Source organism: Armigeres subalbatus, chromosome 3, assembly GCF_024139115.2.
Source record: "Armigeres subalbatus isolate Guangzhou_Male chromosome 3, GZ_Asu_2, whole genome shotgun sequence".
NCBI classification, from domain to species: domain Eukaryota; kingdom Metazoa; phylum Arthropoda; class Insecta; order Diptera; family Culicidae; genus Armigeres; species Armigeres subalbatus.
The window spans coordinates 332,534,023-332,654,487 of NC_085141.1; the positions used below are offsets into that span (position 1 = coordinate 332,534,023).

The following is a 120,465-nucleotide window of genomic DNA, read 5'->3' on the forward strand; positions in this document are numbered from 1 at the left end:
CATTAATAAAAACAAGAGGAAGGGGGAGTCTTTGAATTCTCCACTTCCTTCAAAGAAACAAGGTTTCAAGACCGTCCTGCCAAAGCGCGGAAAAAATAGAAGGAAGCTGGAGAATTCAGATATTCCTTCTAACTCTAATATCGGAAATAATTCTTCTCCAATCGAACTGAGCAATCAGTTCGATTTGATTAATGATGAAATTGAGCAAATCGAATATACCTCTAGCCCAGGTGATTCGATTCATGCGAAAAAGCAAAGGATTCCGCCAATTGTGGTATCTGTTGCCGAGTTTTCTGGCTTCCGGAAAGAGATTTTGAGTAACCTTCAGGGGATCAAGGTTTCATTTCAGATTGCTAGGAAGGGTGACTGCCGCGTTTTGCCGGGATCCTTTGACGATCGCAAACGTCTTCTTCAGTATTTAACTGAGAAGCGCCATAAGTTCTTCACATACGACGACAAAACTGAGCGATTGTTCAAAGTCGTCTTGAAAGGTCTCCCCAGTGATGACAAATCACTGGATGAGATTAAAATTGAAATTTCTCAATTACTTGGATTTTCACCAGTCCAAGTAATCAAGATGAAAAAGAAATCCCACTCTGGTACTTCCCAGAGGGGCATTTCTCAAGAATTTTATTTAGTTCATTTTAACAAAAGTGAACTAAATAACATGAAAAGTTTGGAAAAGGCCTGTATTATGTCTCATGTCCGTGTTACATGGGAACATTTCCGCAGGCCTGGGGGAAATTTCCAAAACCCCACCCAGTGCCGTAAGTGCCAAAAGTGGGGTCATGGAACCAAACATTGTCACATGGATGCTAAATGCATGATTTGTGGTGGAACCTCTCACGCCAATGACGCATGTCCTGTGAGAGAAGATTCCAATAAATTTAAATGTGCTAATTGTGGGGCAATCATAAATCCAATTTCTGGGAATGCCCTTCACGCAAAAAGTTTTGAATTCCGTGCAAAATTGATGACGGGAAATTCCAATCGGATCCCAGATTCGACGGGTAGAAATTTTCAAACGCTCAAATTTCGAAACCAGTTACCGGTCGAGCAATTCATACCCACCACAATTCACAAACAAATTTTGCCGCTCGTCAACGGGTCGCAAGCACTTCAGTAAATTCAATTTTTCGAATGTCCCTACGTATGCAAACATCGCTGCTGGTAGACAAAATTTCTCTTCTCAAAATGAGGTTTATACCCATGTCCCAACGGAAAATAAAGGTCATGCTGCCGATACAGGTAGCATGACTGCTTCCGATTTTGGTTTTTTAACTGAACAATTGCATCACATGATTGATGCAATGTTCAAAGCAAATACCATACCTGAAGCTGTTCAGGTTGGTATAAAATACACACAAAAAATTGTTATCGGACTCCGTTTTAATGGATCCAAATAATTGTGTGAAAGTTCTAAATTGGAATGCCCGCTCTCTAAAGGGTAAGGAAGATGAATTATTCAACTTCCTAACAGTTCATAATGTGCATATTGCCATTATAACAGAAACTTATTTAAAACCAGGACTCTCCATTAAAAGAGATCCAAACTATTTTATCTACAGAAATGATCGTCTTGACAGCGCCTGTGGTGGGGTCGCCATTGTCATTAATAGACGTATCAAACATAAATTATTTTCTTCGTTTGAAACCAAAGCTTTTGAAACCTTGGGAGTTTCTGTTGAAACAAATTTTGGACAATTTTCCTTCATTGCAGCCTACTTGGCTTTTCAATGCAATGGGCAGCAAAAGAATTTGTTGAAAGCTGATCTTCAAATTCTGACTCGCTACAAATCAAAATTCTTAGTAATTGGTGACTTCAATGCCAAACACCGTTCATGAAATAATGCTCAAAGCAATTCCAACGGCAAAATTGTATTTGAAGATTGTTCTGCGGGATATTATACTATTCAATATCCCAATGGCCCTACTTGTTTTTCTTCCAATCGAAATCCTTCTACAATTGATTTAGTTTTAACGGATTCAAGTCAGCTGTAACTCATGCTAACTTTGACTCTGATCACCTTCCTGTGACGTTTAAAATCTCACAAGAAGCCATTAACAATCCAATCAGCTCTACTTTTAATTATCATGGAGCTAACGTATATCGATAGGAATTTTGATGTTGATATTCCTCTCGATACCAAAGGTGATATTGATAATGCTCTCGTATCTTCGACAAATTGTTGAAGCTAGAGGCATTGCAATTCCTAAATGTGAAATTAAATTCAAATCCATTATTATTGACGACGATCTTCAGCTACTGATCCGTCTTAAAAATGTGAGGCGAAGGCAATACCAAAGAACTCGCGATCCCGCGTTGAAAGTTATTTGGCGAGATTTGCAAAATTAAATTAAAAAACGTTTCGCTATTCTGAGAAATACCAACTTTGAGAATAACGTCTCGAAGTTGGCTCCCAGTTCGAAACCATTTGGAAATTAACGAAAATTCTTAAAAAAACCTCAAAAGCCAATTCCAGCGCTTAAAGAGGGGAATAAAATTTTATTAACAAATGGCGAAAAGGCTCAAAAACTTGCTCAGCAGTTCGAGAGTGCCCATAATTTTAGTCTAGGTCTCACTAGTCCAATTGAGGATCAGGTTACACGAAGCTTCGAAGACATTCTCAACCAAGATAATGGTTTTGACCCTTCGTTAGGAACTAATTTAGATGAAGTGAGATCTATTACTAGAAAATTTTAAAATATGAAAGCACCGGGTGATGATGGTATTTTCTACCCGATCAAGAATGCATAACAAAATTATAACAAGGGGAGTTATTTATTTCAGAAAAATAATGTAACAAAATGTGTTATAAAATTGGCTGGTTAGTTGTTAACATAACAAAAATTATATCAAAATTCCCTCTAGCCGTAACATAATTATATCAGAGGTTGTTACCTTCATTTCAACATTATAACAACCGTTGATATGATTATGAGGTACAAAAATCTACTTTCATGGTAATTGCCTACATCACGTATAAAAGGTGGTTCGCTACAACGCCGGATTTCCATCCATAATGTAGGCAATTAACTTTGTTCTAGCTATTAACATCGAACATTGATTCAAGTTATACTGGAGGTGATTACCTCCGCTTTTTTCCAATATCAAAAAATGTAGGCAATTATTTTGTGTAAATATACATATCTAATGTTGTTATAATTTTGATATGAAATAAAACTGGCCGAAGACACATTTTTATCGAATTATCTAATTATAACACACGTTGTTTTAAATAACAACCATTGATAGAATTGAGTTATAATTTTGTTATGTATTCCTGATCGGGTACATACTTATCAAAAAACTTCCTGAGAGCTCTTTATCCTTTTTGGTTAATTTATTTAACAAATGTTTTCAATTGGCATACTTCCCAGATAAATGGAAAAACGCCAAAGTTGTTCCTATTTTGAAGCCGGACAAAAATCCAGCTGAGGCTTCTAGTTATCCTTAATCAGTTTGCTTTCTTCAATAAGCAAACTGTTTGAAAAGATTATTTTAAATAGAATGATGGTTCATATTAATGACAATTCTATTTTTGCTGATGAGCAATTTGGTTTTCGCCATGGGCATTCAACCACTCATCAGTTATTAAGAGTTACGAACTTAATTCGGCTCAACAAATCTGAAGGATATTCGACTGGAGTTGCTCTTCTTGATATAGAGAAAGCATTTGACGGTGTTTGGCATGAAGGTTTGATTGTAAAATTGATGAATTTCAATTTTCCTCTGTACATTATAAAACTGATCCAAAATTATTTATCAGATCGCTCACTGCAGGTAAACTATCAGAATTCTAAATTTGATAGATTACCTGTAAGAGCTGGTGTTCCCCAAGGCAGCATACTGGGGCCCATTTTGTATAACATTTTTACTTCTGACTTACCTGATTTACCACCAGGGTGTCAAAAATCTTTGTTTGCAGATGACACAGGTCTCTCAGCCAAAGGGCGTAGCCTTCGTGTCATTTGTAGTAGATTGCAAAAAATTTTGGATATTTTCTCCACTTACTTGCAAAAATGGAAAATTTCCCCGAATGCTTCCAAAACTCAGCTTATAATTTTCCCACATAAGCCGAGAGCTTCTTATTTGAAACCTTCTAGCAGACATATTGTCACTATAAATGGGGATCCAATTAATTGGTCTAGCGAAGCCAAATATTTAGGACTTACGCTGGACCAAAAATTAACTTTTAAAAATCACATTGAAGGCCTTCAAGTCAAATGTAACAAATATATTAAGTGTCTATATCCACTTATAAACAGAAAATCAAAACTTTGTCTTAAGAACAAACTTTTGATTTACAAACAAATTTTTAGACCTGCCATGTTGTATGCTGTGCCAATATGGACTAGTTGCTGCAATACCAGAAAGAAGGCACTTCAGAGGATTCAAAATAAAATTCTGAAAATGATTCTGAAGTTGCCTCCGTGGTATAGTACCAATGAACTTCATAGAATTTCTAATATTGAGACATTGCAACAAATGTCCAACAAAATAATTTCCAATTTTAGATAAAAATCGTTGCAATCTTCTATTGCAACGATTAACTCCTTGTACCCTTAGTATAAAATAGGTTAAGTTTAGTTTAAGTTGAAAACATTGTAATTCCTACATGGTTCAATTCAGCCAGAGGAAAAATCCTAACTGCCAGAGGCAATTGAAATGTATTAATAATAACCAAAAATGTAACATAGCAAATAGGGATGATAGTGTTAAAAACTCGGAACATCTAGTCTAAGAGATGAATACATGTATTAGATAATTAACAAATAAAATTACAATGATATGGAAATGCTAATATCATCTTCCAAACTTGGACGTACATGTTCATGATAGCATTAGAGGCGAAAGTATAGAATTGATAGTTCCGTTAGGATACGGCAGGCATGAAGAATGTTTTTATAGAAGTCGATTTGAAAGCGAGCGGAGGGCAATATTTGTGATGGCACATATCGCACGACCTTCCTTCTGCCAAGCTCCCGTATGAAGGGGAGGAAGAATATCAGTGTGGAAGCTGATATATCTCCACTGGCAAAAGGAAGGTGGTTTGACTTGCTCATATGCCATCGCGTGCGGAAGGATTTGCTATCGACGAGTACTGTCTCCAAATTTCTAATATGACATCAGCATTTAGTCGAATAGGATTTTTATTGCACAGTTCTGTTTTCTCATTGCGTCCGTCTCGTCGCAACCAACTTGGCTGCCTCGGAGAGAACAAAGCAGAGAAAGGCACTGCTGCTGTACCGTCGACCAATAAATAAAATAAAATTAGTTAAAAAAAAAAGGAAAGCAAAATCGAGCATATTGTGAGATGACGTGAGATGACAATCAGAGATGACGACAATAAATGAAAGGCTTGCAGACCTGCAGCAATCGATGAGCAATGGTTGTCAACCGATTCATAATATGATTACTAAATCACTTCTACGCCTCGCAAAAAATCCAAATCGTTTAGACTGGTCATCGAATTCAAATGATTCGGGTCAGCTGTTGAGAGGATGGAATGAAGAAAATATCTCCGCCGGTATCCGTAAGTTCTGGATATTTTTTACCAAAATAGCTAAACATGTTTCCGCCGATGCGATGCGCGAAATGGTTTCGAATGCTTTGCATTCAACTGAGCAATTCGAAGTCGTAAAGCTGGTCCCACGTTGGAGTAATTTGGAGGATCTGCGTTATGTATTGTTCGAAGTTGGGATACACTGGAAACACAAGGAAAAGGCGCTGGCGAAGTCAACATGGCCACCCGTTTTATTGTTTAGGGAATTGGTGAACCGTGAATTTAGTCATTGGGAGCCGTAAAAAAATAATGCTTCAATACTTTTGTTAGTTCTAATTAACCGTTCTTGTAGTTTGTTCATTATTATTAAATTGTTAAAATTCGTTATTCTGAATGGAAGTGAATTATTTGTATTAGATTAAGTAAACAATCATTGGGGCAACCTAAGCCTGTTGGTTGAAATCAAATAAATAAAATAAATGAAATAAATAAAATGAATTTGCTTCTTGACTGAATCACTTGTTCTCTTTAACCACGCATCGCAGCGATATGATTTCTAAGACAAAACATAGCAAACATTTTTCTACATTTTTATACGCTAGCTATTTGCTTCCATTTCCAGCCACCTTCAACATGATGTTGCTTTGTAGACGCATATATCACCGCATATTATTTTTTGGCATGATCAATTGTTTTGAATAGTTTTATGACACCAGTTAAACTTATTTATTCGCATTACAAGTTTGAACTTTGGCAGGAGTTGAGAATGAATTGAATATAGGGTTTCTTACCCCATTCCCGGCCTAACATGCGTACGACTGCATTATTTAATTGATATTTATGACAGGAAGCAACTTTTTCTGAAATTTGTAGGCTGTATAATACTGCATTGGGGTTCACTTCTGCTTAAAAAATAGGTATTCGTGCTAAATATCGTTCAAAGAAGCTTTTATTTGATTTAAATTAACGAGGTGCAGCACTCATTTCAGTCATAGCGATTCTCATTCTGGCATAAAAAAACCAGTTCCCGGCCTAAGCAAAATTTCACTCAATCTCTCAACATTTTACTCTCATTCTCTCTCGGGACGGTAGAAAATGCGACGTAAACAAAAATATGCACGTTCCACGACAACAAGATGCCAGATGGTATTATTCATAATCATTTTTATTTGGTTGAGAAGATATATTAACTCATCCAAATTTCTTCCAAATACTTAAAAACAATATTTATTTCACCTTTTAAAATCGAGAGAACTATAAATAACATGATAGCGTCAACGTATTAGACAATTTTCCTATTAACGATGAAGGATCATTTTCATAATCCTGGCCTTTTGGCAGCACGGTGCGGCTAGAAGTTCTTGGGCCGAGGTGAATTTTTGTTCGGTTTGTGAATACATTTTAAAATGTATTCTAATATGTTTAAATAAGTTCTAGTGAAACGAACAAATAAAAATAATTGAAGTGCGGGTGTTTAGAATTATGGTGTGGTGATTAATAGCTTCATGCAATGGTTGTATCGAGCACTGTGACGATTTTCAGGTAGGTGTTTATTCGATAATACCGTTTTGTAAAAGTGGAAAGAATCACTCCGAAACAGTTATTTTAATGTTTGCGGAACGGCTTTCACAGTTTGAACCTTTGAAGCAAAATTGTAGTTTGTCTGCATTGCACTGCTTCATCGCAATATTTACAGTAGTGTTTGCATTTAACAAAGTCGATATTGCGGTAATCGATTTATTGAAAAAAGTATGGACATCCCCACAGTGTAAAATCTCATCGAACAACTGTGTGACTACTCACCGGAAGATGGCAGGAGGGCTTTCCCGCACAAGCTAGAAAAAAACATGTTTAGATTCCTCTTTGCTCGCTAGATGATGTTGTTATCACCGGCAAATTGTTCGCCATTTCGATGTATGGGAAAACTCGAAGTGAACCATATTGTTAATATAATATATTTGCTCTTACCCAGCAACTCCTATCCCTACCTTCCCGTGGTGCTGGCCGGGTTACGAGCAGCCTTAGGGAAGATCGGGTAACCAACCCCGGTGGAAACTATGATCGTATGCTGACAGAGAAGGGAAGGTTTGCTCCTCTCCTCTCGGCTCACAACAGCATCTGTTCTCCATGTTAGGGGCGGCTGATCATCGTCCGAGTGCCAGTGAGGGACTCCATACCTGAATCTTTCAGTTGAAAAGCCTTATATCAAATTAAATTATCGACAAGCTCCCCCCAGATGCTATAGCCACCTTGTGACTGGGCATTGGTGGTTGATTTCCATCCACGATAACAACTACTAGATTTTTTATCACTTCTATTGGTGGTTTGATCCATTTGCTGCGTGGTTGAAGGAAATGCAAATATTCCACGTGCCATCGTTTCCAAACGTCCTGAAGCATTTTCTGAATTTGTTGCCATTGGTAGAGTCGGTTCATCGGAATGGATTCGTACTCAACGTCTGGGACAGATTGTAACGACGATCCAACAAGAAAATGGCCCGGGGTTAAGGCTTCGAGATCTGTCGGATCATCTGACAGTTTCTTTAACGGTCGAAAGTTCAGACAGCCTTCAATTTGAATGAGGAGTGTTTCCATATAATCGAAAGCTAGTTTCCGGTCAAACCCCCAAAGTGGGACCCGCGAGGTGGGTTGAAATGCCATCGAATACCAGTTTTTGAACATTCACCAGCAATTGCATGCCGAAAGTATTCGGCTTTTAATAATTTGTGAAGCTCATGACATATTCCTCGATAAAAGAGAGACGCAGTAGTCAATGAAACTTTCCTAGTTTCCTTGGCCACTTCGGGATCTAATTTTCCACTAAATTGCTTGGTCCAGGAATCCTTAGCGTTTTGAAGCCACAGTGGACCTTCCCACCATTGCCTACATTGGATTAAATCTGTTGCTGGTAGTCCTCTAGGTATTACGTCAGCAGGATTCTCGCGACGTAGCTCCATTCACAGTGCTCAGTAATCTGCTGGATCTTTGAAACGCGGTTACCAACGAATTGTAGACCAACGAATTGTAGGTTGAAGATGTCGCATTGAGCCAACTTTGAACAGTTGTTGAATCTTGAATCCACCCAGAAATAAGATTTAATATCGATTTTCAGATAACTGGAAACATTGCGATAGAGCTCGGCTGCTAGCAATGCACCACACAACTCCAAACGGGGAATGCTTTGTTGTTTAAGTGGTGCGACATTTGATCTAGACGTGAGTAGAGCAACATTAACGTCGCCTGTTGCATTTGATGAGCAAATATAGGCGCGTGCTCCATACGCAACTTGAAGGGAAGGGAAGTATCCGAGAAAAAGTGTTAGTTCTGTTAAGGTAGAACTAGGTATTAAAACAAATCGATAGACGCGCAGCGGGGTCAAATGAGGTAGATCGGAACAGTACTCCATCCAGCGTTGCTTCATGTCCTTGGGTAACTCCTTATCCCAGTCATATGATTTGTTGTTGTCATCCTTAAGACCTCAAAGCGGTTGCATACAAACCTTGGCAACAACTACAACAGGACCTACTAGTCCGAGAGGGTAGAACAACCTGGCAATTTAGGAAAGTGAGCTGCGTTTCGTAATGTGAGAATTTAAATCTAAAGGTGCCTCAGGAACAACATATTTTAGCTGGTCAGAGAAGAACAAACCAATACAAACCTAAGGTTTAAATGTGTTGGTCTTTTTCGAAGTTTTCTGATGATTTCATTGCTCGGTTTGTTTGACTAATCCCTTCAATAACTTCAGGGCAATTACTGGCCCACTTTCGAAGCTGCATACCGGCTGAATTAATCATGGAAATCAGGTGATCTTGTAGGTTGATTGCTTCGGCCACGGTCTTGGCTCCAGAAAAGAAGTCATTCACGTAAAAATCTTTGCAGGCAGCTCTTGCTGCGAGTGGAACCCTCATCCTGTGCAATCTGCTGCAATACACGTGTAGCTAGAAATGGAGCGGAAGTTGTTCCATACGTCACCGTCTTTAGCTTGTAGATATTGATGGATTCCTCTAGCGACCGACGCCAGAAAATCATATGAAATCGGCTGTCTTCTGGAGAAATTGCTATTTGTCGATACATTTGAGCAATGTCTGCGATAAGCATTATTGGATAGGAGCGGGATCGCATCGTGATTGCCCTCAAATCTTCCTGAATAGTTGGACCTACTAGCATTGCATCGTTCAAAGAAATTCCATTTGAACTCTTGCACGAAGCATCAAATACAACCCGAACCTTTGTGGTGCTGCTATCCTCACGAAAGACCGGATTACGGGGAAGAAAGTATGCCGGCCCGGATCCTACTTCAGTTACGTCAATTCGCTCCATGTGTCCTAACTTCTCATATTCATCCATCAATTTCTTATATTCCTCCGCCAAGTTTATATCTCGACCCAAACGATTTTCTAGTAATTGGAAACGGTGAAGTGCTGTGCGTCTGTTACTTCTTAGCTTCTTCAGGGTATCTTCTTTGAACGGTATGTGCACAATGTATCTTTCATCTTCACCGCGGAAATCAGTGTCTGTAAAGTGCCTTTCGCATTAAGCTTCATCAGCAGATTGAACTATTGTTGAGCCATCCTCAATTGTCCAAAAACGCTCCATGCTACGTTGTATATCAGCAATAGTAAGAAGATTGCTTGCTATAGGTGGTCTGGATTGATTCTGAGGTGTTTGTGTTTTGCCGCTAAGTACTCATCCTAAAACGGAATTTATTAACAACGGAAGGGATTTACCCAAAGAAATGCGGCCTGCAACGTTAAACAAGTCGAAGAATATTTCCGCTCCCAACACAACATCAATTGGTACACGGACGGGTCTGCCAACTGAATTTCCGTAGGAAGTGCCCAGCAAGATGCGTCAGGGAAATGGATGGCAGGTCTACTGTGACTTTAGGTAGAACGACGGCTCCGTCTCTTCACGGTCTCGATCTACCTGCTAGCGCTTTTCCCTCCGGAAAATCGAGTTTTGTCTGTTCCGCGCCCGGTCATATCGTTCCTCGTTCCCCCTCGTGTGGTGTTGCAGCAATCTCGCCCATGCTGCATTCTTCTCTTCCACTAACTGCTCACATACGCCGTCATACCAGCCGTATCTCTGATCCGGGGACACCGTGCCAAGTGCAGCGGTTGCGGTACTTCCAATGGCAGGTCGAATATCTCTCCAGCCATCTTTAAGAGATGGCATGAGCCTAGCTGCTCTTCCATTGGGAGTGCCACTTCCAGCTGCTTCGCGTTGTCTTGGGCTAGTCTACCGTCTTGTAGCTGCCCAATGTTCAGCCGCGGCGGACAACTTCGACGCGTGTTGTACACCGTCGAGAGTTTTGAGCGCAGACATACTACAACGAGGTAGTGGTCGAATTCAATATTCGCATTGCGGTAAGTGCGTACGTTCGTGATGTCAGAGAAGAATTTACCGTCGATTAGAACGTGGTCGATTTGGTTTTCCGTTTCTTGATTAGGTGATTTCCATGTGGCCTTGTGGATATTCTTGCGGGGGAAGAAAGTGCTTCGGACTACCATTCCGCGGGAGGCTGCAAAGTTTATGCATCGTTGACCGTTGTCGTTCGATACGGTATGCAGACTATCCGGTCCTTGGTGTGGGCAGTGCACGTCGATGATGCTATAGTTGAAGAAACGGCCTTTTATCCTCAGGTTGCATATCCTTGCGTTGATTGGCTGCCCAGCACTATGAAGCCGGTTCTCAGCTGGTTTATGGCGCCACAGCTTTGGTAGAAGGTAGCCGCTCGATGCCCGCTTTTCCACACTTTCTGTCCTGTCCAGCACATTTCCTGCAGTGCTACGACGTCGAAGTTGCGGGGATGTAATTTATCGTAGATTATCCTGTCGCAACCTGCGAAGCCTAGCGACTTGCAATTCCATGTTCCAAGCTTCCAATCGTAATCCTTTATTCATCGCCTAGGCCGTTGCCGATTGTAACGAATCGTATTATCTTCTATGTCGTTCGTAATGATCGTTTCCAAAGGCGGCTTATCGGGCCTGTGCAAACCTCCTATCTCGTCAGAGGGCCGTCGTGTCAGGTCTGTTTAGCGTCCCACCTAACACCAGGACTTGGGCTTGTGTGCTTTAAGCGGCACACTGTCGCTTTGGCGGAGCCTACTTGCGAATACATGCATCTTTTTATAGAAGTTTAACAGAGCCTATTGTCAAACCCCACCACATCCTAGGCAGGCACCACAACTCGCAGATGGCCTGGGGAGGGATCGCCAAGCCCTTGGACATAGTCCCTGCTGCCCCTGCACGGATCTGATAAATGTGACTGTTTCTTTTTGGGTTATATTGTCAATGAAAATAGACATCTCGAATTTAGATAACCGCATATATACATAACATTAATTTGCCAACAAAAATGCTCGGGATGACGCAAATTAAATTCACGAAATATCTCAGAGTTGAATAGACATTTTCGAAGTGTTTTTTCCAGTGAGATGTGACATCATTTGAAACTTTTTTAAATCCACCTTTGAAAACTTATATGGTAGCTTTGAAGATTTATTTTGATAAAAAAAAAACATAGGAACGGGAATTACGATTGCGACACACCTATAACCACTTTAGTACAAATCTCGCATAGATTTTTGTTGGGCCAAAGAACATGTGCATCATGGAGATGCAACATCGTACACCCAACAAGCGGATGGCAGATTTTTATACAGTTCTACATAAAAAACCAATATAAAATTTTGGCATATACAAATTTGGAAGATTTTAATATGTACTATCTTTGTATTGAAATCCTACAATTTTGAATTATTCTACAGCTTATAGTTTTTGCAAAACACGTGCAAAATTGTATATGCCAAAATTATAGCTCCGTATTTACATGGGAAAGCGATTATATTGGTATTATAGACGAAGCGTTGGTAACTAATCATGATATGAGCGCACACATTCAGAATCATGCTCTCAAAAATATTCAGGTAGCTTTGAAGCTTCAGCTTCTTCAATTAGCAAATTATTCCAAGGGGTTTGGAATAATTTGCTAATTGGAGATTGATTTGGCACTAAAAACAGCGATTTATTGATAGCAACGTTCGCACTTAACCTTGAACGAGGTCCCGTTCTGACGTAATGCACCCGAAATCATCCTCTTACATAAAACCAGTTCTATTCCGTCGTACATCTCGGCAAATGCCGGTCATTCGACCACGTACGTAACCCATTAAAATCGAAATCTCATCTAACACAGCATCAATCGCTTTTCTCCTCCTCACAGACACATTGTTACCGCGCTTGGCTGTGCCGCCCTCCATCATCGCATCAACGCATCGCCCGAAAACAGTCGAGCCCGGATCGATCGGCGTTCATCAACCAGCCAGGCGTGTCGAAATCCCCTGACGGCGCAGCGCCGTGCTCCTAAAGGAAAGCAAGTCTCTCGCACTGTCCAAGCGACGAGCTCGATCTAGTGCGTCAATCGCGACGATCGCGCCGCGAGCTAGTGAATCACGCCGAACGTCGCGACGCGCGGAGCAAAATCACGGACTTCAAGCAGCTGCTTGGTCGTTTGTCTGGGTGCTGGACTGCTGATCGCGCACAACGTTGTTGCAGTTGGTCCGGGACGGTTCAAGTCGCGATCGTTTGGTAGTCGTCGTCGTCGTCGTCGTAAGTCGCATGCCGGCAGTTCGTACGTGGAGGAATCGAAAGCATTTTTCGAGTGTCGAATATCTCTAACGGTAAAACTGAAACCCGCGGATCGCGGTTGGGTGCGTTACATTATAACTGTGTCAGTGGTGATTTCATTGTTGAAGTGATAACCTCGAAAAAGGTCTTATTTAAGGTTAAGGTGCTCGGTTGAGACAACGGGAAAATTTGGGCATCATAATGGCGCTAGTGTTTGTCGGTGTGGTTTTGGCAATTGGGGTGTTGATATTTTTCTTCATGAAGTCGTCGAAGGAAATGCCCAAAAATATGTCACAATTTGTGACGGAGCTTAAGATGCAGTACATCGGATTCGTTGGGATCGTAGAGGACATATTACTGCGTGGTGCCAACAAAGTCAGTAAGTATATGATGGACATTATATATGATAAATGTTATATAAATCTTAATATTTAATCAGTTTTTTAATAACACAACAAATTTGTTGATGTTAATTCTTCCACAGTATTGCATATTTACTTACTGATCAGCTAAGGATGTTATATATTTAACAAGATGTCTGATCTGAAAAAAGTCTAGATTTAAAAAAAACGATAGTTTGTAATTGAGCAATTAGTAACGTCTCTTGGAGAAAAATTAATTGTATTTGTCGCCACCTATGACTTTTTCATCACAGTATATTACATTTACTAAATTCTAAATTTTCAGATCGACTACTAATATTTTAGAGAAGCCTTTCAAATCATTTAATAAAAAAAGAACGATAGAACTTAATTGTTTTTCTACATTCAACAGATACTTCATAATTTTGAAATAACAAAATCCCTTTGGAAAACTATTCTTGCTGTTTTCCGCCTTTCTATTGAAATCTCTCTGCATATCTCTTTTGTGTTTCCATTAGAAACCAATTCCCTACACCCAACCAGCGTTCGATTTTCTTACATTTCTGTACAAAAAAGGGCATATACGAAATTGCTAGATTCTTATTCAATTATTGACCTTACAACTTTGCAAACTTTCTTACAATACCGTATATGACTTCTTTTTTTTTGTAAGTGGATATAACAATTTCGTATATGAATTGTAATAAAATCTAACATTCACTGAATGGGTTTATGAATTATGGCGAGTACTCGCAAACAATAATTCTTCTCTTGCAAAAGAACTTCCCGATAAAAAAACGGAGGTGTAGGTTAATTGCTTAGTCATTCCTCTTTTTCCAATATCAGCAAGACCGTTTGAAGCGATTTTTTTTGTAATAAATTGATTTGGTAGATTGTGAGGCTCAGAATGGTATTAGTGCCAAACTTTTTATTATTGAAACCGTAGCCGTAGACCGGAGATCACCTCAGTTTAACCTTTCAGCACGCAGACGGTCATTTAGGCTCGTTCGTGCTGTACACCGTAAAAGATGCTTTCTTGTTAGTGATGTACAAAAGACAACAGCGCGCGTGCTGTACATAACCTTTTTTGCATTGTACAAAGATTCAAGGGATAACAATAACTATAGGAGAAAAAAGCAGTCCGTCAGTTAAGAAGCTTCGTCAGTGTTTGTCCTCTGTACGTTCTAAAATGGGAACATCCACAAATTACGTAACGCTTAGAGGGGGGAGTAGGGGTTGACCGAAGCGTGACGATCCATACAAAAATTTTCAATGATTCATACAAAAAGTGTGTGGGGGGAGGGGGGGTTGAAAATGGCCAATTTTAACGTTACGTAATTAATGGATCTTCCCAAAGAGTATTTTGTTTATTATCCGATTTTGCATGCTCCAGCAGTTATCGATCTGATGACTTTTCTTTGCAGATTTGTTTGCCTTCTTGTCCAAAACAGTTTAGGAATCAGAAAGTCTTTCGCGTGATCATTGCACAGATCATCCCGTGTGTCGCTGACTTTGGATTGAATTGTAAGTGATTAAAGTTGCGCATGCTCGCAGATCGTGTGCTGAACGCTAACTCATGACGTTGCAGACAGAGGTGTGCACCGGTCCGCATTTTTGACCAGCGGCGCCGGTGAAAATCCGCTTGGCTTTCCAATATGTTGTTTACATCGTAGTACTTTTAGGAAATTCCGGATTCAGCCGAGTTAACCTTTTTGTCCCTGGCATCAAGAATGTTATCGATCATTTAGCAACCTGCGTTCGATCATTTAGTAGTTTATTAATAACTCATTCCAGAGGCTTAATTTTAAAATGTGTTCTATTGTGAAATTCTAGTGCGAAGGTTTTTCTACAACTCTTCCTAACAGGCCAATGTTTGAACTCCGATATAAATGGAGTTGAGGCACCAGTTGCATTAACTCATACTGAATTATAACAAAATTTTAATCATTTAGTATAAGTTACTGCTACTAGCGCTACAGCTCCGTTATAACTGAAATTTAAAGAACGAACTGTTAGACAGAGTTGTAGAAAAACCTTCGCACTAGAAGTTCACCATACAAAACATTTTTAAATTTAGCCTCTAGAGTGTGCTATTGACAAACAACTAAATGATAAAACGCAGATTAATAAATGATCGATAACATCCTTGCCTGGCATCTGTTTTTAAGTGCTTTAAAAATTAAAATTTCTGTAAAAACTACATTTCTTGACCGATTCCTTCGCAACAAGTTGCATTTGATCCAGATGGATCCCAATTTTTAATTCGATATGAATCATCCTCAGCTTGAGCTTGAGCTTGATGACCGCACAATTCGTAGTTGCTACTCCGTGATTGATCAGAAAAATCAAAATTGCACAGGGAACCAAAAGTTGGGGCTTGCGATTAGCATTCCAAGAGACCGAGATCACCTCTGCATCTCCACAGATGCCACAGGAAGGATTTTTGTACGTGGGACGGGGTAAATAGTTATATGGATCTGGATTCATCTTAAGGTGGTTATACAACAAAGCCACAAATCGGCCATCTTGGAAACCACGTGCTTTTTCTAGTGATTTTTCAAGAGCACGAATTGAGAGAACAACAACGCCCATGGGGATCACAACATCTGTAGATCGTTTGATTACTCATGCTAAGCAACCGACTTTAATTTCAGCATTGTACAGAAAATATTACGCTGGTTTTGAACTTTTGATAATAGGAGTAGAAAACCGTGTGGTGAATTTGGAATTCACCACATGGCTTGATTGTATAATCACCTTAATAAGTTATGCGATCCGTGTAACCTTTATATAATACAATAATTAATTACTTCATACTTCTCATAAGTACGCCGTCACTTTTAATGACGAACTGTTCAATGAATTCAAAAAAATAAATGTAAATATCTGAAACATGATTTTATCACGGTGTCTTTGTCCAAAGAGGCTCATCTTCAAAAAAAATCACACTCTCCGAAACACCCACCATACAGACTTTCCTCTTTAAGCGCAATTTTAAAATGTTCTATCGGCGGTCGTTTTTCCATAAATTTTTGTGGTGGTAAATTAGATTTATACGGAATTTGCACTAAAAATACCGAAAATTTGATTCCCCCGTAGAACATTTTAGTTTACACACGACATGAAAGAGTAGACCATATTCCTCCGCGTGATGGGTGTCTCAGAGACACTGATTCTTTAAAAAATATAGTTCCCCTTAGAGACACTGTGTTATATTTTAATCATTTTAATCTTATCATCATTATGGTTTCCACTTGATGTACATGTTATAAAAATACAAAGTATGCGTCGACACCAGTTGTAACGAACCATCCAATTTTTGGTTAAAAACAAATAAATACATGAAAAAATTAATTGTTTTTTTTAATAAAAAAGCGAAAGTAGAAAGGTAATCGAGATCTAAACTACGAAAGTAGAGAAAAGGAACATCCTCACCGGTTTTCTGTTGACCCCTTCCGAGAGTTCCGAAGACCCTGAGAACATTAACGGGAAAGTGACAACTCATCCGCAACAGCAATTGCACTTTTCATAGCTGATGACACGCGGTTTACACAAATGACTTTATACCAGCGGAAACCCATTTAAAATCATCGAACAATGTCAACCGGAACACTCGCGTAAAAGACTCACTTTAGTTCCCAACAAAAAGTCGTTGAACACCGAGCGAACACTCGCGCACTTCACGAAGTTATTTATCTGGCGAAATCCTAAGTCATAATCGGGGGAAAATCCCGGGGCGTAGCACCAGCCAAACAAAAATATCGGGAGCGAGAAAAACTGTTGTCAAACAATAAACACAGCCGACCAAGCGCAAGGGTTACTTCGATCCTCTCTCAATTCGATATGAATCAATAATCAGTAGAGGAAACTAGGGATCCTATAATGATCATTATAGGATCCCTAGGGGAAACTGGACACACGTGATACCCGGGGACACATGATCTTCCTCTGTTTTCTTGAAAACTAATTACATTTTTATACAACTGATATGTATAAACAGATCCTTCAGACAGATAAATGAATCTGAGTAATATTTGGTATCAGTTCCTTCATGTATATGGGTTTTAGAGAGGTTTTATTATTATAGCGTTCTCATTTATTTATTTCAGCAAAGGGAAAAAGTTTAAAAACTTTGTAAATCCAAAACGAGTCAAATTTTTACTGGACGTAGTTTTATTATTCCAGATTTGAATAAGCTTATTAAATTAATTATTGCTCATATTACAGTGAATATAAAATAAGAAATAAACCAATACTCAATATGGACACACTTGATCCCGCACAGTTTGTACACACTTAATCCCGATATTTCATATATTAAACATTTTTGTTGTATCCCATTGCATTTGCATATTATTGTACTAGGGGAACTGTTCCGTTTTCCATCTCACTGAACATGTATTCATCTCATCGCGAAACAAAGGAATATGGCACCAAATTCGTCGCTTCTTTTTGCTAACATGCGTGCTAACTGCTGAAAAAAATCTAATGGGATGGAAATGTGAGCTATGAGATGAAGTGCCGAACAGTTCCCCTACATGCAACTAATTGATCTGTTATAATTCTTTTCTGGTTTAAAAGTTAAAATAGATTTATTTACTTACTTCAATTTTATCATTCAAGCACACGCGTAATTTGAATTTGCCAAAAGCCTTAACTCATTACCTAGAACAAAGTGTAGTCAAACATAGTTAACTTTGATTAGTTTTATTGAAAACAAGTAAATTAATTAACATAATCTCTCTTCAACAAAAGCTAATTGCATATTATTCGGCAACTCGGCCGTACGAAACGTGACCTTTAACTGGTCTTGTTGGGTTATCACGCCTATCTAGAGAGTAGGAGGTTAAGGGTTATTATTATTATTTAACCATTAATTATAAAACCAGTATAAAACCAAAATGTCACTTGGGATGTGACCAGATTGAATCCAAGTAGTACAGGAACGTTTAAAATATCAATTCCATAGTTGCATTGAGAAATAATGAAGCTTGAGTTGCCACAAGACGTACTTTGAACCAATTTAAAAAATAGCCATTCCACAGATTCTTCGGAATGTGACCGATGTGATCGAATTGAGCCCAATTTGCCAGGAGACCCAGAGAATAAAATTTCCATCATTGGTTTGTAAAATCATGTAGTTTGAGGTGTTACACGACTTATTTCGCCTCAATTTAGGAAATGGCACTTCCACAGATCTCCCAGACTGTGGCCGAATTGAACCCGAGTATTCCAGGAACCTTGAAAATATCATTCCCATCATTGTTTTGCAGAACCATCGCACGACCTGTTTTGACTTAAATTTGTAATTGGCCACTTTTTCTGGGAACAACTGACCCCAACGTATTCTGGAATAATTACATATGTAACTGCACTGATGTTTGAACCAAATCCAGTATGAATCGAAAATTGGGATCTATCCGGATCGAATGTAGCGAAGGAATCGATCGAGAAATGTGTTAATTTTTAAACAGACGTCAGTTCGAATTTGGGATGGAAATCTTCTTTCCCACTTTTCACTGGACATCATTCGAAATATCCGATAATTATTATTAATCGTTTTCAATTTGCAGAAAATTCTTTAAAATTTGCTTTATACGTTAAATTTTGTTTTACAATGACATCTTTATGTTCTTCTTTTTGATTTTCTTTATTTTTTATAGAACTTTGATCAAGCTTCTTATTTTTGCAAATTCGTTTGTGAATGGCTTAGACATGTACAACACTTGACGGAATCACAATTCGACATTGTTGTTTCAAAAGGGCGAAAGTCGCAAACGTAAACATTGACTTCTTCTGCTGATTTCATAAAGATTAGAGACTTCTGGCGGCATTTTCCACTTCCGCTCGATAGAAGGCGCGGAGCGCCACCAGTTCCAAGTATTTGTTAGCTGGGAGCGGTCCTACTTGTTGAGGAATTTGCAGGAAAAGGCATTGTTTACGTTTGCGACATTGGCCCTTATGAAACAACCGTGTCGAATTGTTCGTGTATCAAGCTTGTTACCATTTGGATGATCCACCCTATTTCATCAGCACCGAGCAAAGAGCGAAAACAGGAGAAAGAGATATACCTACTGAATGTTTTATGTTTCAATGCTTAAAGTTCCCAATAAGGATTATGTTATATTAGTATTTTGTTGTACTAGAATAAAGCTATAACTTAAAATTTACACCTTCCTCGATTAGGACCCATTGAGTTTTAGTCTCCGCCTTAGAGCGTTGAGCAACCGGCCGTCCATCGGCCCTATTGGCCCTGCCGGAAGACAGCACTGTCGAGGCAGCAGTTCTTCTAGCCCTCCCGCTTTGTAAAGCCCACCAAGCAGCACGCGATTGCTATCAGTGAGCCATAGACGCGATAGCCTAACCGCTGTATCTTGATCCAGAGATTTCTAACCACGAACGCCGGCCGGCCAACGCAACACATCACACACACGCACGACACACTTAGTGTAAGTAGAGTGAACAATAAAAATTATAAAAGACCGAGAGTGATACGTTTGTTCATTGATCAACCCCAGCACACACTTTATCTTAGCTGACCCTGAGAAAAGAGGCGGGTGTAGCCGGGTGGTGCTTGGCATTTGGGAGTGATGTTGGGACGATGGTGTTGACATCGATTTAGGTGAGATGAACCCGAAGACATCTCTGGTGATAGCTGTTTGACCAGAATACATATTAAAAAACTCAAAGGTGCAGCCCAATCTGGTGGTACGCAAAGGTGACGTAGGACTACGTAGCTATTCGAAATTGATGATATTTGCCATAATAATTTGTGTCGTTTTATTAACATTGAGCAAACTGCTCGGAGGTCAACTGAATCAAGAAGTCAAATAGTTGTTCCCAGTTGGATGGACTTTGAGTCTCTAACCGTGGAATTAATATGACTCATCGGCCGCTGACATTCGGGGACATCACAATCCTTACTTTGCCACGTACGCTTACATCGCCGGCAAAAACCAAACTTTGCAAATAAACATATTTGGGTTTGGTTTCACGCCACTTCTGATTCTGCTTATTTCTCCTTTTTTTCGGCCATTTTTGAGGATGGTCTCCTCCAAAAAGGTCTTTATAATAAAGAAGGTTGACCTGACAATCCGATATGAACTTTCTTTAAAGTGCAAAACTCAATCGTAACTAGTAAATTTGATAGCGCGGCGGAGGGAGATGATGCAATTAATTTGAACGGATGGAATCACTAACAGCAACCAAGCTACCACGCTAAACCCGATGTCGCCGAAACAATCCATTTTCGCAATTAACTCTTTCTTTGTATAAAATGCTGGTCCTGAGAAGAACCAATTTTCTTTTCTCAATGTGTCTTTCCAATAACTAACTGCATCCAAACGCTTGTCGGCACCTTGCGTTGAAATTGTCCGACCACCACTCGATGATTTTTCGCTAAGCCTCCAAAATTTGGAATAAATTTTCGGCATTGCCACTGCTACTCACGCCTTCGTGCTGCTGTGTCCGATCCGCTGCATCAAATGTCGAACCGCTCTTTGTGGAATCCCGATCAAAATGGCTCGCGCGCGCCGGACAGCAGCTTTCTTGTATTCAATAAATTAAGCCCGTTAGCCCCGCCCCTTTGTGATCTGTTATGGGTGTAAATATAATGTGCACTCATAACGATTAATGAAGGGGTGGGCTAATGGAATTACTTCATTAGATATAAGAAAGCTGCTTTTCGGCGCGTGCGAGCCATTTTGATCGAGATTCCGCAGACAACGGACCGTTTGGAGAATGACAAATTCTAAGAATCGTATGAAATTTTCTCGCAAGATTCTGAATTTGGTTATGAGATGTTGGTTATCTAAGATGCGTATTGTTGCGAAGAATAACAACAGAAATTTGACTCAAGACGAAGTTTCTTCATTTTACTAAACATTATCTCTTGGCATCTGTCTGTCCGAGCGACGTTCACCGATGGGTGGTTGCTGTAGATAGTTTCCACTGAGGTGGCGTCTTCATTGATTTCATACAAAAGCTACCATCTTATACAAAAGAAGGTTGATCTGAAATAAACTTTCTTCAAAGTGGAAAACTCAATCGTAAATAGCGAATTTGATAGCACGTCGGAGGGAGATGATGCAGTAAATTTGAATGGATGGAATCACTGACAGAAACCAAGCTTCCACGCCAAACGCCGATGCCACCGAAACAGTCCATTTTCGCAATTAAACCTTTCTTTTCAGAAAATGCTGGTCCTAAGAAGAACCAATTTTCTTTCCCCAATGCGCCTTTCCAACTAACTGACCCAACAATTTGTAATAAATTTTCAGCATCGCCACTGGCGGTGCGGGATCGCAACAGTGCTATTTTTATAGTCAACCCTTTCTTCATATGAAATGCTGGTTCGTTGATGTTGAATGACCTGAGAACCAATGCGATGGATTTCCGTTGAAAATGTTACCAGCGCCTCCGTGATGCTGTGTACGGTCCGCTGCGATCGCTTTGATGCGTCCGCTCTGCGTGAAATCGTGTTCAAACTGAGGATTAGATCCAAGTCCGCAAGTGATTGATTTTTGATGTCTGTGCTAGTGATGCCAGTACGTGATTGGTTGGTTAACCTATTTCTAAACATTTTATCAATTTTCGATAATAAATAGTTAAAAATCAGTATTTTCATATAAATACAAAGAAGCGTTGACTCATCCTTGATCAAATGGTCCAAAAAATTAAAAATCCGTCGAGAAACGGCTGAGATATTAAAGTTTAAAGCCAATCATATTCTCGTGACGGTCCCCGATTCTCGCAATCGTAAAGTGTACCCCAATATAGAAAAGACAGACGTAGTCCTACGTCAAAAAGTGAAAAGAATCATTAGAGGTATTCACTGTTTTTATTCAATATTGTTTGTTTTCAATGAACATTTTTGGACCATATAATAACTGATATGATTGTAAACAGTTCGAAAACACATTTTTTGGATGAATGCACCCTGAAATTCAGAGGAGGCTCATATAAACCATGTTTCCCCTATTTCGATCATCATAGCCACGGGCTATAAGATTGTTAAGGATTGTGAAAATTAGACTTACCTGAAAAGGTGAATATTCGAAGTAGAAATCGGTTCTTCGAACAGAAAGCTGAGTGGAACCGATTTCTGCTTCGAATACTCCTCCAATGAAATTTGAATGAACGTATCCAAACGTCCACGCTTCTGTGCACGGGATTCTCTTCCACTTCCAAATTGTGTACCACAAAATCAACAACATTCTTCTTATTTGAACTTTTCAAATAAATTTCGTCAAGCTTAACGAAAAAAGCAGAAAATTTGACAGTTTTCGAGACTTTCCGCAATCGAATATAAAGTAGGCGGGGAGATGAAACCATGAAACCATCTCCATTCGATTCTCCAGTAATTTTCACTTGAGAAAATCGCGTTTCGGGTCCTTGTTTCCTACTATGCATGGTGTTATATACCGATCAATTCAGTTCGATGAATTGAGGCGATGTCTGTATGTGCGTGTGTGTGTATGTTGTCGTGACCCGGACGAGATTTCTAGTCTCGACCGTTCGTCGCAACAATACTCAGCAAACTGATCCGCTCTTCGCTTTAGACACGACCATTCGACATGTTTCAAAATAAGGTAGCTTGCTACCCATTCGAAAGAAGTGCATACCAAAAGAGCGTATTCAAATTACAAAAATCAATATCACTATATCAATATCAAATTACTTTTTTTTATACTTTATAGCCCTGATCTTATCTACTACATTCTTCTCCACCTCTACTCTCCAGAAGTGTAATAAATGTGTAATAACTTTAAAACTTCATATTGTTGATCCCTAAACAAATATTATCCACATCAAACTATCTTCTGACTACTTTTTATAGTCCAATAAATTGAAATTCAAAACTCCCTTCTTAATTTTTTAAAAAGATTTAAAATGTAATACAATCAATCTACGGCTTGAACCGTAGCCAAATCCAATTCAAGTCCAAGCTTACATATCTATCCAATTCGAAAGGAATGAAATATGCAAATCCAATTTAAATCCAATTTAATTCAATTCAGATCCAATCTAAATCCAATTCAAATCAAAACAAAATCCAATCCAATGCAAATCGAATCCAAATTCAAATCCAAACGAATCTAATCTAAATTCATTCCATACCAAATCCAGTCCACATACAATTCAAATCCAATCAAAAACCAATCCACATTAAATTCAATCCAAATCCAATCCATTTCTAATCCCAAGCATAAACAAATCCAAATCAAATTCAATCCGAATTAAATCGAAATCCAATCCAAAAAACAATCCAAATCCAATACAGATCCAAATAAAGTCCGATCGAAATCCAAATCCATACGAATCTAATCCAAATCCAATACAAATCCAATCCAAATTCAATCAAAATCCAATTCAAATTCATAATCTTAATCCAATCCTAATTCATTCCAAACCAAATCCAGTCCAAATACAATCCAAATCCGATACAAATCAGACCCAATCCACATTCAATTCAAATTCAGTCTAAATCCAATACCATTCTAATCGCAATCATATCCAAATCCAATCCAAATGCAATTCAAATTCAAACCGAATCAAATCCAAATCCAATTCAAACCCAATACCAATCCAGTTCAAATCCGAATCAGATCAAATCCAATTTAAATCCAATCCAAATAAAAACAAAATCCAATCCAATGCAAATCCAATCCAAATTAAAATCCATACGAATCTAATACAAATTCATTCCACACCAAATCTAGTCCAAATACAATTCAAATCCGATACAAATCAAATCCAATCAAAAACCAATCCACATTAAATTCAAATTCAATCCAAATCCAATCCAATTCTAATCCCAAGCATAAACAAATCCAAATCAAATTCAATCCGAATTAAATTGAAATCCAATCCAAAATACAATCCAAATCCAATCCAAAATCCAATCCAAATCCAATCCAGATCCAATCAAAGTTCGATCGAAATCCAAATCCATACGAATCTAATCCAAATTCAATCAAAATCTAATTCAAATCCATACGAATCTAATCTTAATCCAATCCGAATTCATTCGAAACCAAATCCAGTCCAAGACAATCCAAATCTGATACAAATCAAACCCAATCCACATTCAATTAAAATTCAGTCCAAATCCAATACCATTCTAATCTCAATCATATCCAAATCCAATCCAAATGCAATTCAAATTCAAACCGAATCAAATCTAAATCCAATTCAAACCCAATACCAATCCAATTCTAATCCGAATCAGATCAAATCCAATCGAAATCCGATCCAAATCCAATCTAATCCAGATCTAATGCAAATCCAAATTCCAGTCCAAATCCAAACCAAATCAAATCCAAATCCAATCTAAATCCAATCCAAATCCAATCCAAATCCAACGCAAATCCAATCCAAATCCAATCAAATACTAATCCAATCCAAAACTAATCCAAATCCAATCTAAATCCAATCCAAATTTAATCGAAACCCAATCCAAATACAATTCAAATTCAAATACAAATCCAATCCAAATGCAATCTAAATCGAATCCAAATCCAGTTCAAGTCAAGTCTAAATCCAATACAAACTCCATCCAAATCGAATTCAAATCAAGTTCAAAATTCAAATGTAATCCAAATCTAGGAACTTTTTCCAAACAAGAGCTCTGCTCTGCAAATATAATATTTGAAACCAATTTCCAAAACCAATTCTTCCATGCAATCTTGAAATTTTATTTTAATGTTTTAGATTTGTATCAAACAAACAATCCAACTCGTCATCTTATTTTTATAAACATTTGTCTGTTTTTTTTTTGCTTATTTGCCCTATTTTGCCTTTCTTTTACGCTTTGTTTTGTCACCTGGCCTACTCCTCTGACCTTCCGTCAGGGTGCCTACCGGAAACGCTTGCCTTTTCCGTTATTTTGTTCTTTTTTATTGTGCCGTCTTTTTTGCACTTTTTTGTCAACCGGCCTACTCCTCTGCCCTTCCGTCAGGGAGCCTACCGGAGACGCTAGCAATCTTCGATTTTTCTACTTATTGTGCCCACTTTTTTGCACATTTCAGTCTGCCGGCCTACTCCTCTGCCCTTCCGTCAGGGAGCCTACCGGAGACGCTAGCAATCTTTGATTTTCTAATTCTTATTGTGCCTACTTTTTTTGCACCTCTTTGTCTCCCGGCCTACTCCTCTGCCCTTCCGTCAGGGAGCCTACCGGAGACGCCAGCTTTCGTCATTTGCGTTTTTGTTTTGTTTTGGATGCCATCTTTTTTGCACTTTTTTTGTCACCCGGCCTACTCCTCTGCCCTTTCGTCAGGGAGCCTACCGGAGACGCTTGCCTTTTCCGTTATTTTGTTCTTTTTTATTGTGCCGTCTTTTTTGCACTTTTTTTGTCAACCGGCCTACTCCTCTGCCCTTCCGTCAGGGAGCCTACCGGAGACGCTAGCATATTTACATTATGTTTTTCTCTATATTTACCTTGAATTTACTATAATTATTTGCTATTTCACTTTAAACTTATATTCCGGGAGCACCTACACAAACTACAGAAAATACGGTTTTAAGACTACCGGCTGCGTCATTGTCGTGACCCGGACGAGATTTCTAGTCTCGACCGTTCGTCGCAACAATACTCAGCAAACTGATCCGCTCTTCGCTTTTGACACGACCATTCGACATGTTTCAAAATAAGGTAGCTTGCTACCCATTCGAAAAAAGTGCATACCAAAAGAGCGTATTCAAATTACAAAAATCAATATCACTATATCAATATCAAATTACTTTTTTTTTTTACTTTATAGACCTGATCTTATCTACTACATATGTCTGTGCGCAAAACCCGTTCAAAAAACTCACTCATTTTTTTGGCATTTATTCTTAACCGATTTGCTTGCAACAAGTTGCATTCGACGCAGAATCCTTTCCCATTGGCCAGATCGAACTATTGGCTCAAAATTTATGTTTTTACTATTTATATACCTCGCGAGAAAGGCTCCATCACCGCTAGGTGGATTAATCTGGGTTTTCGGTTAAAAATTCTTACCAAAATTATCAGCGCGAGTTCTTCATTTGTCGTATATTTAGATATGCTCATTTGCCCAATTTGTCCAAACTGCCCGCTCCCCAAAACGTTACTTCAGTTGCCCACAGCCCTCAAAATGGCTAATTTCTGTATGATTTTACCAGTCAAAAAATCTTATTAGTTTAGATTAATCGCTTGGTTAACTTAATCCAAATTCTATTTGTGCAGCATATCTTAAATAATCGAAGCAATGATAATAGGCTTTTTGAATTGGGTCATAAAATACGTACACCAATAAAGCTAATAAAGGACTCACTTGCTAGCCTCCAACGTTAAATTATTTTTTTTGGTAGATCATCAAATCCTCAATTGACCCACATTTGTGTAGTCGGTGTACTAAGGAGCGGAACACTCCCTTGTTCTTCCAAACTCAAGTTCTCTTTAGGAATCGATTACCTTCAAAATTCCATTATCTGCTGAATCTGCGCTCTTCTATTTGTTGAATCAGAAGCTGCCGATTTCTCGTACATAACTCCATAAGCTCGAGCAAGCAAGCAGCACACCACACCGCACAAAATCGAGTTAAGAGTCAAGAGGCTGAGCTCTAATCCCATTCTTCACGATCGGCTGGGTAAGGCAACTTTTAAACTGCATCTTTCGGTTTGTTGCCGCTGCCACTGCTACTGCCGAGTCCAAAACAAATAAACATTTGCAGCCTTATCAGTATGCAGCTGCTGCACTCGAACCGGGGAGCCAGCCCACACCGGAAGCTGGCATGTGTCCGTTTTCCCTGCTAGTGGTTGCAAATAGCAATAGGCACCGCTATTGGCTGTTCAATGTGGATGGTCTGAAATTAAGTTTAAAAGACTATTCGATTCGAGCATTGACCATCCCCACCTGAGCACGCCACAGACCGCCATCCAGTGCTGGACAGAGTGGGAGTTAGTCGCAGTGACTGAATTCATTAGAGCGGTGGTGCTAAAATGTATTTTTCCATTTGTTTTCTCGATTGCGGTTAGTTTTCGCAAGCTCGATATTGCATCGTCTCCGATAGTTAGTTGGGAAGCGATGATAAATTTGCGCCACCAGCTCGAACGCAGCAGCGTTCATCCATGGAGCTCATCAGAATAAACAAAACGGATCACGACAATCCATCGAGTGGCTTCGCAAATCAATCTGGTTTATCTTGTTTTATTAGACGGAGACGGATCCATTGGGGATTTAAAATGTGGATCGCTTCACTATGCATAGCTTTTGGATCGGTAACGACTGAATCATTTAAACAGTTGGAAGAGTTTTGCTAGAATTCATGAAAACAAGCATGGCACATAAACGACAATACTAAACCGGCAAATTATTATCAACTCACGTATCGGACTTGGAACCCGATTTCGAAACTAGTCGTGACTTCATTGTAATGGTCCTCCACCCGATATTTTGACGTAAACTACGTCTAAGGGGAAGACTCGGATACAGGGTGACAAATGAAAATTTCCAAATCCGAGACCGTCACGAAATCATGTAAGATTTTGAACGTTAATAGCGCATTCATCTTTCGATGGATTTTTGAGATTTATATATCAATCGACTCGGAAACTCTCCACCAATTTTCCAGTTATATTGAAACATTTGATTATCAACGTTAAAGTAGGGTATTGGACCATTTTGGCAGCACCTCTTTTTCCCGTTCGCAACGTGAGTCTCATTCGGCCGTCGTTCAGTGTAGTTAGGTTTTGGGCTCTTCTTTTTGTGCGGTGCTTCACACCAGTTTGCCACAAAAAGTAGGGCCACAGCAGTGACTGCAGTCGGCGATATATGTACATACAATCGCATGTTTGTGCAAGGATAGGATGATCGATTGTTAGCAACGGCAATGCAATGTCATAATGCGATAATCGCAATGCAAATGAACAAACATGTTCGATTCAAAGATAACTTAGGAGCATGGTAAGCCATTTTATGATAAACTGCAAATTGTTAATTATATTTTTATTATTAAATATGCGCCAAAATCAAAAGAATTCAATTTTAATTCAGGAAGTTTGAATGCACTTTAGATACTCTGAGGGTACAATCATGCGGGGCTTATTGTATACGGCTATAGCTTCGGAACGCATACTTTATTGAAACGGGCTATAGGTTACAACAGAACTATTACTTTCTAGCTCCCGAATCTAAGATTCTTGCAATTATATTAATAATATGGTTGCACGAATATGTTATCCATAATGCCACTGACAGATAGTGGGAGTTAGATTGTAATAAAATAGCACAAATACCCTATTCCCGTCCGCAGCGTTTACTACTCTGGCGCATCTCAACCGAATGGCTTGGTTTTTGGTACCGTTCTGACTCAAATCCCGAATATGACTCATATTCCGAACACTGGCGTTTTAGCGCCCTAAAACTAAAACTGTCATTGGTTTTCCGCACTGAAGATCAAGATAACAAACGAATTCAAACTCCTTTGGAGAAAATTACACGAATAAAGTTAAAATGGGCATTTAAAAGCTAAAGTTCGGAATATGAGTCATGTTCGGAATTTGAGTCAAAACGGTACATGGCTAGTATTTGTTGATTTCTAGTTGGCGCAACCGGGTTTTATCGACTCGCGCTTCTTTGTCGGACTCAACAATACGACTAAGTATCCCTTCTCTGCCAACTATTCCCCGTCACTCCAAATAACAGAAGGTGAAAATTCTGCCAAAGGTCTAAAGGCTCGTATTCTTCCTCCAGTGATGACTCGATGCTCTGACTACCATTAAACAGAGGCACCTGTTTGTCCGTAGCCAGAGCAGAGATTCTTTGCAAGGTTCAGGGCCGATGCGTATCGTCTCGCATCTGTCGTAAAATCGTAAAATACACCCCCAGCTACAAACATATTGCACATCGATCACAGTAACTTATATATGCCCGAATTCTCTCACAATATGGTTATTGCAACAAGATTGGCTCAACGTATGGTGCTTGTGATATCATAACCATGTAACGCTAGTGAGTTATTTTTATTTCAGAATAGTATTATTTAATAGTCATACTCCACTATTTCCACCTATATATTACTACAAATAAACTAGAATAGTGGTCGAAAATTTGGAATGAAACTGAATCCCTACTAATTTTACTCTAAGTCGAATGCAACAGTTGGAATTGCGAAAAGCATTATTACCACTTGGGGTTTTAAAGTTAAAATTTTAAGTTATCGTACCGTCGTCGATGAGACAACGGGTCAAATGGGGGTGAGAATGGGTCATTGTTTCAACTACATAGAATGCTTGAAGAATAGATTTAATGTATCTGAGAACAATAAAACTGAATTATAAGTGACCTTTTTGAACGATTTTGTTATCCGACCTCCAGACTGTCGGTGAGGGCTCGGACGTCACCCCTGACTACGGTATCCAACATTTTTTTATATTTTAAGTTATGGTAATTTTGTTCTAAACCAGTGACATAAGTAATCCAATGAATTATCTTAAAATATGACTATATTCCTCAATGCACCAAACTGTTCTACGTAGTTTACGTTGGGCGGTCGTGTCTTGTACATAACCCTTCAGATTTTTGCAAATAAAAATTAACAATCGATCGTCAATCTCCGCTCCCGTTAAGTGGTTAATTCTTCCGAGTACTGCATCCAACCGACCGTCCCCCTTCCGATCGGCTTCACCGCGGGTGACCGGCGAAGTTGATGCTTTTTTACTTTCGAACGCAAACATTGAGCCCTGTTTCCGTTTCCACGAACGAATTTTAATTTCTGCAACGTTCTCCCCACCAGCGGGGTCAGGATGTTTCACTTTTCTTCCATTTGCCAACCGGTTGAGTGGTGGGCGGCGACGTCCTCATTTCCACTTCGCTATCAAAATTCGGTGGTTTTCCTCCGAACCCTGCGCTTCACCCGATATCGTCCTCCGCCCTGGCGACGTAGGTGGACATGGTCAGATGGCTTCCGGGAAATCCAATCTCCATGGTTTATGCCCGAGTCAAACGCACAATAGTGCCTCATTTCGAGGGGTATCGGAAAATCAGGTTGATGAGTGACTCGTGTTAAATTGGGGCTTTTAAAAATTTAACACTTCTTCCCTCCCATACCGGCCGGAAGGGTTGATTGCTGGTCATTTTTAACAGAAGGTCAAAATTGGATCAATTGAACCCTGGGCAGTGGATGACGAGTTTTCGGGAGTAATTTTCGCCACCCACCTTTGTTCCGGACGAAATTAGTGTTTTCGTTACGGTGGGACGATTTTTTCTGGATCACTGGTGCGATGCGGCGATTGAGTGCTGGCTGAGGTTACGCATCATCGGTTCCCGGCAGCTTTCGGTTGATATTTACAGAGCATTAATTAATGTGTTTGCGTTCAATAATTAAAATTCACCGGCTGGCTTGGGAACGAAAATTACTTCCGGTGTCCGGAGGAATATCAATTTGTATTGGCGTCATTATTAGTTTTTGATCAGGGTGTTTGGTCCGAGCTATAAAATCAATTACGAGGCTTATTATGGCAAGTAAAGCGCGAGTGTGAATTCGCCGAACTCCATCTGGTCATGATGGAAGTTAATTGCGGTAATCGATGCATAATTAGAATTAAATTTAAAGAACAAAAGTTGAAATTTTAAAACTTGTTTCAAATGCCACAAAATCATTACATAACGGTTGAATGGCAAAAACATTCAAGAATACGAAAGCTCAGAAGAGAAGAGTTCGACAAGATTTTTACAATTCATTTCGGAATTTACAAAAATTCCTTTCGGAAGTCTACAAGAAATCCATTCAGAATTCTACAAGAATTCCATTCGGAATTCTACAAGAATTCCATTCGGAATTCTACAAGAAATCCATTCGGAATTCTACAAGACATCCATTCGGAATTCTACAAGAAATCCATTCAGAATTCTACAAGAATTCCATTCAGAATTCTACAAGAATTCCATTCGGAGTTCTACAAGAATTCCTTTCGGAATTCTACAAGAAATCCTTTCGGAATTCTACAAGAATTCCTTTCGGAATTCTACAAGAATTCCTTTCGGAATTCTACAAGAATTCCTTTCGAATTCTACAAGAATTCCTTTCGAATTCTACAAGAATTCCTTCGGGAATTCTACAAGAATTCCTTTCGAATTCTACAAGAATTCCTTTCGAATTCTACAAAATTCCTTTCGAATTCTACAAGAATTCCTTCGGGAATTCTACAAGAATTCCTTTCGAATTCTACAATTCTTCGAATTCTACAAGAATTCCTTTCAGGAATTCTACAAAATTCCATTCGAATTCTACAAAATTCCATTCGAATTCTAAATTCCATTCAAGAATTCCATTAGAATTCTACAAGAATTCCATTCGAATTCTACAAGAATTCCATTCTGAATTCTACAAGAATTCCATTCGAATTCTACAAGAATTCCATTCGGAATTCTACAAGAATTCCATTCGAATTCTACAAGAATTCCATTCTGAATTCTACAAGAATTCCATTCGAATTCTAAGAATTCCATTCGAATTCTACAAGAATTCCATTCGGAATTCTACAAGAAATCCATTCAGAATTCTACAAGAATTCCATTCAGAATTCTACAAGAATTCCATTCGGAATTCTACAAAATTCCATTCGAATTCTACAAAATTCCATTCAATTCTACAAAATTCCATTCAGAATTCTCAAATTCCATTCGGAATTCTACAAAATTCCATTCAGATTCTACAAGAATTCCATTCGGAATTCTACAAAATTCCATTCCAATTCTACAAGAATTCCATTCGGAATTCTACAAATTCCATTCGAATTCTATAAATTCCATTCGAATTCTGCAAAATTCCATTCTGAATTCTACAAAATTCCATTCGAATTCTACAAAATTCCATTCAGATTCTACAAAATTCCATTCGAATTCTACAAAATTCCATTCGGAATTCTTCAAAATTCCATTCGAATTCTACAAGAATTCCATTCAGAATTCTGAAATTCCATTCGGAATTCTACAAAATTCCATTCGAATTCTGCAAGAATTCCATTCAATTCTACAAAATTCCATTCGGAATTCTACAAAATTCCATTCGGAATTCTACAAAATTCCATTCAATTCTACAAAATTCCATTCGGAATTCTACAAGAATTCCATTCGGAATTCTACAAGAATTCCATTCAGATTCTACAAAATTCCATTCAAATTCTACAAAATTCCATTCGAAATTCTATCAGAATTCCATTCGAAATTCTTTCAGAATTCCATTCGGAACTCTATCAAGATTCCATTCGGAATTCTATAAGAATTCCATTCGGAATTCTATCAGAACTCCATTCGGAATTCTTTCAAAATTCCATTCGGAATTCTACAAAATTCCATTCAGATTCTACAGAATTCCATTCAGATTCTACAAATTCCATTCGGAATTCTAAGATTCCATTCGGAATTCTACAAAATTCCATTCGGAATTCTACAAAATTCCATTCGGAATTCTACAGAAATTCCATTCGAATTCTACAAGAATTCCATTCAGATTCTAAAATTCCATTCGAATTCTGAATTCCATTCGGAATTCTGCAAAATTCGAATTCAAATTCTTGCAGAATTCCATTCGGAATTCTACAGAATTCGAATAATTCTGTAGAATTCCAGATGGAGTCTTAATTCCATTCAAAATTCTGGTGAAATTCAAATTCTTGCAGAATTCCGAATGGAATTCTACAAAATTCGAATGGAATTCTTGTAGAATTCAGATGGAATTCTTGTAGAATTCGAATGGAATTCTTGTAGAATTCGAATGGAATTGTAGAAATTCGAATGGAATTTGTAGAATTCGAATGGAATTCTTAGAATTCGAATGGAATTCTTGCAAGAATTCGAATGGAATTCTTGCAGAATCAGATGGAATTCTTGTAGAATTCGAATGGAATTCTTGCATTCGAAATTCAGATGGAATCTTGCAGAATTCAGAATGGAATCTTGCAAATTCAGATGGAATTCTTGCAGAATTCAGATGGAATTCTGCAGAATTCGAATGGAATCTTGCAGAATTCCAGATGGAATTTTGTAGAATTCAGATGGAATTCTTAGGAATTCAGATGGAATTCTTGCAGAATTCAGATGGAATTCTTGCAGAATTCAGATGGAATCTTGCAGAATTCGAATGGAATTCTTGCAGAATTCCGATGGAATTCTTGCAGAATTCGAATGGAATAATTGTGGAATTCAGATGAGTTCCAGATGGAATTCTTGTAGAATTCCGAATGGAATTCTTGTAGAATGGAATGGAATTTTGTGGGAAATTCGAATGGAATTTTGTAGAATTCAGAATGGAATTCTGAGAATTCAGATGGATTCTTGTAGAATTCTGAATGGAATTCTTGTAGAATTCCGAATGGAATTCTTGTAGAATTCGAATGGAATTTAGAATTCAGATGGAATTCAGAATTCAGATGGAATTCTTGGAATTCAGATGGAATTCTTAGAATTCCAGAATGGAATTTTGTAGAATTCAGATGGAATGGAATTTTGTAGAATTCCGAATGGAATTCTTGTAGAATTCGAATGGAATTTTGTAGAATTCGAATGGAATTCTTGTAGAATGAATGGAATTCTTGTAGAATTCGAATGGAATCAGATGGGATTCGAATGGAATTCTTGATGGAATTCCAGATGGAATTCTTAGTTCAGATGAATTCTTGATTCCAGATGGAGAATTCTTGTAGAATTCAGATGGAATTCTTGTAGAATTCGAATGGAATTCTTGGAGAATTCAGATGGAATTCTGTAGAATTCAGATGGAAGTGGAATTCAGATGGAATCTTGTGGGGAATTCGAATGGAATTTGCAGAATTCCGAATGGGAATTCTTGTAGATTCAGAATGGAATTCTTGTAGAATTCGAATGGAATTCTTGTAGAATTCGAATGGAATTCTTGTAGAATTCGAATGGAATTCTTGCAGAATTCGAATGGAATTTTATAGAATTCAGAATGGAATTCTTATAGAATTCGAATGGAATTCTTGTAGAATTCGAATGGAATTCTTGTGTAATTCAAATGGAATTCTTGTAGAATTCCGAATGGAATTCTTGTAGAATTCCGAATGGAATTCTTGTAGAATTCCGAATGGAATTCTTGTAGAATTCCGAATGGAATTCTTGTAGAATTCTAAATGGAATTCTTGTAGAATTCCGAATGGAATTCTTGTAGAACTCCGAATGGAATTCTTGAAGTATTCGAATGGAATTCGAATTATAAATTCCGAATGGAATTCTTGTAGAATTCAGAATGGAATTCTTGTAGAATTCAGAATGGAATTCTTGTAGAATTCGAATGGAATTCTTGTAGAATTCGAATGGAATTCTTGTAGAATTCCGAATGGAATTCTTGTAGAATTCCGAATGGAATTCTTGTAGAACTCCGAATGGAATTCTTGTAGAAATGGAATTCTTGTAGAATTCCGAATGGAATTCTTGTAGAATTCCGAATGGAATTCTTGTAGAATTCCGAATGGAATTCTTGTAGAATTCCGAATGGAATTCTTGTAGAATTCCGAATGGAATTCTTGTAGAATTCCGAATGGAATTCTTGTAGAATTCCGAATGGAATTCTTGTAGAATTCCGAATGGAATTCTTGTAGAATTCCGAATGGAATTCTTGTAGAATTCCGAATGGAATTCTTGTAGAATTCCGAATGGAATTCTTGTAGAATTCAAATGGAATTCTTGTAGAATTCCGAATGGAATTCTTGTAGAATTCTAAATGGAATTCTTGTAGAATTCCGAAAGGAATTCTTGTAGAATTCCGAAAGGAATTCTTGTAGAATTCCGAATGGAATTCTTGTAGAATTCCGAATGGAATTCTTGTAGAATTCCGAATGGAAATGGAAGTTCCTCCTGGAATTTCCCGGAAGTTGCTCCTGGAATTCCTCCGGAAGTTCCTCCTGGAATTCCTCCAGAAGTTCCTCCTGGAATTCCTCCGGAAGTTCCTCCTGGAATTCCTCCGGAAGTTCCTCCTGGAATTCCTCCGGAAGTTCCTCCTGGAATTCCTCCGGAAGTTCCTCCTGGAATTCCTCCGGAAGTTCCTCCTGAAATTCCTCCGGAAGTTCCTCCTGGAATTCCTCCGGAAGTTCCTCCTGGAATTCCTCCGGAAGTTCCTCCTGGAATTCCTCCGGAAGTTCCTCCTGGAATTCCTCCGGAAGTTCCTCCTGGAATTCCTCCGGAAGTTCCTCCTGGAATTCCTCCGAAGTTCCTCCTGGAATTCCTCCGGAAGTTCCTCCTGGAATTCCTCCGGAAGTTCCTCCTGGAATTCCTCCGGAAGTTCCTCCTGGAATTCCTCCGGAAGTTCCTCCTGGAATTCCTCCGGAAGTTCCTCCTGGAATTCCTCCGGAAGTTCCTCCTGGAATTCCTCCGGAAGTTCCTCCTGGAATTCCTCCGGAAGTTCCTCCTGGAATTCCTCCGGAAGTTCCTCCTGGAATTCCTCCGGAAGTTCCTCCTGGAATTCCTCCGGAAGTTCCTCCTGGAATTCCTCCTGGAATTCCTCCGGAAGTTCCTCCTGGAATTCCTCCGGAAGTTCCTCCTGGAATTCCTCCGGAAGTTCCTCCTGGAATTCCTCCGGAAGTTCCTCCTGGAATTCCTCCGGAAGTTCCTCCTGGAATTCCTCCGGAAGTTCCTCCTGGAATTCCTCCGGAAGTTCCTCCTGGAATTCCTCCGGAAGTTCCTCCTGCAAATCCTCCGGAAGTTCCTCCTGGAATTCCTCCGGAAGTTCCTCCGGAAGTTCCTCCTGGAATTCCTCCGGAAGTTCCTCCTGCTATCCATCCGGAAGTTCCTCCAGGAATTCTTCCGGAAGATCCTCCTAGAATTCCTCCGGAAGTTTTTCCTGGAATTTCTCCGTAAGTTCCTCCTAGAATTCCTCCGGAAGTTCCTCCTGGAATTCTTCCGGAAGTTCCTCCTGGAACTCCTCCTGGAATTCCTCCTGGAATTCCTCCGGAAGTTCCTCCTGGAACTCCGCCAGAAGTTCTTCCTGAAACTCCTCCGGAAGTTCCTCTTGGAACTCCTCCGGAAGTTCCTTTTGGAACTCCCCGAAATTCGTTTTGGAACTCCTGCGGAAGTTCCTTTTAGAACACCTCCGGAAGTTCCTCTTGGAATACCTCCGGAAATTCCTTCTGCAATTCCCCCGGAAGATCCTCTTAGAACTTCTCCGGAAGTTCCTTTTTGAACTCCTCCGTAAGTTCCTTTTGGAACTCCTCCGAAAGTTCCTAGTTCCTACAGGAATTCCACCGGAAGTTCATCCAGAAAATCCTCAGGAGTTCCTCAAAGCATCCCTCCGGTAGTTCCTCAAGGGTTCCTTTCGAGAGTTCCTCAAGGATTTCTTTTAGAAGTTTCTCTGGGAATCCCTTCGAGAGTTCCTCTTGGAACTTCTTCGGAAGTTCCTTCTAGAACTTCTCCGATAGTTTCTCCAGGATTTCTTTCAGGAAAGATCCTCCAGGAATTTCTTCGCAAGTTTCTCCAAGAATTCCTTCGGAAGTTCCGCTTGGAATACCTTCAAACTTCCACGGAAAAGTTTTCTGTATTTCCAGGGAAACTCTACAGAAATTCCACGAATTTTTTTTTTTGCTTTATATCGTGATGCCACGGAAAATTTTCTACACGGGAAATTCGTCTAAACTTGCAAACTCTACTGCATTCCCTCAGGACATGTATCTGATATTCTAGGAAAAAAAATCTCCCAAATTTCTACGCGATTTTTTTTTAAATTCCAAAGAAAATTCTATCGAATATCTACGGAAAATATTTCTTAATCTCCTCGGTCAACGGGAAATTTTTCTGAATCCTCAAAAAAAATTTATTCAAACTTTCACGGATAAGAATTCTGAAATTCAACGCATAATTCTCCTGAGATTCCATGAGAAAATTCTTCAGAATTTGCTCAGAAAATGTTCCCGAGTTTACACGGGATGTCTCACTGAACTTCCACGGCAAACTCTTCGGTATTTTCACAGGACATTATTCTGCGATTCCAGTAAAAAAATCTGATATTCCATGAGAAATTCTGTTGAATCTCTATGGAAACAATTCTGAATCTCTACCGGACACTATTTTGAAATTCCATAAAAAAAACGATCAGAATTTCCAGAATTCTTCAGAGATTCCATGAGAAATTGTCTTGGAATTCAGGAAAATTCTTTTGAATTCCCACGGGAAATTATTCTGAAAATTTCAACGTTTATTTTAATTTCCACGGACAACTCTTTTGGATTTCTGCGAGAAATTATTCTGAGATTCCAGAAAAATTGATCTGAATTTCCACATAAAATTTTCCCTAATTTCAACAGTCAATAATTTTAAGTTTTATCGGAAAATTATTCTGCATTTCCCTGTGAAATTCCTTTGCACAGATTCCAGTTTCTTGGAAATTTTGATTGGTTTGCAATAAACGCATTTCAATTCGCTAGGTCAGAGTGACGAATTGAAAAGGTATCAAAATACGCATTCGTACGAAAACGGGAATGCGACAAACATTGGAAAGAGTGAAGTTCGAAATATCGAATGGTTAGAATTGGTTCGAACGAAAACGGGAATCCGCTTCGAACGTAAACCAGAATGAGGGTGATTAGCTTTGAGATGAAAATCATTACAAAATGCTCGGGAAAATATTTAAAGAAAATTGCGTTGGGTACAACGTATGAGAAGATATGACTCCTTAAATGATTTACCTTATTTTACAGGTTTAAACGATGCAATACAATCGAAGACAGTTTTCCATCAAGCAAACTTGAAGTGTACACGATGACGCTTTTCTGTCGAGAAAGTGGTGATTAATAACAATGCTTGGCATAGTATGAACACATATGGAACAAGGAAATAATATAACCGGGCAAGCTCTGAAGTGAGTTCATAATTACCAAGAAAATCCAAACAAATTGAATAAGCCTCAATGCATCTGGAAAATGGCAAAATCTGACACCTTCATTAATACATTCTCGTCAGCATGCACGGCAGCTTAGGACACCAGGACGAAGTATGTACATGTTTCACATTGAATCCGTAATTAATTCATTACTCTGAGCCGATCAGGACCATTGCATATGGATCAATGCAATGCCCCACTTCCTATACTGCTTTCCATGGAATGAATAGATATCTGAGTAGTTCTTACTTTGATGTTTGTATTATATACTACAGTCGGTTTAGACTGATTCGAGGTTTTGCTTGCTATCATGAAACATCAAACCCTAGTCATTTTCTTCCGGTAACAATAACAAATTCAAAGCTCGCTCAGACGATAGAAACTGATCAACAAACTGGAAAAGTAACCAGTCTACTGTGGATTTGCTTGCACGCAATCACGCATCAAGCCCACCGTCGCGTCAGTCGGTGTGGTGCAGCCATCGATGAAATGCGTCGTCATCGCATCGTAGTGGTAGGCGTCACCGCTGTCGCAGGGCAACCCTGTGTGTCATCTGGGTCGGCGCGGCAAGGACTTATCGATCCCGCCAATCAATCACCCAGCCTTTGCGTTCTTCGAATGATGAATTAATCAGGTTCTTCGGAGGCTTCCTCTGTGCTCTGTGTTCCGGAATGAATCCGAGCTGGATGGAATAATTCATCACCTTGTGAGCACACTGGAACGGATGACTATTTTTATTGTAAGTCACTCAAAAACCTGTGTTTACTAAAGCAAAGCTTAATCAAGTTTAATTTTGAGCTTTGAGTTTTTTTGAACTTGATGACCGTACTTTTCGTAGTTGCTACTCTGTGAGTGGACACACCAAAAAACGGTTTTCATCACTTTAAGCTAGGTCATTCGATTAAAAAAAAAAAACATACCCCACACGACCTCGGAATTATTCCGGAACCATAAGGCCAATGTCAATTCTATTTCTAGTTTAAAAAATGGAAGCCTGACCGGTTCCTTTGGTAGGTGAAAAAATCGGTTGAGAATGATTTTTTTTAAATAGTCGTCATTTTTAGTACCTTAAAAGTATCAAGGGAGGATGAGAGTTAATTATAATTTCTGAATAAATCTTAGATTTCAGAGGGTGTCAACATCGCAAAAATGAGGTCATCCATCTCAATTTAAAATTTCAACACCTAACCAGAAGATAAATCTAACAAAAATTCGAATGTGCTCCAGTGTGATATACTTTGGTGTAGGCATGACCTCGATTTCTAAAGCCGATATGTCCCAGCAAAAGCTGAATTTTTGGAAACTTTTACTTTAATTAATCGCGTGGTGAGCTCATTGACCGGCAGACAGTTGCTACCAAACAAATTTCTTGGAAAATTTGTTGCCGTCAATAGCATTTTGTACTATGTAAATCCAATTTAGAGACAAGATTATTCTGGGTATAAGAAATAATGAAGATAGTACTTTTGGTCGATTGGTTTTGGTACTGTATCTGTAACGACCACCAAGCGGAATACTTCAGCGTAGTCAGTTCGATGCTTTTGATTGTTGCGTGTTCTGGTAGATAATGACTAATAGCTTACCTTTGTCGATGACATCGTCATTATATTTGTCCTAGTCATTCTCCTCGAGAGTCAAAAATACTTGAAGTGTGCTAAAAACCACCGCAAGACGGATCGTGTCTTTTTTTTTCTCGCAACTGATTTTCTGGACAGTTACCCCGAGCACCTAAGACGAGTTAGTCAAAACTCTGGCATAGTATTTGTATTTGGAAGATGTTCTTCCAAATTTGCACTTTAACATGACAAGGTTCAAAATAATTTTATCACTAAATTATTGACAATCATTAACACATGTTTTGGAAAAAATGAGTTCCTTCTTTCCTTCCTACCAGTCATGTGTATCTTTTTCCTATAGACCGTTGGAAAATGCCCCCTCATTAATGTTAATGTGTTCACATTCACAGTTGGTATGTACACGGTTTTAAACCTGACGCGCTCGCGGCTCATCGCATCGTCGTCGCATGCAATAATGATAATTCCGATTTTTGGCATTGCTCCCAAATGTGCAACACTATCTGAACCCCGACACGGCGCAGGCAGCGGTTGATGATTTTTGGGGTTTGTGCAGTTTGGACCGGCGACTGCGGGACGGAACGGTACGCTTTGGTGCATGACCGTCTGAAGCAAATAATAATGATATTTAATCTACACAATGAATGGATGTTTTGGATCGGAAGGCTTCAGGCTAATGAGAAAATGTGCGCTGATGAGCGAATGTGGACGTGGTGTGGCGGCAAAAAAAGATCAGTGGATATAAAACGGGATATAAAAATAAAATTTGGTATCATTTATTTCAGAAGGTGATTTAATTGTTAGTTAGCCTAATTGATCGGTTAACGTAGTCAGGGTAATACATCGTCGACAACCCACATTGATTAATAGGGCAAACGTTGATCGACGGGTGTGACCGATTGACCCTTTCGCAACATAGCGGGACAACGTTTTGCGACACAACAGAGAAGCACAAGGCGAAGGGCCAAACTGGGCATTCGTAAAGGGGAGGCGGGAGGCCAACTCGACAAGGAGAACCAGCTGACTGGTAAATGGTAGCCAGGAAATCGAAGAAAAAGAAAGTGGCATCCACGCGCCCTGCGAGAGCCAGGGAGAAGTGCTGCGTATTAAAATGGAGAAAGACTGCTACGCTAACGCGCTCAATGCGATGCGCAGCGCTGAGAAGCTGGCGGACCTTGGTAAAGAGGTTCGGGGCATAAGAAGGCCGAGAGCGGGCGTGATGATCTTCGTCCTAAGGAAGGGCGGCATCTCATTTGGAGCGCTAGGTAGCCAGGAAGTCCTGGGTGAGTGTATAGAAGTGAGGGCTCTACACGACGAGGTGACCCTCCAATGTAAGCAGCTGGACGAGGTCATGACAACAAATGAGATCACCTCGGCCATCAAGGGCCAAGCTGGAGTGGTGGTAGCTCTGGCGTCCATCCGCCTGCGAAGAGGGCCCCAGGGGATGAAGATTGCCACGACGAAGGTGCGGGTCAACGACGTCAACAAGATTATCAAGGTGTGTAAGCTGAAAGGTGGGTGGTCAGTATGTCTTCAAAGTGGGCACAAATCGTGGAGGGCAAAGGGCCGGGTAAGCGGTGCAACGAAGGTGGTCATAAGAAGCACACGAGTGATAAAGCACTATCGTGCACGCTTTGTGCGCACATGAACCTGTTACTTAAGGCCCAAATTACCGTAATCCAGTCATTGACAAGAAAACAGCCACGTGCTTGTACCACCCCAGGAAAAAAATCCGCCCACTGAGGAGAAAATGCATTCCCCAGCTGAATCAGGGAAGCACTCTTGTTTTAAAACTACATCAACTTATAGTGGTGACTTCAATACATCCGTGGGATGCTTCATTTGGATAAATTTCGTAATATTATTTGAAAAACTGCCTTTTGCAGAAAATATTGCAAAATTGAAAAATATTTTTCCAGGAGGAAACCGTCGATTTACTCTCACGCTCTCTTATACTTTGCAGATACTCGAAAATCATCGTTCAGTGTTGCGTGTTGATTTGTTCTATATGTTATGCTTGTTTTCTCGAATATGTACGTAAACATCAAGCAATAATCTATGAAAATGATGCTTTTCATGCTATATATTGACACTAAATATTAGATATGAGCTAGAACTGTAAAAACGCAAGCATTCATAAGCAACGCAGGTTATTTATTTTTTCATAATTCAAGTGTTGATAATGTAATGTAATGCTAAAATAATAATGTAATGCTAAAACGGCATCACTTTTCATGTACACAGAGAGAAGACCGATCATATGGTCATGTAAACAATCCATTGAATCTGGACGAACATTTGAGAAGGTAGTCAACTGCATCATAATTTTACATTCATGTAAAATGCATGTAGGAAATTGTGTAATTAAGAGAAGGATGTACAACAAATTAATCCCAGATGCATGTTTGAGGTTGTTCATGCATATCACTATAATCTGTGCGCTGTACAGGTATTGAAAAGGACGTTAATATTTTGTGGAAATATATAGAGTTTGATACCTTTTGAAATGTTTGTGTACTTTGTACAAAATCAGATCTGAGCGAATGAGTAGGCTCTCCGCAAAAAAAAGAAGCAAACAGCGAGAAAAAGAAGTCGATTTGATGTATGACATTTGAACCTTAACCACGTCATGGCCTACTTACCCGTTGAGTAGAAATACGAGGAATTCGTGCAAATAACGCAACTCAACCTCAACTATTCTGCGGTCAGATCAAAGCCGATTTGAATTTGTTTCCGTTCTAGAAGAGCTTTCACATAAAAATAACAAAAAACCCTGATTAATCCACCTAGCGGTGTTGGTGCCTTTCTCGTGCAAAAAAATACTAAAAAATATGAGTGAGTGCTTTTTAGCGTGTTTTGCGCATAGAAAATAGTATTTTGGCCATAACTTCTGATCCCATAGTCCAATCTGGCCAATTTTCAATAGCAAACAATGGGACAGGATTCTCAGTCGAATGGAACTTGTTGCGAGTAATTCGGCCAATGCTAAGTTCCAAAAAGTGTGTCTACAAAATTTTGTACACATACACACATACACACACACACATACATACATACACACAAACAGACATCACCTCAATTCGTCGAGCTGAGTCGATTGGTATATAATACTATGGGTCTCCGAGCCTTCTATCAAAAGTTTGGTTTTGGAGTGATCATATAGCCTTTACGTATACTTAGTATACGAGAAAGGCAAAAATCTGAATAACTCGATAACTAATCAAGCAAAAGGAATCGAATATGCCATGTTAAAAACAAAAGTTTTGATGTTTGCCCTACGAATACGTTTTAGTCATTTGTCCCTTCTGAATACGTATTTATCTAAATAAATTTTAGGCGAGAAAAAGTCTGGCGGTCAGCTAGTTTCAGAATATATTCTATTGGTAATTATTGAGGAAGTTACGTGGGAGCGTTTGACGGCAACCAGTACAGGGGCTCGGAATGTTTTTCGCTGCTGCAGTGGATGCGTTCAGGGAAACTTTCTTCGGCTCGTTTTTGCTGATTCCTAAATATCTAAAAGTCCGACGCAACTCACGCGAAGGAAAAATAATTATTATCAATAAACTGTCAAACTTCTTTGTCGCGTCTTCTCTAACTACCACCAAACGCCGTTGCACTATGGGGCCTCCCCATACAAACAGGCGGACAAAAATGTTCTCTTTCTTGTTTCGAACTTATAATATGTTTTTGATGTTGTCATAACAGGGAAATGTTGTTCAGCAACAATCTCAATCATTTCGCGACTAACTTTTGAAAAGAGCCTAATATTTTGAAAAAATATATAAATCTCAAAACGACATTGATTTTTTTTTACAAAATATCAAGAACGAATAGGAAGGAACTTTTATTATAGTAGAATATTGAAATTTGGGTTGCTATGATGCACACTATGGAAAAAAAGACAAGTTTCGGGCCAGATGCGTATTTTTTTTTAAATCGATTTTTCTCAAAAGGGCACAAGTTTGCGCAAGATTTTTCGTGGGATTCTGAAAGTACACATCCCAAACATGATCCCCAACTAAATATCTCCGCGGCTGGCTGAATTTAATAGTTAAAAATGCCTCTATTTTTCGATGTTTTGTTCGTATTTTGATTTTTTTTAATTTTTCCTTCCTGATACCACAATTTTTGTTAGTACGATATAAAAACTCTATCAATTGTCTTTACAATGCTATATATAAACCTTGGTATCGTGTCAGAAAGAAACCTTTCAAAAACTGGCATGGAGTGAAGCAAGATTTTGAAGAGAAAACCCTCGTTTTTACCTTTTCTCAACTTTGATAACTAATATCTCAGAAACTATAACTCGTATGGATCTGATATTTTAGGTTTTTTTATCTTGTGTATCAACTTTCAAAAAAAAAAAAATAGTGGAAAAATGATTGGTGAAAGTCGATTTTCCAATTAATGACAGCTCAGCTTTCACGATGGGCTTTTCTGTAATGACCACGGGGGGTTTAGACTGACTTAGTACCGGGTGCTTAGTCTCTGTTCCAGTTTGTGTCAGTGATTTTGGCAGCGGTACATTATCAGCCAAGGTTGCGCTGAATCATTCTCATACGATAATTATTGGATTTGCCATTTGATAACTTCTCAGGTGTGAAAAGTAGACGAGTTGTCATCGGCGATAACTTTTAAAATTTTGGAATTGATTAATAATAAACACAAAATTATTATTTAAATATAAATCTAACTTATTCCTATTTAATATCAACAATGAGGTTCGATCGGATGTTTGGCATTGTGTTTTGGTGTTATCAAATATACTATATTAACAATATGATTCACTCTCACGAAATTTTGGCGACACCACATGTGGCGCCAACTCGCGTCCAAAAGGATCGATACACACGTAAATCGAACTACCCAAAATATGACGATCGTTTTACACACACTTCAAAATGTCATCATGAAAAAAAATAGGGATGCTTGATGTTTTTTTGCAAACTTAATCGATTATGTTTAACCGAATGCAAACGGAAAATCAAATGTTGTATCAAAAGTGTGGTAGGCATATTTTTGTGGAAATGTATAATAAATTTGATATAGCTTGTTGAACTGTATCCGGCGGGACCATGCCGGTGCACCATATCGAAATTGACGCACGCTGAAGCGGTTGGAGAGCTATACGAGGTTGCTGTGGAAGTTTACATTCTTCTCGCATTGTAACTACTCGCTCTCTGTTTCGCACACCATGTTGCTGTTCGCTCATTTGACTGCAACACAGAGGCGTCATGATTCTTTGGGAAATTTGACATTAAAGAAGTCAATGAATTGTCTGAGACAAACAGCACGTTATCTGCATGGCTTATTATACGTATCTAAAATTAGTTGAGATATCCTTTGTTTGTTTTATTGTTTTTTTTTGGTTGAATCTGGTTGAAAGTAAATTTAAGATACGTTGAAGAATAACTTAAATATAACATTTGGCATACATTTTAATTTATATAGAATGGAGAATTATTCCAGCTAAGATATGACAGTTAGGTAGAAAACCTTATTGAGAGTTTTGCGTAAAAACGGGATTGTAGAACTAACGAGGGTGGATTAAAAATACAAGATGGAAATTGGAAGGTCACATTTTCTGCACATTTTACCCGCTTTTTCCAATAGGCTCAAAAAGAACCAAATATACTATATTAACAATATGATTCACTCTCACGAAGTTTTGGCGACCCCACATGTGGCGCCATCCGTGCCCAAAAGGATCGATACACGCTGAAACGAAACTACTTGATGTTTTTTGTGCACATAATCGATTAAAGTTAATCGAGTGCCAACGAAAAATCAGATGTTTAGCAAAATTGTAGTAGACAAGATTTTGCTGATATGTATAGTAAATTTTATCTTGCACGTTGATCCTCGCGTTGAACCGCCGGTGCACCATATCGAAAATGACACACGAAACATTTAGCAAGCTAAGAGGTTGCTGTTGAAGTTAATATTTTTCATTCACATCTCGCTTTATACTCGTTCTCTGTTCTCACACTTTTTTACTGTTTGCCGGTTTTTATTTCATCCTACATTGAGCTAATTTACGTTTTTATTTTTGTTTAAATTTTAAAAATATTTTAAGGCATCAAATAATATGACTCTTTGGGAAATTTGACAATAAATTAGTCAAAGAATCGACAAATCGAGACAAAAAAAAAAACAAGGTTATGCTTTTGGGAAGTATCATCAATTTGAAAAAGACACTTTTATACACACATCGTACAGGAGTTCATGCACTTTAACTATTTATATATATGGATTTTGCAAGCATTTAGTTCAGATTACGAGCTTTTGACATGTCTTTGTATTTCCCTGCTGACATTTCACGTGTCGAAAACAAAATTTTCAAACTTCTGACAAAGGTAGTGTTATCAATGTAGTGGATAAGATTGGAATGAGGAGTTATTGCAAAATTAAATACCACTGAGATTATTACCTTGTAACGATATGTACTCATTTATTGATTCATTTTGATCAGCGTGGATAGGGTTATCTTGTGCTGCATGGTAACACAAAGGTGTTTTCGGTTTTTCGCTCGTGTTGGAACGAATCGATAACAGAGCAGTTTGCTGAGTATTGTTGCGACGAACGGTTGAGCTTAGAAACCTCGTCCGGGTCACGACAATCAAGATAGTCAAATAACATGTTCTCTGCACGGTTCATCCGTTTATGAACTCCCGGTTAACATTTTGGTTAAATTAGTAACAAGCTAATAAAATAATTATTTATTGCTACTTTTTATTGAGAAACAATGATCCCACGGTAAACTAGCTATTCAGTTTGCAGTCAACCAAATTGATCACACACACGAACGTAGCACGAAAATACTTAAAGTACTTCTGGGGGAATACGTGAATGAATCAAATTGATGTTGATATACATCATTGTAGGATACCACAGTGTTATTGATCATATTAACTCAATTTTCAAGGAATATTATCAAATTGAAATGTATTTTCATCATATATGAAAGGCATTTAGAGGAAAGCTATAAGAAGTGCTTTTATATAACAAATAATATAATCTGGTTTGGACTGCGCTTTTGCAAATGTTTACGCAATTTGAACATGAGTATTTATTCTGCTTCGTCGACAAATTTTACAACAGAAGTTATATTCTTCATTAAATAATGCAATGAATGAAAATAATTGCCATTTAGCCCACATGTTTTCTTTTAATTTGTTCACTCCGTCAAAATATACAGTTAAAACAACCTTTTGTTGTGGTATGCCATATTGTGGACCTGATCTCATTATAATAGTAATTGAATTCAAAAGATATCAATTCATGTTCAACCAGTGCAAAAAAACTGCATTTTCGTTATGCCATACATGGGGTTGGACAGAATGATCGGTACAGGCAATTATAATTCAAATGATTATAACTCTGTGAAATATCAACCGATTTCTTTGGTTCTGCCAAGGTTTGAAAAGAAAACTCATCTAGTTTTGAAAATTTATTTGGATACCCGAGATATTCCAGATTTTAAGTCGCATTCTTGTTTAGATTGGTTTTTATTCAAACAAAGTTTGGTCCGTGGGGTTAGGGTATTGCTTTTTGCATTGAAACTTTTCGTTTCGTCACTGAAACCACTGACACTTGTCATCAGCGACTGCTTCCGCGATAGAGCATTTGCACATTTTATTCACTCATACATCTATATTGCTGTCAAAATGTGCATTTGACTATTAACTTTTCAACTAAAAGCTCTATTTTTTTACACCGGTGCACTCACACAACCAATCGACATCAGTTGTCAAAAAATCAGGATTACCAACTTGACCACTATCTCCTTGTCGCCGAGTCTGGCGCTGAGTGCTCGGCGCGGAAACCCTAAGGTGGGAATAAAATTTTGGGGCTTATGCGCAATATAATTTGAAGAACTGCCGTAAGACCCCGCCCTTCCGACACTGTCCGATGTGATTATACAACAAAGCCAAAATAGGTTATTTTGGAAACCATGTGCTTTTCCTGTACTTTTTAAAGAGCACAAGCTGAAGGACCATAAAGCACATAACAATGAAACAATGACAGTTTTTTTACTTACTTATACTGAACAATCGACTTTAATGGCAGTACTCTACAACTATTACAACGTCAGATTTTGGTTTTTGGATCTTTGGATAGAAAACAAGTTGTGAATTTGAAATGCCGACGATTTTCGGACCGGCGCATATCACTAATTCTAGAGTGCTTTGAAAATAGGTCGTATGAGCAAAAGAGAGTCTCTCTTTGGATCTATTCTCTTTCGATTATTACGAAACTATACAAAAGTTTACTTCGAATTTCTTGGTAGATATCCAAAGACAATAGCTTTATCTATCATGCTGAAGTGGAAATGTAGCAAAACAAGCAAAACTAGCCGATATATTAGCGAAAGAGAGCGTGATCAAAGAGAATCTCTCGTTTGCACATACGACCTATTCTCAAAGCAATCTAGAATTGATGATTAGGAAGCTGCTAGGGCTGTGACCAATTAATCGCGAACAATCTTGCAAATCGGTCGAATTACTGTAAAGGATACCGAGAGTTGGACTAATTTTACTAATTTTGCTTTCGGTGAAAGCATGGATACAAACCCATAGATATACAACTGAAACTCTAACCCAAATAGAATAATGATGCATTTAAATGAAAGGCACTAGAAATATTTGTTCTGGAATCAATATTACGATAAAAAATTTAAAAAAATATGTATAAAAAAATATTTGCTAGGTGAAGTTGCGAATGCCTTCCTGCTTAACTAACATCAAACACTTTTTTCAAGAAAAGTACGAACTGTTGAGAACACCCGCGTGTGATGCTTTCGCCATGCAAATTTCTGGTGGTTTACTAAACGTTGCTTTTCTTTCTTGTATGTGGAACACCTTCTGTTGGAGCAGTCGGATCACAGTCGGAATTTTTCTCAATATCATCGAAATACGTGTGAAGTAAAAAAAATCGATCTTTTGATGATCGATTTATTCAGAAAAGTATGGACATCCCTGCACTGTCGTATGACAACTTTTCCACAGCATGACTGTCACTGTAAATTAGAAGGAAGATTTGCTAGAATAAACAAGAAGAAAACACATTTAGATTCCTCTTCGCTCGCTAGATGGTGTTGTTATCACCGGCAAATGGTTCGCCATTTCGTTGTATGGAAAAGCTCGAAGTGAACCATATTGTTAATATAATATATTTGGTGTTATGTAAGAAAATAAGTTCAAAAGTAGCATTTACCACTTCTTTACTACTTCGAATCAAGATACAATTATCGAACGGTTCTTACTCTCTAGCGAGTTTTTATTAATTAATAATTTGTTCATCCTCGATTTTTGAAAATTTTATTTTCATCATCCTTTTCAAATGTTGGTCTAAAATTATATACATCACCAGGGCTCGTAATGCTCACTCAATCTCAGGAGCACAGGATAAACAACGAAAACAGATTCACCTTGGGCTTGAAAAACGCTTGGAGTGGCCTGTGCAATACATAGAAATCTTCTCCATTCAGCTCAGTCCATGGCTGCACGTCGCCAACCACGCAGTCTGCGGAGGGTCCGCAAATCGTCCTCCACCTGATCGATCTACCTTGCCCGCTGTGCACCTCGCCTTCTTGTTCCCATCGGATCGTTGTCAAGAACCATTTTCACCAGATTACTGTCCGATATCCTGGCTACGTGCCCGGCCCACCGCAGTCTTCCGATTTTCGCGGTGTGAACGATGGATGGCTTTCCCAACAGCTGATGCAACTCGTGGTTCATTCGCCTCGCCTTGCTTTGCGTATTACAAATGAGCATGATCATGATGACCATGCATTTCGTAGTTGCTACTTCGTGATGGACCAGAACAATCGCAATTGCACAGGAAACCAATATGGATGGAAAGCATGGGATTTTCTTTCCAACCTCAGTTTTCGCAATCCGCTAGTATTTAGATGGTCGATAACGGCGCTAGCCACGTCCTCACGGTCTATCACGGCGTCGGGAAGGAATTGATGATGCAATCATACACCTACTGCAACCCGAGAACGCCTCTGCACTCGCCACGAGTTTTTGTTTTGCCGCGGAATTTTGTTGGAATCTGGGGGTTAGGTTCTATAGCAGATTGATAGGTTTTTTTATGTCTTTATTAGCGAGACTAAGAGTGATAGTGATGGTCGAAAGGGTCATTTGGCCGAAAGGGTCATTAAGTCGAAAGGGTCATTTGGCCGAAAGGGTCATTTGTCCAAATGTCTTATTCGACAAAATGACCGTTTCGGCCAAACGACCCTTTCAGCCAAATGATCCTTTCGGCCAAATAATCCTTTCGGCCTAATGACGTTTCGGCCAAATGACCCATTCGACCATTTAGGCCTAATGGTATATTCCGGGTATATTCCGGGCTAAATTCTTTTGGGTTGCGATTTAAATAATGAAAGAAAGTAATGCTCTCTTTGAACGACCGCATCCGGTCGGTATAACGCAAAGTGAGAAAACAATCCCTTCCTGAATTGGACTCGTTCGCACGGCATAAAGAAAAGGAAGGATGTAGTCTCTTCTATGAATTAACGCATCTTCCCGGTACAAAGCAAAGGGAAAAGATAATGCCTACTTTGAATGAATGCGTCTACCCTAGAGAGGGTCGGGTTTCGCATTATGCAAACCCGACCCGAACCCGATTTGTAGATATCTTTCAAATCTGGACCCGGCCCGAACCTGGAATATTTTTTTTATCAAATCCGAACCAAACCCGCTTATCAAGCCCGAAACAAACCCGTTGGGTTTGAGTTTGATTCGGGTTTCTAGAGCCGACCACCTCTACCGGTATAAGGCGGAAGGAGTTGATAATGCCTTCTTTAAAAGAAAGGGTCTGCCCGGTAAAAGGTGAAGAAGGGGTAACGCCTTTTTTAAATGAATGCATCTGCCCAGTATAAGGCGAAAAGAGTTGATAATGCCTTCTTTAAAAGAACGCGTCTACCCGGTGTAAGGTTTTCTCGCTATAAGGCGAAAGGGGAAAATGAAGGATTATTTATAATAACGTCTATCAGTAACAGCCCGTCTGCCAGATATAATAAAGGATTTGTAAGGGGCAATTGAAATTTTGAAAACTACTTCTACGTATTCTGGGAGGCCTTCCTTAGCCGTGCGGGAAGATGCATGACTACCAAGCAAGACTGTGCTGAAGGAGGCTGTGTTCAAAAATATTTTTTCGGCTTTTTTGGGTATAAAAATATAATCTCGTGTTATATGAATGCAAAAATGGTAACTTGGCTTAAAAACCTCGCAGATGATAATCATTGAAGTAAAGAATGAACACTAAGCTATTATTTATAATATTCCGCGAAATGGTGCATTCCGCGAAATGGCACATTCAGCCAAAAGTTATTCGGCGAAAAGATACAAACCGCCAAATGTTATTTGACGAAATGTTCGACCGCTAAAATGAATTCCGGGAACGGCGAAATGTTATACAGATTTGTCCGTGAAGGATCAGATTGATTATTTGAAGCACAAAATGACAGGTATGAATTATAGATAGTGGAATATATATATGAGCGAAGATAAATCCTCTGCCTCTAAACGCACTGACAAACTTGTCTCCAAACGAGCATGACGACACGATTTCAATGAAAAGGTTAAGGGTTCAGACATGCTTTCGCTCATCTATAGATTCTACTATCCATAGTATAAATTAAATAATTGTGTTAAGGTGATTATAGAATGAAGCCCGTGGTGAATTTCAAATTCACCACACGTTTATCTACACATATTTCCAAAGGCCCAAATCTGGCGTAATAGTGTTCGTACAGTGCCGAAACTCAAATTATGATTGTTCAGCAAGACTAAGCAAACGATCTACCATTATTTCAGCCCCATACGCGTTATGGTTCTTTCATCTCGTGCTCTAGAAAAATGTATTGGAAAAGCACGTGGTTTACAAAATGGCCGATTTCTGGCTTCATTCTATAATCACCTTAAAGATTCAGAATGGAAGATTTTTGTCGTGGAAGTTATGTGGATTCGAACACAGACTAAATCATTTTTATATTTCAGACCGATTCAGTTTGATTCGATCGCAGCAAGCCATGCGCGCGAATTAAGAGATAGATTCGGCTCACAATACTAGAAGAAAAACGTTTAAGTGATTTGAGTTAACGTTTTAATTCTATGAGTTTGATAAAATTTACACTTGACTAAACATTTTAGTATTCCTTGAATGAGTGCGCGAAATCGTTTGTATATAGGGGTCGTCGGGTGACAATGGGTCAAATGGGGGTGAGAATGGGTCACTGTTTCAACTACTTAGAATGCTTGTAGAATGGATTAAATGTATCTGAAGGCAAGAAGACTAAAATATAAGAGACCTTTTTGAACGATTTTGCTCTACGACCTCGAGGCTCCTGGTGAGAGCGATGACCCATTCTCACCCCCAGACCCATTGTCACCCCCGATGGCGGTATTTGGTGGAAATATTTAAGGCTGTGTGATAATGAAGTGGAGTGATTTATTTCGTGGACACTTAGTGTCACATAGTAGGAGTGGGCTTCGCTTCCTCAGTTCATCTATCCGGAATTTGGTCAAGTTGGTGAGATTGTTTCAATATGTTTTTACTGTGATTCCGAAACTAATGTTTGTTTTTGTTAAATATCTTGGCTGTTTATATGGCAAACTGGCAAACTGTTTCCATGAAAAGTTTCCAATCGAAATCCGATCATATCTTTGTGGGTTTTGAAATAGTGCAGAGGTTTTTCTTGAGTAAGCTAATGCATGCTGTTATCAATTTACTGTTCACGTATACGCCTAGCAGATGTAGAAAACGCAAATGATATAAAGAAAAATCATGATTAGATGGAAGAAAAATAAAATAAAATGATTCATCTGATAATTTTGAAACAACTCAAAACCACCACAATAGGACAAGGGAGCATGCTTTGGCATACTTAAGTCTATTTGCAATTTAAGGCAGGGAATACTTTTATTTTGGAAGCACATGCGAAACAAGAGAGTACGGACCGGAACAATCGACGAAGACCGCAGCGGAGAAAAGGGACTAACGATAGGAAACTCTATTCGTGGAACTGCAAATCTCTCAACTTTATCGGGAGCACTTGCATACTCGCCGATGTGCTAAGGGACCGTAGATTCGGCGTCGTAGCGTTGCAGGAGGTTTGTTGGAAGGGATCTATGGTGCGAACGTTCAGGGATAATCATTCCATCTACCAGAGCGGCGGCAAAACACACGAGCTGGGAACAGCTTTGATAGTGATGGGCGATATGCAAAGGCACGTGATCGGGTGGTGGCCGATCAATGGAGAATGTGCAGGTTGAGGATCAAAGGTCGGTTCTTCAAATTCAGCATAAACAACGTCCATAGCCCACACTCCGGAAGCACTGATGAGGATAAGGACGCATTCTACGCGCAGCTGGAACGTGTGTACGACAGCTGCCCAAGCCATGACGTTAAAATCATCATAGGAGATTTGAACGCTCAGGTTGGCCAAGAGGAGAAGTTTAGACCGACTATCGGAAAGTTCAGCGCTCACCGGCTGACGAACGAAAACGGCCTATGATTTCGCCGCCTCCAAGAATATGGCCATTTGCGGCTCCTACTTCCAACACAGCCTCCCGTATCGGTACACCTGAAGATCACCACTGCAGACAGAATCACAAACTTCTTCGACATTATCGACGTCAGGGCATATCGTGGCGCTAAAATCGACTCTGACCACTAGGGGAACTGTACCGGTTTTGACCATGTTCCTAATTTGGCCAATTTTGCGAATAACTCAAAAAATGAAGCAATTCGCGAGGGTTTTATTAGTTCCATCAAAAGATATATCCCTCGCGGTTCTACGCTGCTTTCAATCGATCGATTATTTTGGCAAAATATGTATTTTTCAGGGTTGGCCAAATTAGGCAATAAGTTGGCCAAAACCGGTGCACTTCCCCTATCTGGTGATGGTGAAACTGCGCCCAAAACTTTCCGTCATAAACAATGTTCGGTACCAACGACCGCCGCGGTACGACCTAGAGCGACTGAAGCAACTTGATGTCGCCACTGCATACGTGCAGTATCTCGAGGCAGCGTTGCTGGAAGAGGGTGAGCTCGATGTTGCTCTCTTGAGGACTGCTGGAATACAGTCAAAGCAGCCATTAACGACGCTGCGGAGAACAACGTCGGGTATATGGGACGAAGTCGACGGAACGATTGGTTCAACGAAGAGTGCAGACAGATTCTGTAGGAGAGAGACGCAGCGCGGGCGGTCGCGCTGCAGCAAGGTACCCGGCAGAACGTGGAACGTTATAAACGGAAGCGGAGACACCAGACCCGCCTTTTTCAGGAGAAGAAACGCCGCCTGGAAACACGCAAGTTCTACCAGAAGCTCAACGCATCCCGCAAAGGCTTCGTGCTGCGAGCTGAAATGTGCCGGGATAAGGATGGGAGCATCTTGACGGACGAACGTGTGGTGATCGAAAGGTGGAAGTAGCACTACGAGGACCATTTAAATGGCACTGAGAGTGAAATGGCACAGTGAAAGTCAAGGCAACGGAGGAGATGACTACGTCAGTTCAGCAGACGATGGATGCCAACCAGCCCCTAAGTTGAGGATGCCATCAAACAGTTAAAGACCAATAAAGCAGCTGTTAAGGATGGTATCGGAGCTGAGCTCATCAAGATGGGCCCGGAGAAGCTATCCACTTTCCTGCACAAATGATAGTCAGAATCTGGGAAACTGAACAGCTACCGGAGGAGTGGAAGGAAGGGGTTATATGCCCCATCTACAAGAAAGACGACAAGCTGGAGTGTGAGAACTTTCGAGCGATCACCATCATTAATGCCGCCTACAAAGTGATATCCCAGATCATCTTCCGTCGTCTGTCACCATTAGTGAATGAGTTCGTGGGAAGTTATCAAGCCGGCTTCATTGACGGCCGCCAAATCCTTCAAAAATGCCGTGAATACCAGGTCCCAACGCACCATCTGTTCGTTGATTTCAAGGTAGCTTACGACAGTATAGACCGCGTAGAGCTATGGAAAATTATGGACGAGGCCAGCTTCCCTGGGAAGCTTACCAAACTGATCAAAGCAACGGAGGACGGTGTGCAAAACTGTGTGAAGATTTCGGGCGAACACTCCAGTTCGTTCGAATCACGCCGGGGACTAAGACAAGGTGATGGACATTCGTGCCTGTTGTTCTACTTTGCGCTAGAAGGAGTCATGCGGAGCGCCGGGTGTAACATCCGGGTACGATTTTCAACAGATCCAGTCAATTTATTTGCTTCGCGGATGACATGGACATTGCAAAGGTGGCAGAACTGTACACCCGCCTGAAACGTGAAGCAACAAAAGTTGGACTGGTGGTGAATGCGTCAAAGACAAAGTACATGCTTGTGGGCGGAACCGAGTGCGACAGGGCCCGCCTGGGGAGCAGTGTTACGATAGACGGGGATACCTTCGAGGTGGTCGAGGAATTCGTCTACCTCGGATCCTTGCTAACGGCTGACAACAACGTTAGTCGTGAAATACGAAGGCGCATCATCTGTGAAAGTCGGGCCTACTACGGGCTCCAGAAGAAACTGCGGTCAAAAAAGATTCGCCACCGCACCAAATGTGTTATGTACAAGACGCTAATAAGACCGGTTGTCCTCTACGGACATGAAACATGGACAATGCTCGAGGAGGACTTGCAAGCACTCGGAGTATCGGACCATCTTTGACGGTGTGCGAGAAGACGGTGTGTGGCGGCGAAAAATGAACCACGAGCTCGCCAATCTCTTGGTGAACCCAGTATCCAGAAGGTACACAGCAAATAATTTTGAAAATTCAACGACGTGTAAATTGCTAATATCAACAAACAAATAAACACTCGATATTCAATTAAATTTAACCGAATTTTACAATCAAGCACGGCTTAAATTTATTTCGATTTAAAAGAACAGTAAGATCTATTGGAAGTTACGTTTATTTGCATGCTCCAAATATGTGCATGAAAATACATTTAAAATCACAACATATTTTTATCTGTTATCTGTTATCTTGTTATCGCATACTCTTAGGCCATCCCCACACTACCTCCTTAAGTGTCTGGTTGCATATTGCCGTTGACCCTTGCAACATCCGAAGAAATTTAAGCGGATTTGTTAACCTAGAAAAAGAAATTAACTCAACCATCACCAAAAAGAAGTGAACGAAAAGTAGAGTAGGCTTCGAAAAACTACTCCTTGGAATCAGTTTGTATAAAATAAATAGAAAAATAAAATTTCATTCTACATTTGTTAGTCATTTAATACAGACGTGTTTTTTCTCAATTGTGCTGAACTATCGATTTTAGTAGCAAAAGCGAATGTTAAAACAGGTATTCAAATAATGTCTAAGGACATAATTAAACCTAAGGAAATGTAATTGAAGTGTATTTTAAGAACAGATACTGCATACTTCCATCAACATGTCATCCCCTTCATCCGAGAGCAATCAGTTCAGCTTCAATTCGAAGGATCAAGTAGTGGAATTGAGCGTCATATGGACAATAGAAAATGCATCTCTTCGATTCACTTCATGCCCCTATTTGGAACATAAAACAGTATACTCTAACGATACAACCCAGAAATGGAACATATTCCTCACACTTCATTCCAATAAGTTCTTAAGTCCGTACTTGACGGTGGAATGTAAGGACGTTGTTCGAGCTAAATATTCGATTTCTTGCGCTTAGTTTCATAGGGGCGTAACTGTATTGATCGATTTCTTTTCGTCGATGTTTTCTTTTTATTATTGTAGCGAATTGCGCTAGTTTGTCGATGATTTAATGGTTTGGTGCGATAAAGGATGAATGTATCTTGCACCAGAATCGATAATCACGGTTGTAGCTTTTGAAACAATTGATATCGAAGGGACCATCGACTCAAGGAAATATCGAGATGTGGAATTGAAAATCCTTGGGAAGCTGTTCAAATGGACCATCACAGTAACCAAGAAAATATTTTTTAATATGGCATAATTTGATTCCATGAGTCGATATCGAGTCATAGAACATCGACTCATGGAGGTTTAACTGTATTAACAAAATATAAAATCGATTAAGAGAAATCGATCAATACAGTTACGCCCCTATGAAACTAAGCGCGAGATTTGCATTATTGACAAGAACGGCGGAAAGTATGTGCTTCGGAGTTGTCCAGGCATGGAATTCATTAATGAAAAAATGCGAGGAGAAGGGTTACATAAAGATTTGACTATGAAAGAATTGCTCTCGAATGATAGCCTATTCCCCGATGATAAATTGACGCTATATTGTGAAATAAAAGCGATTACAATATCCAACCACCCTTCGCAAGCCCGTTTCAGTGTACCCGATAACTACCGGAAAAAGTGGTCTATGCTGGTCGATCCGAAATTCACAGATGTTGTCCTCATTGTTCAAGGCCGTGAAATAAAAGCTCACAAAGCGATGTTAGCTGCACACAGTTCAGTGTTTGACGCTATGTTCAACAGCAACATGACGGAAAGCTCCCAGAATCGAGTTGTAGTTACCGATTTCGGATACGATGTCATAGAGCAGATGCTCCATTTCATTTACACTGACAGAACCTCAAATCTGAAACAAATGGCCGAACAATTGCTAGAAGCAGCCGATAAGTACAACCTGGAACGACTGAAGATCGTTTGCGAGCAGTCCCTTTGTGACAATTTGACGGTGGACAATGCGCTAAAAATGTTGGCCCTCGCCAAGTTCCATAATGCTGACAATTTGGCGTCTCACGCTAGCAAAATAGTCGCGCTAAACATTACTAATGTCATGCAGACGGCAGACTGGGACGATATGTTTTCGAAATGGTCGTTAGCGACTGTCCGGGATTGAAGATGTTTTGAAATTGAAATTCTTGCAATAAATACTATGTGAATGATGAATTGATTGATTTTATTAAATAAATCTATATTTTTAATGCCACTGTTTTTGGTATTGTTCAATTAGTGCTGACATAACAAGAAAATACGAGGAGTAGCTCTTACCTTCACAATGTAGTTGCGATGGACGACTAAGTTGACTGAATGAAGTAGCTAAAATAATATATCCGCTCTACTTGTTGTGAATGTGAGCAAATCAATACGTGTGAAACAGTTGGTTCTAAAAATAATTATGGGGTTTGAAATTTCTATTACCTACTTTTTGAAAAAAAAAAATGTTGAGAAATAAAGCCTTAATGGAATGCGAAGGAAACTGCAACCTCCGCGGGTACCGAAATAAACAACGCCAGTGCACACTTTTCGATTTAGTCGATTTCCCGACCAAAATTGAATAACATTTGGGTCGTTGATCTTGGATGTTTGGTGTTTTCTACAAAGTTTTTAGACATGAAAAAACGCATCTTTTTTGCCTTTCTCGTACAACTAAGTTGTACCGAAAGGCTATCATTTCACTCCGAAAACGAACTTTTTATAGAAGCCTCTGAGACCCATAGTATTATATACCAATCTCCTTGTTGATCACTATTGAATTTTATAACGATCGGTCATTGCATTTAAAAGTTATGAAGAAAATGGTACATCGGACCATATAAACCCCATATAAGGTTGGTGTCTTAGCTAAATGCGAGAAAGGCACCACCAACGCTAGGTGGATTAATCTGGGTTTTATGTGATGAGTTTGATAATTAATGCACCTACAAGTGAGAAGAAAGTTTTCTTTTCGCCGAAAACATAAATAGAGAACTGCTTTCTTCAGGAAAGGTGTAGTTTGGTATTACGAGAAATTTTGTAGAACATTCCCAAGCTCTATCTACAAAAGATATCGAAATAAGAGCACTATCTGAGGATGGCCCCCTTTAAACAGTTTAAGGCTTGTTCGCGACAAAATCTGGACACAACATTGAAAAAAAAAGATATAGTCAGAATATTCGCCACAGTTTCCACTTCAAATGACTTCCCTAGCAGCACATATGTTCCATCTAGATTTCTGCAACTCATAAGTGACCAGATTCAGTCACAATCAAGCTGCTGCAACTATTTTTGTCTGACTTGTGCTGCTCGGGTCATTCCTTATTGATGCTTTGATGTATGGGACCGTGCACTATAACGTAAGCACTTTTGGGGGGAAGGGGGGTCTGCTGTTTTCTTACGCGTCATATAAATAAAAAATCTTTTATATGGAAAAAATCTTACATGGGGGAGGGGGAGTCGAACAATCCAGAAAAATTGCTTACGTAATTAGTGGGGCCCTCCTTAGCCGTGCGGTAAGACGCGCGGCAATAAAGCAAGACCATGCTGAGTGTTTCTGGGTTCGATTCCCGGTGCCGGTCTAGGCAATTTTCGGATTGAAATAGTCTCGACTTCCCACGAATGCGGAAATGGTAACTTGGCTTAGAAACCTCGCAGTAAATAACTGTGGAAGTGCTTAATGAAGTGTAAGCTGCGAAGTGGCTCTGTCCCAGTGTATGGATGTAATGCCAATAAGAAGAAAAAGAATAAGTGTACGACCTCTATGCACTAAAATTGATGACATTTTAATTTCCCGATAAACAGTTCGTGCCGAAAGATTTAACCTCCTGTGTAGTATTTGTTCCACTTTCTCATCGTTCTGGTGGTTCCGCTTACATGAAAACAAAAGCTTTTTAGCACAATTTCAAATCGAAAGACCTAGATTTTAATGGCGGCTGCACACAATTGAAGTTCCTCCAGGAATTCCTCCGGAAGTTCCTCCAGGAATTCCTCCGGAAGTTCCTCCAGGAATTCCTCCGGAAGTTCCTCCAGGAATTCCTCCGGAAGTTCCTCCAGGAATTCCTCCGGAAGTTCCTCCAGGAATTCCTCCGGAAGTTCCTCCAGGAATTCCTCCGGAAGTTCCTCCAGGAATTCCTCCGGAAGTTCCTCCAGGAATTCCTCCGGAAGTTCCTCCAGGAATTCCTCCGGAAGATCCTCCAGGAATTCCTCCGGAAGTTCCTCCAGGAATTCCTCCGGAAGTTCCTCCAGGAATTCCTCCGGAAGATCCTCCAGGAATTCCTCCGGAAGTTCCTCCAGGAATTCCTGCGGAAGTTCCTCCAGGAATTCCTCCGGAAGTTCCTCCAGGAATTCCTCCGGAAGTTCCTCCAGGAATTCCTCCGGAAGTTCCTCCAGGAATTCCTCCGGAAGTTCCTCCAGGAATTCCTCCGGAAGATCCTCCAGGAATTCCTCCGAAGTTCCTCCAGGAATTCCTCCGGAAGTTCCTCCAGGAATTCCTCCGGAAGTTCCTCCAGGAATTCCTCCGGAAGTTCCTCCAGGAATTCCTCCGGAAGTTCCTCCAGGAATTCCTCCGGAAGTTCCTCCAGGAATTCCTCCGGAAGTTCCTCCAGGAATTCCTCCGAAAGTTCCTCCAGGAATTCCTCCGGAAGTTCCTCCAGGAATTCCTCCGGAAGTTCCTCCAGGAATTCCTCCGAAGTTCCTCCAGGAATTCCTCCGGAAGTTCCTCCAGGAATTCCTCCGGAAGTTCCTCCAGGAATTCCTCCGGAAGTTCCTCCAGGAATTCCTCCGAAGTTCCTCCAGGAATTCCTCCGAAGTTCCTCCAGGAATTCCTCCGGAAGTTCCTCCAGGAATTCCTCCGGAAGTTCCTCCAGGAATTCCTCCGGAAGTTCCTCCAGGAATTCCTCCGAAGTTCCTCCAGGAATTCCTCCGGAAGTTCCTCCAGGAATTCCTCCGGAAGTTCCTCCAGGAATTCCTCCGGAAGTTCCTCCAGGAATTCCTCCGGAAGTTCCTCCAGGAATTCCTCCGGAAGTTCCTCCAGGAATTCCTCCGGAAGTTCCTCCAGGAATTCCTCCGAAGTTCCTCCAGGAATTCCTCCGGAAGTTCCTCCAGGAATTCCTCCGGAAGTTCCTCCAGGAATTCCTCCGGAAGTTCCTCCAGGAATTCCTCCGGAAGTTCCTCCAGGAATTCCTCCGGAAGTTCCTCCAGGAATTCCTCCGGAAGTTCCTCCAGGAATTCCTCCGGAAGTTCCTCCAGGAATTCCTCCGGAAGTTCCTCCAGGAATTCCTCCGGAAGTTCCTCCAGGAATTCCTCTGGAAGTTCCTCCAGGAATTCCTCCGGAAGTTCCTCCAGGAATTCCTCCGGAAGTTCCTCCAGGAATTCCTCCGGAAGTTCCTCCAGGAATTCCTCCGGAAGTTCCTCCAGGAATTCCTCCGGAAGTTCCTCCAGGAATTCCTCCGGAAGTTCCTCCAGGAATTCCTCCGGAAGTTCCTCCAGGAATTCCTCCGGAAGTTCCTCCAGGAATTCCTCCGGAAGTTCCTCCAGGAATTCCTCCGAACGTTCCTCCAGGAATTCCTCCGGAAGTTCCTCCAGGAATTCCTCCGGAAGTTCCTCCAGGAATTCCTCCGGAAGTTCCTCCAGGAATTCCTCCGGAAGTTCCTCCAGGAATTCCTCCGGAAGTTCCTCCAGGAATTCCTCCGGAAGTTCCTCCAGGAATTCCTCCGGCAGTTCCTCCAGGAATTCCTCCGGAAGTTCCTCCAGGAATTCCCCCGGCGGTTCCTCCAGGAATTCCTCCGGAAGTTCCTCCAGGAATTCCTCCGGAAGTTCCTCCAGGAATTCCTCCGGAAGTTCCTCCAGGAATTCCTCCGGAAGTTCCTCCAGGAATTCCTACGGAAGTTCCTCCAGGAATTCCTCCAGGAATTCCTCCGGAAGTTCCTCCAGGAATTCCTCCGGAAGTTCCTCCAGGAATTCCTCCGGAAGTTCCTCCAGTAATTCCTCCGGAAGTTCCTCCAGGAATTCCTCCGGAAGTTCCTCCAGGAATTCCTCCGGAAGTTCCTCCAGGAATTCCTCCGGAAGTTCCTCCAGGAATCCTCCCGAAGTTCCTCAGGAATTCCGTCCGAAGTTCCTCCAGGAATTCCTCCGGAAGTTCCTCCAGGAATTCCTCCGGAAGTTCCTCCAGGAATTCCTCCGGAAGTTCCTCCAGGAATTCCTCCGGAAGTTCCTCCAGGAATTCCTCCGGAAGTTCCTCCAGGAATTCCTCCGGAAGTTCCTCCAGGAATTCCTCCGGAAGTTCCTCCAGGAATTCCTCCGGAAGTTCCTCCAGGAATTCCTCCGGAAGTTCCTCCAGGAATTCCTCCGGAAGTTCCTCCAGGAATTCCTCCGGAAGTTCCTCCAAGAATTCCTCCGGAAGTTCCTCCAGGAATTCCTCCGGAAGTTCCTCCAGAAATTCCTCCGGAAGTTCCTCCGGAAGCTCCTCCAGGAATTCCTCCGACAGTTCCTCCAGGAATTCCTCCGGAAGTTCCTCCAGGAATTCCTCCGGGCGTTCCTCCAGGAATTCCTCCGGGCGTTCCTCCAGGAATTCCTCCGGAAGTTCCTCCAGGAATTCTCTCGGAAGTTCCTCCAGGAATTCCTCCGGAAGTTCCTCCAGGAATTCCTCCGGAAGTTCCTCCAGGAATTCCTCCGGAAGTTCCTCCAGGAATTCCTCTGGAAGTTCCTCCAGGAATTCCTCCGTAAGTTCCTCCCGGAATTCCTCCGGAAGTTCCTCCAGGAATTCCTCCGGAAGTTCCTCCAGGAATTCCTCCGGAAGTTCCTCCAGGAATTCCTCCGGAAGTTCCTCCAGGAATTCCTCCGGAAGTTCCTCCAGGAATTCCTCCGGAAGTTCCTCCAGGAATTCCTCCGGAAGTTCCTCCAGGAATTCCTCCGGAAGTTCCTCCAGGAATTCCTCCGGAAGTTCCTCCAGGAATTCCTCCGAAGTTCCTCCAGGAATTCCTCCGGAAGTTCCTCCAGGAATTCCTCCGGAAGTTCCTCCAGGAATTCCTCCGGAAGTTCCTCCAGGAATTCCTCCGAAGTTCCTCCAGGAATTCCTCCGGAAGTTCCTCCAGGAATTCCTCCGGAAGTTCCTCCAGGAATTCCTCCGGAAGTTCCTCCAGGAATTCCTCCGAAGTTCCTCCAGGAATTCCTCCGGAAGTTCCTCCAGGAATTCCTCCGGAAGTTCCTCCAGGAATTCCTCCGAAGTTCCTCCAGGAATTCCTCAGAAGTTCCTCCAGGAATTCCTCCGGAAGTTCCTCCAGGAATTCCTCCGGAAGTTCCTCCAGGAATTCCTCCGGAAGTTCCTCCAGGAATTCCTCCGGAAGTTCCTCCAGGAATTCCTCCGGAAGTTCCTCCAATAATTCCTCCAGAAGTTCCTCCAGGAATTCCTCCGGAAGTTCCTCCAGGAATTCCTCCGAAAGTTCCTCCAGGAATTCGTTCGTAAGTTCTCCAAGGAATTCCTTCGGAAGCTCTCCAAGGAATTCCTTCGGAAGTTTCTCCCGGAATTCCTCCGGAAGTTTCTCCCGGAATTCCTACGGTAGTTCCTCCCGGAATTCTTCTGGAAGTTCTTCCAGGAATTCTTCCGAACGTTCCTCCAGGAATTCCTCCGGAAGTTCCTCTAGGAATTTCTCCGGAAGTTCCTCCAGGAATTCCTCCGGAAGTTCCTCCAGGAATTCCTCCGGAAGTTCCTCCAGGAATTCCTCCGGAAGTTCCTCCAAGAATTCCTCCGGAAGTTCCTCCAGGAATTCCTCCGGAAGTTCCTCCAGAAATTCCTCCGGAAGTTCCTCCGGAAGTTCCTCCAGGAATTCCTCCGGAAGTTCCTCCAGGAATTCCTCCGGAAGTTCCTCCAGGAATTCCTCCGGAAGTTCCTCCAGGAATTCCTCCGGAAGTTCCTCCAGGAATTCCTCCGGAAGTTCCTCCAGGAATTCCTCCGGAAGTTCCTCCAGGAATTCCTCCGCAAGTTCCTCCAGGAATTCTTCCGGAAGTTCCTCCAGGAATTCCTCCGGAAGTTCCTCCAGGAATTCCTCCGAAGTTCCTCCAGGAATTCCTCCGGAAGTGCCTCCAGGGATTCCTCCGGAAGTTCCGCCAGGTATTCCACCGGAAGTTCCTCCAGGGATTCCTCGGGAAGTTCCTCCAGGAATTCCTCCGGAAGTTCCTCCAGGAATTCCTCCGAAGTTCCTCCAGGAATTCCTCCGGAAGTTCCTCCAGGAATTCCTCCGGAAGTTCCTCCAGGAATTCCTCCGAAGTTCCTCCAGGAATTCCTCCGGAAGTTCCTCCAGGAATTCCTCCGGAAGTTCCTCCAGGAATTCCTCCGGAAGTTCCTCCAGGAATTCCTCCGGAAGTTCCTCCAGGAATTCCTCCGGAAGTTCCTCCAGGAATTCCTCCGGAAGTTCCTCCAGGAATTCCTCCGGAAGTTCCTCCAGGAATTCCTCCGGAAGTTCCTCCAGGAATTCCTCCGAAGTTCCTCCAGGAATTCCTCCGGAAGTTCCTCCAGGAATTCCTCCGGAAGTTCCTCCAGGAATTCCTCCGGAAGTTCCTCCAGGAATTCCTCCGGAAGTTCCTCCAGGAATTCCTCCGGAAGTTCCTCCAGAAATTCCTCCGAAGTTCCTCCAGGAATTCCTCCGGAAGTTCCTCCAGGAATTCCTCCGGAAGTTCCTCCAGGAATTCCTCCGGAAGTTCCTCCAGGAATTCCTCCGGAAGTTCCTCCAGGAATTCCTCCGGAAGTTCCTCCAGAAATTCCTCCGGAAGTTCCTCCAGGAATTCCTCCGGAAGTTCCTCCAGGAATTCCTCCGGAAGTTCCTCCAGGAATTCCTCCAACAAACGATAAAGGCGCTATTAACGTTTGAAATCTCACATGATTTTGTGACGGCCCCAATTTTGAAATTTTCATTTTGCACCCTGTATCCGAGACTTCCCCTTAGACGTAGTTCACGCCAAAATAGTGAAAAAAATATTGGTGAAAGTCGATTTTCTGATTAATGTTCACGTTAATCTATAAGTTTGACATTGCTCAGATTTGTCGTATTTTTCAAGGTTGTGACCCAGAACCGTAGACATTCTCCCATAAATATTATTATCTATTATTATCACCGCGACCAAGCATAATAACAAACGACCGACGCACACACATCTCTATTTCCAAAAATATTTCAATTCTTTTTTGTCGTTTCTGAACTTGTTTTGACAAAACCTTATGATGATAAAACACCAATCTGTGCACCAGCTATGCGTAAGAAAAAGTCTTCCTAAAAGGATTAATAGGCTTTTTGTCATCGACAGATCCGTGGGTGCGTGATATTGAAACTTGTGAGGATCAGAGCTACATTTGTTGGACGCCTCCAGATGTCAACTCATCATTTCGTAGCCCAAAGAATCTACCCCCATTGTTCTGAAACTGATCCATTTCATTCTCCAATTTCCACAAAACATTATGAAAAAAATTCATTTCTAACGACGTGCCTCTACTTTTCTTCTCTCAATTCCACAGCACTCTACAAACAGCCGGGAAAAATTGCCCTCATCACCGGAGGAAACCGCGGCATCGGTTTGCGGATCGTGAAAAAGCTCGTCGAGTGTGACATCGAAGTGATATTAGGTGGGCCCGGCGTGGTAGCCTCCCAGAGGCATTGTCGTCATTGTTCAAACGACCCAATTGATTTAGGAAATGTATTGCGCTAGAACAATGCGTATTAGGGTGCTACGAGAAAAAAATGGTTTTATATTCGAAGTATTGAATTGGAGCTGCCAGACATAAAACTTGAGTTTCAACTGGTTTTGAGACCTTTATTGTGTTCAAGCATAAAGCAATCTATTTCAGTACACCCTAATATGCACGTGCGTACCAAATTGAAAAACAACAACCTCTAAAGCTTTTTCCTATTATTTCCATGTCGCCATCGGAATGGCTGTGCGGACCCGAACAACCATCATCACGCGGGACAAACAATGGCGCCGCCGATGACAACAACAGGTGTCCGCAACCCGGCCGAGGCGAAAAAAGCGGTCGAGAAATACCTGGAGCACAGCAAGCTCGGATCGGTGGCGAAGCTGCACTTCGAGCAGCTGGACATCGGCAGCATGAAATCGGTGCGGGCGTTCGCCGGCAAAGTGCAGTCCAAGTTCGATAAAATTCACATTCTTATCAACAATGGTACGTACGCACGCACGATGATGCGTGGGATTGAGTGCGGGACGTTTGGGGTCAGATTCCGTTGGCAATATCAATCACAAATGCAATCACGGCGTTTGTGCGAATTGAAGAGGAATGGCACGCAAGAGGACACTTGCTGTTGGGAATTTGTTTGCCTAACAGATTCTATTTGATGTTGCTGCGAAACGTTTTGAAGTGCATCTGTGGGGGAGACAGGTCGATTTGGAAGTGTTTTAAAATGTACGAACGAATTGCATTTGATTGGGTACGCGTGTAATGCAGTTGTGATTGAATTTGACGTGGTTCTGTCATCTTGTAGGACGATGCACTTATCTGTTTCTTTGTCCCCGCTGGTCAAAACCAAACTACAAGCTCAAGAAGGCTTTACCTTCACAGGAAAAATGCCTACGTGGAATCCTTCTTTTGTCTATGTGATCACTATATTGAACCACTAAATAATCCACATTCTACCCTTTTCCTTATCGCTTCACAGCCGGCGTCATGTGCGTTCCATTCAAGCTCACCGAGGAGGGCTTCGAGTCGCACATGGCCATCAACCACTACGGCCATTTCCTGCTGACGCATCTGCTGTTGCCGCAGCTTCGCGCTGCCGGAACCCGTGATTGCCATGCCCGGATCGTCAACGTGTCCTCATGTGTGAACAAAATCGGCGAGATGAACTACAGCGATATCAATATGACGTAAGTTTCTGGGGAGGGTGGGTGCGTGCTATTGAAGAATGGATCCAGGTCGGAATCAAATTAACGTACGGGGGGCAATTGGCGTGAGATTGTACACGCTGGATGTGTCCTGGTAGTGCGGTTAAAATCGCGAATTGACTGCTAGGGGAGATCAATAGTGGATATGATTTCATCCGAGCAGGTAGAAGAGACAGCCTCATCTATGCTTCAGGTAACTTTGGTACTCATTCGGCTGACCGATAGAAGTCGGTACGCTAAAATGGAAAAACGCTCTACGTTCATCGCTGCGTTCGATTACGCGGGTGGTTAATGTGCCAGAAGCAGGAACGCAGACATAGCGCATAGCCGCTATTTGCTGGGCTATCATCGCGGCCATCATAATTTTAACGAGCCAATCTTCTCTCGAGGTCGGGTCTTTTGCATCGAAGAGACAGTAAGCAATGGACATGCTGGCTCTGTGTCACATAGTAGAGTAGTGCACCGCCAAATTGCTTGTCTCTAAAGATCTCAAATTGCCGTCAAGTTTCTACATTCAGAAATAGAAATCAAAATTCAGGTAGCGGTGGGATATAAAGATTGTATGCAACTTCATCGTAGTCAAGGGTACACTGCACTTTACAAAATTTCTCACAACATTTTCGGACTGATCAGTAGGCTTTCATGTAATATGTTCCAATATTCAACGATAGTTTTGAATAATTAGGAAGGTTTTCCAAAACTCCTTTCAAATTGTTACCTCTCTAACTTTAGATTATCCTTTAATCGCCACAGTTGGCGAACTTGGGATCGACCACCTCCATTTTGTCGCACTTTTCAGTCGAATGGGGTTTGCCACACTTGTTGCAGCGTGAGTTCATGCGGCAGTTCTTGGTGCCGTGTCCGCATGGGTAAAAATCCGGAACTAAAAAGTGGCGAAATGAGTCATGATTTCGAGAAAAATGTGTGTTTTTATGTTATGAAAATACACCATGAAAAAAGGTCATGAAATCATGACTTATTTTGCTGTAACGCAAGCTTAGCGTTACGTTTTCGATATTTGAAGACGAAAAGTGGCAAACTGAGTCATGATATCATGATGCACTGACTCTCGAACCATGTACTGAAGTCATGAAAACAGAATCATAATTCATGAATCTTACATCTGTCATTTATGATTCCGATATATTTGACGAAAAGTGCGATTATAGGTCATGATATCATGACCCATTCACACTGGAACCATGAACTAAGGTCATGAACGCGGACATATAATTCATGAATCAAGCATCCGTCATTTATGATCCCAGCGTGTCGGTTCAAATTTCAGAATAAAAATCACACATAACTGACTAAAAGACCTGTCAACATATAAGCGGGAGCAGAGGAGTTAGGGAATTTTCTTTCAAGCGATCTGATTAAAATGCATTTTGTAACCAATTAATGTTTAATTTATTTTTAGCACATTCTTCGAAACAATTCACTGTTTAAAATTGTACATGTTCGATGCGTCAGTTTTTAAATTATTTCATTTTTTTTGTCGATTGACATATAGGGTAAATGATGTATTTTGGACATCTGAATATATTTTGGACTTTTGATTATATTTTGCGTGTTTTTCGACTTAGCTTTCTTTAAATAAATAGGAATCATGTGTCTCTTTGACCTCTTTCATAATCACATTTCTAACCACATTTATGTAACAAAATAAACAAAATATAGCCAAAAGTCCAAAATATATTCAGATGTCCGAAATACCATCGTTACCCTAACACTCTGCGTTTCCGGGCCTCCCATGAAACGTTTGTAAAACATGTTATCAAAATCTATCTAAAATACCGTACCGTGTAATTCTGTTATTGTTATTATCAACGTATCCCCGGGCCTCGACCAATCTGCGATGTCCTAACACTAGGCAACATGTCTACCTTTGCATATTTTTAATCTTAAGAATTTTCTGCTATTCTACACAAAGTTTGTCTGCATCGTAGCGTATCATCCCTATGGTGAACATAAACGGACATCTTATGATGAATTTCGCTTTGAAACCTGCGATGCACCATGTTGAAACAGAGCCATTTAAAACAGAGCAAGAACACGATATTAGAAATTTTTGTGAAATTTTATATTTTGATTCTACACGGAAGAAATAAACTACCCAATAGTGAGTTTAATTCACCCAACCTCGAACATCCGTACGGGAAGCCAAAATTGAGTAAGTAGGGTCGAAGTAGTTTGCCTTTACTCCCATGTTAAAAAAGTACCCAACGGAAAATTTATTGACCCAAATTTAAGTTTAATTCACTCAATTTCGACCTCAGGTAATAAAACTCAAAATTGGCTTCCCGTATTGAACTGGCGTCGTTGGATTGTTTGGCTCTTTTGTTTTTGACAACAAAAGAAAGAGTGGATGAAAGCGAAGAGAAAAAATAACTCAAAAGTAAGTTTAAAAGTACTCAATTTTGGGTACTTTTTTTCTTCCGTGTATCCACTTCTCACTTCTTCTCACAGGATTCATTTCATTTATTTAGTTAACACCTAAACAGATATAACTGAATCAACAATTTGACGCCACAATGCACGGCCGCATCGAGGCCGCATCTCTACATCCTCGGATACGCCCCACGCCCTTCTCACAGGAACACTTCTCTTTTTGACGTAGAACTACGTCTGTCTTTTCTATATTGGGGTACACCTTAAAATTGCAAAAAATCGAAAAACGTCACGAAAATATGATAGACTTTGATCGTTAATATCTCAGCCATTTCTCGATGGATTTTCAATTTTCTTGGACCATTCGATCAAGGAAGAGTCAACGCTTCATTACCGATGTACACTGAAGTCGTTTTTAACGCGATTGTTTTTTACATGAATCGCTTTTTATGTGTTTTTTTTTTCACTCGAATTTCGGTATCTATTAGTATTTCTTTAGTTATTGATTAAAAGCTTTCCTTGCCCTTGCCTTGCATTAGTATGTATCTTGTGTGGTAAATACAACGGATACACTATGCCCAGGGTGTGAGAATGTTTCCCACCCGAAACATCCTAGATCGGATCGAGAATCGATCTCGCCATCTCCGGATTCTGCGCCTTTGTTCTCAAGGCTAACTGGGAACCTGAAGCCGGCATAGACGTCAAATTAAAGCAACTTACAGGACTTTTAACTCGTTTCTGCTAACTTACACGCGCGTTTTCTCTGTAAAACATGGGGTCGTTTGACGACAGCTGCTCGCTTACGTCTATTGATGCCAGTAGAAAGGCTCGGAATCTTTTTCGCTGCTGCAGTAAATGCGTTCTGGTAATCTTTTTTCGGCTCTTGGTGTCTGGAACTTCCGGAATAATTCCTAGAGCAACTTCCGGAGGAATTCCAAGAGGAACTTCCGGAAAAATTCCAGGAGAAACTTCCGGAGGAATTCCTGGAGGAACTTCCGCAGGAACTTCCGGAGGAATTTCTGGAGGAACTTCCGGAGGAATTTCTGGAGGAACTTCCGGAGGAATTCCAGGAGGAACTTCCGGAGGAATTCCAGGAGGAACTTCGGGAGGAGTTCCTGGAGGAACTTTCGGAGGAATTCCTGGAAGAACTTCCGGAGGAATTCCTGGAGGAACTTCCGGAGGAATTCCTGGAGGAACTTCCGGAGAAATTCCTGGAGTAATTCTTGGAGAAGCTTCCTGAAGGAACTTCCAGACGATATCCGGGAGGAGTATCTGGAAGAATTTCCCAGAGGCACTTATAGAGGAATATCTGGAGGTAGTCCAAAGGAATTTCTCACGATCTTTTAAAAACTCGTGAAGAAACTTTTGGAAGAACTTCTGGAAGAACTTCTGAATAAATTTTGGCGCTTGAAACTGGTTCCCCAAGGGAACCAGGCCCTGGAAGTACCCGGATGGTGGCCAATTCGATCGAAAATCGCCGAAATGTACTCCACTGTACTTGTTTTGCAAAATCATGAATTTTGATATGTCGCAAGATGGGTTCCAAGATTGAATGAAAATTGGTTACTTCCCCAAGGGAACCAGACCTGGAAGTACCCGGAGGGTGACCAATTCGATCGAAAATCGCCGAAATGTACTCCAGTGTTTTTCTTTTGCAAAATCATGAAGTTTGACATGTCGCACGATGGATTTCGAAGCCGATCTGCCAATGACCATTTTTTCCGGGAGGGAGGTAACCCCAGTACTCCCCGAAATATATCCGGAACCATGGCCATTGGACAAAAATTGACTTCGGTTCCTAAAACTATAGGAATTTTGTGATCGATTCCAGAAGATTGCTTGAAAATCCGTTAGAAATTGGCTGAGCTGCGTGGTTTTGAATTTTGAGTTTTGTCGTAAAATGGGGGTTGGGGACGTACGTGTTAATCCGCGTTTTAGCAGTTCTCAATAAAGGCGCAGGGCAAATTACGCGTAAACACTTGGACATTGTCGCCACATTATCTTTGAGCCACAAAATCTTCATATAAGCATAAAAACTTCACGACGAGCTGAATTAAATTATGTCGCTGATGACGCGCAGATGCGATATTTGAACAAACGTTTTTTTGCGACCGTTCACGGTGCTTATTACGATCGACCTTGACACTATTCACCACGAAAACCAAGCACGAGAAATAAACACGACTTAAACACATGATCTGTATGCTATGAACTACATCTTTTGACTTTTAAACTATTTAATTATTCAAAAATTAATTACGAAACACGGCCCGAAAACATCTGCAAGGGACGCCTTGACATAAATGAAAAAACAATTTAACAAGCTTACGTAACGCTGAGTTCGGATATTTTTGACATATTTTCATGACTCTGGGTCATGATTCTATGACTCCGAGTCATGTTTTCACTACTCAGCGTCATTTTTCATGACTCAGTTTCATGATTTCATGACTCACAGTCATGAAAACACGACTCAAAATCATGATGTTTTATTTATGAAAATGTGGATAGCATTTTGATAACGCCTCTGGCGGTTATAACCTTAGTTTAAGAAAAAAAAAAAAAAAATCATAAGGGTTGTGTACAAGACACGACCGCCCGACGTAAACTACGTAAAACCGTTTGGTGAAATGAAGAACCTAGCAAGACCCATAATTCATGAATAAGTATTACAAAATTGTTCTTTTGATTACTTTTGAGACAACACTGGTGTCGAGCAATATTCAAAACATAAAATTTGTTGGATACGACAATTAAAAATTAACATTTTGAAAGTAGCTGATATATTCATGTAATTAAGTCAAAATTTTTTAATTCTCGAGTTTTATATAATATGAGAAGTTTAGCTTCGTTTGTTTAATTTGTTAGGGGTTTCACTTGAAAAAAATCAATTTCATTGTTGTTTTTCTTATTTTCGAAAATATTCTGAATGAGCTTAATTTAATTTGGGTATTTCTATTGCAAATAATAATTTGCACTTTGAATAAAATTAGTTTCGGTTAATGTTCTTTTGTATAAAATTTTTGTTCTAAAAAGAACCGATTAACCTTCGATAGTGTGCAATTCCAATCCCTAACAGCAAAAATGAAAATTTTAGCTGACTGCTACTGATATCATCCTTGCATTTAAATTTTCTAACTAACCGAAGTTCTGCATAACTAACTGAAGTTTGTCTCCAATTGACCAATTTTATATTGTTATTTTTCTCAATGGTACACATTGGAAATCACTGACAGCACATAACCAAATTCAGAATCTTGCTAGAAGATTTTACTGAACGCCAAGAGTGTGCTGGTCACAAGTTGTTGCACTTTGGAAAATCCTCTCAGCTTAACACCATTTTTCCACGGTAATGATGGTAATCCAAAGAATTGATTTACTTTAAATGACTCCATTCACTATCAGTAATTACCGCAGCTCCACCATTGACGACGCGACCAACATCAACGCGGCAGCCGTTGTCGCTTGGACCGCAAGCGGGCAAAATTTTCACTCCAGTGAGGCTGCCGTCCCGACCGTCGCTCCACCATCGTTGACTGCCGCCTATCGCTGTGGGATGCCTTTGTCTCCGCCCGACAATCGCCTCCAATGCTGGCTCAAGGCTACAAATGAAGTATCGTGTCCGCTCTCTGAGAATGCTCGAACGAAAATGACGTGCGCGTATGAGACACGAGTCTTTTATGCATAGAAAAATGGAGCGATGGGCGAAAAGGACCGTAACTTATAACAACCTCATGTCCGTGTTGGGGTTGCAGGATTATTTATTGGGTCTGAATTTTTACTGGGTTTGGAAGGAATTGAAATTTCCACTAGTTTAACGTTGATAATCAAAAATTTCAATAACATTTGCAAATTGGTGGAGAGTTTCCGATTCATTTGATATATAAATCTCAAAAATCTCTCAAAAGATAAAGATTATCTTTTAAAATCTTACATGACTACGTGACGGTCCCCAGTTTTGAAATTTTCATCTTATACTCTGTATCAGAGTCTCCCCTGTAGTTCACGTCAAAATGCGATCACATTACCAATTTATCATTCATATGAATATATTTACTCCAGCAACTCCCTCCGACGCACGCTTGTGATTCACTTCCGGCATTTTTCACTTGGCTGCCACTGATGCCATTCATACGAATTCATATTATATAGAATCTCCCCCCGGGGCGCAATCGTGGTTCTGCTACGGACGGCAACATTATGGCGTCGCCAAGTGGCTAATTTGCTCTTTGAATAATATTCGCTACGCCTCTTCCTTTGTATAGAATGGTGGCCCTGAGAAGAACCGATTAATTCTCTCAGCAACTCCGCCGATGCTGGAACCGCTCTCCACAACATTTCAAATGAAATGCCTCGCGCGCGCGGAGGGCAGTTTTCTTATAATCAATAAAGATGGCTCATTAGTCCCGCCTCTTTGTTGTCCGGTATGAATGCAAATATTGTGCAACCGTCACACACTCACCAAAGGGGCGTGGCTACAGGTTCAACTTTATTGATTACAAGAAAGCAGCTCTTTCGCGCGCGAGCCATTTCGTTTGAGATGTCGCGAAGAGCAGACCGTGGTACCACCTTTGGCATCGGCGGAGCACCTACCAGAAGTTTTATTCCCAGCGATGGTGTGGGACGCGCGGTCGTCGTCATTAACATTAGCAGCGCTCAGATAAAATTTCATTGTATGAAGAAGGGGAATGACGGCTTTGGCAGGTTTTGTTCTATTGTCAGGGGGTTTTTGTAGGCCAAATTTATGAAATTTGGCCACAATATTTTTGATATGCAAAGAATGTTCTAGCCAAATTTGAGAATACTTAGTTACAGAAAACCCCGCTGACAATAATAGAACAAAGCCTGCCAAAGCCGTAATTTCCCCTACTAACGATTGGCTACCATCAATGAAAGTAGCTCTTATGTCACAACTTGAGGCGAGATGAATTTTGATCAAAGTAAAACTTAATTGCTTGGTGATGGCAGATTGTTTTCCGTCGGTAGTAAAATCACGAGATCACGATTCAGAGAAAGACTTATAATATTGGTAGATAGTCATCCATGCGAAAACATTTTTGCAGCTTCTCCGTTTGACGCGCGCTCGTGATTCTACATACATACGTGATTCTACATACATACGATGAATCAACTCATCCATGAGTTTTTAGGTGCTGAAATGCCACGCGCGCGCGGGAGAGCAGTTTTCTTATAATCAATAAAGATGGCTCATTAGTCCCGCCTCTTTGTTGTCCGGTATGAATGCAAATATTGTGTAACCGTCACACACCCCCCAAAGGGGCGTGGCTACAGGTTCAACTTTATTGATTACAAGAAAGCAGCCCTTCCGCGCGCGCGAGCCATTTCGTTCGAGATGTCGCGGAGAGCAGACCGTGGTAGTGATACCACTACCAGTGGTTCGGCATCAGCGGAGCTCCTACCGGAAATTTTATTCCCGGCGATGGTGTGGGTCGCGCGGTCGTCGTCATCAACATTAGCAGCGCTCAGATTGAATTTTCTTGTCTGAAATAGGGGGAATGACGGCTTTGGCAGGTTTTGTTCTATTATTGTCAGGGGGGTTTTTGTTGAAATGCCCAATTTTTGCGTTACGTAATTAAAGGATCTTCCCTTAAGGTGACTCGGGGAGGCACTACACACTGTGTTATTTTTCCTATCTTTTGTCTCTTTCCATCATTGTCACCTCGTGATTTTGGAGTGGCGTATTTCGGGTTTCAGTTGTTTGATGTAACTGTAAATGTATCAGCATGTACATTGTGAGTAAGCACGCGCCGGTGATACTTTTTCAAAATCATATTTGTTGTAGAAAAAATTAAGCATTAATGATAATCAATAGTATCAATAGAATTGGTAAATTGCTGAAGGGTTTCCGAATCGATTGATAAGCAAATGTCGAAAATCCATCGAAAGATAAAGACGCTGTTAGCGTTTGAAATCTAATTTTTGTGACAGTCTCGAATTTGGAAATTTCCATTTTAAACCCTGTATCTGAGTCTTCCCCTTAGACGAAGTTTACGTGAAAAATCTGTAGCAAACATCAATACTGCCATACAAGCCATAAAATTTTCTTCAGTCAAAATACGAATCAATTGTTTGCATGGTCTCTTTCCGATACTTGCTTGGGATTCAACTACCGACGTTAGGGTTGCGCTTTGAATAAAGTTCATCTCGGAACCGATTTCTTTTTCAATCAACAGGAAAAATAAAAAATTAGTCTGGCGGGAAAATTTCATGTTGTGCCGACAATATCCTAATCGTTGCAAACGCCACATTAGTGGATAAATTGCTGTAGCAATCTTCCGATGACAGCCTATGCTCGGACCAACACTAATGCTATGATTCCGCTGTCGATGCCAAACAATTATGCTTTGTTCTATGAAGAAAGTTCGTCTAATATCAACATTCTCAATCACTAAAATCATATAACTCCGAATTACGCTAGAAAATTTCACCGAAGAATTTTCCAGTTCCTAACGGTTGCACTTTAGGAAAATTATTTCAACTTAACCTTCCTCCCAAATATAATGATGGTCCTGAAAAGAACCGATTAATTGCCACTTATGTGCCTTATTAACAGCAGCCACTGGGCTGCGCGACCGCCATCCGATGATTCGGCTCAACGAACGCCGTCGATTGCCAGATCCGCCGAAGATGGGACACGGATGAAAATGATGTGCTGCTGCTTCCACGACCGCCACCACCACCGACACCACCACCGACCGAAAAAATTTGATCCGCACCACCACCGCTGAGACAGCCGTTGTCACTGGGACCGCTTCTGGACGCCCTGGTCTGCTCGCCGTGACATCCAGAATGAAAATGACGCGCGCACGCGAAACACGGGGCTTTTTATACACAGGGAAAACGAAGCAGTGGATCAAAAGGCCCGTACCTTACTGCAATCTGATGTCCGTGTTGGGGATTTATGAACGGAATTGAATTTTTCACCCGATTTGGAAAGAAATAACATTTTCAATAGTTTAACATTGATAATCAATAGTATCAATAGAATTGGCAAATTGCTGAAGAGTTTCTGAATCGATTGATAAGCAAATGTCGAAAATCCATCGAAAGATAAAGACGCTATTAGCGTTTGAAATCTATCCTAATTTCGTGACGGTCTCGAATTTGGAAATTTTGGTTTTACACCCTGTATCTGAGTCTTCCCCTTAGACGTAGTTTACGTCAAAAGGTTTCGTTAATCATAGTAATCGTCGTTTTGGTCATGATATCATGAATTAAACAGTTTTATGAAATCATGACTTTTTAGTCATGAATCCGGTAACGGATTTCTACCCGTGCGAAATTGAAGCAGTTGGTGCACTGCGTGACGTAGCGATGCACTGGCCGAAATCGTTCTCAGTCAACGAAGGTGTAATTTATAACGCTGTCCAGCTTCAGGTCCTTTCAGGTGGTGGAGCCGTACTCCAAGTGGATTAGGTAAAGCTAAATATTTCTTCGCCTTGTCGTGACGAGCAATCTTGAGCACGGTCTCTGACTTCAGGCCGCAAATTTTGAACTCAGGTTGAAGTTCCTCTTCCTTTATGTCGTGGAGTCCTCGCAGCAAAGCCTTGAGCGGCTTCGTGTTGAGTAGTCATGAGTGTACTACTCATACTTGTAGACCCCGAGAAACACCACGACGGATTGATGACGGTCCTCATTTACCAGCATCACTGTCACGTCCTCGCTGCAGAGCCGCAATGTGCATTTCATCCACTTGGCGATCAACTGGCGAATTTTCGGGCGCGAATCCGGCGGATCGCCCTTCACAAACACAGTTGGTTGTACCTGCTGCAGCTGCGATTTCTGTTTCCTTCTCTTTGGCGGGTTGCCGTCATCGTCGATTGGCGTTGCTCTGCAAAAGCTGCTTGGAGGGGCGCCTTCGAAAGCAGTGCGCTTCGGCACCCCTCCCGTGACCGAGCCCTCCATAACGGGTCCGGGAGAAAATAACGCCAACGCGACGAGGCGAAAACGTAAACACAGCGAACTAACCAGAAAAAAACCCAACTTACTCCACCTACAGTGAATTAAGCCCTTCTTACATTTTTGCAAGGTTGTGTGTACCGAGTGCATATTACAAATTCTATGAATATGACCTTCAATTGGATAACAAATAACTGAGATTTTTATGCTTAAAAAATAGTCCGTAGCTTTAGTTGGTACATTTTGTTCGAATATCAAAGATATTTACAGGATCATATACCCGATTGCAAAAAAAAAGCACTCCATGGCAATATTTTAGCTTCCGCTTATAGTAAAAAGAGCTCGAATCAGTAAGGGTCTGTTCACAAATTACGTAAAGCAAAAATCTGAGTTTTTGACCCCATCCCTCCCCCTCGTAACAAAAAGTAACATTTTTGGTACCCCCTCTCTCCCCCATATAACGCGTAACGGTAAAAAATTGAAAGGCTGATTTCTTTCTTTCTCTGAAGCAGTGTTAGAATAAGAAAGACACATGATCAAAAACCAAGAGAAATACAACATTCGCTTGGTGTTTTTACGCATATCAGCCCCGCTATGTGCTTGATTTTGGCAATGAAGTGGTTGAGCTACAACGCAATTGCTTAGAATGAAAACTTGGGTACCCTATATTCAATTTGACTTGATTTGGAAGATCTAATTATGAAATGCAATACCAATAAAAGCATCGTTTCCGAGTGTTTAATATAATCTGTAGAAATCGTAAAAGGCCGTTTCTTCAACTATAGCATCATCAACGTGCACTGCCCACAGATTCGACGACGAGAAAGAAGCGTTCTATGCGCAGCTGGAGCAGACATACGATGGATGCCCACTGCGGGACGTCAAAATCGTCATCGGTGACATGAACGCACAGGTAGGAAGGGAGGAAATGTATAGACCGGTCATCGGACCGGATAGTCTGCATACCGTATCGAACGACAACGGCCAACGATGCATAAACTTTGCAGCCTCCCGCGGAATGATAGTCCGAAGCACTTTTCTCCTTTGCTAGAACATCCACAAGGTCACATGGAAAACACCTAATCAATTAAAGGAAAACCAAATCGACCATGTTCTAATCGACGGTAAATTCTTCTCCGACATCACGAACGTACGCACTTACCGCAGTGCGAATATTAAATCCGACCACTACATCGTTGCAGTATGTCTGCGCTCAAAACTCTCGACGGTGATCAACACGCGTCGGAGTCGTCCGCCGCGGCTTAACATTGGGCGGCTACAAGACGGTAGACTAGCCCAAGACTACGCGCAGCAGCTGGAAGAAGCACTCCCAACGGAAGAGCAGCTAGGTGCAGCATCTCTTGAAGATGGCTGAAGAGATATTCGATCCGCCATTGGAAGCACCGTAACCGCTGTACTAGGCACGGTGGCTCCGGATCAGAGAAACGACTAGTATGACGGCGAATGTGAGCAGTTAGTTGAGGAGAAGAATGCAGCATGGGCGAGATTGCTGCAACACCGCACGAGGGCGAACGAGGCACGATACAAACGGGCGCGGAACAGATAAAACTCGATTTTCCGGAGGAAAAACCGTCAGCAGGAAGATCGAGATCGTGAAGAGACGGAGCAACTGCACCGCACTAATAACGCACGAAAGTTCTATGAGAAGTTGAACCGCTAACGTAAGGACCACGTGACACAGCCCGATATGTGTCAGGACATAAACGGGAACCTTCTTACGAACGAGCGTGAGGTGATCCAAAGGTGGCGGCAGCACTACGAAGAGCACCTGAATGGCGATGTGGCAGACAACGGTGGCGGTATGGTAATGAACCTAGGAGCACGAGCGCAGGACATGCGACTTCCGGCTCCGAATCTCCAGGAAATCCAGGAGGAGATCGGCCGGCTGAAAAACAACAAAGCCCCTGGAGTTGACCAACTACCAGGAGAGCTGTTTAAACACGGTGGTGAAGCACTGGCTAGAGCGCTGCACTGGGTGATTACCAAGGTTTGGGAGGATGAGGATCTGCCGCAGGAGTGGATGGAAGGTGTCGTGTGTCCCATCTACAAAAAGGGCGATAAGCTGGATTGTAGCAACTACCGCGCAACCACATTGCTGAACGCCGCCTACAAGGTACTCTCCCAAATTTTATGCCGTCGACTAACACCAATTGCAAAAGAGTTCGTGGGGCAGTACCAGGCGAGATTTATGGGTGAACGCTCTACCACAGTCCAAGTGTTCGCCATAGGTCAGGTATTGCAGAAATGCCGCGAATACAACGTGCCCACACATCATCTATTTATCGACTTCAAAGCCGCATATGATACAATCGATCGGGACCAGCTATGGCAGCTAATGCACGAAAACGGATTTCCGGATAAACTGATACGGTTGATCAAGGCGACGATAGATCGGGTGATGTGCGTAGTTCGAGTGGCATTCTCGAGTCCCTTCGAAACGCTTAGAGGGTTACGGCAAGGTGATGGTCTTTCGTGTCTGTTATTTATCATCGCTTTGGAGGGAGTAATACGAAGGGCAGGGATTGACACGAGTGGTACGATTTTCACGAAGTCCGTCCAGTTATTTGGTTTCGCCGACGACATTGATATCATGGCACGTAACTTTGAGAGGATGGAGGAAGCCTACATCAGACTGAAAAGCGAAGCTAAACGGATTGGATTAGTCATCAACACGTCGAAGACGAAGTACATGATAGGAGGCTTAAGAGAGGTCAATGTGAGCCACCCACCACGAGTTTCTATCGGTGGTGACGAAATCGAGGTGGTTGAAGAATTCGTGTAATTGGGCTCACTGGTGACCGCCGATAACGATACCAGCAGAGAAATTCGGAGACGCATAGTGTCTGGAAATCGTACGTACTTTGGACTCCGCAAGACGCTTCGATCGAATAGAGTTCGCCGCCGTACCAAACTGACTATCTACAAAACGCTTATAAGACCGGTAGTTCTCTACGGACACGAGACCTGGACGATGCTCGTGGAGGACCAACGCGCACTGGGAGTTTTCGAAAGGAAAGTGTTGCGTACCATCTATGGTGGGTTGCAGATGGCGGACGGTACGTGGAGGAGGCGAATGAACCACGAGTTGCATCAGCTGTTGGGAGAACCATCCATCGTTCACACCGCGAAAATCGGAAGACTGCGGTGGACCGGGCACGTAGCCAGAATGTCGGACAGTAATCCGGTGAAAATGGTTCTCGACAACGATCCGACGGGAACAAGAAGGCGAGGTGCACAGCGGGCAAGGTGGATTGATCAGGTGGAGGACGACTTGCAGACCCTCCGCAGACTGCGTGCTTGGCGAAGTGCAGCCATGGACCGAGCTGAATGGAGAAGTCTTTTATGTGCAGCACAGGCCACTCCGGCCTTAGTCTGATGATAAATAAAAAAGAAATCGTAAATGTTCATCGTCAGACAAAAATGCCTCGAAATGTAGCAACAGTTTTTTGAACAAATCAGAATACAAATATTTTTTTTAATTTTCAAAAACAAAACAATGCATTAAAAGAGCCTGCTCTGAGATAAAAAGCGAAAAACTACAAAGATTAGCATGGGACGATTATGGGTAGTATGGTATGGTACTGAAGAGAATAGGTTGATGCGTATTTATCGTCTTGAATAAAGACATGTCAGCAATTACCTCAATCAGTGATAAAAACAAATTAAAAAAAATATTCGCGTTATGCGTAGCATTTGGTAGTACCCACCTCCTCCCCTACCTTTTAGTGTAAGGGGCCGTCCAGAAACCACGTGGTCATATATGAAGGGGAGGGGGGGGGGTGGAAAATGACCACGATAAGCCACATGGGGGGGAGGAGGGGTGTTGCTCTCGAACCACGTGTTTTTTTACACGAAAAAGTTTTGGTGAATAACAATAGCGGTGTAAAAAATACGAATAATTAAAATTTAATGATTTAATCAAAGCGCATCTTAGGGCCTATGCCCACGTAGCGTCTTTTCAAATCAGCGTTAAAAAGACGCAGGTGTGCATTAGCCTGGGACGTGGATATATGAAAAAAATAAAATTTCGTTCCCTCATATTTTTTAGAAGCCTTTTGGGTCTTACAATGCTTGTGCGAAATTTCAGATCAATCGGTGAAACTATATTTTAGCGCCGGCGATTTTAATTTTCCATAGGATTTGCTATGGGGAAATTTGCCTTTACAAAGAAAAAATCCCCAAGGTGTCCCATTATTCTCTAACTATAAATCGATCCAACTACATCATAGGAAATTTTACCAGCAAACTTTCATTGGAAGACCACAAAGTGATCTGACGCTCGTGAAAAATGTTATTTACATAAAACTAATTGCTGTATGAACGCAAGGCTCATTGCACTTTTTGTTCCAGCATCACTGCCGTCTGCTGCTTGCTGTTGTTTGTACGAGGCACCACTTTGCGTGGAGGATTCGCTTAGTATGAATGAAAAGCGGGTTACTAGGGATACGTTTATTGGCCTTGCTGTTTGAGTCTTCGTCCTTCTAGGTAGAAGAAATGCAACCAAATTTCAATGAAGGTGTGATTAACAAAAAGAGGCATGTAACGCACACTTTCCACACACAATGCATCGAAGCGACTATAGACGCGAGGTATAGGTTGGGGTCTCTCATTCTCGACGTCAATAGTTCGAAGCTGGTCTGAGCGGGATTTTTTTTTCGATACTGGTATTCTTTAGGAAATTCTTTATATTTCCATATTCTTACTTTCGAGAAGCTTTCTGGTGTTTCTAAAAGACTGAGATATGATTCTTGTGATACTGATTTCAGAAGAGAATAATTTAATGAAGTTGCTTTGCTTCTTTGATATTTGATTGATATGCCAATAATTCAAATCAAAGACTTGAATTATAACTAATTTTCTATTTTTCAAAGGGTATTCCTTTGACTTTCATACAAACTATTTTGTCAGCCGTGTTTTTTTTTTAATTATGAAGTGATGTGAAATAATTAATATTGATCGTCTTAGGGGAAAATGTTACAAGGTTAAAATACTTCAAGCTTCCATTTACTTCCGCTATATTCATGAATATATTCATGAATATAGCGGAAGTAAATGTAAGTTTGAAGTATTTTAACCTTGTATGAAGTGATGATTTATATATTTAGTTTACATCTGAACAGTAATGATGTTGATAGTTAATAGTTATATTTTAAAATCATGAACTACTGTACAAATAGTTCTTAATATCACCGTTGATGTTGTACACGAATATTTTGAGTTCATATGTAGGAATGTGACATAAGATAGATTTAATAAATATACTTTAAACCGAAATTCAAAAAAATCACTTATTTATTAATATACTTGAGACAACAGAGCCATTTCAAAACAACCTTTCAAATCGATTCATTTTAAGTGCTTTCAAATTATTTTCTATTGGAAAATATATTATCCATTTCTATAAGATCGTTATAATTTAATTTTTTAGTTTATTAATTTATTTATTCTTTTCCATCAACTGGCTTAAAATAGCCCCAATGATGTTGGTAATAGATGCAGAATTATATAATTGATTTCTTTGCCCAAATTTGTTTAATTGAATATCCATGATGTGACGTTGATTTTAAATGGGATGTGATGTAAATTTTGATGTGAAAATCATCTCTCATACAATCTAGATTTTTTCTATAATCTGTATTAAAGATATTTTCAACTCGAAGCAAAACAAATCTAGGAATCTCCTAAACTATTTCACAATTTAGAAGTCTTCGATTTGAATAATCGGCATGTCAATCAAGTATCAACGCAACAGAGCAAGTTCATTAAATTATTCTCTTCGCAAATCAGTATCACAAATACACAGCAAATAGTTTTGAAAATTCAACGACTTGTAAAATTGCTGCTAATTCCATCAAACGAATTAACATTTTATATTCATTTAAATTTGACTGAGTTTTACAAGCAGGCACAGTTTGAATTTATTTCGATTTAAAGGAACAACAAGATCGATTAGATATTGCGTCTATTTGCATGCTCCAAATATATGGCCAAATCCCAACATATTTGTATCTGTGTATCTTATCTAAATCTTTTAGAAATACTGAAAATCTTCTCGAAAATTAGAATTTGGGAATATAAATATAAATATCAAAAAGATTACCAGTACCAAAAAAATCCCCGTTCAGACCAGCTTCGAACTATTGACGTCGAGAATGAGAGGCCCCAACCTATACCTTGCATCTATTATCGCTTCGTTGCATGATGTGTGGAAAGTGTTCGTTACATGCCTCTTTTTGTTAATCACACCTTCATTGAAATTTGGTTGAATTTCTTCTACCTAGAAGGACGAAGACTCAAACAGCAAGGCCAATAAACGTATCCCTAGTAACCCGCTTTTCATTCATACTAAGCGAATCCTCCACGCAAAGTGGTGCCTCGTACAAACAACAGCAAGCAGCAGACGGCAGTGATGCTGGAACAAAAAGTACAATGAGCCTTGCGTTCATACAGCAATTAGTTTTATGTAAATAACATTTTTCAAGAGCGTCAGATCACTTTGTGGTCTTCCAATGAAAGTTTGAGCTGGTAAAATTTCCTATGATGTAGTTGGATCGATTTATAGTTAGAGAATAATGGGACACCTTGGGGATTTTTTCTTTGTAAAGGTAAATTTCCCCATAGCAAATCCTATGGAAAATTAAAATCGCCGGCGCTAAAATATAGTTTCACCGATTGATCTGAAATTTCGCACAAGCATTATAGGACCCAAGAGGCGTGTAAAAACCATGCAGGAAGTGAAAATAAAATTTTGTCCCACCCTACTGTGCATCGAGAAAAACCGGTAACGCAGCGTCGGTCGTAACGCCGATGCATATCTGCGCTATTTGACCATCTTAGCCTTAGATCCTTTTTCCATACAAAAATAAACGAAAAAGCAGGTTGCGATTCAATCTCAATTTTCACAACAAAAATTTGGAAAGGAAAAATGGGAAAATATGGCCGTGGCCGCGCCACGCCGCCGACTCTTCTGCATCAGTGGACTGCAGCTACAAATTTGAAAAATATTCATGTTTTTACAATAATCCAAGAAAAATACTTCAAAAGAATTTCTTGTGGATATTCAGATAAAATCCAGTAAAGAAATTTCCTGTAAAAACTTTGACATTACTTCATATAATCCTGATAAAGTGCTGGCATTCAGAATGATTTTTGAACAATTCTCTCTGAAAAATTTTGCTTGGAAATTTTGCTACAAATTGTTAATGAAAAAAAAACAAAACATCTCCAGTGTAAATTGCGAAAAAATTTCCTTAAAACTCCGAAAAAAATTCCATGTGAATTCTGTCTGAAAATTCAAAACAGTCCCGTGGGAAATACATATAATTTTCGGTGGAAAAAAATGTTCAAATTTTCATATATTTTTTTTACATTCTAATGAAATTTTCTACGACAAGTTCTTTCGAATCTTCACCAGAAATTCTTCTTTATTTCCAAAAAAAGTTTTTCGAACATTTTAAGGAGTGCACTTCAAAATGTTCAGTCTCCAGTTAGCTTTGCGAGCAAAGGCGTAGGGTTGCCAACTCGGAGATGACGAGTTCGATTCTCGTTCCTGTCTAGGATGTGTTCGGGTGGGAAACATTCTCGACATCCTAGGTATAGTGTATCCATCGTACTAGCTACACAAGATATATAATCGTGCAATGGCTGGCATATAAAAGCTTTCAATTCATAACTAAGGAAATGCTAATAGAATATTATTATTTATTATTTATTCAGACTAAGGCCGAAGTGGCCTGTGCGGTATATAAGAGTCTTCTCCATTCGGCTCGGTCCATGGCTACACGTCGCCAACCACGCAGTCTACGGAGGGCCCGCAAGTCATCTTCCACCTGATCGATCCACCTTGCCCGCTGCGCACCTCGCCTTCTTGTGCCCGTCGGATCGTTGTCGAGAACCATTTTCATCGCGGTTCTCCCAGCAGCTCATGCAACTTGTGGTTCATTCGCCTCCTCCACGTACCGTCCGCGTGGTACGCAGCACTTTCCTTTCAAAAACTCCAAGTGCGCGTTGGTCCTCCACGAGAGCGATTCCAAGCAACAGCATCAAAATTTAAGAAAATTTTTAATTCATGATTTTCTATTGAGTTGAAACTTTGCACAGTTTTTCAATTTCATCTAAATCGTCATTTTTTATATCAAATCTTCATATTGAGTCACGACTAACTTTTCAAAAGGGTGTATGTGAAAATGGTTCAAAAATATTCAAAAAGCTGCACAGCAAAAACGGAATGTTCGATTGTTATGATTTTTTCAGCAATGTTGGACAACTAAATGGTGATTCTTAAGAAAATGTGCACAGTAAAAAAAATTTTTTTGCCTTTAAAAATATCATTTTTGTCACAAAACTCAAATATCTCAAAACCCTATCTTTTTCGAACGTAATTTTTTAGTGAAAACGGTCCATTATATTAGCTATCTACCATAAAAATTTGGTGATGGTAAACTAATAAACAAAAAGTTATGACATTTCAAACATTTCACAATTTTCACATATAGTAAACAAAAAAATTTCCGTGTATTTTTTTTCAAGAATCGCAGTTTGATGCTGATTTTATTGTTAAGGGCCTTGCGTGAGTTAAACAAGTTGTTTGTATGATATTCCATATTTATGTATTCATCGATATTATGTATATTATATGTATAAATATTATATGTATAAATAAATAAAATGAATTAATATTATCCTAAGTATTAAATTAAATGTGGCAGTTACACAATGTTGTTATAGAAACTCTAAGAGTTTTGGTTTGAATTTTGGTATGGGTTATGATATCATGAAAACAGTTTATTAATACTTATTTTTATTTATTTTTATTCAAATTTTTAAAATATCGAACACTTTTGAATTATTATCAGCACAGTTTGAGTATAGTTTTGCTTTAATTTTATTTTCCGACAATGGAATGAAACAGTGAAATTTTTGGGTTCCTTGGATCGTTTTCGCGTTATTAAATTGCTCGCTGAGCTCTGAAGCCTTTATTTCGTACTCTTCAGTAGTAGTAAAACAAAATGATAATTTGGTTAAATCTTTTTCTTTTCTACGATTTGCCCAATCAAAAAGTTCTTTCGCAGTTTTAATTGGATGCTCACGTTCTTTGGCTAAACTTGCTCTTGTGGCCATGCGCTTTATTGTTCCTCCAATAGCATCACAAGGACCTTTGCCATGTGATGTAGCAAAAAATGCCATTCTGCATCAATTCCGTACATTGATTTAAATTGACATAGGCTCGAAAAATTCTTACGATTTTTGTACTGCGACGCTGCTCCATCAGACATGAAATATATCTTTTTGACTACTTTATTCTTAACAACGCGTAAAAAGTTAATCATTTTTTAATGAACAAGTTTACGGATACTGAAACGTGTCTTAAATCTTCGGAAATTATAATAAAACTTAAGTGTTCAATTTGCGCACTTCCATTAAAATAAATAACGAATGGATGAATTGTAGCTTGTTGTACGTTCCAGTGATGGGACTGCACTTCATCTTTCAATACAAAGCTGTAATTTTCAGAAAAATCACAAATGACTAAAAATTCACCATTTTGTAATGTATTTTTCGTATTTTTAAAAAGCTGGATTGTTCTGTTTTAATGAAATCGTGAGGATTAAACTTTCTAATTTCAAGCAAAAATATGACACAAACTCATCTACAGGTTTTACAATAGTTTCTATGTCACACCTATCCGTGGTCACCCATTGCTCAAATGATAACTGATCAATATATTTTTCTTCAAACTCAGCGAATAAAGTATTTTCCAATGATGAAGAATCTGGACAATCCGAACAAGATCGTAGATAGCAATTTGATGTTGTATTTTCACACAAAAGACTACCAGTTAACATTTTAATATCCTTTGTTAAATTGATTCTTTTCAAACTATGTAACATAAGATTAATATTCTCATGGGTTGTGCACACACACATTATGTGTTCCTGAATTGGAAAGAAGCTTACATTGCCTTGGCCGAAGGCTTGCAAATGAGGAAAAACCTATTTTAATATTATCGTGAATTTCCTTGAAGCGTGTGTACGCTTCTTTCAAAGTCGTCATCATTAATCGTTTTGGATTGCTTGACGCTTTCCATCTTTTTACTGATACATAATCTTTTTGACCAGGCATAGCTCGACTTACTTCATCATCTTCAAAATATTGAACTACTATTTCTTTTGTCTCATCTGTTAATGCAGTACTAGACCTAGTATTTTGGTTGAAAGACAGTTATTCTTCAATTGTTTTGCCTCTTTTACTGTATTTCTATTGGTTTTGAACTCATCAATGGCATCCTGAATAGACCACGAACTTGGCAGCATCGACAAAACCAATAATTTTTCTTTCCTTGTCGTGGCTGCATTCGAGAACCTTTCCTTCATATTTATAATTACCTCATCGTAGTCTGTATTTTCCACATCATCAGGTCCTAATTTGAAGAGGTTTCTTCGTACAGCTTCGTTTATTTCACGGTATTTTTTCTCCGGGTAATAAACGTAGTCCATCTTACTCCATTTAATCAGGTCACTTTTATCCCAGCTATGCCCTCGTTAAAGCGTTCGATGTTGACCTTTTGGATACACTCATCTTCCGATTGATTTGTTGAAACAGATTTCGCTGATGGTACGGTGGCAAGGCTCTCAGCACTTAATACTTCTGGTAATTCCTCAGTTGTTGTCGATACATCTGTCAAATCCTCAGTTGCTGTCGTTTTCGAACTTCCTGCGCTCTGCTCAACCGATGATATACAGATTGCTCTTTTGTCAACGTTTAGACGGCAGGACGTGCAAATGCGTAAATTTGTATTCAATGTGGACATTGGAGCATAACCAGTCGCTTTCAGTTTATCTATGGTGCTTTTGGTGAGATTTCGTAACTTTTTTCCATCAAACGGCCTACAACAGTTGAGAAAGCGGCTACTCATGTTGTTCGTAATATTTCAATAAACAAAATCACTTTTAAGTTTTTACTGACTAGTTTGGTGTCATTTGCTTGACTGAAGAAAAAAATTACTATAAGATCTTTAACAACCTTAGTAGTAGTAGCTTTTTCGTGAGCATTGTCATGGTATGTACCTATCATGCATTTGTTGTTGTTGAAGATACCCGTTTCCTCCCGATCATAAAGTCTATTCTCTAAGAGGTATATTTTTTGCAGGTAAACTATAGACGTACACGTGTATATAAATCTTTGATTTTGCAGCTTTTGTCTTAAAATAACATTTCTGATATGTTTCTATCAACGTTATTATCAACAGGTTTCAACACTATTAAAAGAATTTTTCGCCAGTCACGTGCAATGAAAATTATGACACTATCAATACTTTTGATCACAACACTGGATCGTGTCTAAGTTTCTTATAGATGCTATGAATAATTAAATCAAAATATCATGAAAACAACTTGTTTAAATCACGTCCCTTAACAATAAAATCTGCATCAAACTGCAATTCTCGAAATAACTTACACAGAAAAAAATTTTTTTTAACTAAATGTGAAAATTGTGAAATGTTTGAAATGTCATAACTTTTTTGTTTATTAGTTTACCATCACCAAATTTTTATGGTAGATAGCTAATATAATGGACCGTTTTCCCTAAAAAAATTACGTTCGAAAAAAGATAGGGTTTTGAGATATTTGAGTTTTGTGACAAAATGATATTTTTAAAGGCAAAAAATTTTTTTTTACTGTGCACATTTTCTTAAGAATCACCATTTAGTTGTCTAACTTTGCTGAAAAAATCATAACAATCGAACATTCCGTTTTTGCTGTGCAGCTTTTTAAATATTTTTGAACCATTTTCACATACACCCTTTTGAAAAGTTAGTCGTGACTCAATATGAAGATTTGATATCGAAAAATGACGATTTAGATGAAATTGAAATACTGTGCAGAGTTTCAAATATTTTCGAAATGGTCGCTTAGGATCGACTGACATGCCCCCGTGGAATGCCTCACGAGCATCGTCCAGGTCTCGTGTCCGTAGAGAACTACCGGTCTAATGAGCGTTTTGTAGATTGTCAGTTTGGTATGGCGGCGAACTCTGTTCGATCGGAGCGTCTTGTGGAGTCCAAAGTACGTACGATTTCCAGCCACTATGCGTCTCCGAATTTCTCTGCTGGTATCATTTTCGACAGTCACCAGTGAGCCCAAGTACACAAATTCTTCTCCCACCTCGATTTCGTCACCACCAATGCAAACTCGCGGTGGGTGGCTCACATTGTCTTCTCTTGAGCCTCTTCCTATTATGTACTTTGTCTTCGACGTGTTGATGACTAGTCCGATCCACTTGGCTTCCCTCTTCAGTCTGATGTAGGCTTCCTCCATCTTCTCAAAGTTACGTGCCATAATATCTATGTCGTCGGCGAAGCCAAATAGCTGGACGGACTTATTGAAAATTGTACCACTCGTGTTAATCCCTGCTCTTCGTATTACCCCTTCCAAAGCGATGTTGAATAGCAGACACGAAAGACCATCACCTTGCCGTAACCCTCTGCGGGTTTCGAAGAGACTCGAGAATGCCCCTGAAACTCGAACTACGCACGTCACCCGATCCATCGTCGCTTTGATCAACCGCTAATAGAATATACTAAGTTGAAAAGCAGACCAACTTCCAGTTGGAATATGGAGCTATAGAAGAAGTAGAAGACTTCTAAATTTTTCAATAAAAACTCTTCTGAATTTTGGAAAGATATTAAACATCCAATGCCACATGAAGCACTTTGATATTTCCGTTGATTTTTTGTTACTGGATTTTTTTTTTCAAATTTGGAATTTTGAAATTAAAAATTTTCGGAATACTTTTTTACGCTCTTTGTGAATTCTATCACATTTTTTAAAATTTTCCAAGTATTTTTTTATTTGAGGCATTATTTAGAATTTCCACGGAAGAGTCTATGGATTATCTTCAAAAAATTCTTTGGATTTTCAAAAAATAAATCTTTAGAATTCTCGAGATTCTTGTATTTTTAATTTGTACCATAAATTCTTCCAAAATTTCATCGGGAATTCATTCTTCTTCGGGAAGTCATTTTGATTTCTTTGTAGGTTCAGCTAAACATTGCTTCAAATCTTTACCATGCAGAGATGCACAGGAAATGATTTAGAAATTTTAAGGAATTTTCACATCAGAAAATCTTTAAAATTTTGATTTTATTTTTCAAGGAATTCCTTCAAAAGTACAATTTTTTCGTTAGTTTCACTTGTAAAAACATCGGAATCTCGGGAAATTCATTATTGGTGTTTCAGATGAACTTTTTTCGATTTTCTACTGAAAAATCTTAAGAATTTCCATCGGAAATATTTTGGCATATTCCGAATAGTTTGCTTCGGAAATTAAAAAAATCTGCTGAAAATGTCTAAGAATTTGTTTTGGTAAACGAAAAAAATTTCCATTGGAAATTTAGGAAAATTTCCTATGAAGATTCATTAAAGTTGCCCAGGATTTTGAAAAAAAAATCTTTAGAGATTCTGTAAAAAAAGTAAGCTGGGTTTTTTTCTAATTTATACTGAAACCTGTTAATATTGGAATATAAACTAATTTGATGATTCCGAAAACAAGACTGGAATTTCTACAGGAATGTTACTCAAAAGAAAAAACAGTAAGAGGTTTTATTTGCATCTCTAAGATTACATATTAACTTTGTGATTCTTTGATAAACTTTTTGTTGTAAGAGTTCAGTTCTGATCAGGGTTGTAAATTTTCGGCAGCACTGGCTGAAAGTGATGGTTTTGACGTAGGACTACGTCTGTGTTTTCTATATTGGGGTACACTTTACGATTGCGAAAATCGGGGACCGTCACGAAAATATGATAGACTTTAAACTTTAATATCTAAGCCGTTTCTCGATGGATTTTCAATATTTTTGGACCATTCGATCAAGGATGAGTCAACGCTTCTTTGTATTTATATGAAAATACTGATTTTTAACTATTTATTATCGAAAATTGATAAAAAGCTTAGAAATAGGTCAACCAACCAATCACGTACATCCATCACTAGCACAGACATCAAAAATCAATCACTTGCGGGTTTGCATCTAATCCTCAGTTTGAACAAGATTTTACGCAGAGCAAACGCATCAAAGCGATCGCAGCAGAGCGGACACAGCATCGCGGAGGCGCTAATAACATTTTCAAAGGAAATCCATCGCATTGGTGGTGGTGCTCGATGTGTTGCTGCAGATCATTCAACCTCAACGAACCAGAATTTCATATGAATAAAAGATTCACCATAAAAATAGCACTGTGACGATCCCGCACCGCCAGTGTCGATGCTGCAAATTTATTACAAATTGTGGTGTCAATTAGTTGAAAAGGAACATTGGGAAAAGAAAATTGGTTCTTCTCAGGACCAACATTTTACGAAAAGAAAGAGTTAATTGCGAAAATGGACTGTTTCGGTGGCATCGGATTTGGCGTGGTAGTTTGGTTGCTGTTAGTGATTCCATCCATTAAAATTCACTACATCATCTCCCTCCGACGCGCTATCAAATTCGCTATTTACGATTGAGTTTTGCACTTTGAAGAAAGTTTATTTCGGATAGTCGGATCAACCTTCTTTTGTATAAAATCAATGGAGATGCCACCTCAGTGGAAACTATCTACAGCAACCACCCATCGATGAACGTCGCTCGGACAGACAGATGCCGAAAGATAATGTTTTGTAATATGAAGAAACTTCGTTTTGAGTCAAATTTCTGTTGTCATTCTTCGCAACAATACGCATCTTAGATAAACAACATCTCATAACCAAATTCAGAATCTTGCGAGAAAGTTCCATTGGATTCTTAGAATTTGTCATTCTCCGAACGGTCCGTTGTCTGTGGAATCCCGATCGAAATGGCTCGCGCGCGCCGAAAAGCAGCTTTCTTATATCTAATGAAGTAATTCCATTAGCTCCACCCCTTCATTAATAGTTATGAGTGCACATTATATTGACACCCATATCAGATCACAAAGGGGCGGGGCTAACGAGCTTAATTTATAAAATTCAAGAAAGCTGAATTGCGGCGCGTGCGAGCCATTTTGATCGGGATTCCACAGAGACCGGTTCGGCACTCAATGCAGCGGAGCGGACATAGCAGCATGGAGTGGGTGGCAATGCTGAAAATTTATTTCAACTTTTGGAGGCTGAGCGAAAAATCATCAAGTGGCGGTCGAACAGTTGCAACGCAAGGTGTCGACAGGCGATTGGATGCAGTTAGTTATTGGACAGAAGGCGCATTGGGAAAAGAAAATTGGTTACTTCTCAGGACCAGCATTTTATGGAAAGAGTTAATTGCGAAAATGGACTGTTTCGGTGGCATCGGGTTTGGCGTGGTACTTTGGTTGCTGTTAGTGATTCCATCCGTTCAAATTTACTGCATCATCTCCCTCCGACGCGCTATCAAATTCGCTATTTACGATTGAGTTTTGTACTTTAAAGAAAGTTTTTTTCGGATAGTCGGATCAACCTTCTTTTGTATAAAATCAATGAAGACGCCACCTCTGTGGAAACTATCTACAGCAACCACACATCGGTGAACGTCGCTCGGACAGACAGATGCCAAGAGATAATGTTTGGTAATATGAAGAAACTTCGTCTTGAGTCAAATTTCTGTTGTTACTCTTCGCAACAATACGCAACAATACGCATCTTAGATAAGAAACAGCTCATAAACAAATTCAGAATCTTGCGAGAAAATTTCATTGGATTCTTAGAATTTATCATTCTCCGAAAGGTCCGTTGTCTGCTGCGGAATCCTGATCAAAATGGCTCGCGCGCGCTAGTAGTAGTAAAATTCTTCTTTATTCAATCATTTTTTGTTCTACAATTATTTTGTTAATACATATACAGTGATCGGCCGGTTTGGCCCTTCAACTTCGATTTGATATTTTTTTATATTGTTATCTGAGTTTTAAAATATAATATGTCATGACGGCCTTTAGGAGGCACTAGTGTGTTTTTTAAAATTTGATAACCTAACTACTATGTACACTAATATTTACAATAAAAATATGATAACCTAGATTGGAACTAGCGCCCTAAGCGCTTCTTGGTCCGAGTGCAAGCAACGGACCCTAAACTTTTCTTTACACTCACTGAAAATAAGCTTGCTGTCGAGGGTCAAGTCAAGGTAGTCGGCCTCATTGGCCCATTCCACAGTCGTGCCATTGAGGATGATTTTACAGTCCCCAGGCGGAACATGTTTGGGGGATTTGGAGTGGGGGAAAATGATGACCTGGGTCTTCGCCGCGTTGATATAGATCTTCCAGCTGGTGAGGTACTCTGTCAGGGCATCCAGGCCTCGTTGGAGTTTTGCCACTAGTGCTCTGATCACTCTACCATTGTAGACGATGGAGGTGTCATCTGCGAACAGAGACAGAATGCCGCCTTCTGGAGGTTCTGGCATGTCGGAGGTGAACAGATTGAATAGTAGGGGCCCGAGGATACTGCCCTGGGGGACGCCTGCGACGTTATTGTGCGCATTGGAACTCGCTCCGCTGATTGAGACCCGGAAAGTCCTTGCCGACAGGTAATTGTTGATGATTTTCACCAGGTAGCTGGGAAGATTGTAGCTTTTTAGTTTGTACACCAGGCCATCATGCCATACATTGTCAAAAGCCTTCTCGACATCGAGTAAGGCCATGGCGGATGTTTTTGAGACAAACTTGTTCCATCTGAGGACGTTGGTAACTCGAGTCAGTTGGTGTACAGTTGACCGACCGCGTCGGAAACCAAACTGAGCAAGATTTTGAGATTTTCGGCAGACTCAAGTAACCGGTGATGAATATCTTTTTTGAATAGCTTGGATAACCCTGAGAGAAGGCTGATGGGACGATAACTTCTGGGGGAGGAAGGATCCTTCCCAGGCTTCCGGATGGGGATGACTTTCGCTGACTTCCAGGACGATGGCAGCTTTCTCATATCTAATGAAGTAATTCCATTACCCCATTTTGATCGGGATTCCACAAAGAGCGATTCGACATTCGATGCAGCGGAGCGGAAACAGCAGCACGAAGGCGGTCGGCGGTCGGAAAATTTCAACGCAAGGTGCTGTCAAGCGTTTGGATGCAGTTAGTTATTGGAAAGACGCATTGAGAAAAGGAAATTGGTTCTTCTCAGGACCAGCATTTTATGGAAAGAAAGAGTTAATTGCGAAAATGGATTGTTTCAGCGACATCGGGTTTAGCGTGGTAGCTTGGTTGCTGTTAGTGATTCCACCCGTTCAAATTAATTGCATCATCTCCCTCCGCAGCGCTATCAAATTTGCTAGTTACGATTGAGTTTTGCACTTTAAGGTCACTCCTGACAGAATCCAAGTTTCAAAGTGCTCGCGTTTTCGGGAGCACACCACTCGATACGGAAGCAACGCCCAACTGTCATTTTTATTTTTTCACGACGCAGCAAAGCTAAGTCAACAAAAATGACAGTTGTCCACCGCCTCCGTATCGAGTGGTGTGCCCCCGAAAACGCGAGCACTTTGAAACTTGGATTCTGTCAGGAGTGACCTTAAAGAAAGTTCATATCGGATTGTCGGATCAACCTTCTTTTGTATGCATAAAGACCTTTTTGGAGGACACCATCCTCAAAAAAGGCCGAAATAAAGGAGAAATAAGCAGAATCAGAAGTGGCGTGAAACCAAACGCAAATATATTTATATGCAACGTTTGGTTTTCGCCCGCGATGTAAGCGTTCGTGGCAAAGTAAGGATTGTGATGTCCCCGACTGAAAGCCAGTCGAGTGGCTTCAGCGGCCAATGAGTCATGTTAATTCCACGGTTAGAGACTCAAAGTCCATCAACTGGGAACAAATATTCGACTTCTTGATTGAGTTGGCCTCCGAGCAGTTTGCTCAATGTTAATAAAACGACACAAATTATTATGGCAAATACCATCAATTTCGAATGGCTACGTAGTCCTACGTCACCTTTGCGTACAACCCGATTGGGCTGCACCTTTGAGTTTTTATATCATGTTTTTATTTTCTTCCTGCTTTGAAAGCAACCTCACATTCCCGGAGAGGCAGAAAAGTAAACAACAGAACTCACATCACCCACTGCGCCGCGAAGATGAAATTTACCACAGCAAAATGTACACATTCACCCAGCAAATTGAAAAAATTCACCACGCGTTTAAATGGGCCACTCACAGTCATACGGTAAGGCGTGAACTGAGCAGCCTGTCAGAGCGACTTGTGAGTGGCTGAATGCGAAATTGAACTGTCGGTGTTGGAAATGATTTTTCGGCTGCACCCAGTCGCACTCACCACGGCGGCGATGAAGGTGACTGCAGATTATACTGAGATCCATGTTTTTCACTGCATTGACTGTGAAATATTTCTACCCTGGTTCTGATGCTTCACTGAGGTTAATATATCTGAAGAATTTCCAGTACCTCCAGAGCTACGGAAGGTCCCAAATACTCTTAGGAATCTATAGGGATATTCAGTGATGAACTTTATAATTATTAAAAAAAAAATCACTGATAAAAAAATAAAAAAAAAAATAATATAGGGATATTTTGGAAAATTTCTAAACCTTTGCAATTTTTTCTCGAAATTTTTATAACATATTCGCGAGTCCACATTTTTTTTGTATCCTCCTGATGCATCGAAGGTATACGAGTTCTAGATATCCTAATACCCGATACACATTACAACATGATAACATCATCAAAATGTTCGAATTCATGAAAATTTATAATTTTCATGCCGGGTTTAGTTTGATTTTGAATCAATTGAAATTGTCCATCTTCAAAATTGATCAGTTTAAGGTGGTTATACAACAAAGCCACAAATCGGCCATCTTGGAAACCACGTGCTTTTTCTAGTGATTTTTCAAAAGCACGAATTGAGAGAACCACAACGCCCATGGGGATGAAACATCCGTAGATCGTTTGCTTACTCATGCTAAACAATCGACTTTAATTTCAGCATTGTACGAACATTATTACGCTAGATTTGAACTTTTGATAATAGGAGTAGAAACCCGTGTGGTGAATTTGAAATTCACCACATGGCTTGATTGTATAATCACCTTAACCATGTTTTAGTTAAATAAGGTTTTTTCTTTAATTCATAGGGGGGGGTGGGGAGGTTTGAAATTGTCAAATCAAGAATTTGAATAGTTGTTCCCAGTTGGATGGACTCATCGGCCGCTGAAGCCACTAGACTGGCTTTCAGTCGGAGACGTCACAATCCTTATTTTGCCACGTACGCTTTCATCGCGGGCGAAAACCAAACGTTGCAAATAAATATATTTGCGTTTGGGGTCTCTCCAAAAAAGGTCTTTATACAAAAGAAGGTTGATCCGACAATCCGATATGATCTTTCTTCAAAGTGCAAAACTCAATCGTAACTAGCAAATTTGATAGCGCGGCGGATGGAGATGATGCAATTAATTTGAACGGATGGAATCACCAACAGCAACCAAGCTACACGCTAAACCCGATGCCGCCGAATCCATTTTCGTAATTAACTCTTTCTTTCCATAAAATACTGGTCCTGAGAAGAACCAATTTTCCTTTCCCAATGCATCTTTCCAATAACTAACTGCATCCAAACGCTTGTCAGCACCTTGCGTTGAAATTTTCCGACCGCCACTCGAAGATTTTTCGCTAAGCCTCCACCATTTGGAATAAATTTTCTGTATTTCCACTGCTACTCACGCCTTCGGCGAATGGCGATGTGGCAGACGAAGAAGGCGGTATGGTGATGGACCTGGGAGAACGCGCGCAGGACATAATTCTACCGGCTCCGGATCTCCAGGAAATCCAGGAGGAGATTGGCCGGCTGAAAAACAATAAACCCCTGGGGTTGACCAACTACCAGGAGAGCTATTGAAACACGGTGGTGAGGCACTGGCTAGATCGCTGCACTGGGTCATTACCAAGATTTGGGAGGAGGAAGTTTTGCCGCAGGAGTGGATGGATGGTGTCGTGTGTCCCATCTACAAAAAGGGCGATAAGCTAGATTGTAGCAACTACCGCGCAATCACATTGCTGAACGCCGCCTACAAGGTACTCTCCCAAATTTTATGCCGTCGACTAGCACCAACTGCAAGGGAGTTCGTGGGGCAGTACCAGGTGGGTTTTATGGGCGAACGCTCCATCACGGACCAGGTGTTCGCTATTCGCTAAGTACTGCAGAAATTCCGCGAATACAACGTTCCCACACATCATCTATTCATCGACCTCAAAGCTGCATATGGTACAATCGATCGGGACCAGCTATGGCAGCTAATGCACGAACACGGTTTTCCGGATAAACTGACACGGTTGATCAAAGCGACGATGGATCGGGTGATGTGCGTAGTTCGAGTTTCAGGGGCATTCTCGAGTCCCTTCGAAACCCGCAGAGGGTTACGGCAAGGTGATGGTCTTTCGTGTCTGCTATTCAACATCGCTTTGGAAGGGGTAATACGAAGAGCAGGGATTAACACGAGTGGTACAATTTTCAATAAGTCCGTCCGGCTATTTGGCTTCGCCGACGACATAGATATTATGGCACGTAACTTTGAGAAGATGGAGGAAGCCTACATCAGACTGAAGAGGGAAGCCAAGTGGATCGGACTAGTCATCAACACGTCGAAGACAAAGTACATGATAGGAAGAGGCTCAAGAGAAGACAATGTGAGCCACCCACCGCGAGTTTGCATTGGTGGTGACGAAATCGAGTTGGGAGAAGAATTTGTGTACTTGGGCTCACTGGTGACTGTCGAAAATGATACCAGCAGAGAAATTCGGAGACGCATAGTGGCTGGAAATCGTACGTACTTTGGACTCCACAAGACGTTCTCTACGGACACGAGACCTGGACGATGCTCGTGGAGGACCAACGCGCACTTGGAGTTTTCGAAAGGAAAGTGCTGCGTACCACGCGGACGGTACGTGGAGGAGGCGAATGAACCACAAGTTGCATGAGCTACTGGGAGAACCATCCATCGTTTACACCGCGGTGAAAATGGTTCTCGACAACGATCCGACGGGCACAAGAAGGCGAGGTGCGCAGCGGGCAAGGTGGATCGATCAGGTGGTGCGTTCACTTATCTGCCTGTTTTTCCAGATATTTCTTAAACTCGCAAAGGCAGCCCTTGCTTTCTTGATCCGTGCGCCTATGTCGATCTTGGTACCGCCGTCTGACGCAATTTGGCTACCAAGATATTGGAAGCTTTCAACATTCTCCACTGGTTGCCCGGCTACTGTGAAACTGGAAGGAGTCACCGTGTTTACATCCAACGATTTGGTTTTGTTGACGTTGATGACTAAACCTGCCGAAGAGGAGCGCTCGGCAAGGTCGTTGAGCTTACTCTGCATATCAGAGCGCCGTTGCGCGAGGAGTGCAACGTCATCAGCCAATTTGAAGTCGTTTAGGTGCTCCATGGTTATAGGCTGCCATAACAGCCCGCGGTTTGGTTCACGGTCAATCGCATCTACCAGAATCTCATCGATTACGATGAGGAACAGTAACGGTGATAGAATACATCCTTGCCTCACACCAGCTACGACCCGGATAGGGTCAGACAGGACCCCATTGTGCAGCACTCTACACGAAAAGGCCTCGTACTGTGCTTCGATGAGGCCGATGATTTTCTCAGGAGCGCCTTGCGTCTCAGGGCGCCCCACATATTCTCGTGATTGAGACGGTCGAAAGCTTTTTCGTAGTCAATAAATACCAAGTAAAGGGACTCTTGGAATTAGTTGACTTGCTCCAAAATGATGTGGAGCGTGACAATATGGTCCACACAGGATCTTCCGGCACGGAATCCGGCTTGCTGCCGCCGGAGAGTCGCATCGATCTTCTCCTGAATCCGGGTTAGGATAATTTTGCACAGAACTTTGAGAACGGTACACAGCAACATAATGCCTCGCCAGTTATCGCATACAGTCAGGTCACCCTTTTTGGGCACCTTCACTAAGGTACCTTGCATCCAGTCGACCGGAAAAGTTGCGGTATCGCAGATATTACGAAATAAACGATGCAGTAGTTGAGCGGATGTCATGGGGTCAGCTTTGAGCATCTCGGCTGATATGCGGTCGACCCCTGGGGCTTTATTCGACTTCATGCTTTGGATGGCTGTTTGAATCTCTAGCAGTGATAGAGCTTCGGTATTGACGCGTGTTATACGTCGGATCCTAGGCAGATCATGCCGAGGTGGTAATGGCCTGGCTGGCACTTGAAAAAGTTGTTCGAAGTGCTCGAACCAGCGTTTCAGCTGGTCAGTTGGGTCGGTCAATAACTGATCATTCGCGTCTTTCACAGACATCGTCGCATTTATCTTCGCCCCGCTTAAGCGTCGTAAGATATCGTAGAGGAGGCGAATGTCCCCGGTTGCGGCGGCTCTCTCTCTCCTTCGTCGGCCAGAGAGCCTGCCCACGCTCACTTGTCCCGTCGACAGTGGCGTAGCCACGGGGGTGGTTTTGGGCAAAAAAAAACCCCAGAAACAAAATTTTTATAAGAAATTTTATTTTTCGAAAAAAAAAAATGTTCAAATGTTGTATATCTTTCTGTGAAAAAACAATCAGAGGTGCATGAAACATCGATAATAATCCATTTTTTTCACCGTGTATAGTTTATTGTCAGTTCCAAACAGATTCACGCCGTGCTGACTTTTCTTTAAGCAATCAAGAAAGATTCACAAAAAATATGAGATTGCAATATGTTTTACATGTCAATAACATTATCTTTTACAATAAAATATTTGTATTGCTCATGTTTTACATTAGTTAATACAAGTATATAAAACCGTTTTCAGAAATGTCCAATAACTAAGAATAATAAATTAGCAAATCGGTTCCTTGCTCTAATCTAATCGCGTATTTCCTCCCTCTCGATTGCAGCAAAGACTACTACCCCGCGGAGGCGTACAACCAGAGTAAGCTGGCCCAGATCCTGTTCACCAAACATATCAACCTGCAGTTCGAGATGGACGAGGAACCGATCCAGTCGCAGTCGCTGCACCCCGGAGTCGTCAATACCGATCTGTTTGAGCACTCGAGCACCACCTACGTCCCGTGGGTCCGACAGTTGCTGTTCAAGGTATACGCCCATATGCCATTTATATGCTGCCAGCGAATCATACCGCCTACAATCGAACCTAATCTGTTCCGTTTATGACTTTGCAGAACCCCGAGCAGGGATCCCGCACCGTCGTGTACGCTGCCATCGCGCCGGAACTGGAGGGCAAGGGCGGATCCTATCTGAGCAACTGCCGCGTTGCCTCCTGTCATCGCTTCTGGAAGAACTCGGTCCAGTGCGACAAGCTGTTCCAATTCACCTGTGATACGCTAGGAATTAAGGACTTTTTCCACAAAGCGAAGTAGAAAGGCAGAGTACAAATGGTGGGGTCCCATCCGGTGGGGCGAGCGCGGAGAAGCGATGCAATTTATTCAGTTGTGTGTTTGTTTGCCTGCTTTCTCTTCGTTCTGTATACAAAACCAACAAACAGTCAGCAAATATAGGGATACAGTCTGTGCTCTTCGAGATATTCAGATTCCAGTTGGACCGAGGAAAATAGGACCATGTTAGTGTAGAATCAATGCAAGTATAATAAAAAGCAAAAGCGGAGAGTAAGACGACTAATGGACTTTCTCCAGTTTCCGTCCAACCTCAAGTTTAGCGAGCGCTCCGTTCCGTCATCAACTCAATACCCACTTCACAGATCTCGTCTTTTATTCATGATAATCCGAACGAAAATATGATGCGCTGATGGCAAATTGTGGGCTGCAAACTTCGCCACATAGTTACAAGAGAAATCTGCTCCGCCGCTGCTGTCGGGAAAGAGCTTTTCGCTTGAATCCGCAATATTAGCGCGCGCGGAGAAGACAAGCCAAGGGGGCGTTCAGCGCTTGGAATGAATTATTTATGGACCAATGTGTCGCTATTGGCACAGCTTTCGGAGCCCCACACACAAATCCGTTTTCATCGGAGGGCAACTATGAGCGCTGTTTGATTTCTCCATTTCGAGTCACAGCGAACAGGGAGAGTACTTTTCCAATCAAACAAATTGTTTCGATGGATGATGAATATTCTTTACGATGACAGTGCAAAAGCATTTCGCTTTCCGATGATGATATTGGAAAGTACATTATTGATTCGATGATCTTCAAATGAAATCGAATGTGATATGTATGAGCTGCGATGTAATGGTTAAAAATATGTATTTATGTTGTCCAAGTTTACGGAACTGAAATTATGTCAACTCAGCTATGATAGTTTTGGAATGAATAACTTTTCTTCCGAACATAACTCCTAACGTTGAATATTATTTCATACTTATAATTCTATCGTTGAATCTCAATTAATATCTGCCATAAAAAAACTTTTTTGAATTAGAAAATAACAAAACGTTTCTGTTGCATCAGTCTGATTCGTTAAATAAGATAAACAATTCAATGCAAATGAAGAGCTTCCTCAACCTTTGAACCCCATCTATCTGACACACTTGACCTCTTTCTCAGCTCATACAAACGGCTTCATTACGACCGAGCGGAAGGACGAACATCTTGAGTGGCACAAACCTGGGAGATGATCAAACAATATTTATTGTAATCCTTCTTTTGGAACTGCTCTGCAGCGCACCGCAAACGACCGAAGAAAAGGGCTTTCGAATTTAGATTCAAGCATTGTCGGTTGGAGCGCACTCCCTTTCTGGTTTACCATCATCACTTATCTTTATTTTCTCCGATCTACACCCCCTTATGCTACTGCCCTAATCCTCGAAGCACAACGAACAGCACCCATTCCGCTCGTTTTGTTCCATACATAGCAGCTATATTTACATTTTATGTGAATTAATTAAATTTGAATTCCTAAAAATATTACATCGTTCGGTTCGGGCTTTGTTTTGCCTGCCCGATGTGTCCCCCGGCGTACCTCCTCGCCCGCCATGCGCGCATCTAATAGGTACATATTCCCTCGAAAGTGAGTTATTCAACAGCAAAAGCTTCAAGCATTCCAACCCCCCTCTGCACGTGACCATTTTCTGTTCAATGGGACATCCGATCCCCGCCTCTCTGCCCAGAGAGCTTTGCAGAGCTTTAAATTGCAACAAGCCAAACAACAGTTACATTTTGGTTTGCAGTTCGTACGTACATCGATACACACACAGAGAGATACTGCAACTGCACACATCGCACGCGGTGATCCAAAAGGGGTTCAAATGGTTTCAAATAGGAGTATGGTTTGTTGTTGCACTCCAATTAGTTGTTAAAAAATAGTGGATCTGATTAAATGAATTTTAGGGGTTTTCCCAAACAAAGTCTTACAGTAGAGCAACACACTTTTAATTCCAATTGCAGAAACTCAAGCGATATAAAAAATTAAATAGGATATTAGGTCAAAGCAGATCGTAACTCTTCATTAACTAATTTTCAACTGATTAAAGCCTCTGACTGGTTCTCCTGGCTTAGGCAACTATCATTCAATTTGGTTAATTTTGATTGTTAAAAATAAGGAGCTCGTCTACTAATATTAAGCAGAGTCTAAATGTTTATTTTGAGAGGCATGAAGGTTTTTTTTTCAAAAAGCTCAGTTGCTTCGTTGCTAAAAGGTTGAAAGCCTCCTTATACGCATCTCGAAAGCTTTCTTTTAAAAGACTCGGAATCCTCCTTTCAAGAGGCTCGGAAGCCTCCTTTCAAAAGGCTTGGAAGCCTCCTTTCAAAAGGCTTGGAAGCCTCCTTTCAAAAGGCTTGGAAGCCTCCTTTCAAAAGGCTTGGAAGCCTCCTTTCAAAAGGCTTGGAAGCCTCCTTTCAAAAGGCTTGGAAGCCTCCTTTCAGAAGGCTTGGAAACCTCCTTCCAAGAGGCTTGGAAGCCTCCTTTCAAGATACTTGGAAGCCTCCTTTCAAAAGGCTTGGAAACCTCCTTTCAAAAGGCATGGAAGCCTCCTTTCAAGAGGCTCGAAAGTTTCCTTTCAGAAAGCTCGGAAGCCTCATTTCAAGAGGCTCGGAAGCCTCCTTCCAAGAGGCTCGGACACTTCCTTTCAAGAGGCTCGGACGCCTCCTTTCAAGCCTCGGAAGCCTCCTTTCAAGAGGCACGGCAGCCTCCTTTCAAAAGGCTCGGAAGCCTCCTTTCAAGAGGCTCGGAAGCCTCCTTTCAAGAGGCTCGGATACTTCCTTTCAAGAGGCTCGGACGCCTCCTTTCAAGCCTCAGAAGCCTCCTTTCAAGAGGCACGGCAGCCTCCTTTCAAGATGCTCAGAAGCCTCATTTCAAGAGGCTCAGAGCCTCCTTTCAAGAGGCTCAGAAGCCTCCTTTCAAGAGGCTCAGAAGCCTCCTTTCAAGAGGCTCTCAAGCCTCCTTTCAAGAGACTCGGAAGCCTCCTTTCAAGAGACTGGGAAGCCTCCTTTCAAGAGGCTCGGATGCCTCCTGTTATAAGGCATGCACGCCTCCTTTCTAGCGGCTCGAAAGCCTCCTTTCAAGAGGCTCGGAAGCCTCCTTTCAAGAGGCTCAGCAGCCTCCTTTCAAGAGGCTCGGCAGCCTCCTTTCAAGAGGCTCATCAGCCTCCTTTAAGAGGCTCAGCAGCCTCCTTTCAAGAGGCTCAGCCTCCTTTCAAGAGGCTCAGCAGCCTCCTTTCAAGAGGCTCAGCAGCCTCCTTTCAAGAGGCCTCAGCAGCCTCCTTTCAAGAGGCTCAGCAGCCTCCTTTCAAGATGCCTGGCAGCCTCCTTTCAAGATGCTCAGCAGCCTCCTTTCAAGAGGCTCAGCAGCCTCCTTTCAAGATGCTCAGCAGCCTCCTTTCAAGATGCCTGGCAGCCTCCTTTCAAGAGACCTGGCAGCCTCCTTTCAAGAGGCCTGGCAGCCTCCTTTCAAGAGGCTCAGCAGCCTCCTTTCAAGAGGCTCAGCAGCCTCCTTTCAAGAGGCTCATCAGCCTCCTTTAAGAGGCTCAGCAGCCTCCTTTCAAGAGGCCTGAAAGCCTCCTTTCAAGAGGCTCGGCAGCCTCCTTTCAAGAGGCTCGGCAGCCTCCTTTCAAGAGGCTCGGCAGCCTCCTTTCAAGAGGCTCGGCAGCCTCCTTTCAAGATGCTCGGCAGCCTCCTTTCAAGATGCTCGGCAGCCTCCTTTCAAGAGGCTCGGCAGCCTCCTTTCAAGATGCTCGGCAGCCTCCTTTCAAGAGGCTCGGCCGCCTCTTTTCAAGAGGCTCGGCCGCCTCCTTTCAAGAGGCTCGGCCGCCTCCTTTCAAGAGGCTCGGCAGCCTCCTTTCAAGAGACTCAGCAGCCTCTTTTCAAGAGACTCAGCAGCCTCCTTTCAAGAGGCTCAGCAGCCTCCTTTCAAGAGGCTCGGCAGTCTCCTTTCAAGAGGCTCAGCAGACCCCTTTCAAGAGGCTCAGCAGCCTCCTTTCAAGAGGCTCAGCAGCCTCCTTTCAAGAGGCTCAGCAGCCTCCTTTCAAGAGGCTCGGCAGCCTCCTTTCAAGAGGCTCGGCAGCCTCCTTTCAAGAGGCTCGGCAGCCTCCTTTCAAGAGGCTCGGCAGCCTCCTTTCAAGAGGCTCGGCAGCCTCCTTTCAAGAGGCTCGGAAGCCTTCTTTCAAGAGGCTCGGAAGCCTTCTTTCAAGAGGCTCGAAAGCCTTCTTTCAATAGGATCGGAAGCCTTCTTTTCAAGAGGCTCGGAAGCCTTCTTCTAAAGAGACTCGGAAGTCGTCTTTCAAGAGGCTAGTAAACATCCTTTCAAGAGACTTGGAAGCCTCCTTCCAAGAATCTCGGAAGAACCTCGGAAGCATCCTTCAACGGATATCTTTTCTCATGAGGCGTGGAAACCTTCTTTCAAGAGGCTCGGGAGCCTCCTTTTAAAGGAGCAAAAGTTTTTTTTAAGAGGTTCGGAAGTATCTTTTTCAAGAGACACGGAAGCCTCCTTTTAAGAGGCTCTAAATTCTTCTTTCAAGAGGCTTGGAAGTCTTCTTTCAAGGGGCTCGGAAGCTTCCTTTCAAGAGGCTCGGCAACCTCGTTTAAGGAGGCTGAGAAGCCCCTTTCAAGAGGTTTGGTAGCCTCCTTTCAAGAGGTTCGGAAGCCTCCTTTCAAGAGGCTCGGAAGCGTCCTTTCAAGAGGCTCGGAAGCGTCCTTTCAAGAGGCTTGGAAGCCTCCTTTCAAGAGGCCTGGAAGCCTCCTTTCAAGAGGCCTGGAAGCCTCCTTTCAAAGGCCTGGAAGACTCCTTTCAAGAGGCCTGGAAGCCTCCTTTCAAGAGGAATGGAAGCCTCCTTTCAAGAGGCCTGGAAGCCTCCTTTCAAGAGGCCTGGAAGCCTCCTTTCAAGAGGCCTGGAAGCCTTTTTTCAACAGACTAGGAAGCCTTTTTTCAACAGGCTTGGAAGCCTCCTTTCAAGAGGCCTGGAAGCCTTCTTTCAAGAGGCCTGGAAGCCTCCTTCCAAGAGGCCTGGAAGCCTCCTTTCAAGAGGCCTGGAAGCCTCCTTTCAAGAGGCCTGGAAGCCTCCTTTCAAGAGGCCTGGAAGCCTCCTTTCAAGAGGCCTGGAAGCCTCCTTTCAAGAGGCCTGGAAGCCTCCTTTCAAGAGGCCTGGAAGCCTCCTTTCAAGAGGCCTGGAAGCCTCCTTTCAAGAGGCCTGGAAGCCTCCTTTCAAGAGGCCTGGAAGCCTCCTTTCAAGAGGCCTGGAAGCCTCCTTTCAAGAGGCCTGGAAGCCTCCTTTCAAGAGGCCTGGAAGCCTCCTTTCAAGAGGCCTGGAAGCCTCCTTTCAAGAGGCCTGGAAGCCTCCTTTCAAGAGGCCTGGAAGCCTCCTTTCAAGAGGCCTGGAAGCCTCCTTTCAAGAGGCCTGGAAGCCTCCTTTCAAGAGGCCTGGAAGCCTCCTTTCAAGAGGCCTGGAAGCCTCCTTTCAAGAGGCCTGGAAACCTCCTTTCAAGAGGCCTGGAAGCCTCCTTTCAAGAGGCCTGGAAGCCTCCTTTCAAGAGGCCTGGGAGCCTCCTTTCAAGAGGCCTGGGAGCCTCCTTTCAAGAGGCCTGGAAGCCTCCTTTCAAGAGGCCTGGAAGCCTCCTTTCAAGAGGCCTGGAAGCCTCCTTTCAAGAGGCCTGGAAGCCTCCTTTCAAGAGGCCTGGAAGCCTCCTTTCAAGAGGCCTGGAAGCCTCCTTTCAAGAGGCCTGGAAGCCTCCTTTCAAGAGGCCTGGAAGCCTCCTTTCAAGAGGCCTGGAAGCCTCCTTTCAAGAGGCTCGGCAGTCCCTTTCAAGAGGCTCGGCAGCCTCCTTTCAAGAGGCTCGGCCGCCTCCTTTCAAGAGGCTCGGCCGCCTCCTTTCAAGAGGCTCGGCAGCCACCTTTCAAGAGGATCGGCAGCCTCCTTTCAAGAGGCCTCAGCAGCCTCCTTTCAAGAGGCTCAGCAGCCTCCTTTCAAGAGGCTCAGCAGCCTCCTTTCAAGAGGCTCAGAGCCTTCTTTCAATAGGCTCAGAAACCTTCTTTTAAGAGGCTCAGACACTTTCTTTCAATAGGCTCAGGAAGCCTTCTTTTAAAGAGACTCAGAAGCCTTTTTTCAAGAGGCTCAGAAGCCTTCTTTAAAGAGATTCGAAAGTCGTCTTTCAAGAGGCTAGTAAACATCCTTTCAAGAGACTTGGAAGCCTCCTTCCGAGAATCTCGGAAGAATCTCGGAAGCATTCTTCAACGGATATCTTTTCTCATGAGGCGTGGAAACCTTCTTTCAAGAGGCTCGGGAGCCTCCTTTCAAAGGAGCAAAAGTTTTTTTTAAGAGGTTCGGAAGTATCTTTTTCAAGAGGAAGCCCCCTTTTAAGAGGCTCAAAATTCTTCTTTCAAGAGGCTTGGAAGTCTTCTTTCAAGCGGCTCGGAAGCTTCCTTTCAAGAGACTCGGAAGCCTCGTTTAAGGAGGCTGAGAAGCCCCTTTCAAGAGGCTTGGTAGCCTCCTTTCAAGAAGTTCGGAAGCCTCCTTTCAAGAGGCTCAAGCGTCCTTTCAAGAGGCTCTGGAAGCGTCCTTTCAAGAGGCTCGAGGCGTCCTTTCAAGAGGCCTGGAAGCCTCCTTTCAAGAGGCCTGGAAGCCTCCTTTCAAGAGGCCTGGAAGCCTCCTTTCAAGAGGCCTGGAAGCCTCCTTTCAAGAGGCCTGGAAGCCTCCTTTCAAGAGGCCTGGAAGCCTCCTTTCAAGAGGCCGGGAAGGCTCCTTTCAAGAGGCCTGGAAGCCTCCTTTCAAGAGGCCTGGAAGCCTCCTTTCAAGAGGCCTGGAAGCCTCCTTTCAAGAGGCCTGGAAGCCTCCTTTCAAGAGGCCTGGAAGCCTCCTTTCAAGAGGCCTGGAAGCCTCCTTTCAAGAGGCCTGGAAGCCTCCTTTCAAGAGGCCTGGAAGCCTCCTTTCAAGAGGCCTGGAAGCCTCCTTCCAAGAGGCCTGGAAGCCTCCTTCCAAGAGGCCTGGAAGCCTCCTTCCAAGAGGCCTGGAAGCCTCCTTCCAAGAGGCCTGGAAGCCTCCTTTCAAGAGGCCTGGGAGCCTCCTTTCAAGAGGCCTGGAAGCCACCTTTCAAGAGGCCTGGAAGCCTCCTTTCAAGAGGCCTGGAAGCCTCCTTTCAAGAGGCCTGGAAGCCTCCTTTCAAGAGGCCTGGAAGCCTCCTTTCAAGAGGCCTGGAAGCCTCCTTTCAAGAGGCCTGGAAGCCTCCTTTCAAGAGGCCTGGAAGCCTCCTTTCAAGAGGCCTGGAAGCCTCCTTTCAAGAGGCCTGGAAGCCTCCTTTCAAGAGGCCTGGAAGCCTCCTTTCAAGAGGCCTGGAAGCCTCCTTTCAAGAGGCCTGGAAGCCTCCTTTCAAGAGGCCTGGAAGCCTCCTTTCAAGAGGCCTGGAAGCCTCCTTTCAAGAGGCCTGGAAGCCTCCTTCCCAGAGGCCTGGAAGCCTCCTTTCAAGAGGCCTGGAAGCCTCCTTTCAAGAGGCCTGGAAGCCTCCTTTCAAGAGGCCTGGAAGCCTCCTTTCAAGAGGCCTGGAAGCCTCCTTTCAAGAGGCCTGGAAGCCTCCTTTCAAGAGGCCTGGAAGCCTCCTTTCAAGAGGCCTGGAAGCCTCCTTTCAAGAGGCCTGGAAGCCTCCTTTCAAGAGGCCTGGAAGCCTCTTGTCAAGAGGCCTGGAAGCCTCTTTTCAAGGGGCCTGGAAGCCTCCTTTCAAGAGGCCTGGGAGCCTCCTTTCAAGAGGCCTGGAAGCCTCCTTTCAAGAGGCCTGGAAGCCTCCTTTCAAGAGGCCTGGAAGCCTCCTTTCAAGAGGCCTGGAAGCCTCCTTTCAAGAGGCCTGGAAGCCTCCTTTCAAGAGGCCTGGAAGCCTCCTTTCAAGAGGCCTGGAAGCCTCCTTTCAAGAGGCCTGGAAGCCTCCTTTCAAGAGGCCTGGAAGCCTCCTTTCAAGAGACCTGGGAGCCTCCTTTCACGAGGCCTGGGAGCCTCCTTTCAAGAGGCCTGGAAGCCTCCTTTCAAGAGGCCTGGAAGCCTCCTTTCAAGAGGCCTGGAAGCCTCCTTTCAAGAGGCCTGGAAGCCTCCTTTCAAGAGGCCTGGAAGCCTCCTTTCAAGAGGCCTGGAAGCCTCCTTTCAAGAGGCCTGGAAACCTCCTTTCAAGAGGCCTGGAAGCCTCCTTTCAAGAGGCCTGGAAGCCTCCTTTCAAGAGGCCTGGAAGCCTCCTTTCAAGAGGCCTGGAAGCCTCCTTTCAAGAGGCCTGGAAGCCTCCTTTCAAGAGGCCTGGAAGCCTCCTTTCAAGAGGCCTGGCAGCCTCCTTTCAAGAGGCCTGGCAGCCTCCTTTCAAGAGGCCTGGAAGCCTCCTTTCAAGAGGCCTGGAAGCCTCCTTTCAAGAGGCCTGGAAGCCTCCTTTCAAGAGGCCTGGAAGCCTCCTTCCAAGAGGCCTGGAAGCCTTCTTTCAAGAGGCCTGGAAGCCTCCTTTCAAGAGGCCTGGAAGCCTCCTTTCAAGAGGCCTGGAAGCCTCCTTTCAAGAGGCCTGGAAGCCTCCTTTCAAGAGGCCTGGAAGCCTCCTTTCAAGAGGCCTGGAAGCCTCCTTTCAAGAGGCCTGGAAGCCTCCTTTCAAGAGGCCTGGAAGCCTCCTTTCAAGAGGCCTGGAAGCCTCCTTTCAAGAGGCCTGGAAGCCTCCTTTCAAGAGGCCTGGAAGCCTCCTTTCAAGAGGCCTGGAAGCCTCCTTTCAAGAGGCCTGGAAGCCTCCTTTCAAGAGGCCTGGAAGCCTCCTTTCAAGAGGCCTGGAAGCCTCCTTTCAAGAGGCCTGGAAGCCTCCTTTCAAGAGGCCTGGAAGCCTCCTTTCAAGAGGCCTGGAAGCCTCCTTTCAAGAGGCCTGGAAGCCTCCTTTCAAGAGGCCTGGAAGCCTCCTTTCAAGAGGCCTGGAAGCCTCCTTTCAAGAGGCCTGGAAGCCTCCTTTCAAGAGGCCTGGAAGCCTCCTTTCAAGAGGCCTGGAAGCCTCCTTTCAAGAGGCCTGGAAGCCTCCTTTCAAGAGGCCTGGAAGCCTCCTTTCAAGAGGCCTGGAAGCCTCCTTTCAAGAGGCCTGGAAGCCTCCTTTCAAGAGGCCTGGAAGCCTCCTTTCAAGAGGCCTGGAAGCCTCTTTTCAAGAGGCCTGGAAGCCTCCTTTCAAGACGGAGGCCAAGAGGGAGGGTTCGGAAGCCTTCTATCAAGAGGCTCGGAAGCCTCCTTTCAAGAGGCTCGGAGGCCTCCTTTCAAGAGGCTCGGAAGCCTCCTTTCAAGAGGCTCGGAAGCCTCCTTTTAAGAGGCTCGGAAGCGTCCTTTCAAGAGGCTCGGAAGCCTCTTTTCAAGATTTGGAAGTCTCCATTCAAGAGGCATGGAAGTCTCCTTGCTAGAGGCTCGGAAGTCTCCTTTCAAGAGGCTCGGAAACCTCCTTTCAAGTGGCTCGGAAGCCTTTTCTCAAGAGGCTTGGAAGACTACTATTAAGAGGCTCGGAAGCCTCCTTTCAAGAGGCTCGGAAGCCTCCTTTCAAGAGGCTCAGAAGCCTCCTTTCAAGAGGCCTCAAGCCTCCTTTCAAGAGGCCTCAAGCCTCCTTTCAAGAGGCTCAAGCCTCCTTTCAAGAGGCCTCAGAAGCCTCCTTTCAAGAGGCCTCAGAAGCCTCCTTTCAAGAGGCTCAGAAGCCTCCTTTCAAGAGGCTCGGAAGCCTCCTTTCAAGAGGCTCGGAAGCCTCCTTTCAAGAGGCTCGGAAGCCTCCTTTCAAGAGGCTCGGAAGCCTCCTTTCAAGAGTCTTGAAAGTCTTCTTTCAAGAGGCTTGGAAGTTTTCTTCCAAGAGGCTCAAAAACCTTCTTTCAAGAACGCTCTATCCTGGCCTGGGTTACGCTCGCCAAATTGGTTTGATTCTGGTCTGCCGAGCTAGCTCGCTGCGCCAATGCCTTCGTGTACCTACCGTGTCGGAAGCGAGCAGCATCTTTATAGGGTTGATGATCGGCATTCTTACCGCGTTCTAGAGTCCTTTCATTTTTTTAAGGACAATCCTCCCGGAGTCCAGAACTAATTTTACTCGCGTATTCAAGAGCACCTGGCTCGATACTCAAGTAACGCAAAACCGTCATTTTATTATTCGACGACGCAGGAAAACTGAAAAAATAAAAATGATAGTTGTGCGTTGCTTCCGTTTTGAATGGGGTTTTCTCTTTTTTTAAATTACAAATTTTTGTTACAATGGGGCTTGTTTTCAATATTGCGTCATAGAAAAAGATGTATGTAACATCAATGGTTATTGAACACAAAAATGTGACTTCATATATTCCCATAGAGAACCAGAACTTTTTTGCGGTATATCATACTGTATGTACTAGAAAAATGGAATTGAAATCCTGGGAAGCACAAAGGTTGATGACCAACTAATTGGTTGCCGAAAAGTGTGCTCAATCAAAGAGATTTGTAATTCCCAATGTTAAAGTAACCGAAAAGCTCTTAGGGCTCAGCAAGAGAGCTCTTTGCACTTTCACTGACCTAATAACCGGACACTGCCCGAGCAGATATCACTTGAAAAATATTGGCCAGATTCAGAATGATATCTGCCGTTTCTGTAACATGGAACGTGAAACCTCGGAACATTTGCTTTGCAGTTGTGATGCATTGTACAGGGGTAGATCTGTTTTTCTAAATAGTGGCTTTATGCAACCAGAAGATATTTGGACTGCAAATTCTGGAAAGGTAGTGCGTTTTATTAACTCAATTATACCGGACTGAGAAAAGACGCGTCTTAGGTTGTTTACTTGACAAATGGTGATCAACCTACAAGATGCGAATACATAGTTAAGAGTAATTAGGGGTATACCACAAAAGTTCAACTCAATGGACGCAGTGGTTCTACGCTCCAACAAAAAAAAGTACATTACAAAAAAAATATAAAACCATCTCCCCTTTTGGATCACCGTGCACAGATAGACCACAAACTATACGCATATCTACCACCGGGTCCTGTTTTTTTACTTCCCCAAGAAACACTACCCATCGAACGACTTTTCAAGTTTCTCATTTTCAATGTTTATCGTTTTTTCACATCTCCGTTGTCGTCGTCGTCATCGGTTTCATTTGCTATGTTCTCTATCTTTTCACTTATTTCATCAGCTGGCGATAGAATAAGATTGTTAGAATAGTTGGTAGCTATCACATTTATAAGTCCATTTTATTTGTTTTATCTCCCTCGTTCCAAACACTCGGGTGGGAACGAATATTCCGTCCAATACTGGTTGTAAAAACTAGTTATTTTTCCTCTCTTCAATTTCATTGAAACTTTCTTTGCGCCAGGGCCAGCGACTGTTGTCCGGTTTTCGAGTAGCACTTATCAATTTGAACATTTTTTTTTACAGAACATCAAGTACTGCTTCTGCATTTCTGCAACTGCTTATAATGATCTTACTCGACTTTCTATTCCACTCGTTGGAATCCACCGAAAACATAAATCCGTTATCGAAGCAAAACTACAACTCAACAGAGGTCAAATTTTGCATCTCGAGATTGTTGTCTAAACATTTATCTGTGTATAGAGATTGTGCACGTTGTTCATACCTTTACAAACACACACACACGCCCATTTCCGCTCTCGTGACCGGTCGTCAAACCTTCAATTTCGCTTCTTCCGCCATCTGGGACACTTCTCGACCGACAATTTCAAGATTGTTCAATTTCCAGACGACGACCGGCTGACTGTTTACTTGGCTTGTTATGTCCCGGAAAGCACAGACTGGTTTCTTCTCGGAAAAATCAAGAACTTGTTTGGCTGAGTGGTGGGAAGGATGATGGTTGGTTGGTTCTGTCCCCCCGAGACCGTTTGAGAGTGTGCCAAAGGGGTAGAGTTTTCCAGACGTCCGGAAAGTTTCCTGCAACGTACATATTTGTCTTTTTTCGTATTTGTTCTGGACACTGAGAGGAACAGCTTGGCAGTATAGAACTGTGTGGGAAATCTGTTCGGCAAATTTGGATTTCTTCTGAAAATAAGCAATATATATTCGATTCACTTTTGTTGGAATAATTTTAAATTTGAAGGAAAACTTTTTTTAAATCGAACCAAAATAAGAACCATTTTGTTCATTCAGAACACAACAAAAATGTTGCTGATTTATAATAATAATTATATTGGAAACTGTTAAGTAGAGGTGGTCCAAAACTTATCAGAATTACCATTCTTTTGGATACTACTTGAAAAACATTTTGTGTTCGTCCATAAACAAAGTCAAGTTGTGAATACTTACACGAGGCTTATATTTTAATGTTTTTGTCAAATGATACAAGAGCTCAAAATAATTCTTTCAAAATATAAACAAAATTTTTGTTCCTTAGTGTAGAATTTTAAAAGCAATTCATTCTCGAGCATCCGAAAACAGCTCAATAATATTAAATCTTGATTAGATAGCAAAATGAGATGACACGATTGGACATGATTGATATAAAAGAGATAAAAGATCCGACGACAATATCAATATTTTGCACTTAAATATCATGATCAAGTCCATATGATGTTTTGTTATTCTGTTCAAGGCTTCTGTCGAGGTAGTGTTCAAAAAAATCCTCAACCTTTTTTTAGGGTTCTGATGTATCAACAAATTTCTTTTCTAAAGATTTTAATAAACAAATCAATCAAGAAATTTCAATTGAATTCCTCTGGAAATTCTAAAAAATATCCTTTAACAATATATAAAGCTTCAGCCAAGACTAAGTTCCATAAAAACTTGTCCTGCGTTTTAGGTCTTTTATAAACTTTGAACTAGGGGAACGGTTCGGCACATCATCTCATAGCTCCTATTTCCATCCCATCAAAAACAAAGCAATGATTTGGAATTCCGAAGGATATTCCCCCGGGAATTCCGAGGGATATTCCCCCGGGAATTCCGAGGGATATTCCCCCGGGAATCCCGAGGGATATTCCCCCGCAAATTCCGAAGGATTTTCCCCCGTAAATTCCGAGAGATATTCCCCCGGGAATTCTAAAGGATATTCCCAGGAATTCGAAGGATATTCCCCGGGAATTCGAAGGATATTCCCCAGAATTCGAAGGACATTCTCCGGGAATTCGAAGGATATTCCCCGAATTCGAAGGATATTCCCAGGAATTCGAAGGATATTCCCAGGAATTCGAAGGATATTCCCTGGAATTCGAAGGATATTCCCTGGAATTCGAAGGATATTCCCCTGGGAATTCGAAGGATATTCCCCAGGAATTCGAAGGATATTCCCCTGGAATTCGAAGGATATTCCCCGGGAATTCGAAGGATATTCCCTGGGAATTCGAAGGATATTCCCCGGGAATTCGAAGGATATTCCCGGGAATTCGAAGGATATTCTCCAGAATTCGAAGGATATTCCCCCGGGAATTCCAAAGGATATACCTCGGGAATTCCGAAGGATATTCCCCTTCGGGAATTCCGAAGGATATTCCCCCGGGAATTCCGAAGGATATTCCCCCGGGAATTCCAATGGATATTCCCCTTCGGGAATTCCGAATGGATATTCCCCTTCGGGAATTCCGAATGGATATTCCCCTTCGGGAATTCCGAATGGATATTCCCCTTCGGGAATTCCGAATGGATATTCCCCTTCGGGAATTCCGAATGGATATTCCCCTTCGGGAATTCCGAATGGATATTCCCCCGAAAATTCCGGAGGTTATTACCCCGGGAATTCCGGAGGTTATTACCCCGGGAATTCCGAAGGATATTCCCCTTCGCGAATTCCGAATGGATATTCCCCTTCGCGAATTCCGAATGGATATTCCCCTTCGCGAATTCCGAATGGATATTCCCCTTCGCGAATTCCGAATGGATATTCCCCTTCGCGAATTCCGAATGGATATTCCCCTTCGGGAATTCCGAATGGATATTCCCCCGGGAATTCCGAAGGATACTCCCCGGGAATTCGAAGGATATTCCCTCGAATTCGAAGGATATTCCCTCGGGAATTTGAAGGATATTCCTCGAATTCGAAGGATATTCCCTCGGGAATTCGAAGGATATTCCTCGAAATTCGAAGGATATTCCTCGGGAATTCGAAGGATATTCCCTCAGAATTCGAAGGATATTCCCTCGAAATTCCGAAGGATGTTCCCCTCGGGAATTCCGAAGGATGTTCCCCTCGGGAATTCCGAAGGATGTTCCCCTCGGGAATTCCGAAGGATGTTCCCCTCGGGAATTCCGAAGGATGTTCCCCCGGGAATTCCGAAGGATATTCCCCCGGGAATTCCGAAGGATATTCCCCCGGGAATTCCGAAGGATATTCCCCCGGGAATTCCGAAGGATATTCCCCCGGGAATTCCGAAGGATATTCCCCCGGGAATTCCGAAGGATATTCCCTCGGGAATTCCGAAGGATATTCCGTCGGGAATTCCGAAGGATATTCCTCGAATTCGAAGGATATTCCTCAGAATTCCGAAGGATATTCCTCGGGAATTCGAAGGATATTCCCTCGAATTCGAAGGATATTCCTCGGGAATTCGAAGGATATTCCCCTCAGGGAATTCGAAGGATATTCCTCGGGAATTCGAAGGATATTCCCTCGGGAATTCGAAGGATATTCCTCGGAATTCGAAGGATATTCCCTCGGGAATTCGAAGGATATTCCTCGAATTCCGAAGGATATTCCTCGGGAATTCGAAGGATATTCCCTCGGGAATTCGAAGGATATTCCCTCGGGAATTCGAAGGATATTCCTCGGGAATTCGAAGGATATTCCTCGAATTCGAAGGATATTCCTCGAATTCCGAAGGATATTCCTCAGAATTCGAAGGATATTCCCTCGGGAATTCGAAGGATATTCCCTCGAATTCGAAGGATATTCCCTCGGGAATTTGAAGGATATTCCCTCGAATTTCGAAGGATATTCCTCGGGAATTCGAAGGATATTCCCTCGAATTCGAAGGATATTCCTCGGGAATTCGAAGGATATTCCTCGAATTCCGATATTCCTCGAATTCGAAGGATATTCCCTCGGGAATTCGAAGGATATTCCCTCGGGAATTCGAAGGATATTCCCTCAGAATTCCGAAGGATATTCCTCGAATTCGAAGGATATTCCCCTCGGGAATTCCGAAGGATATTCCCCCGGGAATTCCGAAGGATATTCCCCCGGGAATTCCGAAGGATATTCCCCCGGGAATTCCGAAGGATATTCCCCCGGGAATTCCGAAGGATATTCCCCCGGGAATTCCGAAGGATATTCCCCCGGGAATTCCGAAGGATATTCCTCGAATTCGAAGGATATTCCTCAGAATTCGAAGGATATTCCCCCGAGAATTCCGAAGGATATTCCTCCGGGAATTCCGAAGGATATTCCTCCGGGAATTCCGAAGGATATTCCCCCGGGAATTCCGAAGGATATTCCCCCGGGAATTGCGAAGGATATTCCCCCGGGAATTCCGAAGGATATTCCTCAGAATTCGAAGGATATTCCTCGGGAATTCGAAGGATATTCCTCGAATTCGAAGGATATTCCCTCAAATTCGAAGGATATTCCTCGGGAATTCCGAAGGATATTCCCTCGAATTCGAAGGATATTCCCTCGAATTCCGAAGGATATTCCCTCGAATTCGAAGGATATTCCTCGGGAATTCGAAGGATATTCCCTCAATTCGAAGGATATTCCTCAGAATTCGAAGGATATTCCCTCGGGAATTCGAAGGATATTCCTCGGGAATTCGAAGGATATTCCCTCAGAATTCGAAGGATATTCCCTCGGGAATTCGAAGGATATTCCTCGAATTCGAAGGATATTCCTCGGGAATTCGAAGGATATTCCTCGAATTCGAAGGATATTCCTCGGGAATTCGAAGGATATTCCTCGGGAATTCGAAGGATATTCCTCGGGAATTCGAAGGATATTCCTCGAATTCGAAGGATATTCCCTCGAATTCCGAAGGATATTCCCTCGGGAATTCGAAGGATATTCCCTCGAATTCGAAGGATATTCCTCGGGAATTCGAAGGATATTCCCTCGAAATTCGAAGGATATTCCCTCGGGAATTCGAAGGATATTCCTCGAATTCGAAGGATATTCCCTCGAATTCGAAGGATATTCCCTCGGGAATTCGAAGGATATTCCCTCGAATTCGAAGGATATTCCCTCGGGAATTCGAAGGATATTCCCTCGGGAATTCGAAGGATATTCCCTCAGAAATTCGAAGGATATTCCTCGGGAATTCGAAGGATATTCCCTCGAATTCGAAGGATATTCCCTCGAATTCCGAAGGATATTCCTCGGGAATTCGAAGGATATTCCTCGAATTCAAGGATATTCCTCGAATTCGAAGGATATTCCTCGGGAATTCGAAGGATATTCCCTCGGGAATTCGAAGGATATTCCCTCGGGAATTCGAAGGATATTCCTCGGGAATTCGAAGGATATTCCCTCGAATTCGAAGGATATTCCTCGGGAATTCGAAGGATATTCCCTCGAATTCGAAGGATATTCCTCAAATTCGAAGGATATTCCTCGGGAATTCGAAGGATATTCCTCGGGAATTCGAAGGATATTCCCTCAGAATTCGAAGGATATTCCTCAGAATTCGAAGGATATTCCCTCGGGAATTCGAAGGATATTCCCTCGAATTTGAAGGATATTCCTCAAATTCGAAGGATATTCCTCGGGAATTCGAAGGATATTCCCTCGGGAATTCGAAGGATATTCCTCGAATTCCGAAGGATATTCCTCGAATTCCGAAGGATATTCCCCCGGGGAATCCGAAGGATATTCCTCAATTCGAAGGATATTCCTCGGGAATTCGAAGGATATTCCCTCAATTCGAAGGATATTCCCTCAGAATTCCGAAGGATATTCCCCTCGGGAATTCCGAAGGATATTCCCCTCGGGAATTCCGAAGGATATTCCCCTCGGGAATTCCGAAGGATATTCCCCGCGGGAATTGCGGAGGATATTTGCCGAGGGCGGTGCGAAGGATATTCCCCTCGGGAATTCCGAAGGATATTCCCCTCGGGAATTCCGAAGGATATTCCCCTCGGGAATTCCGAAGGATATTCCCCTCGGGAATTCCGAAGGATATTCCCCTCGGGAATTCCGAAGGATATTCCCCTCGGGAATTCCGAAGGATATTCCCCTCGGGAATTCTGAAGGATATTCCTCCGGGAATTCCGCGGGACAATTCCCCCGGGAATTCCGAAGCATATTCCCCTCGGGAATTCCGCGGGACATTCCCCCGGGAATTCCACGGGACATTCCCCCGGGAATTCCGCGGGACATTCCCCGGGAATTCCGCGGGACATTTCCCCGGGAATTCGAGGGACATTTCGGGAATTCGAGGGACATTCCCCGGGAATTCGAGGACATTCCCAGAATTCGAGGACATTCCCCAGGAATTTGAGGGACATTCCCCCGGGAATTCCGAGGGACATTCCCCCGGGAATTCCGAGGGACATTCCCCCGGGAATTCCGAGGGACATTCCCCCGGGAATTCCGAGGGACATTCCCCCGGGAATTCCGAGGGACATTCCCCCGGGAATTCCCGGGGGACATTCCTCAGGAATTCGAGGACATTCCCAGGAATTCGAGGACATTCCCAGGAATTCTGAGGACATTCCCAGGGAATTCGAGGGACATTCCCAGGAATTCGAGGGACATTCCCCCGGGAATTCCGAGGGACATTCCCCCGGGAATTCGAGGACATTCCCAGGAATTCGAGGACATTCCCAGGAATTCGAGGACATTCCCCAGGAATTCGAGGACATTCCCCAGGAATTCGAGGACATTCCCCCAATTCGAGGACATTCCCCGGGAATTCGAGGACATTCCCTGAATTCGAGGACATTCCCAGAATTCGAGAAACATTCCCTGGGAATTTGAGGACATTCCCAGGAATTCCGAGGGACATTCCCCAGGAATTCGAGGACATTCCCAGGGAATTCTGAGGACATTCCCTGGAATTCGAGGGACATTCCCAGGAATTCAGGGACATTCCCAGGAATTCGAGGACATTCCCAGGAATTCGAGGACATTCCCCAGGAATTCGAGGACATTCCCAGGAATTCGAGGACATTCCCCAGGAATTTGAGGGACATTCCCCAGGAATTCGAGGAAATTCCCCAGAATTCGAGGGACATTCCCAGGAATTCGAGGACATTCCCCAGAATTCGAGGGACATTCCCAGGAATTCGAGGACATTCCCAGGAATTCGAGGGACATTCCCCTGGAATTCGAGGGACATTCCCTGGGAATTCGAGGACATTCCCCAGGAATTCGAGGGACATTCCCAGGAATTCGAGGACATTCCCAGGAATTCGAGGGACATTCCCCAGGAATTCGAGGACATTCCCAGGAATTCGAGGGACATTCCCTGGAATTCTGTGGGACATTCCCAGGAATTCGAGGACATTCCTCCGGGAATTCGAGGACATTCCCCAGGAATTCGAGGGACATTCCCCAGGAATTCCGAGGGACATTCCCCCGGGAATTCCGAGGGACATTCCCCCGGGAATTCCGAGGGACATTCCCCCGGGAATTCCGAGGGACATTCCCCCGGGAATTCCGAGGGACATTCCCCCGGGAATTCCGAGGGACATTCCCCCGGGAATTCCGAGGGACATTCCCCCGGGAATTCCGAGGGACATTCCCCCGGGAATTCCGAGGGACATTCCCCCGGGAATTCCGAGGGACATTCCCCCGGGAATTCCGACGGACATTCTCTCCTGGAATTCCGACGGACTTCTCTCCTCGGGAATTCCGAGAGACATTTTCCTTAGAATTACGAAGGATATTCCGCCCGAAATTCCGAAGGATATTCCGCCGAGAATTCCGAATAATATTCCGCCAGGAATTCCGAAGAATATTCCGCCGGAAATTCCGGAGAATATTCTGCCGGGTATTTCAAAGGATATTCGCCCGGGAGTTCCTAGGGATATTGCCTCAGGAATTCCGAGGGACAATGCGAAAGATATTTCGCCGGAAATTACGAAGGATATCCCCCGGAAATATTTCGCCGGTAATTCAGAACAAATTCTCCCGGGAATTCCGAATATTTTGCGGAAAATACTCCGCAGTATTTTGCAACACTGTTTGGAAGTTCTACCGTGATTTCCTTACAAAGTTTCCTTTGAGATTTAATGGCAAGTTTACTACATGAACTCATGCGGCCGTTTCTCTGGAAATTCTTGCAGAAACTCCTGCGGATATAATTCCGATAGCTCCTTTGGATATTCCAATTTTTTTTCTGGAATTCATGCAAAAAATCTCACCATAATTTCGGTGGATTCTTTGAATTAATGTAGAAATTCATTTGGGAATTCCTGCCTTGCACCATCCGATAATTCTAGTGCAACCTCCCTTGGAATGTTCTGTAGAAATTCCTCCGGGAAGTCCTATGCAGAAGTCCAAGCTTTCTTGCAGAATTTCCTCCGCGGATTGTTGAGAAACATGCTTGCAAAATCTTCTCCGGAAACTCTCACGATATTAATACCTCATCTGGAAAATACTGCGGAATCTCATTCGGATTGTTGAGAAACATGCATTGATTGCTCTTACGGACCTTACGGAGGATTGCTCTTACGGACCTTCTTTCGGGAACCGATGTGTGCTTTCATCCGGGAAATCCAGCGGAATTTTCTCCGGGAATTACTATTGTAGCTTCTTTGGGAGTTCCTGCGGAATCTCTTGTACACAATTCCTGAAAAAAATCTGCAGTGAAAAAAATCCACAAAAATTCCTTCTGAATACGTGCGTTAAGCACACGAAAATTTTTCCGGAAGTTCTTACCAGAAATTTTTCAGAAATGCTTCGGAGATGTTTAACGGATATCTTCTTCTTCTTCTTCTTCTTCGTCAATAACTATACAATCCAACTGGATCCAGGGCTACTATTCAATTTACATTGTGTTCTATTTGCATTTCCTCTGTTATGAATTGAAAGTTTTCCTATGCCCACCAATTGCTTGAGTATGAATCTTGTATGGCAAGAACAATGGAGGGATGCCGAGAGTGTTTCCCACTCGAAAACATCATATGTTGAGCCGAGAATCAAACTCGCCATCTCCGGATTGGCAAATCTACGCCCTTGATTGCAAGGTTTTTCGGATTTCTTTTTCGAAAATGTCTTCAAAAACCCTTTCAAAGTTTATCAAGAAACTCCTCCGAGATTTCTGAAGGATAGATTATTAGAAATGATTCCAGTAATTCTAATGGAAAATTAATAACTTCTTCTGGCATAACTATGGGTATTCCTATGAAACACCACCAGGGAATCATCCAAAAAACGTAAATTTCTTCAGGATACTTTCTGGAGTAACTTGCTCTTGATGTCGTCTGAATACATATTTCTGAATTCCATCAACAATTCTT

General features: G+C 41.8%; 1 protein-coding gene across 1 annotated transcript; it reads left to right on the forward strand.

The window, feature by feature from the left end:
* Positions 1 to 12,858: 12,858 nt before the first annotated feature.
* Positions 12,859 to 100,452, forward strand: LOC134225678 (dehydrogenase/reductase SDR family member on chromosome X). Its single transcript, XM_062705948.1, has 6 exons — positions 12,859 to 13,513; positions 65,108 to 65,215; positions 65,591 to 65,770; positions 66,264 to 66,471; positions 99,633 to 99,831; positions 99,918 to 100,452. Exons 1-6 carry the CDS (start codon positions 13,336 to 13,338, stop codon positions 100,113 to 100,115), a joined length of 1,071 nt encoding a protein of 356 aa, XP_062561932.1. The 5' UTR covers positions 12,859 to 13,335; the 3' UTR covers positions 100,116 to 100,452.
* Positions 100,453 to 120,465: the final 20,013 nt, after the last annotated feature.

Bases quoted from the DNA above. Each gene is read 5' to 3' on its own strand.
- LOC134225678 (XM_062705948.1), top strand. From the start codon at position 13,336: ATGGCGCTAGTGTTTGTCGGTGTGGTTTTGGCAATTGGGGTGTTGATA. The intron at 65,216-65,590 runs GTGGGCCCGGCG...TGACAACAACAG, and splicing joins TGACATCGAAGTGATATTAG to GTGTCCGCAACCCGGCCGAG. The intron at 65,771-66,263 runs GTACGTACGCAC...ATCGCTTCACAG, and splicing joins TCACATTCTTATCAACAATG to CCGGCGTCATGTGCGTTCCA.